The sequence below is a fragment of the Jaculus jaculus genome, chromosome 5, assembly GCF_020740685.1.
Source record: "Jaculus jaculus isolate mJacJac1 chromosome 5, mJacJac1.mat.Y.cur, whole genome shotgun sequence".
In the NCBI taxonomy this organism is placed as follows: Eukaryota; Metazoa; Chordata; class Mammalia; order Rodentia; family Dipodidae; genus Jaculus; species Jaculus jaculus.
The window spans coordinates 141,048,368-141,192,546 of record NC_059106.1 but is presented as its reverse complement, the minus strand read 5'-3'; the positions used below and the strand labels follow the sequence as shown (position 1 = coordinate 141,192,546).

At 40.5% G+C, this 144,179-nt stretch overlaps 1 protein-coding gene and 1 non-coding gene across 9 annotated transcripts; one reads left to right on the top strand and one right to left on the bottom strand.

Annotated features, from left to right (window-relative positions):
* The first annotated feature begins 57,967 nt into the window (after positions 1 to 57,967).
* On the top strand, positions 57,968 to 143,251 carry Nrip1 (nuclear receptor interacting protein 1). Of its 8 annotated transcripts, XM_045149416.1 has the most exons (5): positions 58,410 to 58,534; positions 77,538 to 77,620; positions 97,107 to 97,228; positions 98,918 to 99,113; positions 138,965 to 143,251. In XM_045149416.1, exon 5 carries the CDS (start codon positions 139,307 to 139,309, stop codon positions 142,787 to 142,789), a length of 3,483 nt encoding a protein of 1,160 aa, XP_045005351.1. In that variant the 5' UTR covers positions 58,410 to 58,534; positions 77,538 to 77,620; positions 97,107 to 97,228; positions 98,918 to 99,113; positions 138,965 to 139,306; the 3' UTR covers positions 142,790 to 143,251. The 8 variants fall into 8 exon arrangements, 7 of the variants coding, with proteins under 7 accessions (XP_045005348.1, XP_045005351.1, XP_045005347.1 ...); XM_045149413.1 differs by lacking the exons at positions 58,410 to 58,534; positions 98,918 to 99,113 and adding an exon at positions 57,968 to 58,038; XM_045149412.1 differs by lacking the exon at positions 98,918 to 99,113.
* Positions 105,910 to 106,017, bottom strand: LOC123461188. Its single transcript, XR_006637496.1, has one exon. It is a non-coding gene; the product is annotated as a U6 spliceosomal RNA (small nuclear RNA).
* Positions 143,252 to 144,179: the final 928 nt, after the last annotated feature.

Here is a 144,179-nt window from a genome sequence, read left to right as displayed (position 1 = left end):
TCCATGAAGCCAAATTACATAGAATCACACACACACACACACACACACACACACACAGAGAGAGAGAGAGAGAGAGAGAGAGAGACCTAACTGCATGTAAAAAATAAAAATAAAATAGTAGAAGTGGAATAAGAATTTTATAATTGCAGTCTAATTATTAGCATTGTACTGATGTCGGTTTTTCTTTCTTTTTTTGTAAGTAGGGTCTTGCTCCAACCCAGGCTGGCCTCGAACTCACAGTGATCCTCCTACCTCAGCCTTCAGAGTGCTGTGATTAAACACATGTGCCACCATATTCAGCATTTTGAATTTGTTTTTTTTTTTTTTTTCCATTTTTCTTACTTTGATATTGCACTACAGTCATGCATGATGCTTGCTGGGAGAGATGGATGGGCAGCTCATCTCCCATTAGAGGAGATGGAGGGACCGTTCTAATGCTGCTTTTGGGCACTTTCTCATGTCTATTGTAATTTCAAAATGAAAAGTTTAAAAATAATGCTTTTGGAGCTTTATCTACATTTTCCCTCTGATGGCCATCATTGCCTTGCCTTACCCTCTGACCGTTGCCGAGAAAGTCTTCCCTGTATCCCCAAGTAAACTTTGTTTCCCACTGTGACATGTTTTCATGGGACTTTAGGCTTCATCTTTAGGCCTACCATAAGTACTCTTCCGTAATTCCATTAGTGAGCATGGGGTGTGCCACCTGCCTTCCTCGTAACACATATTTCTTAGGACACCACTCTGCTCACCTCTGCACCTTGAGCATTTTATCTTTTCCCTAAAGCACAGAAGTTCCAACTCCATGCGTGTTGAACTCAAGAAAGACACAGAATACAAGAAAGCATTGCTGTTAAGTCACAGCTGAGGAATTTTATTCAGAATAAGAAAATGAGATCATGAGACAAGTTGCTCCATAACTAATAACTAATACATCATATTTTTTACTAAGATGTCAGGACCACAAAAGGTATAAATATTAATTCACACAAAGCATGGCTGTTTGTTCAAAACCAATCAAATGTGGTCTCTTGGGGCTGGAGAGATGCCTTAGCAGTTAAGGTACTTACTTGCAAAGCCAAAGGGCCCAGGTCCGATTCCCCAGGACCCATATAAGCCAGATGCACAAGGTGGTACATGCATCTGGAATTTGTTTGCAGTGGCTGGAGGCCCTCACATGCCTATTCTCTCCCTCCTCTCCCTCTCGCTCACTCTCTCTCTCTCTCTCTCTCTCTCTCTCTCTGTAACTCTCCCTCTCCCTCTTTCTCTCAAATAAATAAAGATAAACTATTGTTTAATATGTGGTCTCTTGATTACCTCCATCTTGTCAAAAGCATCCAGATCTTATTTGTCATTGATAAAATGCAATCTCTCTCATATTGTCTATTCTACCAGGCATTTTCCTATCAAAACTTGGTCGAGTGAATTCTGATGGCAAGAACAATACATGTAAAAGTATTAGGAGGTTTGGTTTTCAGTGGCACTCAAAGCTTTTACTGTCCTTGAGGTCCCAAGGAAAATATCAGACAGACTTATCATTGACACTCAGACGCCTCCTATTTCTTATAATCAATCCATCTCCTATCTTGTGGAACCCATATTCTCACAACTAAAAATCTGTCCTTGTTGTTAAATACTGTGGTTTATACATGCATACTCTTACACACACACTTCTTCCTTCTTTTTCTCAGGCCTCCACTAAGCCTTAGTTTCTCAGTGCTTAGGAACAGCCTTAACATGAAAGAATGACTAAAATAATGAGCAAGGATAAGTCCCTACAGCAATGTAGAAAAGGTATTTTTAGCTGGGTGTGGCGGTGCACGCCTTTAATCCCAGCACTCGGGAAGCAGAGGCAGGAGGAAGGCCATGAGTTCGAGGCCACCCTGAGACTACATAGTGAATTCCAGGTCATCCTGGACCAGAGTGAGACTCTACCTCAAAAAACCTGAACAGAGGTAGTAGCAATCTAAATCCCCACTCCTCCCTCAGATGCCAGAACCACAGAGATTGAGATAGAGCGTGATCGTTCATTTCTGGAACTGTCCCAGTCTTGAAAGTATAAATCTGGACATGCTAAAGCTTGCCATGCAAATGTGTGTGTGAGTGAGTGTGTGTGTGCAGGGGGGGGAGGGGAGTGGTTCTGGAAGCACTACCCAGTAAGACTGGTAGAAGACGGCAGACTCCTTCACACAGTTGGTTCCAAACAACACAGTCAGGAGTCTAGTATCACAGTCCAGATGCCAAGCAGCACCAGGGGAATGCTATAGCAAGCCAAGGATAGCGCTCTTCATTTCTAAAGTAAATTATTATGTAAGAGAAGCTGATTCCCCTTTGTGGTGGTTTAGTCCATGTAGTAAGTTAACAATGGACATTATCTGCTTTCTTGGATATCTTCATTGTAACATCATAAATTACACATTTTGTAAGGTTTCTTTTTTTGGTTTGTATGTGAAAATGACACAATATTTTTTTATTTCGCAGTACTTGAATCATCATTTCAGGTAGTGTTAGATGCAGGGAAAGACTAATGTTGGATAACAACACTGTGAATTTGCAAGGGAAAGAACAAAATTAAAACAATTTTGTGAATTAGAATTTGCCAGATCTTTTTGTGTTTCCAAAATATCTGATAGAGGCTGGGGAAGTGGCTCAGCCAAAAAGAGCACTTGCCCTGTAAGCCTGAGGGGTCTGCACAGCCTTAATTCCCAAGCATCCATGTAAACAGTTGGGTGTGGCCAAACATGCCTGTAATCCAAGCCTGGGAGGAGGCGGTTAGAGATAGGAGGCTCTCCACTCAGAGGTCAGTTAGCCAGACTGACAATGTCATCTTGAGCATCAGAGAGAGACCCAGTCATAAGGAAATAGATGTGAACACCCAGCATTCTCTTTTGACCTCCACCCATGTGCACACTGAGGCTTGTGCATTTGCACAAACATATACGTACCACATAGTCACCACACTGCTAACCACATATACTACACACAAACATCAAAAAAAATTATAAAATAGCTTTATAAAGTTCATTTTGCATTTGGCACTTTTCTTTTGAATGTGACAAGGATCCCATCTTAAAGAATTGCCATACTTTTTGCCTATTGCACTAGCAAATTATTAGAAAAAGAAATAGACCATGTCTTGTCTTTCCTTTTATTATCCTCTTTAGAAAACATGCAAACCTCTTCACTCCATTTTGAAACCATGTACTACATCTAATAAATTAATTTACTTTCAAGTATAAACTGCCCATCTGTTCCTTTGTTCTCCTTGAACACATGTTGGAACTCACTATAGAAAGTAAAATTATTCACTTTAACCTATGTAATAAGCAGCTGGGAAGAAAAATGAGCATAGGGCATATAAATAAAATAAAAATTTCAACATCCATTCTACTGTATTCCTGACACTCATTATCAGAAGCAGAAAATTGTCAAAATAACAATAAAATACACGCAACAATGAGCCTTACATTGTGTTCCCTGGTGTTATCTACAAGTTGTTTAGGACATCTGGACTTATGATAGAAACAATGTTCTATAGCACAGCACGACCCTCAGGTTTCCTGAGAGTGCCCCTTCAATTCCCTAAGGCAAGCCCAATAAGAATGGTCCTAGATACTACATAAGCGCATTGGGGATCCCAGAAGAAGGAAGAGAAGAAGTGGCAGTGAAAGAGGAAAGAGGAAAAATGTATTCCTGTCTCTACATTATCACAATAATAAAAAAAAAAAAGGCTGAAGAGTTGGCTTAGTGGTTAGGGACTTGCCTGTGAAGCCTAAGGACCCTGGTTCAAGGCTTGATTCCCCAGGACCCACGTTAGCCAGATGCACAAGGGGGCACATACATCTGGAGTTCGTCTGCAGTGGCTGGAGGCCCTGGCACACCCGTTTTCTCTCTCTCTCTCTCTGCCTCTTTATGTCTGTCGCTCTCAAATAAAAAATAAAAATGAATGAAAGATTTGGAAAAAATAAAAAAGCTTACCTACAGCTTCCTCCCACCTCCCTTATGGCATTCCTTGCCAAACTTTGACATCTTTAGTTTTCAGTTTTAAGTACTTACAGATTTATACTCCCCTGAAATCCCATTGCAGACATCTACCAGCTCTGTCATCTGCTCCATGGTAAAAGTTTGCCTATCATTTTACAGAAGATCCATTCTTTCAGACCATGCTTATTCTTTGCCCTTTCCCTTGCATCTTGCATAAAGCTTGGTATATGCTAGGTGCTCCCCAAACATATGATGCGCAAAGACGTAAACTGCAGCTGACTATCAATTCAAGATGAAGAATTTCTAAATTAGAAAAAAATCTATATTTGTATTGGTTTGGAGATCTTAGATGTGTGGGGATTCACCCATAATTAATTCCATTCTCATCACATTGTAGGCAGGCAATATTAAAAGGGATTCCTGGGCTAGAGAGCTGGCTCGTTGGTTAAGGAGCTTGCCTGCAAAGCCTAATAACCAGGGTTTGAGTTCCCCAGTACACATATAAAGCCAAATGCACAAAGTGGCACGTGCATCTGGAGTTCATTTGCAGTAGCTGGAAACCCTGATTTACCCGCTTCTCTCTCTCTCTCTCTTTCTCTCTCTCTCATCTCTATCTCTATCTCTCATCTCTATCTCTATCTGCTTGTAAATACAATTTTTTGTTGTTAAAAAAGTGATTCCTGCTGAGCATTGTGGGGCACACCTTTAATTCCAGCATTTGGAAGGCAGAGGTAGGATTGCTGAGTTCAAGGCCACCCTGAGGCTATCGAGTGAATTTCAGGTGGCTAGAGGGAGACCCTACCTTGAAAAACAAACAATAACAACAAAAAAAGTGATTCCTGTATGTACATTTTAAAGTAGTAGCCTAGTGGCTTTTTTCAGATTCTTTTACAATTACTATAAAAATAATAAGTGGGCTGGAGAGATGATTTAGTGGCTAAGCGTTTGCCTGTGAAGCCAAAGGACCTGGGTTTGAGGCTGGATTCCCTAGGACCCACTTAATCCAGATGCACAAGGTGGTGCATGCTCCTGTAGTTCTTTGCAGTTGCTGGAGGCCCTGGCGCACCCATTCTCTCTCTATCTGCCTCTTTGTCTCTCTGTCTGTCACTCTCAAATAAATAAACAAAAAAAAAGTAGCAAAGTATATGCCACTTATTTTGTGCTAAGCATTTTATGTGCTTTTCATATTTAATTCACTAGTGTGTTAATATTATTCTTATTTTAGAGATTAAAAAACAGGCACAAAAATTTTTTTTTTATTTGACAGAGGTAAAGAGGCACAGTGAGAGAAAGAGAGAATGGGCATGCCAGGGCTTCCAGCCACAGCAAATGAACTCCAGATGCATGTGCCACCTTGTGCATCTGGCTTACATGGGTACTGGGGAATCCAACTGAGGTCCTTTGGCTTTGCAGGCAAGTACCTTAACCACTAAGCCATCTCTCCAGTCCTAGGCACAGAATCTTAATTTTCATAAAATCACAGCTACCATGTCTAGCAGTTATGCTCAACTTTGAGTTCTGAATTCCTTTTCTATTTGGGGGATGGGATCTTATCTTTTTCCTGTTGAATATTATTCATTCCTAACATATAAGTTTCTTTTAAAAATGTTTTATTTATTTATTAGAGACAGAAAGATGTAGACAGAGAGAGAGAGTATGGGTGCCCCAGGGCCTCTAGCCACTGCAACTGAAATCCAGACACATGTACCACCCTGCACATCTGCCATAGGTGGGTACTGCAATATCGAACCTGGATCTTTAGGCTTCACAGGCAAGCACCTTAACCACAAAGCCATCTCTCCAGCCTGAAAGTTTCTTAATGAGCAGGAGTCATTGCTGACAAGCCTTTCAGAGGTGGTGAAAGAGTTGCCACTGTATCATGAATAAGAACAGAGGAAACCAGAACAGTAATTTGCAGAAAGGACTCCACCCTTGCTTTTCAGATACCTCAGCATTTTTTTTTCCACATTTTTTTTCTTTTGTAAACAGGGTCTCAGCCCTAGGCTGGCTTCCATCTCACCAAGTAGCTGAGGATGACATTGAATTTTGGGACCTCCCAGGTGCTGGGATTACACCACCACACCCAATGTTGTTCTGGGGATTATCCAACTCAGGGCCTCTTGCCTTCTAGGCAGGCACGCTACTCTCTGAGCCACCTCCTCAGTCCTTATCTTCCTCAACATTTTTCTAAACACTGAACAGAACTAGAAATTTTTTGTCTTTAAAATTGACAAATAATATTGGGAAAAAATTGTATCTTTTAAGCTATCCATTGCAGTGTGAACAAAACAGACCAAAGGCAGGTGTGGTGGTTTATACCTTCAATCCTAGCACTTAGGAAGCTAAAGCAGGAGGGTCAGGACTTTCAAGGTCATCTTCAACTTCAGGCCAATCTGGGCTATATTGAAACAGTATTTCAAGAAGAAGAAGAAAGAGGAGGAGAAGGAGAAGAAGAGGAAGAGGAAGAGGAAGAGGAAGAGGAAGAAGAAGAAGGAGAAGGAGAAGGAGAAGGAGAAGGAGAAGGAGAAGAAGAAGGAGAAGAAGAAGAAAAGGGGCTGGAGGTAGTTAAGAAATTTGCAAAGCCAAAGGACCCTGGTTCAATTCCCCAGGACCCACATAAGCCAGATGCACAAGGGGGTGCATGCATCTGGAGTTTGTTTGCAGTGGCTAGAGTCCCTGGCATAGCCATTCTCTCTCTCCCTCTCTCTGCCTCTGTCTCTCTCTCTCTCTCTCAAATAAATAAACATAAAATAAATAAATTTTTAAAAAGAAGGAAGGGAAAAAAGATGGAAAGAACAGAAAAAACAAAAAGCAGGCAGCTTGGTATGGTGAGGTGTAATTTTTTAAATATTTATTTATTTATTTATTTAAGGGAGGGGGCAGATAGAGATAATGGGCACACCAGGGCCTTCAGCTACTGCAAATGAACTCCAGACACAGATGACACCGTGTGCCTCTGGCTTACATGGGTCCTGGGGAATTAAACCTGGGTCTTTTGGCTTTGGAAGGAAGTACCTTAACCATTAAGCAATTTTTCCAGGCAAGTGTATGACTGTATATGTGTGTGTGTGTTGGTTTTTTGTTGTTTGTTTGTTTTTTTTAGGTAGGGTCTCCATCTAGCCTAGGCTGACCTGGTATTCATTATGTAGTCTCAGGTTAAACTTGAACTCACAGCAATCCTCCTACCTCAGCCTCACCTCCTGAGTGCTGGAATTAAAGGAGTGCACCAGCACACACAGCTGAGTTGTAAATGTTTTTCAGCCCTTTATTTATTTATTTTTTATTTCTGAGTCATAAATTCTTATGTGCCAATTATATTCCCATTCTTGAATCAGCACTGAGATAAACAGTTACCACTGGACTTAACTATCAAAACTAAATGAGAAATTACTACAAATTTTCAGTACAGCTTATTTCTTTAATGCTTGGTCACTTATATGATTCATAATAGAAGAGAATAACGGTCTAGTGAACTATTTCTTGACACAAAATTATTTGGCTTCAAAACTCTAGAAACCATGATAATTGTCTTCTTATAAAGCAATCTGTTCTTTTATGTTATCTAATTTACCACATATTATCTGAATCAAATGAATAACTTTTGGGGGTAACATACATGACCCTCTTATTGGTGATCTCATTCTCATTTTAGTTTTCAGCACCAAGCTCAGTTTTTTGTTTGTTTTTTTTTTATTCAACATAGAGATTTGCTATTTAACTAACTTTAAAACATGGTCTGTTGGTTCAGTCACTAGTTTCTGCATTCAGTTCAGTGTTCAAATTCTATGCTTCTTGAAATTTTCTAGGTTACAACTCAAAGTCATATTTTTTGTCCTGTGAGAGATTCACACGAGTTTACTGTAATGAAATACACCAAGTTACAGATTTTTCAAACAATTCTAAAAAGAACAAAAAACAACAAAAAGTATTCACAATGTGTAATGCTTTGTGACTCCAAGTTCACAGAACTAAAGAACGTGAAAGATGCCACCAGCTCTCATTGATTCAGGACCATACGGCTTCTACTACTGTCTCTTGATTGATCTGGATACCAGTAGTTTAACCACCTGCCCTGTGTAGTCATATTTCACATTTTACTTCTTGTGAGCCTACTAACACCTATCAAAAAAAACTACCAAGGGGCTGAAAAGATGGCTCAGTGGTTAAGGCCCTTGCCTGCAAAGCTGAAGGATCCAGGTTCAATTCCCCAAGACCTGTATAAGCCAGATACACAAGGTGGTGTATGTGTAAAAACAGGAAAAAAGAAAAGAGCTGGGTGTGGTGGCACATGTCTTTAATCCCAGCACCTGGGAGGCAGAGGTAGGAGGATCGCCATCAGTTTGAGGCCACCCTGAGACTCCATAGTCAATTCCAGGTCGGCCTGGGCTAGAGTGAGACCCTACCTCAAAAAAATAAAAAAAAGAATGAAAATATAAATATTTGGGCTGGAGAGATGGTTTAACAATTAAAGCATTTACCTGCAAAGCTTAAGGATCCAGGTTCCATTCTCTAGTACCCACATAAGATGTGGTACATGTGTCTGCAGTGACTAGAGGCTCTGGAGTGCCCATTCTCACTCTTTCTATCTGCTCCCCCCCTCAAATAAATAAATAAAATATTGTTTTAAAAAAAGAGTCCAGGTCCCAAACCAACCCCCTCATAAAATGTGAGTGTGGTGATGAACGGGGTCATCTGAGCCTGGGGAAGTGGAGACACAAGACTTCCTGGGGCCTGACTGCTAGTCTAGGTGAGGTTGGCCAGTTCCTGCTTTCATAAAAGACCTTGTCTCAAAAATAAGGTGAGATAGCCAGGCGTGGTGGTGCACGCCTTTAATCCCAGCACTCGGGAGGCAGAGGTAAGAGGATCACCGTGAGTTCAAGGCCACCCTGAGAATACAGAGTTAATTCCAGGTCAGCCTGGACCACAGTGAGACCCTACCTCGAAAAACCAAAAAACATAAAAAAATAAAAAATAAGGTGAGAGCGATTTAGGAAGACATTTAGCATCGCACTCTGACTGCCACATGCTTGCACAAATATATGCACACACATCCCAACTCACACACATACAAACACACATAATACGTATTCACACCAGGAACACGTATAATTAAGAAAGGAAAGGAAAAAAGAAAAAACGCTGAACATGATGGTGCAAGTTTATAATCTCAGGGATGGGGAGGTGGAGACAGGAGAACCACTGCGGGGCTCTGGCCAGCTGGGACAAGCTGATTGGCAAGCTCCTATGAGAAACCCTGTGGCCAAAACAAAAATGAATGGTACCTTAGGAACAACCACCAGTGTTGTTCTCTGGCTGCACATAGCACACACACATGCATGCACTCGCACAATCAAATATACACAAACATGCATGCAAATAGACACAAGAAAATAATTGAAAAATGCATGTTGAACGCCAAGCACGTACACTCTCAATGCCACTAAGTTGTCATCAACAGAATCGAAATAAGAGGCTGTTGGTCAGGGCATTTGTCCTCCTGAAATTTGCAAGCTCTACTTCACTTACACTATAGAAAGAAAAAAAAAAAAAAGATTTAAGGTCTGGTGTTTTGCATGTGCATAGTACACGTGAAGTGGTGTGTATGTTTACAGGTAGGTGCTGAGGTAGTGCTGGTAAGCTGGCCTGAGTAGGCACAGAAAACCATCAGGAGTCTCCTCCATCGCTCATCTGTGGTTTGGTGGTTTTTGTTTGTTTGTTTGTTTTTCCTTGTCTTACTGATTCTGGAGCTTGCTATTCTGAAGCCCCAGTGAGTCTGCAGGCTCTGTTACCCACAGCACCGGGCTATCCACACACATGGCCATGCCCAGCGGTGCTCTGGGCTCTGGAGATTCAAACTCCTGTCGTCCTGGGGAAGCACACCCAGCCACTGAGCTACCTCTGCAGCCCGCATTTAGACTCGACACAAGACGCTTGCACCACGAGGGATTCTACTTCATTTCCTCTCCTTCGTGGACCCGTGGGCCCTTCCTCTTTGACGGTGCTTAGCGCGCAGCATGTTTGCATCTGTCTTCTGAGTTTCAGTACTCCCTGAACACCTGCCGTGACGAAGGACGACGCGGGGAGGAATCTAAGTGGCTGGCTGCCTTGTTAATGTTGTTTGGCTGGGGTAGCTCATTGATAACAGTTTGCATTGAGAATCAAATGCGAGATGCACATTCTTAACTACGATTTTCTCATTAATTGACTTCGTATTTTAACCCGAAGCTTAACTGGGTGCTGTCTATTTCAGTGAACGAATCTTTGGCATTGAGTCAGTGTCCGGTCTGTTTCACAATTGAGCAATAATATAGAGTGTTATCTATGGAGAGTACCATGGCATTTAAAAACACCGACCAATCAGGACTAATGAACTCCATGTTTCAAAAGAGCAATCATAAAATAGAATTTTAAAATCAAGTGGGAAATTTCTGCGTCACTAAAAGATTATTTTAGAAAGAGCTTTAACTCAAATAAAGATATCAGGTCTTTAAATAGGTATAAGTACTAGATGTTATGACAAGGCATTGAGTTTTTATTGCTGCCCTCTGGACAACAGTACCAGTCTGTTGGCCTGGACTTTGACCCAGGACCCTGGAGACTCATATTGTAAATGTATGAGTCTTATAGTGAAGTTCTCAGTTAGAAGAAAAACTCTGTACATCAAAGCCACAAGCTAGTGTGAATGTTAAAGAAAAAAATGTGGGTTTGTTGCTGTTGTTTTTACTGAGGCAATTTTTTTTTTTCTTTATTGGTTTTTCGAGGTAGGGTGTCACTATAGCTCAGGCTGACCTGGAATTCACTATGTAGTCTCAGGGTGGCCTCGAACTCATTGCAATCCTCCTACCTCTGCCTCCCGAGTGCTGGGATTAAAGGTGTGAGCCACCACACAATTTCTTAAAGTTGAAATCTCTTTTCCCATTGCTGCCTCATGCTGTCCGAGTGAAAACAAGTATTCTTTTCTCTCAAGACAATGAGTAATTTAGCCTCTTGCTTTGGAAGTTCTGACACTAATATGCTGTGTTAAAACTAATGTTTAGAACTCAAATGAGTGCTAAGTGAGACACAAATGGTTTATAGGAATTCATAAATTCCACATTAAATGCTAAAAGTGAGCCAACTTTTGAATGACAGTATATATAATTGTTAACATGTACACATAGTAAATTTTTATTCCTGTCTTGGATTTTAGTTCTTAGACCTGGTCATAAATTGTAAACTAGGTAATTTATAAATACCCCAAAGCTTATTCTTCTACTCCCTCCCACCACTCTGCGTTTCTATACTTAAGTCATAAAATAGAAAAGATTAATGCACAGTCTAATCAAAATACAGCATAAACATCTCCCTAAATTGATGCCTATTAAATTCATGTCGTTAGCAACACCATAATTTGTAAAACATTTCCGTTCATGTCTTGAACCAGTCTCTTTAGTATATGATCTAATGGAAGTCACTGGGCAGATACTTGACTCTGCAAAGGTCAACCATTTAGACCCTCAGCAGGAGACTGCATTATGTGTCTAACTTTTTAAAAAATTTTTTGTTTATTATTTATTTATTTGAAAGTGACAGACAGAGAAAGAGGGATAGAGAGAATGGGCGCGCCAGGGCTTCCAGCCATTGCAAACGAACTCCAGACACATGCGCCCCCTTGTGCATCTGGCTAACGTGTGTGCTGGGGAATTGAGCCTCGAACCCAGGTCCTTAGGCCATCTCTCCAGCCCTGTGTCTAAGCTTTATAAGTGAGTGCTGTTTGCAAGGTGGGGCTCAGAGAATCTGCTAGGCTCAGATGGGCTTCAGTGGAGATGGCTGTCAGACTGGTACATGCCTGGGGCAGTCTGCCAAGGGCGTGAGTGGTGGTGAAAGCTGGTCCACATGTTTGGGCAACACATGCCACCCCAAGTGCTAGTCCAAAAGACAAGATACCTTTGCTAATTTATCCACTCAGAGGATCCTGTTTTCTCCAAATGACCTACTGAGGTCAGATGTGATATCTTTAGTAACATATACACAAAAATGTCATAATCAAATGTGCCCTTGGCAGGGCAAAGTAACCATCTCTACCAGAAACACAGTTTAATATTCATGTCATAAAAATGAAAGTAGTTTCTATTTTACATTTAAAAGAAGGTAAATTTTGGGCTGGAGAAATGGCTTAGCAGTTAAACTGTCTGCCCGCAAAGCCAAAGGACCCATATTTTGCCAAGCATGGTGGCTCACGCCTTTAATCCCAGCACTGGGAAAGCAGAGGTAGAAGTATTGTCATGAGTTCAAAGCCACTCTGAGGCTACATAGTGAATTCTAGGTCAGCTTGGACTAGAATGAGAAATTACATCAGTAAATAAGTAAATAATAAATAAATAAATAAAATATGGTAAATTGTACTTATTATTGAAAACTAAAATAATTTTTCAAATTTTATGACAAGCTTAAAGGACTATTATATCGATTCATGTGAAATGTATAACTAAAGTCAATATATTATAAATGTTAAAGAAATAAAATTTTGAAACTTTGATTTCTCTAGATAACTTTTAATCAGAGATTTTAAAAGTTTACCCTCCAAGGGCCAGGGATTTAGTGGCAAAGTAGAAAAGCAGTTAAGAGTACAAATCATATCCGGACACCACAACCTGTGGGCTTATGACTTTGGACAAGGACGCTGGTGGTTCTAAACCACCTCACAGATCGACTGTAAACGTTAAATAAAATAGCCTGTATAAGGCATGTAGCACGGCCCCAGGCAGGCACCTGACAAGCCCTGAGTAAATGTGGGCTAGCAGGAGTAGAGGCAAGCCAGAGGTAGGCAAAATTTCCAAATAGTATCTAAAGGATGTTCTGCTGTTGCTCTCCTTAAACAGTCTTGATTATTTTGCTGATAGTTAGGTAGCAGATAAAACAGAAACTGAAATCTGGTAAATTGTCCTGCCTTAGTCTCTGGACACTGAGGACTTGATAAGATATTAGTGCCATGAGATATCAGTGCCGTGATGGTAGTCTGTCACATGGCACAGTTGAGGTGAATGAAGAGCAGTTGGTCTGGGTGAGCCGGATCTAATCGCTTGAGCCCTTCAAAGCAGAGTGTCTTCTCCACGCAGTGGCCGGAAAGCAGGTCAGGGAGATGGGCCGCACTGAGAAGGCGCAGTGCACCTCGCTGGCTCTGTGGTAGAGGGAACCGTGTGTGAAAGAATGAAGGCTGGTCACAGCAATCAGAACAGTTCCCAGCTGAACACAGCAGAGAAATGGAGACCTCAGCCCCACAGCCACACATACTGGCTTCAGTCAACTGTCTGTTGAGCTTGGCAGTGCCTTCTTGCCCAGAGGCTCCACAGAACAGCCAAGCTAGCTGTCACTTTGATTTTGACCTTGGAGACTCACAGCAGACACCCAACCCTAAGTATACCTGGATTACTGGGATTCCTGTCACATACTATAAACATTATTTTAAGTGTTAAGTTGTGTTCATTTGTTACGCTGTGCTAGATAACTAATATAGACTGTCTGAAGGGTGGTTCAATAGCCAAAGAGAATGCCTATTCTAATTATTAAAGTCAATTATGAAAAAAAGAGGCCATTTGTGTGTTGGCATGGAGATAACTCCAGTAGAAATGTATTAATCAATAATTAGGAATACAAAAGAGTAGCATTTTAATTTTACCCCATAGCTATGGTTGCAATAAGAATTCAATATCAACACTTCTGCAGGTAGATGTCCAAATTATCGATGGCCAATACAGAAAACAAAATTCATGTAGGGATTTCCCTTAGAACTCATTTTTCAAAGAAGTATATGGAATAATTGTTTTTTACTCTAAACTCCCATGGAAAGAATCAATTCCTTTATATTTACATATCACTCTTACTAGTTAAGTATGAAAAAAAGATTTTAAAAGTTATTAGGATAGCACTTAAGGTCATCTCAGTGCAGGGAACAGCTAGCAATTTTGGTGTGGCTAGTATTTGTGTTCATGTGGGGGTGGTGGCCAGGCACTGCCTGTCTACCAGACATTGTCTACTCAATGACATGGTCTACTCATCCAAAGAGTTGACCCTTGTTTCCTGCTGGCCAATCAGAATAGCACAAATTCGGAGGTACGGATTCCATGCATCATGATTGGCTCAGAGCTGGTCACAGTAGCAAACCCTTGCCAATGAGAGAGAGACAGAGAAAGAAATCCCCCATCCTGTGTGATATATTATCCATCAAATTGTATGGTACATATATTACACAGTCATTGATTTGCCTCAGTTTTGTTTTCTGCTTTCCATTTCGACAGCTTTGTTTTTAGCATTTCATTAAGTATTATTTTACCTTCTTTTGAGGTTGGAAACATTTCCAGGAAGGTCAAAATTATTCATTTTGCATTGCCGTTATTTTGGGATGGTAATAGCTTGGGAGAGAGGACATGAAAGTTACCTGTGAGTATCATGGACAAGTATTTTTGCATCTTATTTGCAGGTGACTGGAACCTGTCAGGCTTCCCCTTCATTTGTTAAGTTAAAAAAAATCTTTTCCACTTATGCATGTTCCAGAAAGCGAAAGCTTGGGGTTCAGCATCTCTCGGTAGGGAGTGATTTGGTCACAAGTGAGGTGACGAGCTAATTTGGCAAATTGCTGTTTGAGCTTATTTTCAGTAGAACTTCTGCTGAGAGAAGAGAGAACAGGCAGGCGAGCAGAGAACACTATATGCATCACTGAAACTTATTGCTTATCGTTATTGCATTTGAGTAAATGCTCTCTTTTTGCTGTTGCCAAGTAAGTCATCATATTTTCGTTCTGCACTGAATCCCTCAGTAGGAGACGAGATTTGAATAGATCTGAGTGCAGGAAATGAAAAGAATGCACACTTTGGCTAAATCGCTCCTCTCCGCAACCTAGCTCCCACCTCCTTCACTGCAAATTCGCACAATTCATGCTATCTGTATGGAATGTCTTAGAGAAACAATAGGAGGGTTTCTTCTGCTCCTGTTTGGATGAAAAATAATGCATGCTCTCTGTAAAAAGAAACTGCAATATATATGTGTGTATATATATATATGCAAAAAGAATAAAATTTACCTAAAATTCTGCCTCTCAGAAACCTATTGACATTTCAATACTCACCACGATATCTCTGTTTGTACAGACCCACATGACATCTTTTAACACAATCACAGTAGTCTAATCTTCAATTCCATGAAGCACTTAATTTTTAGACATCATTTGCTTCCTCTCCCTTTTCCTTCTCTCTCCTCCCCAGCTCTTCTCCTAATCAAGCCTGTAACCATGTAAGGAGTTTGCTCTTATGTCCCCAAGATGCCCTTATTTTCTTTGTACTTCTCTGCATCATAATTTTTCCTACCTAACCACACATGGTCAAGCTCATTGAAAGGATAAAGTTAACACATTATTTTGAATGGTTAAGTAACAGATGCTAATTTGAATGTCTCACAATTTATTCAATAGTTCCTTATGTATAAATTCATATTGTTTCCAGTTTTCTTGCTATCACAATTCATGAGGCATAGATATTTTTGTATGTTTTTCTTTTGTATTAAAAAAGTGCCACCAAGTAGAATTAATAAGCTGCAAGTTTAACTATGTATTTGTAAACATACACATACTCAGTGTCAACAGATATTGCCAGCTGCTTCCCAAGACAGCCTCAAGAATTCACATGTCCACAGCAAGGAATAAGGCATGCTGAAAAGCAAACACTTGTTTTTATGACTGGATGGGTAAGGAGCAAAATCTCAATTTTCTTTGTGTCTCACTTCTTTTATTACTAGTCAGGTTGAAGAAATGTTTACTTCCCCTGTATCTAATGGCCAGCTAGGTACTGTAATCTCTACTATGACTCCTCCTTTCCCTTGCCCATCTCTTTTCTCTAGCCTCTCTCCATTTTACATTATTATTTTATTAAATCATTTAATAAATTTTATGTATTTATTTATTTGAAAGATAGAGTGAGAGAAAGAGGCAGATATATAGATAGAATGGATGCACCAGAACCTTTAGTCACTGCAGATAAATTCCAAGCACATGTGCCACCTTGTGCATCTTGGGTACTGGGGAATCGAACCTGGGTCCTTAGGCTTCATAGACAAGTACCTTAAGCTCTACTCCATCTCTCCGAACTTACTTTTTAAGCACTATGGAGGTTATATGAAGCACCATAAGCACTTAAGCATGTTCAGGTGCCAGGTTTCCTTTTTTTTTTTTTTTAACCATACCTCACACTGCTCTAGTGTTCCCCTTTCTTCTTACATGTAGCACCATTGTGCTGTCTCTTCCACTGTGTTTATCACTGAGAATACTAAAAGCGCTGATACCAGGGCAGCATACATGGAAAAAAAATGATTTATGTTCTTGACTTTGGAGAATATTACTATGTGAGAGTTATCATGAATAGATAAGTCTTTGGAGGAGGGAAGGATTATTGACTGCTTTTAACATTCTATTTCTTACTTATGATACCTAATATAATAGAAAAACCAATTCTGGGCTGGAAAGATAGCACAGCCGTTAAGGCACGTGCCTGCAAAGCCTAACCACACAGATTTGGTTCCCCAGTAACTGAATAAAGCCAGGTGCACAAAGTAACACATGTGTCTGGCATTTGTTTGCAGTGGCTAGAGGCCCTGGCACTCCCATTCTCTCCTCTCTCTCTCTCTCTCTCTCCTTTTCAGTAAATAAAAATAGTTTAAGTTATTTATTTGAGAGAGAGAGAGAGAGAGGGAGAGAGAGAGAGAGAGAGAGAGAGAGAGAGGTGGGTGTTCTAGGGCCTCCAGCCACTGCAAACTCCAGACACATGTGCCACCTTGTGCATCTGGCTTACATGTGTACTAGGGAATTGAACATGTGTCCTTAGGCTTCGCAGTCAAGTGCCTTAGCTGCTAAGTCATCTCTCCAGCCCAATAAAAAATATTTTTTAGATAATAATTTCTTTGCTCAAAGTTCTAACATACCCTGTGACTATTTCCTTGATCTGTTCCCAAGCTGTGATGGTGGTCTTCGTGGCTGTTAGTTTTAAACAGTCTGTGTAGAAATATTCTGTGACCCAGTTCTTTTCATTTATTCCAGGTCATTGCTAACCGGGTGGATCGTCGCTGTGTAGGTTTAGTTTCTGTGTAGACATGGGTTACACATCAGCTGGAGCATTGTTTGAAAGTGTTAAGTTTCTTCTGCAAGATAGGTAAAGGTTTCAGGGCTTCCAGGCAACAGAAATATGTGTATACTTCGCTGTTTGTTCTGGCAAACTTCAGAGAGCACATCTGAGGACCGCCGCTCCCAGGCATGTGTGCTCAGGCCGCTTACTCCCCGGTTCCTCATTCACTGCATTTATCTAGCAGATGCCTCACGCTCATCGCTTGGTTCAGGAAGGGCCTTATACCCACTGCCTAACTGGCAGATTCACAGACTGGCTGATACATCTTCAGTGGACTCTTCATAGCCAGAGAAAGTACATCAGAGATGGAAATCTAATCCTCTCTCATGGCCCATGCTCACTTGTAAACTGTAGTAAGCACACATTCTGACAGTGGGCGACTTTCACAAACTTGGAGTCCTACAGGAGAGAGCGCAGGAAACTCGGGTTGCCTCGGAAGCCCTCAGGGAGGCACTACCAACTACCTTCAGCTTGGGCACCCGGATTGCGAAGAAAGGGTTCTGACTGCACTTATAAATCTCGTGTATGTGTGTCATCTTTTTCTTTCTTTTCTTCTTGTTTTTCTTGAAGCAGTTCTTTCCCTTGAAGGGATCTTTTAATTACCATCCTTTGGACTAACCATCCAAGCTGCAAAAGCCTTAAAGCAGCTGAAAGGAGTCCTGCTTCCCAGAGTGCCTGCAGCCTCAGCAGGTTTGCCTGCCGATGGAAGCAATTTCTGTCAGCCACTTCCTGCCAAAGCACCCAACTGAATGGAGTGTGTTCTTTCATATGCCACTCATTATCCATAGGGGTAGAAAACTTTAAAGAAGATGCTATTATGATGTGTAAATTGACACAAGGCTCTTACTTAAAACAAAATGAAAGGTACCAGACACCCTTTTGGGTTAATGGTATTCTTTTATAGTAAAAGATATATATATATATATATATATATATATATATATATATATATATATATACACACATATATATTTCCCCTTTCTTTCCTAGTGTGGACTGATGCTATTATAGGGGAAACCATAATGTGATTTGTTATGCAAAAGCAAAAAGGAACTTTCAACTTTTCCTGTTCTATCAAGCTCTCGCCGTGTGTCCTTCCTATATAAGGGAATTGTCTAACTGTAAATGGCACTGAGATAAAGATTGCCAATATTAAACTGAGTTCCTTAGCACCCTCCTCTAGCCATCTGAACAGCCATCTTGTTCCTGAATAGAGACAACAATGTGCATGAATTGAGACTGTGTGCTTTTCTAGGCTTTTGTTAGTACGCATACTATAGGCGTGTTGTCTATCAATGAGGTGCAGTGTGAGCTGGCTTCAGGGCTCATCTCCGTGAATAAAGGTCCACCAGTCACTTGCAGGTTTTGCTTGGTGAAAGGATGTGATTAGTGTGCAGCAGGATGAGTCACTGCACCAAACTTAGTCAGGAAATAGTAGAGCTAGAACCTTGCAGGCAAGATCCAGCCTTTCCTCCCTGTCTTTATGTCAGGTTAAGGAAAACAGTTAAGGTTACATTTTCAAAAATAAGTTTTATGAAACCCAAGCCTGGTAACACACTCTTCCAGAAGAAGAAGGAGGAGGAGGAGGAGGAGGAGGAGAAGAAAGTGGTGGCAAAGTAGGAAGAGGAGGAGGAAATAAGATGATTCTAGGAAACAGACACTCATCATAAATGTTATAATATTGAATCCTGATTATAACCATCATAAAACGTGACTTTGCCTGGTTTAACTGCGAATTTGATGACAACACTAGTCCTCGTTTGTGCCTTCACTGTCAGCAACTCACAGACCCACACTTACATGGAGACACACAGAGCAGCGCTGATCAAATGACCACATTGGCCAGAGGGCCGGAGAATTTAAATCTGTCCTTCAGAGGCCTAGGTGATTCTCTCAGAGATATTCAGAATTATTCTTGGTTTCAATAGAAAGCTTATGTATTAAGAAATCAATAACTTGTTGGCTGCCTGCTGCAAGCTAGCTGATGTGGTAGCAACCAAAGATTCCAGTATTTGAGCATATGAAAGACTGCCTGCTTACCTGTGCTAGAAATAACAGCAGCTAAAGTGAAGACTTAAGGAAAACATAGTGACTACTACTAAATTATTCTTAGGACTCTGCATTAACTCTATAATGTTCTTGATATTTAAAGAAAAGCATATTTGTCACAAATTTAGTTAACATCTTACAACTGAACATGTATGTATGTTGCGTAGATAAATGTAATCACTGTAAACATCTACATGATCTGGGTTTTTGTTTTATTTTGAAACGGGAGCTTTTTGTTTACAAGTTCATTAAAAACTAAAAACTTTCTATGAGGAAATGAGATTTTTTTAAAGAAAAACAACAAAATGCCTTGATTACTCACTATGAAATAAAAATCTCCCCAGTTTTTTGATAGACCAAAAAAGAAAGAAAGAAATCCAAATGCCCAGGCTCCTGCTGTCGAGGAGGGGAATGTTGTAATTTTTCTATGCAGCCAAACCTGGAGCTGTCCTTCCCCTAGAGATGCACTAAGGGATTTCTCCTCTCCCTCATCTTCTCCCCACACTTTGTTTTCCCTGTTATATTTTTAGTTATTTGTAGCCAACTCATTCTGCTTGTCCAGCCTGCTCCCTTGGTTCTATTTCTTGAGCTGAAATTGAGGCAAATTAAAATCGCCCCTGAGCCTATGTATGTCTTGCCTTGGAAACCTAAAAGCATCCATTTGTGGCCCTGGGTTGAGTAAGGAGTGTAGCGTTAAGCAGTCAGTGGAGAGTTGTGAGTGGAGTAAGTGAAGGAATAGGAAACCTTGCTTGAGTCTTGGGCCCACATTGCACCCTTTGACCAAAAAACACCTTGACTTCTAAGAGTAGTAATGCTGGTTCTGGCCCCAGGAAGATGGCTTAGTAGTGAAAGGTACTTTCTTGCAAAGCCTGCTGGCCCAGGTTCGATCCCCTAGTGCCCACATAAAGCCAGATGCACAAAGTGTTGTATGCATCTGGAGTTTGTTTATAGTAACAAGAGGCCCTGGCATGACCATTCTCATTCCCTCTCCCTCCCCGTCTCTCAAATAAATAAATAAATTAGTTTTTTTAAAAAAAGAAAAAAGAAAAGCTGATTCTATCCTTGAGTGCTCTGACCTATTCCCACTTTGTTTCTGGAGTTTTGGAAACCGGAAGTGAGGAGGAAAATAATTAATTGGCATCCTCAATCCCTAGCACCTATTATCCTTATGAGACCACTTCTTCAGTTGAAAATGATTATGAGGTCACCCTGCAGCAATTTCTCCTCCAGCTCAAGTCATTCCAAGTCCTTTCTCTTTTGTTCCCCATAGGTCCATTTGCCAACACTAATTATTTTTGTTGCTCTTCCCCGGCTCACTTCCAACTTTCCAAATCACTTAAAAAAAAAAAAAAAAAAAAAGCCCCAAATACAACAAAGCCTTCTGTGGGGCTGGATGGGCCTAAGTCTCTGGATGGTAAACAGGCCACTGCAGCATTTTCTGCTTAGTGGAGAAGTTCATTCTCCTGTTATATGAGCTTTCATAACCATAAACTGACACCCACGACCCCGTTCTGTGGCCTCCTGTAATTTGCACTCCTGCTCTGAGAAGATGCTTAGCCACTGTGATATTATCATGGAGGTACCAGCTAAGCATTTCTCACCAAGTATTCCTTTTTTCTAAGTGTTTCATATTATATACCAGTGGGTTTCTCTTTCAATGTATCTCAAAAAAAAAAAAAATCAATTGTTTTTATTTTTCCTTGTGGCTTAAGCTAGGAAATTTTTTTCATTTTAAAATCCACCTGATTATTTAGTCAAATTTTCAGATTTATATATGGTCATTGTGGTGGTTTGATTGAGGTATCCCCCATAAACTTAGGTGTTCTAAATGCTAGGTTCCCAGCTGATGGAGATTTGGGACCTAACGCCTCCTAGAGGGAGTGTACTGTTGAGGACAGGTTTATGGGTGTTATGGCCAGCTTCCCCTTGCCAGTGTTTGGCACACTCTCCTGTTGCTATTGTCTACCAGATGTTGTCCAGGGGGTGATGTCCATGCTCTGGTCATGTCGTCATTTTTCCCTGCCATAATGGAACTTCCCCCTCGAGCCTATAAGCCAAAATAAACCTCTTTTTGCCCACAAGCTGCTTTTGCTTGGGTGATTTCTACCAGCAATGCGAACCTGACTGCAGCAGTCATTATAATGTTGAATTTGTTAGTCAATATCTACTTATTACATCAATTTTCTAATGGGGCAATAGGAGCAAAAGGATACAATACTACAAGGTATGTGGGGTATTTTTAATGAAATGCCCCCTCATTGGCTCATGTGTTTTAAATATTTGGTCCCCAGCTGGTGGCAATTTAGGGAAGTTGTGGGTACTTTGAGAGGCAGAGCCTTGCTAAAGGAGGTGTGCTGCTAGTGTAGGCTTTGAGATAACATAGCCCAGTACTCTGACCACTTCACTCCCATTGATGTGGAGATGTGATGCTGGCTTCCTGCTCAGGCCTGTCATGCTTTTCCCACCATGGCGAAACTTCCCTTTGAAAGTTTAAGCTGAAAATACCCCTGAGCTGCTCCTGATCTGGTGTTTTGTCCCAGCCACAAGATGGTAACTGCTACAGTAGGTGTTCTGAAACAGGGGGCAGTGAAGTTTGAGAGGTGAGTTTACAGGAGAAGTAGCAGATGAATGAGGATGGCAGGAGAGGTCTACCAGTGGGCTGCAGGGAGAGCAAGCTATAAGCAATAAATGGATGCTCATTTGAAAGGCCTTCATATGCTTATTAACCCAGCATAACAACTTCCTAGGTAGAGTGCAGATTATCACCGCATTTTACAGATAACCATTTTACAGGTAATGGGAATAGCAGAACATGAAATCTATGTGAGAAGAAAGACCATTTCTAGTCTTTTCACTCCTAGAGCAGGTTTATATCCTTCTCATTGTGTATGGTACTGTTCTGTTGTGTATGGTCGTTGTACATGATCTTATTACACATGGACATCTTCATTCAAGTATATATTGTACATTGAGCAGAACATGCGTTTCTTCCTTCATGAAATATCTGTTATAAAAGTGAGTGGAAGACTGTTTGGATTTTAGTGTCCAATTTCTTCTCTAAATTTTGGTTTTTTTATTATGGAAACTAAAATATGTTCATGGTATAATTTTCAAAATAGAAATGAATGAAGATCAAATAAAGTCATAAGGTAATATTTTTAAATTTATTTATTTATTTGACAGAGAGAAAGAAAGAAGCAGATAGAGAGAGAGAATGAGTATTCCAGGGCCTCCAGCCACCACAAGTGAACTCCATATGCATGCACCACCTTGTGCATCTGGCTTATGTGGGTCATGGGAAATTGCACCTGGGTCCTTGGGCTTTGCAGGCAAGTGCCTAAACCACCAACCTATCTCTTCAGCCTGGTAATAATATTTTAAATTACCTTTTTTCTGTCCTTTGTATATGTAAACTTGCATTCATATTTTATGAACTTGGCACTATTATGTATCTATGTTACACTGCTCTTTTCCGTGAACAAAATAGATTGTGAATGTTTTCTTCATGTACATAAATATGCTTCAGTAGTATGACTTTTAATGGCTGAAAAGAATTCTGTAAGGTTCTTCTATTTCTGGACAACACCCTCAGGGGTTTTGAGAGACGCTTACCTGGCATTGTTAGAGTAGGACCAGGAAAAGTTCATTTTTTTCCCACCTTGGTTTGGGCAAGTGTCAGAGTTTAGTTCTCTTTCAGTCATAAGAAGATGACCTCTTCAGGGGCAGTTTCCTGTGGCCTTCCATTATACTTACTTTAAACCACAGCCACCCCCACCATCCACCAATCTCAGGCCTCACATCTCTATTTTCCATTTTAACATACTTTAATATCTTATCCCTAACATCTGACAATAAAATTTATAAATAAATAAGGCATATTAAATTACAAAAGATTTCAAACATATAGATTAATATTACAGATATTATTCCTTCAGGATTTGCAAGGAATTAGCTCAGCAGCCCCACCCCATCTCCATGAATATTCAAATCCACACATGTTCCAGTCTGTTCTAGAAAAATGGCACAGTATTTGCATATGGCTTGCATAATCTTCTCATGTAGTTTATATCATCTTTAAATTAGCTATAATTACTATTGAAATTGTTGCTAGGTTGTACTGTTTAGGGGATAATGAGAAATATCTCTATATATCCAACACAACTGCAAGATTTAAAAAAACATTTTGGGTGTGATCAATTCATCAATGGATATAGAACTCATGAACACATGAGGCCAACTGTACACTTCTACATAGACACAACAAATGGCCGGGTCTGCTTTAAATATTGTTATTTTTTATTTTTTTAATTTTGGTTCTCTGAGGTAGGGTTTCCCTCTAGCCAAAACTGACCCAGAATTCACTATGTAGTGAATTCCAAGGGTGGCCTTGGACTCACAGTAATCCTCCTACCTCTGCCTTCTAAGTGCTAGGATTTAAGACGTGTGCTACCATGCCTAGATCTTACTTTATTATTATTTTTTAACTTTTTAAATTTTTATTTATTAGAGAGGGAGAGAGAAAATGCAAGTACTAGAGCCTCTAGCCACTGGAAACTCCAGAACTCCAGATATATGTACCACCTTGTACATCTGGCTTACATGGGACCTGGGCAATTGAACCTGGGTCCTTAGGCTTTACAGGCAAGTGCCTTAACCACCAAACCATCTCTCCAGCCCTATATTGTTTTATTTTAGAGAAATAAATTGTTGAGAAATGATATACTTCTTTTAAATATTTTTTTTTGTTCATTTTTTATTTATTTATTTGAGAGCGACAGACACAGGGAGAAAGACAGATAGAGGGAGAGAGAGAGAATGGGCGCGCCAGGGCTTCCAGCCACTGCAAACAAACTCCAGACACGTGTGCCCCCTTGTGCATCTGGCTAACGTGGGACCTGGGGAACCGAGCCTTGAACCGGGGTCCTTAGGCTTCACAGGCAAGCGCTTAACCGCTAAGCCATCTCTCCAGCCCATATACTTCTTTATATACTTCATTCTGTTCCCCTCCTTTCTCCCCTTAGCATTAGCTATAACCCTATATTTTACCACATATGATAGAAATCCATAAACAATCTATTACATTATTTTGTTTGTTCTTAGACGTTACATGATGGAATTGCTCTGAGTTATACACTTTTATGATTTGTTTTTTATCAATAGACATGTTTGTAAACTTTATCAATATTTGTTACCTACAAAACTCATTCATCCCTTGTAAATGCTATATAGAAGAACTCTGCTATGTGAATCTGGTAACACATTGTTCTGTTAATTAGTATGCATTCAGATTTTCCAAGTTTTCATATTACACGCAATGTCGTGATAGATATCTCCCTTTGAACCTGACTGAGAACGGAATTACTTATTATAGGAAATGTACATCTTTAACTGGAGGAGATCTTATTAAATTAATCTCCAAAGCAGCATACAAGTGCTGGGTAGTATATAAAAAATTCTCATCTTCACTTATCTTCCTAAACCCTTGATAATACAACCTGATGACCCATTATACTCAGAGCCCAGATGATAAGAAACTGAGAAATTGAGTTTCCCTTCCCTGGAGGTGAGACAGAGACTAACCTTTCAACCATATCTCCAGAAAGGAGTAGCTATATTCTATATTTTTATGCAGAAAGAGACAAGATTAACATATGTATGGGTTGTTTCCATATTAAAATGGACTAAACTAGCATAGCCTTAATGAATATTTTAATTTTCTATAAAGTAGGCAACAGTCAAAGGAAACTGCTCATTCATTTCCCCTGTCATGGGCCAATTCAGTTACTTCTTAGTCCTGTAGTAGATTCAGGATTGAAGACACTGAGTTGGACACTAAGGAAAAAGCTTTTTATCCAGAAGAATTATTTACTGATAAGTAAAATCAAGAAAGTAAAATGACAATCAGAAGTTCCTTACCCTTGACAATGATGCTACAAGTTATATGAAATATGAAGATCACATCATAACTATTTCATTAGGGCTACAGAATTGGAAATCCAGTCTTCAACAATGAAATATTCCTAAATGTGAACATTTATGTTAAGGAAGAAGAATATAAAGAAAACATGTTCAATATTTTATGACATATTGAACTGGCTATAAAATCTTGGTTTTGAAAATTTTTCAGTAACTATAGGTACTTGCCCATAACACAATGTTGCATTTTTTAAAGAAATAGAAAGAAAAAACATATTTGATATGCAACATGAAACAGATATATGTGTATATATTCAAATGTGCAAGTAAACCTGGAAAAATAAGGCATATTGATAGGAGCTATTTTATTTGTATTTTTGTGTGTATGTTACACCTTAGGAAAGTTAAAAAACAAGCAAAAGACAAATCTTAATAGCTATTTGAGCACTAAAATTCTTATTAAATTATACTTTTCTTTAATTTTTCCCAAAAATTTTTATAAAGTTTCGCAAATATTACTTTAAGTGACTTTAAATATATGTGTGCATATAAGAAAAATATGAAGCTAGAGCTAGGCTGAATGTTTTAATTCAATAAATGATAAAGGAAATTTGACATTCCTTTGGCAATTTGAGAAGAGATTGGTTTGCCTGAGATTTTCACATCTGTGGTCTGCAGTCATGAATGTCAGAATACCTTCAGTAGGTCCTAATGAATGGATGCAAAGTAGACCTTTGTCCTGAGCTGACATGGAGGGAAACCCACAGATAATGCAGAGCAGCTATTTTCAAAGTTCCAGTCATTGTTTTACTGAATCAAATTAAATAGGTTTCTGGTGTGATTGATTATACCCAACTACTAAATGTTCAAGATGGCAAAAAGAGATTCAACTCAAAGCAATTGATCCAGTGGCCACATGTACACGCAGAATCAATTTCAAGATCAAGATAATGAGTACATGAAGGTAAATACTTGCTTTGTAAACTTTATTCAAATATGCCTGTGACCAATAATAGGCACTCCTGATTTTTCAGGATAACAATTCCTTTAATTATTTTAAATTATTTATTTATAAAGCTCATGGTAGGCAAATAAAACATTTTTTATTTTATTTATTTATTTGAGAGTGAGAGAGGTAGAAAGAGGCTGAGAGAGACAAAGAGAGAGAGAGGGAGAGAGAATGGGCACATCAGGGTCTCTAGCCACTGCAAACAAACTCCAGATGCATGTGTCACCTTGTGTATCTGGCTTTATGTGGGAACTGGGGAATCAAACCCAGGTCCTTAGGTTTTGCAGGCAAGTGACTTAACCACTGAACCATCTCTCCAGCCCAAATAACACAATTTTATATTTCTCACTTTGTAAGCTTTATTGCTTTAATTTTATTTCTTCCATTTTTAATGGCTGCAGACCGCCCATCACTTCTTTTTTTTTTTTTTTTTTGAGGTAGGGTTTCACTCTAGCTCAGGCTCTCCTGGAATTCACTATGTAGTCTCAGGGTGGCCTGAAAGTCACAGCGATCCTCCTACATCTGCCTCCTGAGTGCTGGGATTAAAGGCATGTGCCACCAAGCTCGGCTTCAAAATTTTTTTGTTGTTGTTTATTTTTCTTTATTTATTTGAGAGCAACAGAGAGAAAGAGGGGGAGAGAGAGAGAGAATGGGCACACTAGGGCCTTCAGCCACTATAAATGAACTCCAGATGTGTGCACCCCCTTGTTCATCTGGCTAACGTGGGTCCTGGGGAATAGAGCCTCGAACTGGGGTTCTTAGGCTTCGCAGACAAGCGCTTAACTGCTAAACCATCTCTCCAGTCCCATCACTTCTTTTTTAAGAAAGAGATAGAAAGAGGCAGAGAGAGAGAGAGAGAGAATGGGCATGCCAGAGCCTCTAACCACTGCAAATGGACTCCGAAAAGATGCATGTGCTACCATGTGCATCTGGCTCATGTGGGTTCTGGGGAATGAAACCTGTGTCCTTAGGATTTTCAGGCAAGCACCTTAACTGCTAAGCCATCTTTCCAACTCCTCCATCACTTTTGAGCACCTTGTATCTATCCTTTCCTCCCTCCCTCATCCTTAAAACTATGAGACATCTCAGTTGAGTCAGGAACCCTATATACACAAAGATTTCTTATGGAGAAGTAGCTATCTCACATTCTTTCACTTGCATAACTGCTGAAGGAATTGTTGTCAAAAATTTTAATTTCTTGGGCTGGAGAGATGGCTTAGCGGTTAAGCGCTTGCCTGTGAAGCCTAAGGACCCCGGTTCAAGGCTCGGTTCCCCAGGTCCCACGTTAGCCAGATGCACAAGGGGGCGCACACGTCTGGAGTTTGTTTGCAGAGGCTGGAAGTCCTGGCGCGCCCATTCTCTCTCTCTTCCTCTATCTGTCTTTCTCTCTGTGTCTGTCGCTCTCAAATAAATAAATAAAACATTAAAAATAATTTAAAAAATTTTTAATTTCTTTAAATTAAAAGATTAGATTAGCAGAGGGTGGTGGTGTATGCCTTTAATACCAGCACTTGGGAGGCAGAGGCAGAGGTAGGAAGATCACTGTAAGTTCGAGGCCACCCTGAGACTACATATTGAATTCCAGATCAGCCTGAGCTAGAGTGAGACCCTGCCTTGAAAAACAAAACAAACAAGCAAACAACAACAAAAAGATTAGATTAGCTAAAACTTAGTGGAAAGTTATTTATAAAGTGAAAATCTAGGTTGAAAATCATAACAAAAGTGATCTTCTGTTGGGTGAGAACAAAAATACTTTAAGATGATCATATATAATCATTAATATATCCCCAGCCTATTAACAGGCAACACTGTGTTAATACGTCCACAGCTGCTGAGAGGCAAGAAGACTGTGCAATGCAATTTTTTCTGCAGTAAATCAGAAAACCAAGACAAAACAGTCATCTGCTCACATTGTGCGTAAGCCCAATCTACTAAATCTCAATGTAGTCTTTTCCAAATGGAAAAAAAGAAACAGACTGACTAACCAAATAAACAAACAAAAGTCAATAACTCTTCTTAGGAATTCTATATAGCCAGCCTTTCTTGTGATCAATTTCCATGCTAAATCCTAGGCAGGCACTGCCAACCAGGTGCCATATTACATACAGCCAGGCTTAGTGGAGAGGGTACCTCTGCAAACTTCCCCTAAACTGAGGACCTTCTAGTCATCCAGGCCCATGACATTTGACCAAGACAATTTAGTTTGGGAAGCAGGTGAATATGATGATGTTAAAAAAGAAAAAAATAGACCACATAAATTCCAATTGCTTTTGGAAGGAGTTTTTAATATCGGAGTTCACTATAAAGCTGGTGATTATTGTATGTCATTACAGGAAGCCAAGTTTTATGTGAAAGATCCATTTTGTTGATTAAATGAAATTCTTTTTTTTTTTTGTGCCATTGGATCACACATGACATATGTCCAGTCAATTATTTTAGGAGTTGTTTAAGATTTCCATTTTCACAGTTATAGTTTCTTTAGCAATCAATAGAGCTTTGAAGAACCATTTTTCTTGATAATTACCTAGATCATTTTTATAGGTATCTGGTTCCCCAAGAAAAGTAAAGTTTGGTCAAGGGAAAGAGTGATCAAACATGCCTTATTGTAATTTTTCCAGAAAGATCAATGGCTTTGCATTCTGAAATGATAGCATAAAACAATAGTTTTTAATAACAGAATGACTAAAAACAAATGTGGGTTTGACTTGACATATGTCAAGCAAGAATATTGATAATAAAAAAATAGACATCATTTTTCCAGGAAATTCATCTCCTTTTATCTTAGGAGATCAATATGATAAATTTAAGCTCTATGGTGGTCAATAATCTAGCCAGGTAAGAGTCAATATTGAATATTTGAGGATTTAGTTTCAAATCTAATTTTAATGGACTAATATTTTGCAGAATAGTCTTTAAAATTTAATCTCCCCCTACAAGTAAACTGTTAGTTTTTATCTAACATTCATGTTTTAAGAAAAAAACATATTTACTAAAATAAATACTTTATCAGTAGTTCTGTGCTTCCAGTTTGTGCTCAAGTTAAAATAAATAATTCAGGAAGTCTGTTGACCTGATTCTTGGTACATATATGAAATTTACAGGGAGTGGCACTTTTCTCTGAAAGGGTTGAAGGCCTTTTGCTGAATGACTTACCTAGCAACCCCTCACTGATATGAACAATGCTTAATTTGACAATTTGGTTAACTGCCCTGCCAATCCTGTTTGAACATCATTACCATTCTGTCTATGACCCAGTAAACTTTGCTGACCTGTCTGTCTCCTTCCCAACCACTGCCTGAGGAAGAAATTTGGGGTTGTAGACATTTCTTCATTCTCCATGCCTGGGACCACAGGACTGTTGCATTGGAGGACCACCCTTAGGATTTCATAATAGCTTAATGCACTCACTTCCTAGAATAGGATTGGTGAAACTATTAAACTCTATGTGTACATGTGCAATCCAGGAGCCGTATATCCTAGGCGGAAGGTGCAGTCCAAGCCCTGCTTCACGCCTTGTCATACAGCAGGAGAGGCAAAAGTTCTGTCCCCCTATGGGATTAAAGCACGAAGAAGGCCACATCCAATTCTGGTCCTTGGTAAACTTAGTGTCCCAAAAAGCTATTTCTGGAGCCAGGCGTCATGGCGCACACCTTTACTCCCAGCACTCGGGAGGCAGAAGTAGGAGGATCGCTGTGAGTTCAAGGCCATCCTGAGACTACATAGTGAATTCCAGGTCAGCCTGAGCTAAGTGAGACCCTACCGTGAAAAACCAAATAATAATAATAGCAATAATAATAATAAAATAATTAAGTAAAAAGCTACTTCTGAAGGAGGGAAAAGATGGTACCAACACATCATGTATCCATACAAAATATGTTCTTAATAAAAATAAAAAAAAAAAAAGGCTGGGCTGGAGAGATGGCTTAGTGGTTAAGCCCTTGCCTGTGAAGCATAAGGACCCTGGTTCAAGGCTCAGTTCCCCAGGACCCATGTTAGCCAGATGCACAAGGGGGTGCACGTGTCTAGAGTTTGTTTCCAGTGACTGGAAGCCCTGGCGCACCCATATTCTCTCTCTCTCTCTCTCTCTCTCTCTCTCTGCTTCTTTCTCTGTTTGTCACTCTCAAATAAATAAATAAAAATAAACAAAAGAATTTTTTTTTAAAAAAAAAAAGCTGCTTCTTCCTGGCAGCCAGAAGACAGAGATAAGACTGTTGTGAGTTCAAGGACAGGCTGGGACTACAGAGTGAGTTCCAGGTCAGCCTGGGCTAGACTGAGACCCTACCTAAAAAAAAAAAAGAAAGAAAAGAAAAGAAAAGAAAAGAAAAGAAAAGAAAAGAAAAGAAAAGAAAAGAAAAGAAAAGAAAAGAAAAGAAAAGAAAAGAAATGCTACTTTTATATAGTACTTATTCAGTGGACCTAGTAATGATTCCAAAATAAGGAGATTCCCAAGTGGTTAGGAAATGCTGTGGGTATTCTGAGTTGGAAAATCAAGTAGCCTTGAGACCACTCAGTAAAGGTGTTTTGTTTCTCTCACAGGTTCCTTCTCAGCAGGTACCTTCACTTCCTACACCCTTAAAGTGCCCTGAACACATAAGTATCTTGAAAATCCACTATATCCTGTAATAATTCTTTAGAAAAAGCAAATGCAAATCTATTTTTCCACCCTTCCATCTCAGTGATGAGCTTCTATTTAGAACCTTTGCCTCAAGGTGGGAGCCAGGGTTACGGCCATTGGATCTTTTGCTTCGTGTGACTCTGTCATCCTTGGAAGTTGAAGCTTTTATCTGAGAGGATGGCAAATGGATGATTATTTTCCCATTTTTTAATTTTTGAGCTAGGGTCTTGCTCTACCCCAGGCTGACTTAGAATTCACTATGTAGTCTCCAGCTGGCCTTGAACTCACAGTGATCCTCTTACCTCTACCTCCCAAGCAAGTGCTGGGATTAAAGACATGTGCCTCCACACCCAGCCATTTCCTCAAATTTTTAAAGTAAGTATCCAACAGCTGCTTCTATGGATTCTAGACAAAAGAAAATGATAAACATTGAGATCTTATATAAGTGAGCTCCTTTCCTCAAGTTCTTGGTTAAGGGTACTGTAATGTACTTGGAATATACTGTGTCTGCACTATTCTAATAATATGCATGGAAAAGTCTGCAGGTAGAATAAGAGGGAATGTCCAGTGGTTCCTATCTTTTTTCTAGATAACAGGAGTGGTTCTTACTATCCCTTATGCTGTAACCATGACCACTGGTTCTGAAAAGAGTCATTCGGTTCCATGATGATCCATCCTCCCACATCCCTATAATCAAAAACTCTGATAGTTGAACTGATAGTACCTGACCTCCACAATATTGCAGACAATTCTGCAGGAGCATGGTGGTCAAAGAAATCTCCGCATCCAGTGCTCTGAAGAGTTAAGCCTTATGGAGATCAACATGACTTATGAAATAAGAAATTCTGACAATTGATGCCAAGTTCCAGTGAAGCCTCCAGGCGAATGAAGACAAGGTACCAAAACAACACTGTTGCTTGGGAGATTCCAAACAACCAGAGAATGTTTTAGAGAAATGAAGTAGGCTTTCTCAAATGTGTCTATGAGCATACTGCCTCACTTCTGAGTATTTAACACCAAGCACATACCAATTCACACAGTCTAGTAGGTCTCAGCAGAGCAGATACGTCTCTAAACATTCCTCAGATTCTAGAATTTTCTACCCTGCCAAACCATACTTCCCCTGACTGAGACGATCCATTTGGGACAGAAAAATAAATGTCTGTGTCGGTGCCTAACTGAGGTACTATCCAGAGCTTTTCCTACACTTTGCAGGATCCTCATTATCTTGGAAAAGTGGCAGCATATCCCAGCAGAACCATTAACAATAGCCCCTTATTCTAGGCATGTCCTGGATCCCTGCCTAACCCCTGATCTATTGCTCTGCTCTTGGTCTCTCGGCATCCATTTGTAGAGGTGGTGTCTGTAACCCCTATCATTTGGCAGCTTTCCTTTTGGCATTTTGGTCCTTGAGTTCATTCCCATTGTAGACAAATGAGGGAAAGAAACCAAAAGCAAAAACAAACCCATTTTTCCTTTCATAAGTAATCATTGCACACATTTTAGTGCTATCTCCTTCTAGACACATTCTATCAGTATATACATATATATATGTTATAAGAGATCATGATGACTTACAAGAAAACAATGACGACTCAGAAAACATGACTTTTCATTATCTTCCTCATTTGTAACTTACATCACTCAGCAATATATATTGGATATTCTCCAAGCTGGCAAATATTTTTGCATCATAATTTTTAATAAATACATATACACAATAGCTTCACACTCTTGTTAGATACAGGTTATTTTTACTATTTTGTTATTGTAAACACAGCTACAGTAAACATTAATCTAGTTAAATTTTTATATTCTAGAATAAATTTCTTCCAATGCAATTATTGACTCAAGAATCAACATAACTATGGCCTTTGATATAAAAGTGATAAACTTACTGACAATGAGTTTATTTTAGTTTTTTTCTCATCAGGAGCACATGCAGCATGTTAAATCATATATGTATTTTTGTTTCATGGTTATTATATATGCTATAGATATTTTGATGTCCAATTGTACCTATTCTTGCTGTCTTAGATTTGCATTTTCAAAGGATATTAAGTAAATTCAAAAATAATAAATGACAAAATTCAAAGTGGCATCATGACTAGAAAAACATCAAGGACTGGTAACACAGGTTTATAATCTTAGCTCAGGGCTATCCTAGGTTATATAGTGATGTCAAGATCAGCCTATGCAACTTAATGAGACCCTATCTGAAAATAAGGAAGTGGGAAAAGAGAGCCAGGAATGTAGTTCAGTAGCAGAACACATGCCCAGCATGTTTCAGGCCTTAGGCTGATGCCCATTACCAAAAACCAAAAAGTGTTCTTGGATGTGTATTAGTTACATGTCACTATGTGACAAATTACCCCAAAACATAGTGTCTTAAAACAACATATATCATTGTGCAAGTTTTCTGGGTCAGAGTTTAGGTGCGATTTAGCCATATCTTCTGGAAAGATCATATATACACATCTTCTAAAATATAGAGAATAGTATATAACATGCTTTAATGAAGAATTACACATGAATGAAATAAAGACGAAAATCACAAAAGTTTCAGGTTTCTAGCTTTAGCAATTTGCTATAGGCATTATGAATGCCATATTACTACTTTGCTGTTTTTGTTTATTTGTTTGTTTGTTTGTTTTTTGAGGTAAGGTCTCAGTCTGGCTTAGGTTGACCTGGAATTCACTATGTAGTCTTAGGGTGGCCTTGAACTCACAGCAATCCTCCTACCTCTGCCTCCCGAGTGCTGGGATTAAAGGCATGCATCACCACATCCAGCAACTTTGCTATTATTTAACAGCAACATTTTTTTTTCAATTGTTTTTAATTTTTATTTGTTTTCATGTGTTTATTGGTTAAGGTAATGTTTTGTGTTAACTATTTTACATTTACTATAACAACATGTGATAACATTTTTCAAAATTTTTAAATTCATATTAGAAAGCTGAACCAAGCTAATATCTTTTTACCATTAGAAACTGTTAATATATTAGTAATGAAAAGTATTATGCATAATGTTTGTAAACATATACATAATAATAGCTTTATGTTTCTAAGTGTATGTATATTTAAAAAGGAAAAATACTTAAGAAGTAGGTACATGTTTCCTGAAGAGAACGGGGTAGCTGGGAGACAGAGGGAAGGATGTCAAACATTGCATTTTATTAATAATAAGTGTATGATTGTTTTGTTCAAATAAATATAAGACAGGTTTTAGAATCAATTCCGTGGTAATTTAATGATAATTTTATCAAGTGGAAAAAGATAATCATACTTATACAAAATTTCAAGAGGAATTCATTTTTGAATATGCACCCCGAAACTATGGATTTTATTATTGTGAGAAATGAATCCAAAAAGCCGAGACCACTAATAACAATAAGATTTTGCTCTATGTGTCAATGTCCTCTGTGTATTGTGTACACCCACGTATCAATTATGTCGCAGTCACTGTTCAGCGTGTGCGTTATCTAAACAACAGAATTCGCATCCTCAGCTTCCCTGCCACCTGCCGCATAACCACTTTTCTACTTATTAACAGCTATGGGGGTCATGGTCATAAAGAAGAAGCAAAAGTCAAATTTCTTTGTTAATCGTGTACCTAGTCTTATGACAAAAAGTTGAATACAGCTATTAAAATTTGTTTTTATTTATTTTATTTTATTGATTTGAGAGAGGGGCAGATAAGATAGAGAATGAGTACACCAGGACTCTCAGCCGCTGCATATGAACTCCAGATGCATATGGCACTTTGTATACCTGGCTTACATGGGTACTGGGGAATCGAATCTGGGTTCTTTGGCTTGGCAGACAAACACCTTAACCACTGAACCATGTCTCCAGCTCTAAAATTTGTTTTAATAAGCTTAATTTACCATTTTCTTTTCATATTTTGCTCTTTTAAATCAATGCATTCCTACTCACAAGTAAGCTTGCTTCTTCCTAGACCCTAAGCTTTTTATCTGCAAAAAGGATTACTTACATGCTCAGTAGCCACGTGTTCAATTTTATAACAATTATTCTCAAATATAAGCATTGAAAATGAAGGAGCAATATAATAGCAGATGTTGAGAAGTTCAAAATCCATGATCTAACAACTTAAAGTATTATTAACTTTTGATGTTGTATTTTTAGTGAGGTGAACATACCCAAGAATGAATATAGGAAGGCCAGATGTAATATGAATGGTGAAACAACCCCCCAGAACCCACATAAGCCAGAGGCACAAAGCAGCACATGCATCTGGAGTTCATTGGCAGTGGTGAGACCCTGGCACGCCCAGGCTTTCTCTCTCTCTCTCTCTCTCTCTCTCTCTCTCTCTCTCTCTCTCTCTGTGTGTGTGTGTGTGTGTGTGTGTGTGTGTGTGTGTGTGTGTGTGGTGGTTTGATTCAGTTGCCCCCCCCATAAACTTAGGGTTTCTGAATATTAGTCTCTCCAGCTGATGGCAATTGAAAATTAAAGCCTCCTGGAGCCATTGTGTTGTTGAGGGTGGGTTTCTAGGTGTTATAGCCAGCTTCCCCTTGCCAGTGTTTGGCACACTCTCCTGTTGATGTTGGCTAAGGGATAAAGTCCATTCTCTGCTCATGCCTTCGCTTTCCCCTGCCATCATGGAGCTTCTCCCTTGAGCTCGTAAGGCAAAATGTACCTCTTTTCTCCCCCTCAAGCTGCTCTTGGTTGGATGATTTCTGCCAGCAATAGGAGCTTGACTGCAAAAGTACAGTTGGTACTGAGGAGTGGTGTCATTTGCTGCTAGACACCTGATCATGTGGCTTTGGCCTTTTGGAGCTGTTTTTCAAGAGGAATGTGGAAGGATTTGAAACCTTGACCTAAGAGATGCCTTGCAATTCTGTAAGTACCACCTGATGGACTATTCTGGTCAAACTCAGACCTGAATGCAGTAAGAACTATAGACTGTGAGGTTTGACTTGTGAGGGTGAGATAGAGTTTTGCCTGGACTGAGCTAGAAGCATTTTGTGTGAGAGGCTTGCTGTTATTGCTGTGTTCTGAGAAACTTGTGCAGGGCTGCTTTATATAGAAATGGACTGTTGTGAACAGAGGAATATGGCACAGAAATAAGATCTCTGGGCTGAAATCTCTGCCTGTTCAGCTGCAATTTGAGAGATTACACCTTTGAAATTTGGCCAGCTGACCTGCACTGGGGCAACAAAAAGAATGTAGACTCTTTTGGAGGGGGCTGAGTGCTTAAGGAATGTCCTGTTCTTCAAAGTCTGCTTGATTTTCCCCTTATTTAACAAATTGACACCCTACCTGGTATTGTGGAGTACAAGAAATTCAGGAAAGAGAAGGTCATTGAGTTTGAATCTGTTTTTGTTTCAGAAATGGCCATGGGCAGCATGAAGCAAGTTTACTGGATACCTGCATGGAGACCCAAGGTAGCCATGAGGATGAACCATGGGTTGCAGTGGAGACCCATTGGAAATGCTGGGACCACGAGATGGCTGCTAAGGAAAGCTGCCGGCCCCAGATGAACTTTTCAAGACTGTGAGTAGCTCAATGCCATCTTTTTGCAGTGTGAGTGTTTATTCTGTGCCATTATGGGTTTTGGGGGGAATTTTTGGTATTACGTCTCAGTTAAAAGACCTTGGATAATGGGAATGTTTGAAAATAATTAGAATTGATAAAAACTATGGGGACTTTTAAAGATGGACTGAATGCATTGCATTTTATATCATGGATGGTTATCAGTTTATGGGGGCCAGGGGTAGAATGTAGTTTGACTCAGGTGTCCCCCATAAATTTAGGTATTCTGAATGCTAATCTCCCCAGCTGATGCCAATTAGAAATTAAATCCTCCTGGAGGCAGTGTATTATTGGGGACAGGCTTATGGGTGTCATAGCCAGTTTCCCCTTGCTGGTGATTGGCACACTCTCATGTTCCTGAGGTCCATCTGATGTTGGCCAGAGGGTGATGTCCACCCTCTGCCCATGCCATTGTTTTCCTCTGCCAACATGGAGCTTCCCCCTTGAGCCTGTAAGCCAAAATAAACCTCTTTTCCTGCAGGCTGCTCTTGGCTGGCTGGTTGCTGCCAGCATTGTGAACCTGACTACAATAGTCTCTATTTCTCTGATGGCAAATACATTAAATATTTTTTTGTTTTTTCAAGGTAGGGTCTCACTTTAGCCCCGGCTGACCTGGAGCTCACTATGTAGTCTCAGGGTGGTCTTGAACTCATAGCAGTTCTCCTACCTCTGCCTCCCAAGTGCTGGGATTAAAGGTGTGAGCCACCAGGCCCAGCAAATAAAATATTTTTTAAAAAGAAAATAGAAAGCTGAATAAAGACACTGGAAGTATGAAAAGAAGTGACAATGAAAATTCAGAGTAAAGGCTTGAGAAATGCAACATCCTGTTCATCTCTACCATAAATTGAAATCTCTCTGAACTGGGCAGTGTCACTGATGCCTGGAAACATGGCAAACTTTACTGGGACCCTGAAACTTGCTGAAGTACAACATTTTGCTTCCATCGTGCTCTGAAATCATCTTCCAAGACTTGAACTCCTGGGAGATGTTGAACAAGATCAAAAACTCTGAGTCACTAGTGTGATAGCTCAATGCCAGGAAGTGATGACCTCTTTGGAAAACTGGGACAGTGACATCAGTTTGCAGTGGGTCACTAAGGATTGCTCAGGGTGGCAAGTTTTTTGTGCACTATCCTGTAAGAGGCTTCTTACATGAAATACGAGACCCTCTAATTCTAACAACATTACAAACAAACCTATGCAATTAAGCCTTAGTGCATGACTGGAAGCAGAGATAAGCTAATATGATTATAAACCAGCTAAATAGATCCTGAAGCTCTATGATGACATCATGAAATTTGAGAAGATACAGCTGGCTTCTAGTGATATTTTTGCAGTTGAAAATATGTAGCATCTGGTGTTTCACTTATCATTCTTTGCTGAAGTCGTCGTCATCTTAAGCTTCTTTTTGTCATGTAGATGTGTTAAGTTTATAAATAATGCTGAAAAATTTTCATAGAGCATGCCATCCAGTTTTAATAAAAATGCAAGCAAAAATTAGTCATAGTTTCATAAACAAATTGTTCATAAAGATGGACAGGGCCCCAAGCCCTCGTACTTAAACTGTTCTCATAGTCTTGAACTGCCATTACCCTGGGGAATTGTTTTCTGTTATTAAATACTTAAAGGCTAATTTCTCTCCTCATGTGTGGAATCTTCAGTCATTCATTCTTGTGTGGGGCTAATATAATACATGGTTTAGAGTGATGGCACTGAATACAGGTTTCTTTGGTTCAAATCTCAAATTTACCACCTACTAGCTGTGTACCATTTAACAAGCTTTTAAATCTCTCAACTTCCAGTTTACTTAGCAATAAAAAGAAATAATAGTAACTACCATGAAATTGCACGATATTTATAAACTATTTTGCAGCATGTCTGACATATATAAGCTCCAAGTAAATATTATCTGTTGTTAGTCACTCAATAAATATTTATTGAAGTTTATATGTGTCCTAGGCACTGTGTTAATTCTTTTGGGAACATTTGGGCAAGAAGAGAGAAAGAGTCCATTTACAATTAACTTGTGTGTATGATCTTCTCTGACATTTAATTGTTTGATACCAATGCACTTGAGTTCCCAATCTTCAACTAAGGAGACTCTTTTTTTTTTTTTTTTTTTTTTTTTTTGGTTTTTCAAGGTAGGGTCTCACTCTAGCTCAGGCTGACCTGGAATTCACTATGGAGTCTCAGGGTGGCCTCGAACTCACGGTGATCCTCCTACCCCTGCCTCCCAAGTGCTGGGATTAAAGGCGTGCGCCACCACGCCCGGCTTAAGGAGGCTCTTTTTGAATCCTTTTAATTTTTATTTATTAGAGAGAGAAAGTGGGCACACCAGGGCCTTCAGCCACTGCAAATGATCTCCAGATGCATGTGCCACCTTGTGCATCTAGCTAATGTGGGTCCTGGGGAATTAAACCTGGGTTCCTTGGCTTTGCAGGCAAGTGCCTTAACCACTCAATAACCTCTCCAACCCGAGTAGATTCTTGATGGATTGTTGTCTTAGTATTGGAGACAAGGAAGAATTTATTAAGAGAACTATTGTTAAATGGTAAACTTGTATAATATCTCCATGGTATTAAAGGAATGTATTACAATGTATATAATTGCATGGCATTATCAAAATGTTCATTCTACAATTTGTCATGATGTACGAAGAGGCTTGGGAGCATATTTTCACATCTGAGCCTATTGCTAATGGAGGACTAAGCTGCTCTCGCTGGCAGGTGTTCTGATGCCATGCAGATCTCTGCTTTTGCAACTCCTGGCACTGTCAGGGCTGCTGGAAGTGTTTCTTCTGCAGTGACCCCACTACTCCTTCCCTGAGTCATATCACCTCCATTATATCACCTCAAATGTTGCTTCTTTAGTTAATCCCATATCTCTCCAAGCCCCAGCCTGCCATGAGCTTACATCTTAGCAGAATGAAGCTATATGGAATTGGAACCATAGTTCAACACAGATGACGTATGCACTGACAAGAAGTATATTAAATATGTATATAGGAAATACAATCTTGTATAGACAGAGTTCTATGAATAAACTGTCCAAGTGGAGAAGACGATTTTTAGAGACAATGAATAAAATGAAGCCCATTTCATGCTGTAATTACAAAAGGTACTAAGACGGTCATCATTCGGATGTTCTTTTATAAAATTCAGTGAAGGCTTTCTACAAGATGACCTAGCTACATCTGTCTTCTGGTAGGGTATATGCAGGTCAGTGTTCCCATGTGTATGAAGTTTTAGTTATACAGAGTATCAAAACATACTGAAAGTAAGAGTACTTGTGTTGTTTTTTTTTTTAATATCCATTAGCTACTTGCTTCATTTTCTGTTACTGATAACATAAAACACATTATTGTGTGTGTGTGTTTGTCTGTTTGTCTGTAGGAGTGCTTTGTGTACATATAAAATATATATCCAAACACATATGGTAATTTACATAGTAATTTATAAATAAGAACCAATTTACTCCGAGTTAAATTTCTATAAAATAATAGCATATTGCGATAACGTGCTACTTCTATTTTCCACTGTTATTTACTGGATTAATTTTGCTTCATGTGCCAAAAGCATTACATTTGCATATGAGCTATCATAGGCTAACTCAAAGAACATTTAAACATTTGAACATTAATTACTGACTTACTTTGATGACTTGATTGATGTCATGAGTCCTCATTACTCTCCTGAGCGTTTCATGGTCAGGGTGCCTTTGATACAATAGATATGTAGAAGCAGAGCATGATTGACTGCGATGATCCTGGCTCCTGGTATTTACATATATCAATGAAAGACTTTTAATGCCATCTCAACAGCACTTCTTATCAGTCTTCACCAGCGTCGAACACAACAGAGCATGAGAAATGCATATGACCAGGTTTCAACAGAGTCCATTCCCATATTAGACTTAGCTGTGCTCAGTTAACTCTGAAGGTTCAAAATACAGGCAAATGATCCACTGAGCACACTTTATTGCCAAATATTATCCAAATCAAAGGGATTATTTTAACAAATGTTTCATTAGTGTTTGACTTAGCAGACAAACCACTGTTTTGCCTGTGAGCATGTTTTCATCAGAATGGAGAAGGCAACAGATGCTGCCTGGTAGTTTTCAGTTCTATAACTAGAAATTCCTATAAACACCGAATATATACATGTTCCTTTAAAGGTAATATTAAGAATAGCTATGCATAAATTACACAGCTCGGTTCATTTCAGAGCTTTCTTGCTATTTGATGTCAATTCTCTTTCACATATCATTCAGACAGAGTTAAATTTTACATGCTTTAAACATACAATGTGTTGAAGTAAAGAGTGTCTACCTGGCTTGCTGGATAGATTGTTTCAGCACTTTCTTGAATAGAAAAGCTGAAAATTTAATTTTTTATGTAGGACAGAAGACCTGCCCACAAACGGTCTGGGGAAAAAAGTATTGAACATAGCTAAGACTATTTTCAAAATAAAATGTCTTGTTCATATTATATAATTGAAGAAATATGGGGGGGAAATCCTTACAGGAAAAACATAGCTTTCCATTGTCTTATGGTGTGTTTCAAATCCTAATTTTAATTCACTCCTTGTAAAATTTCTGAAGACTCTTAATAAGGAGTCTAATACATTAATGTGACAACTTATTAATGGGGATTAGTATGCATGAACCATTGGTATATCTGTGAACCTAGAGAGAGCAGGCTCTTTGAAGAATGAATAAACTCAAAGATTCAAAGGTTTTTTTACATTTGCTCAAGAAATGAAACACTTGCCGTAAAGCACTTTCCAGAATGCCTTGAGATCTTGTTATAGTAAACTAAAAATGGTTATATATTCTCTGTAAATTCAATACCATATGAAAGAAGATTCTAGTGTCATTAAATAGTAGTATAAAGTATGTAGGCAAAATATGAGAAACTTTTGATTTAGAAAACTATCTGACAGTTAGTTTTCTCCCTAAAAATTGGGAAGATGACTGATTTTTTTTGGAAACAGAAATATTTCAAATGTCAGTATGTTTATAGCACAATGTTTTATAGACCAATAGTTTTATAGTAAACTGTTGAATTGCACTTTCCAATATGTAGGAGCTTGAGAACTATAATGTGGGCACATGAATATCTAAGAAATATGACAGTTGTGATGAAATGGTAGAAAAAGGCTTGAATGATCCATAAATTACACCACGACTACTGAGAACAGCACCACCTGTTCATCAGCTTTGTGCTGTTGGGAGGTACTGCATTCGGAACACCCAGTCCTTCATTTGTAAAATGAGAATCAAGGGTTACCTGACATGGTATTAAGATGAGGCTGCAGAGACACAGAACGTGCAATAATAGTTTGGAAGTTATCAAGTAACATCAATCTTTGTCATTGAGACTATGTCATACCTGAATGACTTATCTGTTATTTTAACATCTGTTATGCAGGAATGGGTTTTATTCTGTTTGTGCACAGTTATATTTGTTATATATCTGGATCAAAATATACCCAGTGGAGGTAGGTCTAAATCAAAAGAGAAAAAAAAAAAAACAAAACAGTTGTAGAGTATTCTTGAAAAATGCTATGTTAACAACATTAGGCTTACATGACACTAAAGATTAAACTATGGTTAAGAAAAACTAAACATTTGTGACTAAATCAAAAAATGATTGTGGAGAGAAATACTCAATGTAACAAAAATTTTGAAGTAGGGTGTGATGGCGTATGCCTTTAATCCCAGCACTCAGGAGGCAGAGCTAAAAAAGGATGGAGGTGAGTTCTAGGCCCATGTGAGACTATATAGTGAATTCCAGGTCAGGCTGGTCTAGAGCAAAACCCTACCTTGAAAAAACAAAACAAAAATGCCAAAAATAAATGTTTTTTTTTAGGAGTATATTTCTTTCAAAAAGTTCCTTAGGCTGGGGTTGTATCTCGACACAGAGCCCTGGATTTGATACTCCACACTGCATAAAACTGAGCATGCTGGTACATGCCTGAAATCCCAGTACTCAGGAGGTAAAAGCAGAAGGATGAGGAAATTTAAGGTCATGCTTAGCTACATAGAGTTTGAAGGTATCTCAACTACATTGTTCACATTAGTCTTTTAGTTGCACATGACTGCTGTAGGATTTTGTGTGTGTATATGTTTGTGTGTGTGTGTTTAAAAGGGTTCTTTCAGTAAATATAAGATTAGAATTCCATCTGATAAGCATTAGCATTGTACCATTGTTTAATTGGTTGCAATCTTTCTTAGGAGTCTATGAAATAATTGATGGCATGTTCAGGTCAAAGAAATATGATACATAAACATACACTATCATGAAGTTACTAGGCACCTAGAAGAATGCTGTGCTAAAAATGAATTAGAAAAAAATATATATATAAGGCAATATCAGAACATTTCCCAGTTTTGTTTAAGGTAAACATCGATAGCAAGGTAGAAATGGTGGAAACAATGACTAATGATGGTAATAATGCTTCAAGTTCTAATGTTCAAGCCAGTCATGGGGATATTAAGGAAACCGATTTTACTCCATGGTAGGAGTCTGGATCTACTTCCAATCAATAAAATCCCACTCTATTCCTAGTAGTGGCACATTGGGAATGAAAGAAGCTTCCAGGAAGAATAATAACACCTGCAAACATGACTTAATGACAAGATGTGGCAGTAAGCATAGCAAAGCGGATTAGTGATGACTGAGAAAGAAAAAAGCAAGTTAGGAAATTCATCATTCATGATCTTATTCAATCAACTATTTCCTTACATAAAGAATGCATTCCTTGAATTCTCCAAAAGTGGACTAATCTTCCTTTCCCTATAACACCCTTCTTAATTACATCTTTGTTTAAAAAAATTATGCTGTGCACATCAAATTGCACTCTTAATACTTAGGTTTATGCCCATAGATTAGTGCTGTTCTCAAGTTTGTCAGAGAAGCTTCATTTTGCATATGATGGTGACTACTGGAAAGATGGAAGTCTCATCACAGTGCTGAGAACATGCATTGCTGAGAGCTAAGCACTAAATAAGACATCCCTGTGAGGCCCTCCAAGGCTCAGAGGATATTGTGGAATGTGTGTAAGAGCCAAGCAATGGGGAGGAATATTCTGGGACACTATCTTCTGGCTTTATGTCTGCTACTTCATGACCTCACAGCAGCTGCCATTATCTCCAGAAGACATTTACTATATTGAGCTCATCAAGATTTTACATGGTGAGCAAAAAAAAAAAAAAGAAGAAGAAAAAAAAAAGAAAAAGTCATGGAAATAGAAGATGGCTAGTTGGGAAGAATTCCAGTGGAGGGGAGGAGGAGAAAAGATGGTATTGGGTGGAGATTATGCTCAAATAACAGCATGTTCAAATATAAAAGCTATCAATTAAACAAAGAAAATATGTTGAAGGTGTTGGGGAGATGAGTTGGTGGTAAAAACACTTGATGTACAAACATGAGAATCTGAGTTTGATTCTCGGCATTCACAAGAAAAAAGAACGTCAAACTAAATATTAGCTGTTTTCTCTTAGGGAAGCCATAAAAGAAAGAATCATTATTTGTTCATTTAGTGTCAAAGAAACTTGATATAGTATACACCAGGCTAGTTAGTAGGCAATTAGTAAATAACTGGTAAAGAAGTGAACATGTTTACATGTTTCATGTATAAAAATCACAAACATTGGGCTGGAGAGATGGCTTAGCGGTTAAGTGCTTGCCTGTGAAGCCAAAGGACCCTAGTTTGAGGCTTGATTCTCCAGGACCCACATTAACCAGATGCAGAAGGAGGCACACGCATCTGGAGTTTGTTTGCAGCAGCTGGAGGCCCTGGCTCACCCACTCTCTCTCTATATATATATCTGCCTTTATCTCTCTGTCTGTTGTTCTCAAATAAATAAGTAAAAATAAACAAAAAAAATTTTAAATTACAAACATTAATTTGTAGGCAGTTTGTACATAAATTGATGGTACTATTGTAATATTATAGGGCATATCTTCTATGGTAGAAAGAATAGTGACTATACTGGAGACATTAGTCTCTTTGTCTACTATACCCATCTCACCTTTACAGTTTTACCAGCCAATACCTAGATGTGGGAACATCCATCCTTTGTACCAAGTGAACTTTCACTTAGTGTAGACTAGTGTAGACATTTACCCACAGAAAAAGTGAGCACTCCATTGGCTGCCCAAGAACAATTAAATTTATTCCCTGACAAATTAGACCAATAGCCATGGTCTGAATAAACTCAGAACCAAGGCACATTACTGGGGGAGCACCAGGATGAAGTTTATGGTCCCCTGATGAGTGGGGGGACAGATGTTCCAAGGGTCACATTTTTATCTGACAGAACTTCCTTTCCTCAGAGAAGAGGGCTAAGAGAAAGTAATAGGGAAATATGGTAAGAGCATATCGCATATGGGTGAAAATATCACAATGAAATCTGTTTTCTTTTAAAAAAAATATTATTTATTTGAGAGAAAGAGAGGGTGGAAGAGAGAAGGAGAGAATGGGCATGCTAGGGCCTCTAGCTACTGCAAGGATCAAACTCCAGACATATGCATCACCTTGTACATCTGGCTTTATGTGGGTACTGGGGGCTCGAACCAGGATCTTTAAGCTTTACAGGCAAGAACCTTAACTGATGAGCCATCTCTCCAGCCTGAAACTTAATTTTTAAAAATAATTCATATGTATATATATAATTTGTATGTATGCATGTAAGTTGTATGTAAAAATAATTTTAAAAAATTGTTTTCATTAAGTTAACTGGCATAGTATTCCCTATAATCAAAGGAGGCTCTTCCAAGAGTAAATACAACATTTGTATCCTGACAAAATCATTATATAGGGTATTGGTTAACAGTGGTTAACCAATGTTGCAAGAACTGTGTAATGCAATAAAATATAAATGTGAAATTTACCCAAGCTTAATGAGCCCTGAATGACTTATTGTACATTTTACAATCTAAACACTTCCTGTGCTTCAGAAACTAGTTCTTGCTCCTTCTACGAGAGACATGACTTTGCAGTCTTTCCAAACTTTGCCTGCTCCACTCTCCCCCACACCTAGGTCTCCACGCGGGAAGTGTTTGGAACAAAGAGGATGTCCTTTATTACAACAGAAAAGTGTGGGAGTGAGCTGGGACGTTATTGATTCATCTGCACAAGGAAATACATACTGGAATGTTATTGCTGGCTTTAAAATAGGAAGGCGAGGCAAATAAATGGCAGCAACAACTCCCCAAACAAAGGAACAGAAAGGACCCTAGAGAACAGCGGAAACATTACAAGTCACCTGAATTCATGGCATTTATTAACTGTGCTATACATTATCATGATATTGTGAGACTAATTTAAGTTCAGATATAACCCGTTAGCTACTGTTGCAGTCAGCTCCACCATTGTCGGGATGAGCTTACAAACCAGGCACAGTTTATAGGAGGAAGGGTTTATTTCAGTTTATAGATCCAACCGGAAGTTCCTTCAATGGCCGAGGCAGCTGGCTCCCTTTCACAAATCCCAGCAGAGAGAAACCACGCCACCAGCCAGCACAAGAGCAAGCACAAGCCTGCTCCGAAACAGCAGAGACCCAGCACCAAGCAGTAGGGAGTCCAGACTAACCCACACCCCTCTGCACACTTTTGGGCTAGAAATCAGATCCGCCCTCAGTAACACCTCAGGGCTGGACCCTGGGCTCTGTCCGCAGTGGTATCACTTCCAGCGACAAACCAAATTACGAGCTTTAATAAGACATCTCGGTCTATTGGGGGACATATATTCAAAGGACCATAGCTGCTATGCCAGCTGTGGCAGAGTGACACAGGGAACCAGGGAACGACACCGTTTCTAGCAGAAGGTGCTGGTTTCTTTCTACAGGTCGGAAGGCTGGATGTTCCACGTGGCTTTGGATTCAGGTGGAGCTGAGGTTTCCTCCCGAGCATGACTTCCATCGTCCTCACGTCCTACGGAGCACATGCAAGGTGGACGGAAACATTGGGAGGCAGAATTTACGGTACTTTTGGGCAAGAAATATGGTTGGGGTGTTTGGCTCTATGCATGTGTAATGGAAGTACTAGCATTTATCTTGATCTGGAATGTCCCCCATTGTGTCGAAGACTCGGTCCCCAGTTGGTGGTGTTATAGAAAGGACATGGATTTTTAAAAATATTTTTGTTCATTTTTTATTTATTTATTTGAGAGCGACAGACACAGAGAGAAAGACAGATACTGAGAGAGAGAGAGAGAGAGAGAGAGGGAGAATGGGTGCGCCAGGGCCTCCAGCCCCTGCAAACGAAATCCAGACGCGTGCGCCCCCTTGTGCATCTGGCTCACGTGGGTCCTGGGAAATCGAGCCTCGAACCGGGATCCTTAGGCTTCACAGGCAAGCGCTTAACTGCTAAGCCATCTCTCCAGCCCAGGACATGAATTATTTTTAAAATAATATTTTATTTATTTATTTGAGAGAGAGAGAACAGGTGTGTCAGGGCCTCCTGCCGCTGCAAACACCACTTTGTGCATCTAGCTTAAGTGGGTCCTGGAGAATCGAACCTAGGTCTTTTGGCTTTAAAGGCAAGCACCTTAACTGCTAAGCCATCTCTCCAGCCCAGGACATGGATTCTTAAAAAGGTACGCGTTTAGGAGCGGGGTGTCCTAGTTGGAGAGAGATGTAATGATGTCATAACATTGTGGTTGTGCCCTTGAAGGGTATGTTTTGACCCCAGACTTCCTTTCTTTTCCTTCCTTCCTTCCTTCCTTCCTTCCTTCCTTCCTTCCTTCCTTCCTTCCTTCCTTCCTTCCTTCCTTCCTTTCCTTTCTTCCCTCTCTCCCTCCCTCCCTCCCTTCCTCCCTCCCTCCCTTCCTCCTGCCTTCCCTCTCTCCCTCCTGCCCTCCCTCCCACCCCCCCTCCTTCCTTCCCTTATTTCCCATATATATCACCAAGCCTGGGTCTTTGTATAGCAGCACAAGTTAGCTAAGTACCTCTGATGTTATAAACCCATTTCTTCTTAAACTAGAAGTGCATTTTGTTTTTGGCAATAAGAAACATAATCAATGCAGTCACTGGACCCAGAGGAGGGGATTCTGTGTTGTACAAATACTACTGGTTTAGTGGAAGCAGTTAGGCAGTGGTGAAAGTCTGTCTTTAATGTAGTCGATAATAAAATATTTGGCTGGGCTACTATGTGCTCTTTTTGAAAAGCAGGCTATTCGCTGAAAGAAGCTATAATGTTAAGGGAAATGGAAATTTTCCCAATATTGGTAGGAAATAGTTCACACTAGAGTCTGTTGTTTCCTGCAGAATCTTAGGAGCTAGAGGAACTACAGCAGAACCAAACATTCTGGAATCAGAGGTGGAAAAAAGCAAAGAAACACAAGGGAAAGTGTTCTCTGGCTGTGCCTACTGACTAACCGGCTGGGTCTTGTGGTGCTAAAAGTTATCTGCTCTTTACCTAAAATTGAAGAAGTTTGAAGCAGTGTCCATGAAACTGCAGGCTTCGCGGGAGGTAAGGCTCTTGCCTTGTCATAAAGCAGCAGCGATAATACTGGCAAGAAGTGATAAATTGTATTGCCTCCCCACCTAAGCCTATTATTTCCGGAGATCTCAAGGTAGCCACCATTAATTTTAGGGCTAGAAGTATGGGCAGAGTACAGAGCCTACTAAATAAAAACAGAGAGTCTACAGGCTTGAAAACCAAGCCTGGCAAGACTTTCTACTATGGTATCTGGTACATGGCATAGAAACAAATCAAGCTTGCTATGTATTTGAAAGAAGTGACTTGCCAAAGAAATGCCAGACTTTGTCTTGTGATTATGAAAACTTAAACCTATATCACAATAGTTCAAAATTAATGAGGTCTCCAAAAATAAAAGTGTTCTCCCCTGTGCCTACTTTGGATGTATTTATTGAGGAAAATTGTCTAATATGAACTTCCAAGAGGAGATTCAGGAACGACAGAGAGCAAAGCAAAAAGAACACTTGGGAGAAAGAATGAGACTACAGGATTGGTCAATAAAGGCAGGAAGAGAGTCCTGGCATTCTTGCTGAATAGGTTTTTTTTTTTTTTTTAATTCTGAAGTGATGACTAATTCTCCCTTTTCCAAATGTGTAGGTTTAATGCAACAATTCTATCCTTTCCTTTTCCACTGTTGAAAATTTATATATGCTGGTGGGTGAAAGCATCTTTACTTAATTGGCTGCCAGGAGCCCCAATCTGGGCCTATAGCAGAAGGCTGACTATCACTGTGAAATGTTTTTAAAAGAAATTTTGGGGGCTGGAGAGATGGCTGAGCAGTTAAGGCAGTTGCCTGTAAAGCCTAAGGACCCAGGTTCAATTGCCCATTACTGGCATAAGCCAGATGCACAAGATGGCCCAAACGTCTGGAGTTTGTTTGCAGTGGCTACAGGCCCTGGTGTGCCCGTTATTTCTCTGTATGTCTCTCTCTCTCAAAATAAATAAATATGTTTTTGGTTTTACGAGGTAGGGTTTCACTCTGGGCCAGGCTGACCTGGAATTAACTATGTGTTCTTAGGGTGGCCTCGAACTCACGGTGATCCTCCTACCTCCCCCTCCCAAGTGCTGGGATAAAAGGTGTGCACCACCACACCCGGCTAAATAAAATATTTTAAAAGTAATTCTTGCATGTGCATGTGTGTGGTTTGCATGCATGTATATATGTGTGTATGAATGTGTGTGGGCACCAGGGTGTGTGAAGGTTGGAGATTGTCATCAGCTACTTTGCTCAATTGCTGTTCACTTTACTTACTGAGGTGGGGTCTCTCACTTGAACCCAGAATTGGTGGATTCAGCTGGTCTAGCTAACCAGTTTTTGCTCTGGAAAATCCAATTTCTGCCTCCTGGGCACTGGTTTTCTGGTTGGCTTCTATTTTTTCCCACATGGGTGCCAGGGATCTGAACTCCTCTCCTGAGGCCCTACACTCTGAAGTCTTGGGTAGTAGATTTGGTGTTCTCTTAGGAGGAGACTTAGATCATTTTTTTTTTCTCTTTGAGGGAGACAGTGAGCTTCTTGCATACCAACAAGCTCATACATGTTTGTTTGGGAAACCAAAGAGACCTATGATGACAGAAAATACTAATACCCAACTGTGGTGGTTTTAAAACATGTCCGCAAATTATTTGCTACTCCTCCCTTCAAGATGACTTTCCCCTTGAGTATGGAATGAACCTAGTGACTCACTTCTAATTAGAATAAAATGGAAGTAATTGCGTGTGAATTAGACCAGGTCACAGAGGACGCTGTGACTTCATCATTGCTCTCCTTGAATAACACGCCTTAGTGGAAGTTAGCGGCCATCTCACGAGGTTCCTTAAGCAACCTGTGGAGCTGAGGCTCCTGCCAACAATCGTTAAGTGGGAGTCCTCTTACAGTGTGATCCTTCCCACCACCTTCAGATGTCTGCCACCCTGCCAGCATGCTTCCTGCCTCCACAAGGCAGCTGTGTAGGGACCACAAAGCCAGGTTCTTCCTGTATCCTTTACCTGCAGAATTTTTGAGGTCATAACTGTTTCTGGTTTTCAAGCCACTAAGTTTTTAGGCAATATGTTATGCAGAAACAGGGAATAACAGCCAATGGTTCCAATCATTCTCTGTGTCCTTAGCAACAATATTTTTATCTGCTATTATAGCCATTCCTACAGAGTGTGAAGTAGTTTCACATTGTGGTTTGGATTTGTAGTTTCCATAATAGTTTATTATATGAGCATGTATTCCTGTGCCTAATGCACAACTTCTTTGGAGAAAAGTCTATTCAAAGACTTCTCTCATAAAAATATGCATGTTTGTCTTTCTAGTTTTGAGTTGTAAGACTTCTTTATATGCTCTACATAAAATCCTTTATCAGATATATGATTTGAAAATATCTTCTGTGAGCTTTGAAATATTCTTGATGGTATCCTCGGAAGCCTAAGCTATTTTATCATCAATCTTTATAAAGGATATTTTTGTTTACTTATTTGGGAGGTGAGAGAGAGAGAGACAGAGACAGAAAGAGAGAAAAAGAAATAATGGGCACACCAGGACCTCCTGCCATTGCAAATGAACTCCAGATGCATGTGTCAGTTTGTGCATATGGCTTTATGTGAATACTAGGGAATTGAACCTGGTTCAGCAAGCTTTGCATGCAAGTGCCTTTAACTACTGAGCCACCCCTAACCCAGTTTTATTGTGACTTTAAGTCAAATATACCCTTTTGCTTTTGACTCATGCTGTGTTTTAGAGGTTTTGCCTCACCAAGGTCACTGAAGACGGATCGCTGTGTTCCCCAAAGTGTGTTCTAGTTTAGTTTCTACTTCTATTTCTCTGTTCCATTTTAAGTTCATTTTTGTTTGTGGCAAGAACAAGGGCTCCCACAGAAATCTTTTTCATGTGCATATCCAAGAGTCCAAGCACCATTTGGTGAAAAACTCCTGTCCCATTGAAACATAGGAAGTCTTGGAGATGTGAATGTGTATACACTTATAAACACTCAAGAATGTACATGGACATTATGAGTGAAGATAAGTTTTGTTTTGTTTTGTGAAGAGTTAAGTTATATTAGACATTTATGTCTTCTGTTTTTATTTTTTGTTTTTTATTTTTTTGTTTTTTCTCACTCTATCCCAGGCTGACCTGGTTCACTATGTAGTCTCAGGGTAGCCTCAAACTCACGGTGATACTACTATCTCTGCCTCCCGAGTGCTGGGATTAAAGGCGTGCACCACCATGCCAGTCTGACTTTTATGTCTTTTAAACAAAACAAATCCACAATAGACATGTCAGTATCTATGTGTTTCTTTGGAGATTGAACCAATTGCATAAATAATAAACACATGGCTCATGTTTTTGTTATAGCTTTCATCTATACAAAACCATGAATAATTTGAAAAAGCAGATATACACTTTGTTTTACTTGAAGGAACAAAATTTTAAAACTTAATAGGATTATGTATTTGCTGAATTGCTTCGTGTTTCACATTGTATATTCAGGAGTCTGATTGTGAAAACCTGAAAATAAATTTCTGTGTAATCTTTACCACAATTATTTAGGCATATTAAACATATACATCACCCAAATGGACACATTTTCCTTGTCTCAGTGGGAATTCTTGGCTTTGTGGGCCTGTTAAGTAATTATTCTGTGTAGTTCCCTGTTTTGAGAATGAATGGGAAGACATCACCCACACTTGCATTTCACTGAAGTAGCTGACTTTCTCTTATACCCTTTTAACTGTGTGAACATAAATATCTTCATACTCTTGCTTCTTTTAGATTAAGTTTTCATGATCCATTTCAGTACAGAAATGGGGTGCCCTGGTTTTGGCAGACCTTGGCATTCAAACGCCACGGAAAGAAAAAGGCCTCCAGTCTCATTAGGGAATGTTCCAGAGTAACCTGCAGCCAGGATGCCTACATATCTTCAGTTTAATTCTGTAGACCTTTCTCACTTTGCAGGGAGCTGACGTATATCCTTACTGCTGTAGCTTTGGGATAGATGACAGCTTTGAACAAAGACTGGGGTGCATCTTGAAATCCACATGTAAATAGACTTGGAGGAACTAAGAGTAATTCCCCAAACCTCAGCAGATAGGAAGATACTTGACAGGAACTATCACAGAAGCAGTCCTGTGTTCTAGCAAAGACTTTTTTAAAGCTTATTCAACCCCATATGGGTTGTGTTTTACTTTTTCCATAAAGACAACTTATAATTACAGTCTCCCACTAGAGTTAATAGAGGTAGGAGTAGTTGTAACTACAGTATGGTTAATGAAGAGGCAGTACATAAAATGTAAACATTGTTGATTCTCTAATTGGCATAATTTCATATAGATATATGACAGAGAGCTTTAAAACAGTATAGTTAAACACCAGTAATTCACAAGTAAAATCCTGTACTTACCAAGGTTTGGATTTTAAGAGAATTTTCTGATATCGTTAAGGATTTATACAATCTGAGCTATGGCATCAATGTTGGAGCCAAGAGCCACATGTGGCTGCCAAGGGAGCACTTGAATACTAGTTTAGATGGAGATGTGAAGCCGGGCGTGGTGGCACACGCCTTTAATCCCAGCACTCGGAAGGATCGCCGTGAGTCTGAGGCCACCCTGAGACTACAGAGTGAATTCCAGGTCAGCCTGGGATACAGTGAGACCCTACCTCGGAAAACAAAAACAAAAACAAAAAAAGATTATATGGAGATGAGCTGTGAGTGTAAAAGGCATTGACTGGGCTTTGATGTCTCAGTCTTTCTAAAAATCAAAGAGCTGGGAGTAGTGGTACACACCTGCAATCCCAGCATGGCAGGAGGTAGAAGCAGAAGGAATGCTGCCAGTTTGACACCAATCCAGTCTAACATAACAAGTTCTAGCTCCAGGTCAGCCAGGGCTACATCATGGGAGACCCTGTTTATAAAAATAAACATGGGCTAGAGAGATGGCTTAGTGGGTAAGGCACTTGCAAAGGACCCAGATTTGATTCCCCAGGACCCACATAAGCCAGATGCACAAGGTGGTGCATGCATCTGGAGTTTGTTTTCAGTGGCTGCAGGCCCTGGCACACCCATTTATTCTCTGTCTTTCTCTCTCCCACTCTCTCAAATAAATAAAAAATAACACAAAACAAAATTTAAAAAAGATAATAAGAAAGTATACTAGTTACCTTCTCATTGCTGACAAAAATCAGCATAGGGCTGGGGATCAGTGGTTAAAGGTACTTGTTTGCAAAGCCTGCTGGCCAAGGTTCAATTCCCCAGTACCCATGTAAAGCAGCTGCCCAAAGTAGCACATGCATATTGAGTTTGTCAGCAGTGGCAAGAGGTCGTGGTACACCCATGCTCGCTTGCTCTCTCTCCCTCTCTCTCTCTCTGTGTCTTTTTGTCATTCTCTCTTAACTAAGCATTTTAAAATCTGTTCAAAGGATGAAGGGTTTATTTCAGTTTCCAGTTCCAGGTGACAGTCTGTCAAGATGAGGAAGGTGGCAGGAGCTTGAAGCAGAGCTGGTCATGTTCAGTCCACTGTGAGGAAACAGAGGCCAATGAGTACTAGTGTTCAGCGAGTTCCCTCCTTTTCATACAGTCCAGGCCAGGACACCCTGCCTGTCAAATACTGCTGCCCACAGTTAAAGTGAATCTTTCCATCTCAATTAAGCTAATCAAGATAGTCCCTTACAAGTGATCCTAGGTCTACTCACATTGACCATCAGTATAAACCATCACAAAGGAATCTAAAATAATTACTTCCATGTGGTGCATATGTTCAAGTATTTTGGATATATTAAAATACACCATTCAGATTAACACTATTTCTTTGTATTTTTAAGATGTGGCTACTACTAATTTAAACATTGTACATGTCACTTACATTTGTGTCCACTCTATGGTTTTGCTGGATAGATTTGCTCAAGAGGCTAATGGCATAACTTTCATTTGTGTATGATCAATTACACAGGTGCCCTCTTGACGTCATAGTTCTTTCATAGTATGCAATATTGGTTCAATTCTTCTTAATGCAGTTTTGTTTTCTCATACCATTTACTATTCCATAACACAATTCCTCCCTCAGAACCCGTCTCATTTTGCCTATTTAGCAAATTCTTCGTACCTTTTAATAGCCAGCTGAAGTATTATTTTCTCTGCAAAATGTACTCGCTGACCTCACATCCATGCCTCACATAGAAATAAGCACTTTGCCCTCTGGATATAACAGTGACTTGGCTAATGTCTGTAGACTGCCTACTGTTTGCTGAGCACATGGCTTGGCGAGGGAGATATCCCAATTTAAACAGGATAGATATGGACCCTATGCCCGTATACTTGAATTTTAGTGTGGGATATGGATTAATAACTACACAGTGAAGTTCAGGTTAGTTTGGATTAAAATGAGACTCTACCTTGGGGGAAAAAAAAAGGAATCTAAAGTACTTATAGTCAGCTCCACACTGTTGGGATGGACCTTTAAATAAGACGTAGGATGAAGGGATTTATTTTGGCTTACAGATCCGGGGGAACTTCTCTAGAAAATGGCAAAGGAGGCTGGCCCCCTTTCACAGATCCAAGCTGAGAGAGAAGACATAACCAGTAGCACTACCAAAAGCCAGTGCCAAATCAACAGCAGGGAACCCAGGTTGAATCCATTCTGTATATTTTTGGCTGGAATTTAAAGTTGCCCCCAAACACACCTTTGGGCTGGACCCCAGTGACACCTTTTCCAGCCAGATAGCTGGATATTTAAATTACAAGCTTTAATAAAATTCCTGAGTCTATTGGGGGACATGAATTCAAATGATCACCATATTGTATTGGTATTCTTATTTAAATGCTCCGATAGACATACTATGATCCTCTTAGCTGCAATAGATAAACTAATGCATTTCCCAAAAGAGTTCCTGATTTTAGCCATTACATTTCCGAGGCAGGGATTAAGAAGATGAATATGGACTGGAGAGATGGCTTAGCAGTTGAGGCATTTTTCTACAAAACCAAAGGATCCCTGTTCGAGTCTTTAGGACCCACATAAGCCGCATGCACAAGGGGGCACATGCATCCAGAGTTCATTTGCAGTGGCTGAAGGCCCTGGCATGCCCATTCTCTCCTTCTCTCTTTCAAATAAATAAATAAAAAATATATTTATAGGGGGCTGGAGAGATGGCTTAGTGGTTAAGCGCTCGCCTATGAAGCCTATGGACCCCCTTTCTAGGCTCGGTTCCCCAGGTCCCACATTAGCCGGATGCACAAGGGGGCGCACGCGTCTGGAGTTCGTTTGCAGAGGCTGGAAGCCCTGGCGCGCCCATTCTCTCTCTCTCCCTCTATCTGTCTTTCTCTCTGTGTCTGTTGCTCTCAAATAAATAAATAAAAAATGAACAAAAAATATTAAAAATATATCTTTATAAAAAGATGAATATTAAAAATGAGCACCTTTGGTAAATTATCTAATATTTAGCAATTTTTTTTAACACTGATGTTGGAAAGCAGACCCAGATTTAGCACATTGGGCAACCTCTATGAGACAGAGCTTGGCCAAGAAGATGAAGAATGCTTTCCACAGCAATACCTGTCCTGGCTGCATGTGCATGTGCCTTGCTCCTGGGCGAGAGCGTCACTCTCTTACATGGAACCTATTTGGTTTTACTTCAGCCGCATTGTAACAGGCCGGGCTATCTGCATTTCCATCTGCCCCAGACAAGAAGCTGCCAACCAGGAGAGAGGGGAAGGGTTCCAGACATTGGCAACAGAAGTTTGATATAGACTGTAAACTCAAAAATTCACTAATTTCTGGGCCGGGTGTGGTGGCACATACCTTGGGAGGCAGAGGTAGGAGGATCGCTGTGAGTTTGAGGCCACCCTGAGACCACATGGTGAATTCCAAGTCATCCTGGGTTACAGCAAGACCCTATCTTGAAAAACCAAAGGAAAAAAAAATATATATATATTTTATATAAATATATAAATATATATAAATACACACACACACACACACACACACACACATATATATAATATATATATATATAATTTGGTGGTGTTGGGTCTTAAACCCAGTGCCTTGCATACCCTAGATAAGTGCTCTATCCCAGAGCCACATCCCCAGCCCTCAATTTACTCCAACAGAATCACTTTATTATGTAACTCAGCAGGTTGAATTGGCTACATTCTGCAGGCTGGTCCCTAGACCTCCTGCATGAGCCTCCATCTAGTTACCCCGTGTCACCAGCCTCCGAGTTGCTGGGATTGCAGGCTTGTTGTCACCATGGCTATGCCGTATTTGTTGTTGTTTCGTTGAATCCATTCCAACCTACTACAGAAATTATTTTTACTTAAACAGACATTGAGTTCTCAATAAAAATGCTACATAAACTCCTCCAATCAACAGCTTACTTAAGACACTTTAGAAAATCTTTATATACTAGTTAAAAAATTATTTTTTTCAGAAGACGTTTGACACCCTTCACAGGGCCAAGCTCCAACTATACTAATCACTTGATTGGAATTATTTGCTTTGTATCCATCTTGGGTAAATGATGTATCAGAGATCAGAAGCCTTTACTAATTTGCTTTAAGCAGCTGTTGAGCTGTGGTATATATGAATGGCATGTTATTCCATGAGCTCTAGACTGTATTAGGTGGCCAAAGATTGTGCACTTGAATCACTGGGGTAAGATACAACAGGTATTTTAAATTGTACTGTCACTGTTAAGGAAATACATTTCTAACACGTGCCCAGGACTGTGCTGGGAACAGGGTTTATTAATAATTAATTGCTTTCACTTTCAAAATTGAGAAGGAATTCCAGAACACACTCATATTTGAAAAAAAAATTTTTGAATGCACAGTACAGCCATTACATAACAGGCATAGAATACAGTTTTATGACTTAGATAATATTTTTGTAAGTGCACTGGTGACTCTGTTTCCAAATGCTATTTCAGTTCTATGTATAAGAATGGAGCGTCTCATGCAATCATTTGTGTAATCCAGTATTTTAACTTGACATGCCATTTCAGAGTTTAGGGGGAGGTTAAGATGTACGTTAGTGTTTTTGTGTCAAGCAGAAGCAATTTCAGCCACAATCCTCAGTTCCTCTACTAATCTAGTATAATAAATATATATAGTATAAAATAAATATATATTATACAAATAATAATATAAAATATAATGTAAGCAAGTATAAAATAAATATTACATTATATATATATATTGCAAGTCACCAAATACTAGGTGCTAGTCAAAAAGAAACCTGAGGCCGGTATGGCGAAGTGGGGTGGGTGCGTTTGGAGAATATTGAGGATATGATTTTAAAACAGAAAAAAAAAATTACATGGGAATTACGGTTTCTTATGACTCTCTCCTCCCTCCACTTTCTCACTTCGCCAATCTGAACTCCTCCAAATTTAGAGGCGGGTTCAGCAAGCCTGGGCTGCAGGAACCAAGGTTTCACCGCGCTGCCATCCCAGCCTCTGATGTAATTGTTATTTATTGGGACTCTGAACCGAGGAGAGCGGCTGAAGAAGTGGCAGTCCTGTGCCTCGTGGTGTCGGGTCAGATTCTTCCAGGGGATGGTGTAAATTGGCTGGCAGACTCGGCTGGAGACTTTGCGGTGACAGAGTGGCTGAATAAAAAAAAAAAAAAAAAAAAAAAAAAACTAACCCTGCTCCTGGGTCCTACGTCCCTCCAGGGATCTGAGCCCGGCACTCCGCAGGTCTCTCGGCTAGTTTTCCTCTGGAAGTCAAGCCACACTGGTTACTGGGTGCCTCCTCGGGTGCCGGGCGTGGGGTGCAAGTCACCCGAGTGATCGTGCCACCAACCCCTCCATACATGAAGGCGGGACACGTTATAAGAGGATGGAAATGGGGGTGGGTGGGTGCCTGGGAGCCACGAGCACGAAAGCGTGTTGTGGGGTGAAGCGGGAGGGAGGAGGGAGACACTTAAGGTGCCAGCACCTAAGCGGAGACCCAGGGGCAGGAGCGGGGCGCCCCGACCCAGATGCTAACGCCACAACACGCGTGCCTGGGCCTGGGTTACGGTGGCCAGTCCCCCACCGCCCCCCTACACACATAGGAGCTGTCCAAGGCGTCTGGACAGAGCCAGGGAGCCGAGGGCGACGGTCAGGGGTGCGCAGGGCACCCACCTCTCCCTCCAGAGCCGATGGCCGGGTTCCTTCTCTTCCCTCCCTCCCAGGCCTGGTCATCCCGTGCCGGGCTCGCGCGCGCGCGCGCGCAGGGCAGCCGAGGAGGCAAATCGGGGAGCTCGGAGGGTGTCCCCAGCTCCCGGGAGCTGCGGAGGACGCGGGCGGCCCTGGTGACAATGGTGAGGGAAGGGAGGGAGGGAGAGGGCGGGGCAGAAAAGGGTTAAGAAACTTGGCTGAAGAGCTGAATGGCGTGGAGCGGCGAGGGGAGGGACCGGGCCGCCGCGGGCTCGGCGGCGGAGGGAGGAGCGCGGCCGCGGGCGGGCGGGCGAGCGCGGCTCAAAGTCAGCCTCGCAGACATTGCAGCAGAGCCCCGAACTCGGGAGACGGCGGCGGCTCCGGCCGAGGAGGCGGCGGCGGAGGAGGCGGCGGCGGAGGGACGAGCCCGGCCCCACGCGCCCGCGCGCACCCGCCCGCTCTCTGCGCCGCGCCGCGCCGCGCCGGGGGACCCGCGAGCCAGCGCCGTTCCGCTTCCTCCCGAGCGGGAGCTGAGCCGGAGCCGGAGACCGAGCCTGGAGGTGCCCGTGGAGGTGGAGGCGGTGTGTGTGTGGGGGGGGGGAGACGCCCGCCCGACCCCGCGAGCCCGAGCCGGGCTGGACGGAGCCGCGGCGGCCTCGGGTGAGTGGCGCTCCCGGTCGTCGGTCGGAGTCGGGGGAAGGGAAGCTCGGCGCAGCTCGCGGGCCACCCGCGCACGCCGGAAAGGGCCTGGGAGCGGCGCGGGGCCCGAGCTGGTGGCGGGGAGCCGGGGACGGGCGCCTGGGCCGCGGGGGGCGTCGGGGTGGCGCGGGCCCCGCGAGGAGGAGGAGGAGGAGGAGAGCGCGCTGCGCTCGGCCGCTCCGCGCCGCACCTCCCCGGGAAGTCGGGGAGACACCCGGTGCGCGGGGGGGGGGGGCGAAGTGGGGGGATCCGCGCGGCCGCAAGTTGCAGAGTTGAGCTGCGGGGCTCTTGGTCTGTCCGGGCCAGCCCCTCCTCCCCAACACCCCGAGCCCCAGGGGCCACCGCCCGGCTCTGTCGCCCCTCATCCCCGGCTGGCCCCGCTCCGCCGCGGGGGTACCCGGGGTCGGAGGCTCTGTTCCTCCCCCGCGGTGGCGCCAGGCACGGCTTCCCCCTCCTCGCGCCTCCGGCTCCCTCCCGGCCCCGGGGCCCGTCCGTGTCCCCCCCCCCCCCCCACTCACACTCACACCACCTCCAGCCACGCCAGGAAAAGTGCCCCGGGAAAGCGACAGATCGGAGCACCCAGGCCCTGACCTGCTGGCACCCCTCTCCCGCCCCGCGCCTTCCCCAGCACCCCCCAAAGCCCTCACCCAGGGAGAAGCCTTGCACCCCATGCCTCCTCCGCCCCCGCCCCAGCCCGGTTCACGGTGAAGGGTGAGGCCCCGGTGGATGTCCCGGGAGGCTGGTTTTCTTGATTGGATCTCTGGGTCCAGGGCAGCCCTGTCTGTGTGGTTTGAGCATGGGTTGCTGTGCGACTACTCCAGACCCTCGCATCCTTTCCAAAAGTAGTTTCCAAATTTTAATCAGGAGTTGCTGTTGAGTCTGATGGAACAAAGGACTCCACTGTGTGTTAAGAGGCGGACGGACGAGGCAGGCAGGCTGTGAGTCTGTAACACATGTTGATCTCTGAGGTATTCCAGGAGTTTCTACCTTCGATCATGCTAGTCACTTTAATTGAACTCTGGAGAGTGGTTGGTACTTTCACGGTAAATTTCTTTTTCTTTTCTTTTCACGGGACGTTTTATTTTGAAAACAAGAGCAGACGTTCCTAAGGTGCAAGAACTTTTGGACTCAATTTTTGTGGCAGTGAACTGAAGTTTGTCTCTGGTAATGTAAATGATTAAGAGTGACATTTTGAGGGAAATAGTGATTTTTTGGAGGAAGAGAAATTCCTGATGTCCAAAGTAAAAGATGATTGAGATGTGTGAATGTGTATGCGTATGTGAATTCTTTATCTTTCTCAGTATTTGTGAAGGAAGGGGCTTCGGCAATTCATTCTTTAAAGTTATGAATTACATAGAACCTGCTTATTAGTGAATCATAGGTTTAGCAAGTGGGTGGTATCTTTCCGATGCTATTATTCAGTGTTTAATCATCAGTTCACTACCTTTGTTTAAGAGACAGTGAAATAGAAATAAGCAGACTTTTAAAACAAATGCTGCTTCATGCACTTGGCTCTTACGTGTGGGTTGTTGCTTGGCTTAATGTGGACGTGTTTTTCAACTTTCCATGTGAGTTGATCTGGTTTTGCCCAGCGGTTTGGTAATGGCCATTCAGGGGGACTGCATCACTTGTGGTAACTTTCTCTGCCTGGACTTAGTTGCTAGGGACAAAGGAGACTGAAGTCAATGGAGCAGGCCCTACCTGAGAAGTATCTGGTGACTGCTCCAGGCTCTTTCAGGCTCTGGTGGTGAGACTTCTTATCAAACTGACCCTTGAAAGTGTGGTATTATTTTTTTTTCTAATCTGTTTTATTGTTGCTTTACACAAATGAGTTCCCCATATTGCCTTTGATTTCACATTTAAAGCCTGTGCAAAGACAGAACCACTTTTTAAGTTCTTTCAAACTCTGTAAAACTTGGGTTTTCCTAATTTTAACATCTGAGAATATTGTTAAGTTCGCAATAAAGAAATGTGTGTAGGATGAGGCTAAGGCTGCTCTTAACTCCTGCAGTTTGAAGAGCAAAACATTTGTGATAAAATAACTTATACCACCACCTAGAGTCTGTTTGTTAGTTTATTGCTGGAGAAGTTGGCTAAATGGACACATCTTTTAGGGTTGTGATACAGTCAAAAAATGATTAAGAAACTCAGGCTTTGCAAAGGCCATCCAAGAGAACTATTGTTTAAGTAATAAATAGCAAGTGCCAATTTAAGTTATCTGTGCCACATTCAGAATGGAAAATTATGATATATCCACTTTAAGTGGGCCATTTTCCAAAAGATGTTAATTTAAAAAAAATTTTAAAGAGGGACTTTTCAGTTTGTGCTCCAAGGGAACTCTGACTGGTATGTGTACAACTTAAATATCCTCAGTGCCTTTTGAGGTCCAGGGAAGCAAAAGCTATGCGAAAATATAGAGGAGCATTACAAGTATAGAAATTATGCACATTGAAAAGGTTAGAGAGAATGTTCACTATAAGTTTTGGAGCACAAACTCGATGTGAAACAAAGTGGTGCTGTGTAGTAATAAAGCAGTCTGTTAAAAAAGCGAGGGGAGCCTTCTGGGAGGCAGCCTCTGTGCCATGTGGCTTATCACATCATCCTCAGAGGAAGTAGTGTTCCTCCCTTGACCGCGTAGCCTGAAAGATGGCCTCCAAGATCTTTAATTAAATATCATTCGAACAGAGAGAACTAGAGCACTGTATTAATTCTGTCAAACATCACTATTTTAGAACATCGAGGACAACTAAAAATGAATTAACTCCTATCTGAAAGCAGAGTTTTATGGAAGGTGACAGATGACGCAAAATATGTCAGTCTAGTGCAACACATAGGAAGACGCGCTGTCCTTGTGTCTGTCTGGTGGAGCTCAGAAGAAGGGAAAGAGCTGTGTCTTCCTTGGTTCTCTAGAAAGATGAGGCAGGAAGAGAATATAAGTAATTTCACAGATTCTGTCTTGAACCATCCCTGGAAGACCATGACAAAGTAGTCGTCTTAAATCAGAGGCATAGTGTGAGGGTAAAAGAACTAGGGTTTTCATTTTAAAGTCTAAACCATTATAGGCAACTGAAGTTTTCCAAGAAAGCAATAACCTTCTGCTGTAGGAAGTTCAGAGGTCATTAAAGTGTATCATTTTAATGTATAAAGTTAAAAGATCATTCTGCTAAAATATAAAAATTGTACATTCTAAGTTGTGGTAAGGTTCCTGTTTGTTTTTCATAGTGTGGGTTGCCTGACACAGTGTTTGAAGTGTAGGTTAATAGAATTTGGTTTCTCTACACCCATTCTGCATCCTTCCTCTGTTCACCTTTCCACCATTTCTCAAACCTACACCTTCTATATCTTCAGATATTTTCTTCTTTTCCATGACAATTGCTTGAGGTTGTAACTTTCTTCCTTTGTCTGTGGTGTGGTGAGATGAAGTTCTATTTGAACTTTCTACACCTGCCTTTTCAGGTGACTGATGCACCATGATTGGTGTGTGCTATAGTGATACACTGTTTCAGGGACGACTGAGGAAAAAGCATTTGTGGTTCTTAGTAAATCCCTGTCGTCCCACTGCAGAAATATTTTTGCACAAAAAACAAACAATCAAAAAACTACCATTGCGAAGTCAAAGCAGCATTTTCAAGGGAATATGATAGGGTGACTTTCTGGATTTGCAAATTTGGAAATAAATTAAGATTCATTTTCTTAAATTTTTTTTTGGGGGGGGTTAGGGGAAGGTGAGGGTAGAGGGATGAACATATCATTGTTGTGTTCAGATAACACAACAATGAGAAACTTAACAGCTAGAGGGACTCCTAGGCTTAGGAGGGTAAAAGCTAGGCCCTTCGGGTGGTGAAGCAGCTGGGCCAATGGAATGGAGCTGGGGATTCTGACCAGAGGCTGGAATGGACAAAAAGTAAATGGAGGAGTGAGATCTTGTTTCCCTATCCTGCTTGCATCTGATGCTGAAACAGGGACGCGAATTGCTGATGGTAATGGATTCCCTTTCATGAGGCCAGCAATATTATATAACCAGTGGTTGTTGGAGGGGAACCACACTATCCCCATCTATGCATATGCACATTTTGGTTTAGGATATGCATGAAGTATATGTAAAGTAGGAGGTCAACGTGAGAGTCCAGAGTGGAACTTGCTTGGAAGAAAATGAATGACCATTAGATCGCTTTGTCTTTAATGCATTCACCATGGAAAACTGAGTCCTGAGGTCTGGGTGGTAAGAAGGAGAACTTTCATCGACTATATGATCAAGGTGGCTTCATGTAAACACTACAGACAAAATGCTTTCCTCAAGCTCATTGTCTTAGTCAGGGAGGAAGATTGGAAGTAGATCTGGACTTGCCTGCAAACCATTCTATAACTGCTCATCTTTTTATTCTTTTCTTCCTTGAAATTTAATGTTGAATTTGATCAGTACTAAATGTGGGGAATTCCCAAGATAAGTTTATTTACAACACAACTTTTGTTTTGCTGCAAATATGAGATGTAGCTTTTAAGTTTTCATAATGAATACAGGTGTACAGATAAATAAAAAGTTATACTGACACTTGTATCTGTCACATTAGTTTGTATCATGAGTCGTGAAGTACAGACAGATTCTCATAGCTTATGGAGATTATTACAAATCAAACTTGTGGTATGATAGGTCATCTGTGTGCCTAAAAAATATCATAATTTTCTTTAAGGCCATAAAGCAGAAAAGGCCACTACATTAGAATTTTGTTGAAGTTACTATCTTGCGTCATGCTAGGAATAAATATTCAATTACAATGAGAAGCAAATTTGAAGAAGTTATGAGCTTGGCAATTCAAATATGGAGAAAAAAAATGATACTGTGTAAGGTCATAAAGAAAGGGTCCCCACTGTATATACTGGTAGTTTTTTTAAGTAAGTGTATAGGTACATATTGGTAGTTTTAAGATTTTTTAAAATTCTACATCAGCTTTTAAAATATAGATTGTTCTTGAAAATGACAGTATGTATAATGATCTTTTAAATAAATTGTGGTTCCTCTGATTTGATTTTTGGTTAAATAATGTCAAGAAGAGCACCAGCTTTGGCTGTAAAGGTAAGTGTGATGTCTGTCCATTGATCTTTGCTTTCTCTCATTTCCTTCTTCCATTTTGAGTTAGCAAGGCTGCCCTAAAAATGAATTTTACTAAGAAACTTGGAAATAGAATTAGCTCTTTAACAGAAGTAATAGTGATTAAAAAGCTAACCTATCATGGTTCAACCTCCCCCCCCCACACACCAAAATTTTAACTTCATAGTCTGAAGGAATCAAAGCTCTAAATCAAAATCCATCTGGTCTCTTTTTTTATGTTGTTCAGCAAAAATAGTGTTAAGGATGAGAGGAAGAGATCCTTATTTGTCTTAAATTTGTGTGACTAAGCCTGGGGTTTTAAGAAATATTAAATGGGAAGCCTGCTAGGAATTTGAGTCATCAGCTTAAGATACCAGTGGGACAGGCCAGCTCTTACTGACCTAGTGGTGGTGTTTATTCAGAGCTCTAGTGGAAGGGAGTCTGTCACCCTTGGACTTGTAATTGAGAAAGTCACCTGTTAAATGATAGGGCTGTTCTTTTCAAACCTGTAATTTTCATCTGCTGTAAGGGATGAGGGCAGCTAAGGTGTTTGGAGCTTGTATTGTTAGTAGTTTGCTTTGAGTATTTTCTGTTCATTACTAGCTCTGAGGGTACAAGGTAACAGTCTGATCATAAGCTATAGTTAAGAGAAAAGCTTACTTACATAAGGTGCATATAGTGGTTAAACTGGCTTCTATTCTTCCTATTTATTTATTTATTTATTTGATTTTTCAAGGTAGGGTCTCACTCTAGCCCAGGCTTACCTGGAATTCACTGTGTAGTCTCAGGGTGGCCTTGAACTCATGGTGATCCTCCTACCTCTGCCTCCGAGTGATGAGATTAAAGGTGTGTGCTACCATGCCTGGCTTAAACTTATCATTAGATACTTCTAATTTTTGGATTTGCCTGTATATAACATGTGAACATGCTAAATGTCACTGCATTTAAAAGGTCAAATGATAATTTAGCATTACAATACTAAGGAATTATGCTTATATCTTAAATAGAGAATGATATTATAATATGGTTTTTAATAAGGGGCTTTAATAATGAGAGTAAGAACCTGACATGTAACTGGAATGATGGAAATTTGAGATTAAGAAGTTCAACAGGAAAGTGGCCTTGTCTCTTGAAGGAGTTAGAAATTGGTGATTTTGGTCATTTTGTTGTTGCTGTGGATTGAACTAGCTACATCCCCAACAGAAGAGATGACATACTTAAGGAGTGGTTGATTACTGGTTTCTGAAAAGCACACCTTAAAGTTTTGATTCCTGAATTATGAGTTTATAGCAATCTAATAAAAGAGGAGTCAATTTATATATCAGAAAAGAACCAAACTAAGGGAAGGAGGGACAGAAGGAAAAATACTTGGAAACATGCAAAATTTCTAAATGGGCAATAAGAAATATCCTCAACATGAATTAATTATTTCAGTTTTTCCCTTAAAAGGACTATTTACACAATGGATCATGTTGATTCTTGTAAAAGCATATTAGAAATAGTCTTTGTTTTATTATTCCCGATTTCTTTTTCTAGCTTAGGTTCTTCTACTAAATCAATATATGATACAGATAAAAGGAAAGTTCTGTCTCCCTGGGGAACAGTCTCTCTAGAGGGTTAGATGTGGTTTGAAATTCTTACCCTACGCATCACTGTATGCCATTGTCCACAGGAAAAAGTCATGATTTCCAGCTTGTGGTTTAACAGAGTGGATGATTGGGTTAAGAATTAGAATATAAAAACATTGCTTACCTACTTCTTTCTTTTTGCTAGGAAGAGGAGCAGGGAAGGGGCAACAGATATTTAAGGGGCAAGTCTTCATGCCTCGCCCTGTTCAGGCCAGTATGTGTATGTGTTTTGTCCTAATAACTCCCCAGAGACATATAGATATCACTTTCTGTAGGGTATAGATAAAGAAACCCAGTCTGAGAGATGCCAGAGTTAACTTGCTTGAGGTCACACAGCTAATTTCATTCATAATTTGATTTTCCATGAGAATCTGCCATCTTTGGAAAAAGAAAATCAGCTGCCAACTTGTTTTCAGGGAAGCCATTTGGAAACCTGGCCCCCTCCCTGCTAGCCACAAAACCTAGGCAGCCAGGACAGGCCCAGAAGGCTGGGTTCTACAAGCCTGGCCTCACTGGAAAAGGGCTTAATGCTGTTGGTTCTGAGCCCTGAGTCCGACTTCTCTGTGGCACACCTCTCCCCCCCCCCCCCCGCCCCCACCCTTCTGCCTGAGGTTCACCAGGGACAAGTCCTTCAGGGCAGTTGCTCCTGTGAAGTCTACCATAGAGTATTGGAGTGTTCTCTGAGGCAGTGAAATTTCTTGATATAATTCATTAAAATATAGCTTGTCATGGTCTTCATCCTGTTGTTCCCAATGCTAATAATGTTTGTCCACTTCAAGGAGCAGTCATAATAAATGCAGAGCCATAGCTGCCCCTAGCTAGGAAAGTCACAATACAAAGGCACAATACTTGCTGCTTTGTGGTGGCTCACCCACACTTGGGAGGCTGAGGTAGAAGGATCACCCTGAGGGTAAAAACAAAACAAACAAAAAACCCCAACTCTTGACAGTTCAGATCACTTGCCTTTACTCTCCATCCCTTCTCCTCTCCCTCCCTTCCCTTCCCACCTTCTTTCTCTTTACCCATAATAAATTTTGTTGCAGGCTATGCTATGTTAATCAACTAGTCTCTGAAATGCAAACAGGAAATGTATAATGCATTTGTGAATTTATTGGAAGTAGAGAGATAAAGGACAATTTTGTTCTTTGGGGAAGTAGAGCTTGGCTAGGAAGGAGAATTTTGCCTTAGGGAGTTTTGTGCCATAAAGTGTATTTTTAAGTTTACACCAGGCAGGTGCTTTTATTGTGGAGGCCATGAGAAATGGAGTTGTATACCCTCTACCTTTTGCTTTACTTGCCTCATTTAAAATTTATGGAATTTTGAATCCCCCCAGTCCACTAGGAGAGTGGTTCTCTAGATACTGAAAGGTACAAGTTGAAAGTATATTGGGATGAGTAATGAGGTGTGCACATATATGTAATATTTTCCTGTGTGCCTTCTATGTTGAATTGCAAAGCAAATGTTGGGAAAACAAGAGGTTCATGTGAAAGCTACATAGGAATGTTCTGCTTCTATCATACTCAGAGAATGTACTTTATTTTGGTCAAATATGAAAAGAAGAGACAATATGGGGCAGGAGAGAATAATCTTCAATTTCATATATGCATTTATGTAATTTTGAACTCACCCATACCCTTTTTTTGAAAATATAGTTTATTTATTTATTTATTTGAGAAAGAGAGAGAGAGAGAACACACGCAAGTGCTTCAGGGCCTCCAGCCACTGCAAACAACTCCAGATGCATGTGCCTCCTTGTGCAGATATCTGGCTTATGTGGGTCCTGGGGAAATCGAATTGGGGTCCTTTAGCTTAGCAGGTGAGCACCTTAACTGATAAGCCATATTCCCTAGCCCCTTGCCCATGCCTTTAAAAAAATTATTTAAATAGACTGAATCTATGTGATGGCAAACATAAGGGCTGAAATGACAGTTTTTTCTTAATTTGAGAGCAACAGACAGAGAGAAAGAGACAGAGAGAGAGAGAGAGAGAGAGAGGGAGAGTGAATGAGAATGGGTGCGCCAGGGCCTCCAGCCACTGCAAATGCACTCCAGACACATGTGCCACCCAGTGCATCTGTCTTACGTGGTCCCTAGGGAATTGAGCCTGGAACCGAGGTCCTTAGGCTTCACAGGCAAGTGGTAAACTGCTAAGCCAGCTCTCCAGCCCCTGAAAGTTTTAAATTTACCATGTTCTCCCCTCCCCCCAGTGCCTGGTTGCTTTGTATTATTGAGGCAAAACCCAAGGCAAAGCATAGCTTCTGTTGAAAAGCATAGCTTCCTTCTCTAGGTAAAACATGATTAACTGATGATAATCATTGCCACATTTTCCCTTTTAAATTTTTTGATTAATCATTTGTTTGGATTTTCACAAATTGAATTCACTTCATAGAATATTATATTGTCAGGCTGGGAGAGAATTTGATCCACACTAGCTGCTATGACTTTAAGCACACTGGTCTTAGAGGTCATTTGTCCTGCATCCCCCATATGATGTGGATGCTAATGGTCTTTTTGTGTTGATCCTAGTTCTTCTCTGTTTCTGTTTCTTACTCTGTTTTCCCTTTCTTTGCAGTTTTTCTTCTTTTTTTGTTTTTATGGCCATGTGACACAATGGATGAGTGATTATTTAATCTTGCAAGGTTTGTCATTGTTCATTGAAAAATTGCCAAAAAATTCCATAAATTTTACAAAAGAGGAAACTGAGCCCTTAAACATTTAAATTGATTTAAAAATCATCTAGTTGTGTAGGCTGAGGATGAGAAGTCAAATCTTGATTTAGTTCACACGTTTTTGTTTTTTTGTTTTTATTAAGGCTTGTGTAACAGGTATGTGGGAGTAACTTTTGGCAGTGGAGCCAGCAGTCAAGTAAGTCCAAGCTCAGGCCAAGGAAGGTTCAGTCTTAATCAGTGTCCAGTCCTGAGGGAGAAGGAGCCAACTGCTTCTTTCTGGTTTAAAACATGGTTTCCTTGTGGTCTTCAGAACAGTCTTAAGATTCATTTTATAATTCTGTTAGTTGAATATAATTTCCAGGCTCTTTTTAAAAAGAGAAGCTTTATGTACATACTCAGTTCTGGTTAAAAACAAGGGGAACTTCCTATTCATAGACTTTAGGACCAGGTGTGTCTTTAGGCCACTGGTATGAACAGAACACACTCCCAGACATCTCTGCTTCCTACTTCTGTACTGCTTATCAGAGGGTGTGCTTGAGGTCTTCTGGGACCCCCCCATTCCTGCATCCTCTTGTGAGGATAAATAAATAAATCTGATGAGGGCACACCATAGATCAGTGCTAGTAATGTGCCTTGAACCACGTATGTCTAAGTCTATGCCTCCTAGGTGAGAGCAGAAGAGAGGAAACCCAACCTTGGTCCTTTACCAAGGCCATCCACTGAAGTGCCTGACCTAGGAAGGCAAATTGGAAAGGAATAGTCCTGCCTTTGGTGACAGTGGCGAGAGAGTTCAGAGGCTTTCTGTAGTCCCTCTAAGTACTCAGCTTTGTGTATTCCCTCATCCTAGCGGTCCTATCTGCTTGCTTTCTAGTTTTCTGAGCACATGGAGCTTAATCCATAAAGCTGAGTGTGTACTGCCAGCGACCTGGTGCCTGGTGCATAGAGGTTGTGTATAAGCATCTGTTGACTTGAATTGTGCCAGTCTCAGGCTTTATTTATACATAACAGCTGTTCATTATTATGTATAACTTATGAATAATAGCAGTTCTATAGTCCTTAGTCTATTTAAATTAGTACTTCTAAAGGCATCCTTAAAATTCCTTCTCTTTTTAGTTTCATTAATTATGACAGAAAAAAAGTACAAGTAACTATTAGTGACATTATAATTAATTGGCATTTGAAACAATTTGTTTCATATTACCAAATGTCTTCAAAACATGCAAATTACATTAGGAAACCCGTCTAGCAAAGTATTTGTAAAGTAATACTTAATCTCTCTTATAAGGAAAGAGAGAGGCAAAGTATTTTGGAGACTTCTAGGCAGTTTGCTGAATTCATTTCTAGTAGTCAAAATGACCCGCCAACTTGGCACATTTAATTGACATGGATGTGACTACTTGGGACAGTGGAAACCTCTTAAATTTTCATACCTAGAGTTCATGTTGCTATGCAGTTGTCTTAAGTATAGAATATCAAGAATGAGTGATGACTTAAAATCTTATAGGTTATAGGACTTAAATAGTGTATAAAACCCTTTTGCTGTATTTTAAAGCTTAGGATTTCTTCTCTAGCAGTGAATTTCCTGTTAAAATGTCATTGCATTGGTTAATAATTAATTGCTGAGGGAAGACAGAAAATAAAATTATATTGAAATGGAGCTTGGAAATTTCTCGGTGAGAAATTTATTTTCATATACTAAATAAAAATTATAAGTTATCTGGATAAAATTAATAGCATTGGTTTTACAAATGCTTTAAAAATAATTTTTCCCACTTTCCTGCTTTGTAAAGCAAAGTTTTTCAGCTGCTGTAACTTCGCTTGTGCAGTAGATAACTTTTGTAAGAGGTGTTCATTTAGCCCCTTGGTCAGTTATTCATGCACATAGTTCACATTTTACACATCTGGGCATATTCCTCCTGATAGTGCCAAGAAGTTCTTTCTTTGTGGTCATCATTCTAATAACGTGAGCACATTCTCTGTCTATTTAAACTCTTGCCCCCTCACCCAGTATAAGAATTGTGCATTGCTTTAGCATAACTACAGATGATCTATTCTTGCAAATCTATATTTCATTTAGTGACAGGCTACCTTGAATCTGTAAAGTTCAGGGTTAAATTAAAGGTAGTAGATGACAGTATTGGTTAAGATAGAGAATAATTTAATATTGGGTCTTCGGGTAGTCAACAAAAAGACATACTATTAAGTTTTTGAAAAGCTAAACTTAACGTGCATCTTTTTACAGTATCCATAGAAATTTAACATTTTATGCTACTGATTTTTAAGTTGTTTCTTGTGTCACAATGAGAATGGTAAATGATTTTACACTTGACCTCAGCCAAAAGGCTGAGAAGCCATGAAAATGGTAAAGAAATTTTTCTAGTTGTATGAAGTTTATGGAAGGAGAAATAATAGCATAAATTACTTTGTGATAAAACTAAAACTTTTGTGTAATGATAGCATGTTCTTTGAACTGTATTTGATTTCATTTCCCAGTAAAGTTTAACATTTTTTGGATCTGTTGTTTGAACTTGTAAAAGGAAACAGAAATCTATATGCTAAAGATAGATTCTGAAATCTACATACTGTGCATTTGTCTTGTGAAATTTTGTCTAGCTCAAGTCATTGGCTCATATGTCAGTGATACATCAGGAAAGACAAAAAAAAAAAAAACAACTTTGTACGTATTGTCTTAAGAGTATAGCAAGATTAGCAGTTTTCAGTGACCATACTTGTTACTGATTTGAAAAGGGAAAAGAAATAGCAGAGGGATAAAAAGTTTTGGTGTGTGAAAGGAGAAAAAAAAATATAGAGAGAAGTAATCATTTATTTTGTTTTAGAACTGTAGGTGTAACAGCTCTACAGGATGCTGAAAGGAAAAATGGTATCCTTAACACAGAGGATGGGCCCGTCAGCCAGTAATGAGGGACAGCTTGGTGGTAGATAGATAGTATAGCTAGGCAATGGTAGAGCTATTTAAGGTTTTCTTGATTGTTTCTTCACTCAAGTGAGATGGTTGGATGAAAATCATAACATGCTTCTTCTCAACCCTATGCATAGCAGCATTCCTTTGCCCCTGAGGTTTGGTTGTGAATATGCACGGGGTATCAAGGAGCCTAGAACTTCAGGCTAGCTGGATGCCCCTTGTGATTTTTTTTTTTTTTTTGAGTGTGGCATTTTAATATTTTACAGCAAAGTTTTTAGTTTAACATAATTGAACTTGTACTAGATAGGGTTAATAGGCTAGAACAAAAGGTCAAAGCATAAGGCATTAGGCTTAATTAAGGGAGAGCAGGAGTGGCAGGAGTGTGTGACAGTTAAATGGGTTTCCCACAGACTAATGTCGGTTACAGTGCAACCATGCCTCAACTTAAGTGGGTTATTTTGTGCAAAGGGCAGCCGTGATTAGCAGTTTGACATGCCAGACACTTCTGGCCAATCCCATCTGTTTTAGAGGTTAAAGAAGCACACCTTTATGAGCTGATGGATTGATTTGTGTGCCCGTCTGCTAAAGATTAGAAGTCCAAGGCCAGTGCAGTAAATGTCAGTTATGGAATATTGTACTTTCTTGGTTGGCTCATTGTTTTAACCGTCAACTGTTTTATAATGGGGGATAACTGCTGTTTATAGAGTTGAATGCAAAATGGGTGGGTGAACAGGTGAGGGAGGCAGAGAACCATTTCCTAGATGGAAGTGCTTGTTGACAAGCTCTGTAGCAGGTGTTGCTGGTTTCAGGAGTGTCTGACCTGTGCCTTGTAGTGTGAGTCATGTTCATCTTTGGTGTTATTGGAACAGCTTTGTCAGTCTGGGATTGAATTTTGCATGCAGAATGAGTATGTTCTTTAAGCATTTTTCTTTCAAGCAGATGGACAATTTGTTTCCTTATCATTATGTGTATTATAAAATGTGTGGATTTTGTTTATTTGTACCTTCTGGGGAGAAAGAAATGAAGCGATGTATACACAGGTGCGCACATAGGGACAGTCATGGGGGACATGGAGACTCAGAAAAACAAGATTGTTACTCACAAGTTCTAGGAGGCATGGGGAACCGAGCCACGGGGTTACACTGACAAGCACTGAGGTCAGTCTGGAGGCCACGGGGACAGGGAGACCTAGGGAAGAGCCTAGGCCATTACTGGAGTTTCCACAAGAAAGGCAAGGCAGGGCAGAACATCCAACATTAAGACCGGATAGGTGTAATAACTTATAGGCAGGTATTAATAACTTTAGCTTAATATTGTGTGTATGTATGTATATGTGTATATGTGTGTATATATATATATATATGTGTACATATATATATATATATATATATATGCTCTGTAATTACTATTATATAGTAGCTTTGCAAGTAAATTCCTTTAACCACTGAGCCATCTCCCCAATCTACACAATAGCTTTGAATAAGCTACAAATATATAAACTGAGATATAAGCCCTAGTTTGCTTGGATGGTGTGAAGGCAAAATATTACTTCTTTTTTTTTTAAATTTTATTTATTTGAGAGCAACAGAGAGAAAGAGGCAGATAGAGAGAGAGAGAGAGAATGGGCACGCTAGGGCCTCCAGCCACTGAAAATGAACTCCAGACGTATGGGCCCCCGTGGGTCCTGGGGAATCGAGCCTTGAACCGGGGTCCTTAGGCTTCACAGGCAAATGCTTAACCACTAAGCCATCTCTCCAGCCCCAAAATATTACTTCTAAGATCACTGTGGAGTCAAATGGAGGGGTGTGGTCTGGATTTATGACTTTGCGTAACAAAGGCATGCTGTAGCTGAACCCATTGCTCCCCCAAAGGGCAGTCCTTTCGACACAAAGGTCTTTCAGATGTTGAAACATCATATATAAACAAGTCCCCCCCCCCCATGAGTGCATGCATGCATACACACACACACCCCTACCTACCTACCTACCTGCTTTATGGTCATCTGCGACTGAAATGCCCTTGCAGCTAAGTGTGGATTTCATTCTCTTTGGAAAGCTGTAAGAGTGGTAGCATTAATACAGTGCATTTTCACTTGAAGATTGTAGCCCAGTTAACAATAAATGATGGTTATGTTGTGGTTTATAAAAGTTGCCTTATACATCTTCTAATATCCAAAGAAAGAAAAATTCTTATTTTTTTTAAAATGGACAAAACAGAATTTAAGATACTGTCATCACAGTTAGTGAGCTTAGGAACATAAAATAGTCTCTTGAGTTGGGCAGAGAGAAGGGTTTAGAGAAACAAGAAGTTATGTTTACTAGATTATCATGTCTCTGAGGTATTGTGGGCATTCCAGAGTTGGCAGGTAGTTTCTGGCCGAGCAAGATAGCCTTTAAGGGAGGGATCTTAGGATGATCCTGTCTCTCATTCTGGCCATGCCTCTCCCAGCTGGCCTCACCTATCTTAGTTCACTCTGTTAGTTGTGGGATTTAGCATTTGCCCATTTCACCCAACCACATCTCTCTGAGCATGTGCCCTGCCCGGGTGTAGGTAGTTTTCTCCTCTGAGCCCAGACCAATTGGCTGGGATACTTGGTGCAGTTGTGTCCAGGTGTGCTGAGGGCAAACTCTAATGTATATCTTCTCTGGCCCACAGAGAGATTCATATTCTCTCTCTGTGTGTCTCTCTATCACTTTCCAGAACTGTTACAGCAATATGTTTGAGTCTCTGTGCCAGTAAGACTTGCCTCTCTCAAACTGGCAGCCATGCTGGGTAGGAAGGACCACTTCATTTCTTAATTGCCTTCTTTACTTTTAATCTTTTTAGAAGTGCACACTTAAAAAAAAATTCCTTTTATGCTTTTTAAAATCTAAGATCTATATTCATTTACATGGGCTGCTGGGCCACATGATGTATCTCCCTTATCCCCACTTTACCTCTCCCCACCTTATCGTACCTTCCTCAGCCCTCAGTCTTTTTCCCTTCCCTACATCTTTGTGATATCTAAATAAAATGTGGTATTTTAAAAATCATTTTCTCTAGTCTGAAATTGCCAGTTCTTTGGTTAATTGCAGATTTAAACTCAGGGTTTGGTGTTCCTGGAATTCCCAAACCGCGTATTTATCCATTACAGTATTCGTTTAAATAAACATGAAATGCAGAGCATTGGAAACAACACTGGAAGTTTCAGATTGGTCTCACATACTCTTACTCTTGTCAAAGCCTGACAACTTAGAATTTCCTTTTACAAAGTTATGCAGTGTCTTGTCTGACTTGAAATTGCTTCTTACAGGAAGAAAGTCAAAATACCTAAAGATGATGCAGTCATTGAGAGTTGCATATAAATCGTAATAGAAGCTGCATTTTATGAAGTGTGCATTTATTTAAAACTGAGCTCATCCAGAGTGGGTTTACTTAATGTCTAGATAGAAGTGGAATGGGTTTATTAGTGTTTTGAAAGTACAGAGCTCATCATGGCTTTGGAGTTTATTTAGGAGTACCATATGAAGTGCACGCCTATCCTTGTGTTCTTTGATATGAGGCCTTGGTGGACACAGTCTGGTTTGTGGCATGCTTACATGGAAGACTCTTGCCCCTCTGGAGGGCCAGGAGATGAAGCCGCAGGGATGTAACACCGCTTCCCTAAGTCATCTTGAAATTTCAGAAGATGGCTTGAGTACTATAAAAGTGCTTGAGTACTATAAAAGTGCTCGGCTAGTAAATGCGGGGAGATGGGCCCAACTCAATGGGCAAACGTTTCTTAACTTGATCTCCTGGTGGTGGTCTGTTGAGCTTAAAACAAGTGCCTGAGGCTCTACATTTGTACTGGTGTTTTATAGTGGTCTACAGCCTTCCCTCGTGGTTCCCACCAGTAAGTCCAAATGCTAATAGCATCTAGTTGCATTTTATTGAATCTAACGGGTTTAGAGGCTTAACTTGTTTTGTGTGGTTGGACATTTTCTGAGATTGTGAAGGGTACTCCTTGTGCCCTGGAACTTTTGGTAGTCAATTTCTTCCAGCTGGTTGTCTTTCTTTCTCTTTTAAAATATCATGTTTTATTGTATCCGAGACATGTAAAACATATTTCTCTTAGTAAGTTAGGTGACCATATATATGCTTATTTAAGTTATAGAAATTGAAAGCAGAATCCTACCTCCATTGCACCAGGATTCAACTCGGGACCTCAAGTCCTCTACCTCCGCTGAGCCCCAGCCCCAGCCCCAAAGATATTTTTTACCTTCTCTTTCTTTTTAAACAAACAAACAAAAAAACTTTTCAGCTTATTTTAAATCCTCTGTTTATAATTATTTTCTTCTTAAAACTATAGCTTTATGGGCTGGAGGGATGGCTTAGCGGTTAAGGTGTTTGCCTGCAAAGCCAATGGACCCAGGTTCAATTCCCCAGGACCCACGTTAGCCAGATGCACAAGCGGGCACACACATCTGGAGTTCGTTTGCAGTGGCTGGACGCCCTGGCATGCCCACCCTCTTCCCCCTTTCTCTGTCAAATAAATAAACAAATAAAAAACTATAGCTTTATAATCTGATAATTTTAAGAAATTTTTGTGAAATAAGAGGATTTTAAATGCTGCTAATGTATAGACTGGTTCTTTGCCTCTGTTTAGGCAGATTCATGTTAATGAGCAAGCCGTACTAGGTAATGAGCTTATTCATGCAGATATCGTTAATGTGCTGTATGTATTTGTCAGGTCAGCATGTGTATGTGTGTGGTGCCCATGGAGGTGCCTGCACCTGTTGATACTGTAGGCATTTGCCATCTCCCAGTGAGGGATGTGGCTTCCACAGGCTTTAAGTGGGTCCCTTTTCTTCGGTGGATTGTATGCATTCTGCTCTTGTATTCTGTGACCTTGCAGCCAGTGACTTCAGCCCAGAATAGTTTCAAAGTCACGTAAATGAATGCAATTAAGGTATTGCTTATCATCTTACATGGTTCAGATGGAGTCTTATTGGATAGGGAGGTCTGTTTGCTTTATGAGGAAGGTCAGTGTAAGGTTAAATTTTATTACATAAAATGATTTGGTAATGTTGTTATTTAGCTGCTGAAAAACTGGTATCTGAATAGAAAATGATAATGCTCCCCCCACCTTTAAGTCACCTGGATGTCTTTTTTTTGTTTGTTTACGTCTCTCTAGTTATTACTTTCAAGATAATGCCTTCTGTATTCTGGCAAGATGTTGGAAATACTGTTCTCTGAGCTATGATTCTGGGTATCTTTGACTTGCACGTATAGCTGATATCCCCAGCTGCTGATGGAAGATACCTTTGGTCTTGTTAATGTGTGTGCTTAGAGGATTTGTGTTATGTCACTTACCGTGTCACTTGGTGCAGGACTTTCATACAGAAGGTCACCTGGGCAGGTCAGTCCACCCCATCAGCAGGCTGATAGTCTGTGGGGGTTAGGAGAACATTGACATAGCTGCTAGAAACTTCCCTGATGGTTGGTGGGGGTTGGGAGGGCATTGGTGTAGATGAGAAATTTCACCGCAGGACTTAAGAATGTGGGTGTGTAGGGACAAAATAATTAGAAGAAAAATGCATAGTGTTTCCTTTCTTTCTATGGCGATTAAGTGCGTTACATTAGTTGATCCAGGTTTTACAGTTCATGATTTATTTAGCAAATATTAGTGAGCCTCATCTAGAGGCTTTGCACCGTGGTAAGGTACTAAGGGAAAAGAAAGAAGAACGAGTGGCTCTCACAGTCACAGTGACAACAAGAAACATGACACTGAGGAAGCACTGGCGGTGGTTACGTAGCCTGCTTGGTTAGGGTAGCAGAACCATCAGGCTAAGAAGCTTGGTGTCTGCATAGGGTGTAAGAAGACAGGAAGACCCTGGTAAAAGGAAGTGGTAATGAGAATAAGCTGCCTTCTTCTGGGAGGTTAGAATTCAGGTTTATGGTTTTTAGTAAAGCTATGATTCATTCTTAAGAACCGATCATAGGTGATGAGTTAGAAGTGGAAGAGTCCAGCAGTGGACGCTGTATATACCGGCCGGGACAAGTAGACTGCTACTGTAAGAGAGTCGGGTGTTTGTAGCCTGTCTTATCAGTAGCTAGCTCTGCTGTTTGTTGGCTGGTTGATCAGTATAAAGTTTGCAAAGCTACCACAGAATTTAAATGTCGTCTCCGTCTCCTGCTGCCAAAAACTTGTACCCACTCCTTTCTCCTGCAAGTGTGAACTTTCCCGCTTGTCAGTGTTATTCTTGTGTCAAGGATGATTTTCGTTCTGGGTTTAACAGCCTGTGTTTCCTACTGGTTGAGACAGAGAGAAAAAAAAGAGGTGTTTCAAACTCGGTGATGACCATCAAATACTTATAACATGCTTTCTCCCAGAACCAATCCCATGATGAAACTCCTCTTTTCTCCTCTACATTAACTTCTCACACCCTTGAGGCCAGCGGGACAGTCCTTATTAGTGTGAAGACAGGCAGTGTGCTGAAAATAATTCTAACGTAGGTTATTGCAGTCGACGTGCTTGACAAATGCTTAGGGAAAGAAGCAGGAGAGTTTTCATGCAGCACATTTTTTTTTTTTTTTTTGAGATTGTTTGAGTCAGTAGTTGAATTCCACTTAGAACTTGTTATTGGGATTCTTTGAGATTAAATGTACCTGGAGTAACATCTGTCTCTCTCTTTTAGGAAGTGTGTGGATTGTGAGCTATTGCGGAAATCCATTTTCAGGACCCCACTGTTTTAACACTTGGGAGAGTCTCATCCATAAGGTATTGTATTTTATCTCATTGCTTTCTTTTTTTTTTTTTTGTATCCTTGGAAAAGCCTTTCAGTGAGAAAGTAAGGCTGTTAGGGTATATTGTGTTATTTTGTTTTAACTTTTAAGTATTGCTAAGCTTGTTAGAAATTTGTCACAGAGAATATATTTTAGTCTTGACAAGTCTAATATTGTGTAAGCAAGTAAAACGCATCTGGTTTCTGTCAAGTCAGTTTTATCTATTTTAATTATCAGGGGTGTTTACTTTTTACCTCTGGTGAAAACTGTAGGTAACAAGAGTCTAGAGTATGAGCCACATGTATAAGTACTGCGTGTGCTTTGAAAAGTACGGAACACTTTCAAGGAATGCTTTGATTGTAAAATGAAGTACAAGAAGTTTCTGTTTCTTTCAGTATACACTGAGCAGTGAGGCAGTGTGAAAGCCATCCCTGTCCATGACAGCCTGACCTCCTGGTGTCTGTCAGTGTCTTCAGGGTCCACGGACTTACTCAACTGCCCTTGGCTGTGCCTCTGAGTGTCCATCAGCTCTGTTCCCATTCGCATTGCCGTGGCGGTTAGACCGGTGCAGCTTCACAACTGGTCTGCTTATTGGCCTAGTAACACGTGACATGCTATGATCACGTTAAGATTTTCACTTGAGACTTTCCTACTTTGTGATTTCTGTCCCTTGTACCTTGTCAGTCTGTGTGGGCATCTATAACAAAATACCATAGACTGGGTGGCATATAACAGCAGAAGTTTACTCTTCACAGTTGTGGAGGCTTTGAAGTCTAAACTCATGGCAGCTGTAGATTCATTGGAGGGGCCATGTCTTCCACGGCTGTCTTTTTGTGCAGAATTACTTTTATTTTATTTATTTTTTAAAACATTTTACTTATATGCAAGGAGAGAGAGAGAGAGTGAGCATACCAGGGCCTCTTGTTCCTATGAACAGACTCCAAATGCATGTTACAGTTTGTGTATCTGGCTTTACGTGGGTACTGGGGAATCAAATCCAGGCCATCAGGCTTTGCAAGAATGCCACCTTAACTCTGAGCTATATCCAGCTCCAGGACCTTTTATTATTTTTTTTTTTTAAAGGGCACTGTCCCATTCATGAGGTCACTTCCCTCAAAACCTAATTACATTTTCATAGCCCATTTCTGTATGCCCCTGCATTAAAGATGGTGTTTCAATATTTGAATTTAGAGGACTCCATGTGGATGTGGAATGTGACAGCCAAGCTTTAACTAAATTTATAAGTGAGTTGAGTTCCATTAGCACATTAAACACCTTTTCGTTCCTGTGAGAAAAATACCTGAAAATAATAACTTCTAAGCGGGGAAGGTCTGTTTAGGGTCTGGGATTCATAGGGTTCAGTCCATCCTGACTAGTCTCATTACTTCTAGGCCAGGTGACAGGAAGGCCTGGTGGGGCAAAGCTCTTCACTTCAGGCTAAAGAGGTGGTTCAGCTATTAAGGCACTTGCCTGCAAAGCCTAATGACCTGGTTTTGATTCCCCAGTACCCATTTAATGCCAGATGCACAAAGTGGTGCACGCATCTGGAGTTCCTTTGCCGTGAATAGAGGCCCTGATATGCCCACTCTCTCTGTCCCTTTTACATCTTTTCTTGCAAATAAAGAAGCCTAAGAAACAACAAAGAAAACTATTTACCGTTTCTTCATGGCAAAGGACAGGGGGAGGAAGAAACAGAGACAGGATGTACCCTTCAGAGCCATGACCCTTCAGAGCCATGCCTGTAGCAGCCTACTTCTTCCATCCAGACCCTGTCTCCCAGCAGCCCATTGAGCTCTGCAATCACCAGTAGGCTAATTAATCCACTGAGGAAGTGAGCAGTTTCATGGTTCAGTCACTTCTCAATAGCGCCACCAGCTGGGGCCAAGCCTTCAGCACCTTGGTCCTTTTGTAGGGCCACCTCATTCATATCCAGACTACAACATTAAAGTTCCCTTCCTAATGTTTTCAGCGTTACACTTCTGCTGTCTTAGGATTTTCTTTACAAACAGATCTTTGCTAGGTGTTTTGCTTAGACTAGAAATAGATGATGGATGGTTACATTACTAAATTTAATAAAATAATGTATGCTGAGGTTACAGTGAATAGCGAACTTATAAAATTTGTACTTACTGACAAGCTATTCATGATTTATATCCAGGTGAAATGACACATATATCACTTTCACAAATCACCTTAATCCCTTATCTGTATGGAGAAGGCTAACCTTAGAATCCGAAGATTTGTCTTTGAGCCCTGGCTCTTCACATAGTCTCTTAGTAAATCATTTAACCTGTGCTTCGGTTTTTTCATGTGTAGAGTAAGAGCACTTGGAAGGATGATTGTAATGAAGACCCATGGGAATGCATAGTGTGCGCTGTCCTCAGTGTACTGTTGGGTAAAGACATGTTGCTGACACTATTGTTAGTTGTAATGCTTTTACAAAAAATAGCTATTTAGATTATCACTGTGGTTCGTTTGCACAGTCTCCCATACACTTTCCATTTTTCTGTTTTTGTGCTTTTAGGAGTTGCCACAAACCCCACTCCATGCTTTTTAGTTCCCTTTCAAGTTGGAGCCACTTAAGGTCTGCTACCTAGTGACCTAGTTTTCCCATTTCCTCCAGCTTTCCTCTCCCATACCCACTTGTTGATGCATGTTGAGTATTTAAATTAGTCTTCATTTGATTTTTGTAAAGTTCTAGTTCTGAAATTGCACACTGGTCTGGTTTGGAACAGCAGTCACTGAGTTTGTCTGTCCTGTAAAGCATCTGAGGCAGTGGTAGTCATGTCTCTTCGGCCTGCCCCCCAGAACAAGCGTTTCAGGGAAAACCGTTAGTAAAATCCCACCTAGATTTGTTTCTCATCATAGGGCAAGTTACAGGTTTGCAAAGTGATTTCTTCTCACAAATCCAGGTTAAAGCAAGAGTTTGGAAGTGACTCACCACACATGGGCAGCTTCAGAATGTGTGCCCTTACCTACTGTTTGAATTTTTATAGTTTGTAGTTTTGCTGACAGCAACAAAATGAAAGGCCCAGTGCCAGTTTTTACTGGGTCAAGATTTATCTTAAAATATCAACATGCTTCAGCTTTTTGATACTTAACAGATCCTGGAGATTTTCCTGCAAAAAGTTGTTGCAGGTTTTATCCCAGTAAGGCATGTCTACAGTGTTTATGCCCCGAGAGTAAAAAAAAAGTGATGTATTTGGTAAGTTTGCAGACAGAAATTGCCAGAAGTTGGAGTACTCTAGGAGTGTAGTGTTTATTCAGGATCCAGTGGGATCTGTAAGGACTTGGCACTGTATCTGTGGCATAGCTCTGTGTGTGACCAGTGATTTATAAACTGCATGTCAATCTCTGGTGAAAGGAGACTGGCGGACCATGTAGTTGGTGTGGTGCTGTGGACGCTATATTGGGTATTGCTGGTGAAGTATTGTTATGAAACCCAATTTCAGATTCCAGATCTACCTCTTACCTTTAAGTTACTCAGCTTTGTTGAGCTCAACACCTATTTTATGGTAGTGAGAAAGTATTTGACTTAGCACCATTAGCAATATCTGGTATTTGCATTATTTTATTTTACAAAAGCTAAGCATGATAATGGTGGTTAAAACATTGACATACTCCATGGCAGGAGTCTTCTGTATACATGAGACCGCTTGACGTCGTTAGGATACCATGTTGGCGTCAAAGCAGTGCTGACTCTTAGATTCACCGACATTGACTATGACTGAGACTCTGTAGTGTGCTGGTTTGCACAGGACCAGATGCTGTTGGTGTGAACTCTTAACTCTCTCACATACAGATTATTGAAATGGACAAGTCACTTTAACCTCTCTAATTCTCAGTATTCTCTTCCATAGGATAGGGATGGCCATATCGGGCTTTCTGAGAACTATAGAAATGAAACCCTAACACACACCACTGTCCCTGGCTCATAGTACACAGTAAATTATTATTTTATTTATTTATTTGTTTGCTTTTTGGGGGTAAGGTCTCACTCTAGCTCAGGCTGACCTGGAATTCACTATGTAGTCTCAGGTTGGCATCAAACTCTCAGCGGTCCTCCTACCTCTGCCTCCCGAGTGCTGGGATTAAAGGCATGTGCCACCACACCCCGTTTACTTTTTAAATACCCTTTTGGGACATGGGCTTCACTAATTGTGGGTAGTATCAGTCTGTGTTTTTAAAATGTAATAATTGTTAGAAGTTGGGGAATGTAAAAATTTTATTTAAATAATGCCTATCTGGTTGACCTTTGTTAGGAAAAGGCACATAAGAAATGATCATTATAACTTTTCAGCTTTCCTTAGAGAAACAATTCTCTGAATCTTTAATAGACCAAGAGATTAATTTACATTTTATATTTTTATTTCATTGAAATATTTTTACTTATTTACTTATTGTGTGTCTTTGTGTGTATATAGGTATGTGTGTGTGTGTGTGTGTGTGTGTGTGTGTGTGTGTGTGTGTGTGTTTGGGTACACATATGCCATGGTATGCATGCTGTAGTCACAAAACAACCTCTGGATACCAGTCCTCTCCTTCCACGTTGTTTTCAAGGCTGGCCTGTGAGCTTCAGTATTCTCCAAACTCCACCACCCATTGCTATAGGGCACTGGGATTACAGACAACAAGTGACTGAACTTGGGCAGTGAGTTTACAGAGTAAATGATTTTAACCGTTGAGTCATCTCCCCAGCCTCCCCCCCCCCCCCCCCCCCGTAGGGTCTTGTTCTAGCTCAGACTAACCTGAAATTTAGTATGTAGTCTCAGGGCAGCCTTGAACTCATGGTGATCTTCCTACCCCTGCCTTTCCTGTGCTGGGATTAAAGGCTTGTGCCACTATGCCAGGCTTTGAATCACATGCATTTTTGATCACTCTGTAGTTTTGTACTTTTAATCCAGTTATATGCCAGGGATCAGCTGTTACTTCTACTTCATTTCATATATGTTTGGTGTCCCAGAAAGGCACAAGGGAGAGCAGGTGAGACCAATGGACGGTCAACCTTTCCATGATCCCAAGTTCTCTCTGGACAAATGCCCTCAGTGAGGTTGACTTGGTGACAGTGATTTCAAGCTGTACCTACAGAATCATTTTTATAGTTTTAGTTTACAACCAGAAAATATGTAGAAAAAGTTTTGAAAGAAATATTTGTTTTCAGTGGCTTTAAATATTTGTTTTCTGAGCTACAATTCATTCAAATTTTTAAAAATGATACCTAATAAAATTATTAACTAGTTATGATTTATATTATAGATATATTAAATGTAAAGTTAATTTTAGACTATAATAAAACTTTTTAACATATTTTGGTCTTATCTAGAGTGAGTGTTTTTGTTTTGATTTTTTTTTTTTTTTTTTTTTCTTAGGTAGGGTCTCACTCTAGCTCAGGCTGGCCTGGAATTCACTATGTAGTCTCAGGGTGGCCTCAAACTCATGGCGATCCTCCTGCCTCTGCCTCCCACGTGCTGGGATTAAAGGCGTGCACCATCACGCCTGGCTCTAGAGTGTTTTTGATAGCATAGAGATGACATAAATTTATAAGAACTTTCAAATTCATAAACTTTTTTTGGGGGGGGGGTTCAAGGTAGGGTTTTGCTTTAACCTAGGCCTACCAGACTGTATAGTCTCAGGCTGGCCTCGAACTTATGGCGATTCTCCTCTCTCTGCTTCCTGAGTGCTGGAATTAAAGGTATGCATTCTCCACTTGCCAGGCAAGTTTTTAAGATTTTTTACAAGGAGACAAACTTGAGTTCTAGGTTTAATTAGTTAAAATTTTTGGATTTGTTACTAACTGAAGGTTTTGCTTTGAATTAAAAAAAAAAAAAGTTTGACACAAAATTAGCCTTTGACACAAACCATCCACCCCACCCCCCCATTGTACAGTGGGTCTAGCATGATTTGTGGATGTAGGACAGCAGCATCTGGGGTGTGGGGAGCCTTCTAGAGTGTGTGCTTCCAAAGAGCAGAATCCCCCCGCAAGCCTTGGTTCACTCACCATATCTGGGTTTTCTTGGCCTTGGGACCTTTCCTCTTCCCACCTTACCGTCTACTTGTCTGTCTTTGTCCTTCCCTTTTTTTTTCCTTTGGACGAGCTCTTCCTGTTCTGAAGATCATCCAAGGCACATAAGGCTTTAGTGCACGATTTTACAATTTAAGTTGTTTTTAAATCATGTATTTAGATTTCCTTAGCTTTGGTCATATGATTCTGTTCATCTCCGAATTAAGAACAGCCAATCATCATAGGGATATTTGTTGCAACCCCACAGGAAACAAAGTTGATTTATTTAAAAGCCTTGCTTATTTGTCCTATCACATGCTCTCTAGGCAGGTAGCATTAGAAAAAGATCCACAAGTTTGCCTTCATTTTTATTTGATGGAACATTTTTGTAAGAAATAAGTGAAAAATGTTTGTGTTAACTGAAATACATACCATAGAAGACCTCACTAGAAGCAGCTTTAGTAGTGCGTGGTCAGCTCACCCACCAGGAAGCTGGAAGCACGGACAGGAAGGCGGTTCGTCTCGGCAGTGACCCTGTCCCGTGTCTGGGATGGGCCTCCTGTGCTTGCTGCCTGGCCATCACAGGTGTTCTAGCTGTGGCATTCTTCATATCTATAAGATAGCATTTTCTGATGTGGTTTTTTTTTTTTTTTTTGGTTTTCCAAGGTAGAGTCTCACTCTAGCTCAGGCTGACCTGGAACTCACTATGTAGTCTCAGGGTGGCCTAGAATTTATGGTAATCCTACCTCTGCCTCCAGCATGCTGGCATTAAAGGCGTGCACCACCAAGCCTGGTTTTTTTGTTATTTGTGTGTAGGAGTGAAGAAACATTTGCCAGGAAACTCAGTAAGCAAAATTGTATCATAGGCTCTTGCTGTACCCCTTATTATCAGAGCAGACATTTGTCACAGTAGCTTGACCTAGTCCGAATTCTCACCTTCTGCGAGAAGGTAGCTGAGTGTGTTAATGGCAAGTAAGGGGAGGGATCAGTGTGTCTTTAAGGAGGCCACAGCAATATTTTCACATCTAGTGGAGATTGTAGCTTTTTTTAAAAGAAGCATTTTTTAAACATTTATTTAAGAGAGAAAGAGGAGGGGAGGGGGTCATGCCAGGGCCTTCAGCTGATGCAAAGGAACTCCAGATGCATGTTCTACCTTATGCATCTGGCTTATGTGGGTCCTGGGGAATCAAACCTGGGGCCTTGGGCTTTGCAGGCAGGCACCTTTACAGCTAAGCCAGCTCTCCAGCCCAAGATTAGTAGCTTTGTCAATGTCTACAAACTCTCGTGAGATCACAAAATGCAACCATGCCTATAGAGTGCTACCAACTTGTATCTAGTTGATGGGCTGCGCTCTGGGAACAGCACTGCACAACTGAAAAGCAGTGCTGAGCTCTCAGAGCTTCGTTTTCAAAAGCAATCCCATTTTACCGCATCTTAGTGATAAGTGCTACCTGAAAATGAAAACAGGGGTGACTACTGGGATGACCTGGGTGATGGGGCATGGCATTTCAGATTCTGTCCTGAAGGCCTCCCCTGGATGATGACTCAAGTGATGGCTGAGTTGGCCTGGCAGCACTATGGCATTGGGCGTTTCTGTCAGTAGACCTGTGGCTCATGCAATGAGTGAAAAAAGTCACAGGACATGAGTGTAGAAGGGGAAGAAAACCACTAGAGAGTTTTCAACAGAAGAATGGCCTGATTCAACATTGTTGTAAATTCACTTTGACAACTGTGTGACACCAAGAGACATTAAAAACAGAGGCAGGATGGTTAATTAGGAGGTTATTTTAATAATCAAGGAGAAATGAAGATGTCTGGTTAAGGTAGTGAAAAGTAATTGGATTCCAGATATTTGCAGGTAATATCCACACTTTGTTGTCAAACTAGATGTGGATATGAGGAAGCAGTCATATTTCTGCCTTAGATGGGGAGAAGAATGGAGTTGATTCCTGACATTAGGATGAACAGGTGCTCAATTGTTAGCAGGCCGAGTTTGAGATGCAAGTACGTATCCAAAAGGAAGTGTCAAAGGAATAGTATAGAACTATCCCTTTAAGAGGAACTGGTATATATTTTTTAAAGTGATATTGGCTGTTCGTATTAGGAAATAACTTTTCATAAATGTAAGTTCAAAGATAGGTATATTCCTTCATATTGGCCACCCACAATTTATTCATTCATCCGCCAATGTGTACGTTATTGGATTGTTTGCAATTTGGAACAATTATAAATCAAGTAACTGTATGTATTTCAAAAAAGTAGCAATAAGAAAGAACAGTCAATTGGAAGTTCAGTTTTGCATAGGGGTGGGTATTTTATGTCTCATTTAACAGGTAGGAACAACGGAAGGAAGCGTGGAGTGCTCAAAAGATGCATGCCCACACTTGAACATAGCTTCGGTGACTACTTGTGACCCACGCCCAGCCCTGCACTGCGCATCAAACCTAGGATCTTGAGATTGCCAGGAAAGCATTAGACCTTGGAGTGAAGGCCTAATCTTAAAATTGCATAGTAAATATATTTCTTCTTTAAATCAGTGCCTCACTTGTGAATAGACACAATTTTTAGAAAGCACTCCTTCTGAGGACCTGGGGTTTGGATTGAGTTTTGTGTCTCTTTCCTTAGTAATGTGGAGATGAAGTCCTTCTGAGCAGTACGTACGCTTGACGAGTCCCCTGCCTCGGCTTCCTGTCGCAGCTTATGGTCAAGCAAATCATTAAGTAGAAGTCGAGGACACATGTAAGAATCAGTACAACTCATGTGGTGTGAGCTTGTCAAGATGAGTGGCTTTTCTTCCCCTTTGAAGAGGAATTAGTTTAAGATGTCTTTAAGCCGAGTAGTGGACACATTTGCATTTGACAAGGAATACCACACACAGTTAACATTTCAGCCTCTGTGTTTGACATGAAATGTTGGGAAGCACTTTAAATAGAGTACTTTTCACATGACAGCCACTCTGGGAACATTTAAATAGGAAATTTACTCAAGAACATCATTAGAATATTTTGAATTATTTAAACATTTTTTAAAAACTTACATATGGTGGTTATTGTTTAGTAATTAGTGCTCTGACTGCAAATCATTGTTGGGGAAATTGAATATGATTTTCTTCTGTGTATGTGTAAGTATGTGGGGTGTGCATACTTGCGCTCATGTCTGTGAGTACATGTTCACATTTGTACACATGTGTGTGGAGGCCACAGGTGAATGCTGCTTTCTTCTTTCAGTGGGTCTCCAACTTATGTTTTCAGATAGGGTCTCTCATGGACCTGGAACTCACCGATGAGCTAGACTAGCTAGCCAGCAAGCCGTACATGTGCCTCCCAGCACTGGGATTATATTCCCAACTTTCTAGTGGGTTCTGGGAATTGAACTCTGGTCCTCATGCTTGCACAGCAAGCGCTTTACCCACCAAACCATCTTCTAAACCCCTAATTTTAATTGTTTTCATATAGCAGTAATATGTATCAGCCATAAGGGGTTCAGTGGGCAAAAACATTGTTCTTTAAGATGAGTCCGGCATTTCTCATCACAGTTACTGCAGACATGGAATATGTAGCTGCCTGTATCACCATCTAGGGAGAAAAGACCGTGAAGACATGAAGCACATGAACTCTCCAGTTTATTTATTTCTCACTTCAAGTGGTTTTTCAGATTCACCATCTCCCATGAGGTAGTTCTGAAATGAGCCATAAGTAAGCAGGCATCGATTACTCCCTCTTTGGTCAAGTTATGTTTTCTTTGCAGGTCTTCTCTCATATTCTTCTGAGCGTATCTCTTTCTACAAGCCGTTGCTTTTGTTTCAGAACAAGCAACGTCTGTGGCCTGGTGGTCAGCATTGCGTGTGTGAGAACTGCTGAGACGCTGACCCAAACAAGATTCCTAGCAACATAGCTGCTTATTTCATTTTTATTATGTAACTCTGGTTTATAAATAAGGACGTACTTGAGTGTCCCCTCTCTGAAATGCCTAGGGACTCAAGCACTTCAGGTTTCAGAGGTTTTTGGTTTTGAATATTTGCATGGATTGCTGACTGAGCATCACTAATACAAAAATCCAAAATCTGAAATTCTTCACAATCTCAGAAATTTGGAGAATCATTTCAGAGCTTGAAAAGTTTTGGATTTCAAAATTTCAAATTAAGGATGTTCACCTTGTATTTTGATTATGGGCATAATATTAAAATGACCTCCCAGAAGCCGGAACGTCACTCACACCAGTTGTCACCTCTGTCAGGTGCCTCCTTTTGCCCCTATCCTGACCTCTGCTGCCCTTCCCAGCCCCTCAGACCACTGTTTTGAATTTTGTGTTGATCACTTACTTTGTTTTTTAATGCTGCATTTTTCAAATGGATATTTAAATCATGTTATATAGTTTTGTGCTTTCATTAAGTTTTGTGAAACTAGTAGTGTTCTGTACAGGGTCTTGGTCTTTTCATTCATCATAGTATTTATAAAAAGTCCTTTGTGTTGCTCTGAGTATTGATAGTTCATTTATTCTCCCTGCCAGTTGACATTGCATTGTGTGAATAGTCATTCTCTTGTTGGCAGACACACAGGTTGTAGCTGTGTATTTTTGTCAGCTTGATTTGTTTCTGGTGTATCCATGTTGACAGACTTACACACACACATATGATGAACTCAGAGACGTACTTATACACTAGCTCTTCTTACAGAGGGTTGATGAGGCCATCATTATTCTGTTTTTGTTTTTTTGTTATTATTTAAAAGAAAGAGAGAAACAGAGAGAGAAAGACAGAAACACAGAATGGGCACGCTAGTGTCTCTTGCTGCACACAAACTCCAGACGCATGTGCCACATTGACTGGTTTTACATGGGTACTTGGGAATCAAATCAGGGACATCAGGCTTTGAAAGCAAGCCCCTTTAACCACTGGACTATCTCCCCAGCCCACCACTCTTCTTCATATGTTTTCATCTACATGTGAAAGACTAGGTTTTAAACTCAAAAAGAAGGTGTAGTGAGCACTCAGTTTGAAAATTGTATTGAAAGCTCCTAATCACATCATTGCCAAATCTTGCGAATATCAGGTGTCTTAACTTTCTCCAGTACAGTGGGTACAAATGACATCTCTCTCTCTCTCTTTTTTTTTCATTTTTGAAACAAAGTTGAGATTTATTAAGAAGAGTTTTTAAAGAAAAGGACAATAATATCAATCCAGGGCATGGTAGAGGCTTCCCAGGAGAAAGTTCAACCAAATGGCATTCTTTTATATCTTAAGTTGTCTTTCTGTGATTACTAATGAAGTTGACTGTTTTTATCTGGTGTTCCGCCAGTGTTTTATTTTATTTTTTAATTAATTTATTTGAGAGGGAAAAGAGAGAGAGGGAAAATGGGCACGCCACGGCCTCCAACCATGCAAACAAACTCCAGATGCATGTGCCACCTTTTGCAGCTGGCTCGTGTGGGCCCTGGGGAATTGAACCTGGTCCTTTGATTTTGCAGGCAAGCATCTTAACCACTAAGCCATCTTTCCAGCCCCCTCACCAGTGTTTTATTCCTCCATGAAATGCTTGTTCATGGGCTGAGGGTATAAGTCAGTTGGTAGATTATTCGTTTGCATGGTGTGCCCAGGGCTCCAGGTTAATTAAATCCTGAGTACTAAAAAAAAGGACGGGACCAAATGAGGGAGGGAAGAGGGAAGAAAGAAGGGGAAAAAAGAAATGCTTGCTCTTATCTTTGCTCTCTGTGTATTTAAAACTGTGCATTCAGTACTATACATGTATATCAAAATTGCTCAATTAAGGCTACTTTCTCTATGTTTTGCTTTTTAAAAATAAAACAGGACACACATTACCATAATTCTCAATACTAATTTTTTTTAAATATTTTTTTTTAATTTTTACTTTATTTATTTGAGAGCGACAGACACAGAGAGAAAGACAGGTAGAGGGAGAGAGAGAGAATGGGCGTGCCAGGGCTTCCAGCCTCTGCAAACGAGCTCCAGACGCGTGCGCCCCCTTGTGCATCTGGCTAACGTGGGACCTGGGGAACCGAGCCTCGAACCGGGGTCCTTAGGCTTCACAGGCAAGCGCTTAGCCGCTAAGCCATCTCTCCAGCCCCTCAATACTAATTTTTGAAGAGCTATGTGTTTTGTGGTTTTATAGTCCATATTTGTTGACTAGTGCAAGTTTTTCTTGTTTGTGCGCTTGGATTTATTAATCTTACACTTTAGAATTAACCCATGTGTATCTAAAAAAAAGACTCTTTCCTTACACAGAGATTATATTATCAGGTTTTTTTTTTTTTGCTTATTTATTTTATTTTATTTATTTATGAGAAGGAGAAAAGAAGGGAGAGAATGGGCACGCCAGAGCCTCAAGCCGCTGTAAACAAACTTCAGATGCATGCGCCACCATATACATCTGGTTTACCTGGGTTCTGGAAAGTCAAAACTAGGTCTTAGGCTTTGCAGGCAAGTGCCTTAACTGGTAAGCCATCTCTCCAGCCTGGTCTGCTTGTTTTCAGATGGGGTTTCATTTGCTTCAGTTGGCCTTGAACACCAGCAGAGGCTCCCACCCCCACTTCTTGTCTTTTTAGGCATGTACCTCCATGCCTGACAAAAAGTTCATATTCTCTTATTTTATTTTTAAGAAATTAAAGACTTACCTTCCTATTTACAGTGTTAATTCCACTGGAAGTTGTTTTTATTTAATGTATTGTTTTTGTTAAATAGTAGGGATTCTAGTTCTTTTTCCCACAAATAAACAACTGCTTGTCCCAGCATATTGAATGCCTCCCTTTTCTTCTCTGATCTACAGTGCAGTGTGTCGGATGTTTCCTGTGGGTAACGAGCTGCTTTTCTCCTCTCCTGTTGGTCTGTCTCTTTCCCAGGAGCACACTAAGTTAACTTTCAAGTTTCATAATAAGCCTGCTGTTTGGTAAAAGAGTCCCTCTCCTGGTTCTTTGTGGTTAGATAGGGTCTCTGTAACAGGCTGATGCTGTTCCACACAGGGGTAGAATCAATCTAGTAAACTTTTTTGAATTTTGACTGGGACTGCACAAAAGGTATTGGTTCAGTCTAGGAAGAGCTGGCATGTTATTCGGCTGTTCATGTAGCTTGCTAAGGTTCCAACATAGTTTTTTCATAAAGATCATACAGGATTTATAAGTTGCTTCTGTTCTTCAGGTGTATTTGTTGAATGAAACAAACTCCAAAGCAAATACATAAAACTAGAGCTCCTGCATGTTAACCCTGAAATGACTTTTGATGTCTTAATAAATACGAGGTTGAATAGCCATTTTTATAGCTTTATATGAGATACAATTCACATAAAAAATCACCCAATGAATGTGTTCAGTTTGTTGATATTCATATAGCTATGTGTACAATATATTTTTGGAAACAATTTCTTAACCATAACAATGAAACCTATACCATTCCCACCCTTCTCAGTCCTAAGCAGTCACTAGTCTTCCTGTTTCTCTAATTGGCCTTTTTCTGGCCATTTCAAGTAAGTCAGTCATGTTTTCTGTATGAATTTTTTTTTACTTAGCCTAATATTAATATGTTGTGGTTTGTAGCAGTATGTCATTCCTTTTTATGGTTAAATAATAGTCCAGTGAACAAATTTATCTATTTTTTTTACATTTACATAGGTTGTTTCCAGCTGTTTAATGTTATGAGTAACGTTGGCACGACCACGCAGGTTCATTTCCTTTATATACTCAGGAGTGGAATTTCTGGGTCATATAGTAAGTGATTTTCACAGAACCTTTTAGCTACTTTCCCTAGCAACTGTTCCATGCTTTAATTCCTACCACATCATCTGAAGCTTACTTCTGAGTCCTCCAATGAGTAATTGTAGTACATGAGATTTGTCTTAAATTAGGATTGTGATTTTAAAATTATTTATTTATTTGACAGCGACAGACACAGAGAGAAAGACAGATAGAGGGAGAGAGAGAGAATGGACGCGCCAGGGCTTCCAGCCTCTGTAAACGAACTCCAGACGTGTGTGCCCCCTTGTGCATCTGGCTAACGTGGGATCTGGGGAACCAAGCCTCGAACCGGGGTCTTTAGGCTTCACAGGCAAGCGCTTAACCGCTAAGCCATCTCTCCAGCCCAGGATTGTGATTTTAAATGATGAAAGAAATCATAACATCTTTTGTATGGGGTTCCCTTTAAAGCCTTTTAATTCTTTAAATGCTGTGTAGGTTATATTTTCGTAAATCTACAACTTGAGGTACCAAGCAATTCATCCCTAAGTATCCAGTCTGATTTTAAATCAGTTTTTCGGATGTACAGTCTAATTTTAGAGCATTTTGATCACCCCATAGAGTTTCTGCATGCTCATTTACAGAGACTGCCCTGAAGGTGATCTGCTTTCTCTACCTGCAGTTTAGCCTTTGTAGCACTTTCATGCATATACCAGTGAGAAAATACAGAGAGCCTTCCCAGTTGCCTCTCTGCACATTGTCTCTGAGATTCATCCTCATTTCAGAAGTCACTGGCACTAGTTCTTCCTGTTTGTGTTTTGCTTTTGGTTACCACCTTATGCTTATCCCCTCATCAGCTGATGATTCTTGGTTTGCTTACCATTTTGACTAAGATGACAGATAGAGATAACATTTGCCTATAAGTTCTACACATAATTTCATTTTTCTCATTTAATATCCATGTGTGACAGTACTTCAGGACATCATGAGGGTGTGGGATGTGTAACTTCATAAGAAACTGACGAACCATTTTCCAAAGTGCCCATGCACTTTTATGTTCTCACCTAGAATGTAGGAGGTACCAGTTTCTCCCTGTCCTTGTCAACCATTGATTCTTTTTTTTTTTTTTCCCTTTGAGGCAAGCTCAATGGACTGTCTTTTTTTTTTTTTTTTTTAATGAGAGAGAGAGTGTTGATATACTACGACCTCCAGCCACTGTATTCAAACCCTAGATACATGTGCCACCTTGTGTGTCTGGCTTATGTGTGCTCTGGAGCATCAAACAGGGGTCCTTAGGCTTTGCAGGCAAGCACCTTAAGTGCTAAGCCATCTCCCCAGCCCCCATTTTTTTCAAATTGAAAACATACCTGCTCTAGTGAGTTGTGGTGAGATCTCATTGTGATTTCACTTGAATTTCTGTAATGTAATTATGATGGACATCTTTTTGTGTGTTGACTAAGCATTTTTAGTTTATCTTTGATGAATTACTTTTAAATCTTTATTATTATTATTTTGAGGTAGAGTTTCACTGTAGTCCAAGCTGACCTAGAATTCACCATGTAGTCTCAGGGTGGCCTTGAACTCATGATGATCTTCTTACGTCATATTTCTTTATTTACTTTTGCATATGGATATGAAGCTGTTCCACCACCATTTATTCACAAGATTATTCTTTCTCCAGGATTTCTGTGTCATGGTTGTCAAAAACCAAATGATCTTGGATGTGTGTGTTCATTCTAGACCCTTTATTACGCTCCATTATGTCTATGTGTATCTTTACCCCTTTACTACCGTGTTTTGGTTTCCTTATAGCTTTGGAGTAAGTTTTGACATTGGGTTCTTTAATCTTCATTTTCAAAATTTGGAAACTCTTGGCCTTTTAACCTTTCATATAAACCTTAGTACCAGTTTTTACAGAGACAAAAGTCATGATGGGATTTTGCTAGCTCAGTTGAAGAGATTAGAGAATAAACGATTTATTCTTTTTTTTTTAATTTTTTTTGGTTTATTTTTATTTATTTATTTGAGAGTTACAGACAGAGAAAGAGGCAGAGAGAGAGAGAGAGAATGGGCATGCCAGGGCTTCCAGCCACTGCAGACGAATTCCAGATGCGGGCGCCCCCTTGTGCATCTGGCTAACGTGGGTCCTGGGGAATCGAGCCTCGAACCGGGGTCCTTAGGCTTCGCAGGCAAGCGCTTAACCGCTAAGCCATCTCTCCAGCCCACGATTTATTCTTAACCTCATCAAATGAGTCTGTTCCTGCAGGCGAAGAAGAATGGCATGTCCTTTTGTTTAGGTCATTTCTGTCACCATGGTTTTCACTTTGGTGCATCACCTTACCTTACCTTACCTTACCTTACCTTACCTTACATGATATTTCCACCGTATTAGTGATTAAAGCACGTGAACTAAGCTAAAACTGGGTGCAGAAGGGCAGGAGGAGAAGCTGTGGCTGACACCCTACTTCATAGTGAAAAGTGACCGTTTCACCTGGGATCTGGATGAAGCGTGTGCGTGCTCACCCTTGCCACTTTGATCCCACGCATGAAGTTGTGCCCACATTTCTTTTTTTTTTTTTTTTTTTAATTTTTTATTTATTTATTTGAGAGCGACAGACATAGAGAGAAAGACAGATAGAGGGAAAGAGAGAGAATGGGCGCGCCAGGGCTTCCAGCCTCTGCAAACGAACTCCAGACGCGTGCGCCCCCTTGTGCATCTGGCTAACGTGGGACCTGGGGAACCGAGCCTCGAACCGGGGTTCTTAGGCTTCACAGGCAAGCGCTTAACAGCTAAGCCATCTCTCCAGCCCCCACATTTCTTTCTCATTGTCACCTTTGTGCATCTTACTCTGGAGCTTGTGGGAAATGTTAATCTCGCACCCCTTTCACAGTGCAGCGCTCTCCTCACGAATGCTGGGGCCTTTTTTGGCTCGGTGTGTGTGAAGGTGTCTTTAGTGACATGTGTGTCCCCTTAGCGTCCTACTCTAGTCTTTGCCCTTTTCTTCCTGGCTTACTGCTGTGCACTGCCGTCTTGGGTCCCAGAGAAGGCGGGGCATAGCCTCATGGCTTTTGTACATGCCGTCCCTGTAGTGTTCCTCCTCTGCATGTAATCTTTGCTGGTGAGCAGGCTGCAGGCTGTTTGGGCATCTCAGTGCCCGGCCTCAGAAAAGCTGCTCCACCTCTCTCTGTGGTTTCCCTTCTACCCCCATGCGTTATTCCAGTGCCTTTGCTTCCCGTCTGCTTCCTTGCTTTCCTCTTGCTTCTCCCAGACACTGGCTGTCTTGCTCAGGTCCTATCCCGCTTTCAGCTCCAATGAACATTATCTTTTACAGCATCTCATTCCGATGACTTTACTCTATCATTTAATATTCTCCACACAGTGTGCCTGCTTAAGGACTAGTTTTCTTCTGGGAAACTGCACCCAAAATGACTGCGTGAAATGTATCTTCAAGTTCAATGGGGTGCAATCCTTGGACATTGATTTGTAGGTTACTCTTCAGCCTTTGTAAACATATTCACGATTAGTTTCTTGTTTCAACTTTAAAATAAGAGGTAGTAATATGCTTCAAGAAGGGAAGAAATGTAACTGGACTTTGAAAATCAGTTAAATTTTCTAGAACCTCAGTGATTTGGGGAAGGTTGTACTGAAAGGAGCTAGAGGAGGTCCCTGGTGCATTCTAATGAATTCTAAGAAGTTCGTGTGTCAGGACTTCCTTATAGATATAAATAATTTTAAAAAGTCATTATTTCCTACTTTTCTGAGAATTTCAGTCAATGTCAGTGCCTGGATCTATAATCTGGGGCCCTGCTCATCGTCTGGTGTCCTCTATAATCTTTGTTGGTAAGATCACTTGTGGTCATACCATTGAAATGCTTCACGTTTGGCACAGAGCATAGCTTAATGACTGCTTCAGGTTTTCCAGGTAGACTTGACTCTGTTTTAGGTCACTGGTGGAGGCAAGGTGATGGCCCAGAACTGCCTTTGTGATGTGTTCTGCCTCTTAGAATTGTTTTTTCCGTATTCGTACCAGAACGTGGACTGTTGTAGATTGCTCCTATTTTAATCCTTAAATTAGTTATATTTGTTAGAAAAGTAATGCGTTTATTATAGAGAAATTAGAAATTATAAGTCATTGTTTCCTTTTTTTTTTCCCCCCTTGGATTTTCAAGGTAGGGTTTTGCTCTAACCCTGGTTGACCTGGGGTTAAAGGCATTGTGCCACCAAGCCTGGTGGATTGTTTCCTTTTTGTCCTTGGTATATGTATGCATTATAACTTAGTTTTTATATTATTTCCCTATACAATATTTAGTGGTGATGTAGTGTCTTAAGATTTAACTAACTTTAATTGTTTTACATTTAATAGATCTGATTTTTTTTTTTGTTGTTTTTGTTTTTGTTTTTCAAGGTAGGCTCTCACTCTGGTCCAGGCTGACCTGGAATTGACTATATAGTCTCAGGGTGGCCTTGAACTCACGGCAGTCCTCCTACCTCTGCCTCCCAAGTGCTGGGATTAAAGGCGTGTGCCACCGTGCCCAGCAGATCTGTTGTTTGCTGTGAGAAATAATATATAGTATGGACATCTTAGGGCTGAGTGTTTGCAAATGTCCTCCACATCTTCTGTATTTTAATAAAATAAATCTTACACTTGGTATTGATCTATTCAAGGACATAGATCACTGAAGACATATGATTTTTAAAACAATATTTATTTTTTTATTTGAGAGAGAGAGAGAGAGAGAGAAGCAGATAGAGAGGGAGAGATTGGGCACACCAGGGCCTCTAGCCTCTGCAAATGAACTCCAGACACATGCGCCACCTTGTGCCTCTGGCTTAGGGGGGTCCTGGGGAATCAAACCTGGTACCTTGGCTTTATAAGCAAGTGCCTAACCACTAAATCATCTCTCCAGACCCATTTGGTTTCTTTGTAGCATTATTGGAGTGTAATGTATAATGTATTTCTTATATTGATGGTGTGCCGTTTGGTAAGTGTTGGTAAACACGTCAACATGAAATCACCACTGTACTTTTAAGGTAGTGCCCATGTGTCTCACTTTCCCAGCAACTCTGCTATTCTACTTCCTTTTGTAATAGATTTATTCATGCATGTGGAGTTCTTGTGCTTGGGATAATTATTTTGACATTAGTCTATCTTTTTATTAGTTTGTTATATCAACATTATGTTGTTACAGAGCTCTACAATTACATGTATATGGATGCCACAATTTATTCAACTGCAAATGAGCACTTGAGTTGTTTCTAGTTGAAGGCTATTAAAAGTAAATCTGGTGTGGACTTTGTTGTACACGTGTGTGTATGCATGTAAAACAGTTGATATTCAGTGCGTTGGGAAGGCTTCATTATTGGTATTCTGAAGCTGAGAAATTGGAGAGAAACTAGTGATTTCCCTTCTTGTTTCTTGTTTGGAAATATGTTTTCAAGAGTATGTAGAACTTTGGATGTATCATAATTTGAGCAAATTAGATGGAACACTCACAAAATGCTTTCAAAATTATAACAGGTTGATGCACATATCCTAACAACTACATGCACCTTTTGCACAATTTTATTTTGTTGGAGTACCTGCTTTTAAAAAATAAATATGTGTACTGTTTGCATAGCAAGTACTATTTGTGTTTCTTTAATGAATTAATACTCAAGAACAGGTTGTATTTCCCTGTCAAATGACTCCATACACATTGAATTTGAACCAGGTTCTGAGAGAGGTTTATTGACCCTCACAAAAAAGTTCCTAAGTCTGGTTTCGAGTAGTTGCCAAACTGTCTTTTCTCTCTTCTTAAGATGTGCCGTTGACTGAGGGCGGACAGGGAATCTGAAGACTCCAGTGACATCAGAGCTCCTTTTCAACAGCCTTCTCAGTTTGCTTTCTCAGAAAGCAGAGGCTCCAACCTTGGAGACTGATGGTGAGAATATCTTCCTCAATTCTTCTGGCTTGATTATTGTGGTTTTAATGTGTTTCACACAGTTCATCCTCAGTGTCAGTCAGCTTATAGTCACCAATTTTTCCCTGTGTTTTTGTTGTATGAATTATTTCATTGGGAAACATGGATAAAATATACATAGGGTCAAACCCTACCTTTAAGGAACCTAAAAGGAGAGAAAGAATACAACTAACTAAATGAAAGAAAACATCAAAAGAGGTTAAGAGCCATAAGAAAAGCACAGAACAAATCTTGTGACTGTAATGGGCAGATTACTAAGAGAGGTGTATTGTAAGCTTGAAAGACAAAAATACTACTCTTGTTGATAAGACTTCATTTGTTTTTACCAAAACCCACAGAATATGGAAAGTTAATATAAAACCTGAAATAGTAATCTGATTTCAGATGAAAGTTAATTATTATTTTGAGAAAAAATAGAAGTGTATTTTATTATTGTGGGTGCATTACAGTATAGGTCAGTGGTTACTTTTGGAGTTACATAAGATAGTTACCTCTTACAAAGATATATCTGAGAAATGATGACATAATTATTGGATTACATTAACTCTGTAGGTAGGCATTGAACAAAAGAGCCAAATAAGTGGTTAACTCGAGCTAGATTAGCATGCCTGTTTTCTAGTATAACTACAGCGTACATATGTGTCATGTTAAGATCTTGGACCTAACACTATTTATTCCTGGTCAGAAGCAATGCATGTAAGCTGGGAAAGGGCACAGGGGCGGATTGTTGCACTCATGGTGACATTTTCAGCTCAAGCACTGAAGTCCCTGGTGTGAGGAATGATAGCAGATACAACTCTCTAAGTCACAGTATACAGTTGACATGGGAATTCAGAAGGCAGAGGGGACTCTGAGCCAGCTTTGTGTTCTACCTGCGGGTGTCCAGGGTCAGACTGTCTTTTCTTCATGGTTCTGTTTGCATTTGGAGAGCTTAGTGATGGTATGACAGGTATGTTGTGGTTTGCCAACTCCCTTGTTTCACAAGTTACCAGACAGGTAGCAGCAACCAGGACAAGTGCAGGTAGTGATCAAGTGAACCTATCTAGCCTGAGCCTAAGTGGTGGTGGTGCCCCCCCGCCACTGGAGGCCGTGACAGGAGGATTGTAAGTTCCAGGGTGCGCTTGTGGTGTGACACAGCCTGTCTCAAGAAAGAAGTAGGAGGAAGGAGAGTGAAAAAGGAAACTATCAAATGTAGATCTAGAGTAATATATATATATATATTATATATACATAAATCAGTGAACAACTCTGAAAACACATACATCTTGTAAGTTTTTATTTGCAAGAGGTGGGGGTGGGGGGCGGCTCTTGCCACTGCAGACGAACTCCAGATGCATGTACCACTTCGTACATCTGGCATGATGTGGGTACTGACGAATCTAACTCAGGCTGGGAGGCTTTGCAAGTAAGTGCCTTTAACTGTTCAGCCATCTCCCCAGTCCTGAGTGTTTGGTTCCTAACATGTGTTTTGTTAAGCAGCTCTCCATTTCAGCTATGGTCCAATGAGCTTGGGAAATGTTGAAGCAAGCTAGCTAATATCTTTTTAATATGCTTTCCATTAGTCAGAGTACTGTGTCCACAAAAGATGATCTGATATTTTGACAAGTTGAAGATTGACAGAATATTCATGTGGTTTTCTTTTTATTATAGTTTATCGTAAGACCATACTCCAAAAATGGCCTTTTCAGTGAGAGCTCAAAGAAGATGGTGGGGTGAGGAGGATGGAGAGATAATGTTATATTTGCAATAGGAAAACATAACAACCATGAAGTGATTATAAAGCTTGATTTCCCATGCTTGTTGGCTCGACTTTTGCAAGAGATGTGATCACACTATATAAAAATAGGTAAATTTTAATAGGACTCCATATGGTTTCTATGTTTTCTGTTAGTGAACAGTGTACAGACTTTATTAGCTAATATTGATTAAAATTGTTCAAACAAAAAAATGACTGTCTTATGCAGAATTAGCTTAAGCACCTGAATATAATAGTTTTCCCACTGAGGGGAAATTTTACTGTATCATGATTTTTTTTTTTCACTGACTAGAGCTCTTTTTTGTGTGTTTTTTTTCTACTTTGGTTAAATTGTTGATGACTTACAGCAAATATTTTGAGTATTAAGTGATGTCAGACACAGATATTTGTGAAGAGGTAGAAAAATGACCAGTGAATCAACTGGCTCTGAAAGATTGGGTTGTCAGCTTGGTGAAGTCGGCTGAGTGAGTCAGTGCATGAAAATGTCTTCCCGCAGCTTTAGAAAACACTCCTCAAAGAACACTGGTCTGTAGGCTCCCAGTGGATTCCTGAAGCCACCCATGAATAGTAAAAAATCCCTGAGGTCTAATTTCATGTTTCGCTGTGATGAAATTTAACTTATAAGCTCAGCACAGTAAGAGGTTAACAACAATAGCTATAAAAATAGAATGATTTCAATAATTAGCTATAATAAAAGTCATGTGAAAGTTTTCTTTGCCTCAAAATATCTTTTTGTGCTGTTCTTACCTTGTTTGAATACAGTTGCCCAAAACTGCAGAAAGCAAACCCATCTATACAAGGAGGGGTGATGGAATTCTGTTTGTTTACTTACTACAAGTCTGTAAAAAGTGTTTAAACCTCTATGCATAGCTTTCAGTGGGAACAACATGGCCAGGCAAACCCCAGATCAGTCTGTCGTCTAAGTCACTTTAATTGGAATTAATTGCCATAAATCAGCTTGGCTGCTGTCAACCAGTTTGGCTGTCTCATTGATGTTTCCCTGGCTTCGTGGACAACCCTGGTAAGAAAATCTAGATGCTTGGCACAAACGAAGTGTTGTTAATTTCCAGCATTGCTTCCATCCACTCTTTAATTTCCTTTCTCACAGCCAAACCATCCTTTGCCCAAACAAATCCTTACCATTTATTCATTGCTGATGCCCTTGCCCCAGTCTGTTAGACACCAGATTCTCCTCAAAACTCCCAGTTTATTTTTCTAGTCAAAAATAATTTAGTGATTCTTATATTGATTACCAGAAAATAATAGGCCTTCTTTAATTAATCTAACTTACCATCCTAATAGGAAACATTTATGTAATTAACATGTCTTCTAAATTTAATATCTTAATTTTCTTAAATATTTTTACTTATTTGTTTATTAGAGAGGGAAGTAGGGAGTATGTGGGTACGCCAGGGTTTCCTGCCATTGCAAACAAAGTCCAGACACATGTGCCACTTTATGCATCTGGCTTAACATGGGTACTAGGGAATCTAACCCAGGCTGTCAGTCTTTGCAAGTAAATCTTATTTTTTTAATTTTATTTTTTAAATTTTTATTTATTTATTTGAGACCTACAGACAGAGAGAGAAAGAGACAGATAGAGAGAGAATAGGTACACCAGGGCCTCCAGCCACTGCAAAGAACTCCAGATGCATGCACCACTTTGTGCATCTGGCTTACATGGGTCCTGGGGAAACAAACCCTGAACCGAGGTCCTTAGGCTTCACAGGCAAGTGCTTAACTGCTAAGCCATCTCTCCAGCCGCCCCCCCTTTTAAAATTTTATTTATTTATTTGAGAAAGTGAGAGAGAGAAAGCACGACAGGGCCTCCAGCCACTGCAAATGAATTCCAGACGCATGTGCCACCTTGTGCATCTGGCTTATGTGGGTCCTGGGGATTTGAACTGGAGTTCTTTGGCTTTGCAGGCAAATGCCTTAGCTGCTAAGCCATCTATCCAGCCTGCAAGTGAGCCTTTATAACTGCTGAACCCACACACCCTGCCCTAAATTTAATATCTTTAAACAGTAGCAATTCATTAAGCCTTTTACTTAATACTGCAAATAATGTGAGTAACATTTTAGGTGATAAATCCCCTTATCAACTCAGAATTTCTTCTCTTCCATAAAGGGCTTCAAATGAAGTAATTAAAATAATTAGGGCTGGAGAGATGGCTTAGTGGTTAGGCGCTTGCCTGTGAAGCCTAAGGACCCCAGTTCGAGGCTCGGTTACCCAGGTCCCACGTTAGCCAGATGCACATGGGGGCGCACGCATCTGGAGTTCGTTTGCAGAGGCTGGAAGCCCTGGCGCGTCCATTCTCTCTCTCTCCCTCTATCTGTCTTTCTCTCTGTGTCTGTCGCTCTCAAATAAATAAATAAATAAATAAATAAATAAATAAATAAATAAATAAAATTAAAAACTCTGTTGTACCAACTTCCACTTTTCTTTTTCCTTCCTTCCTTTCTTCCTTCTTCCTTTTTTCCTTTCTCCTTCCTTCTTTCTCCTTCCTTCCTTCCTTCTTTCCTTTCTTCCTTCCCTCCTTCCTTTCTTCCTCCTCTCTCCTTCCTCCCTCCCTCCCCCCTAGTGTGTACACATGTTCATGTGTGTGACTGTTAGGGCACTTATGCTATAGCACAAACAGAGGTCAAAGGACAAATTCAGGAGTTGGTCTTTACCTTATCCCTTCTTCGAGGAGGAGTTTCTCATTCACCACACTGTGTTTCCTAGCTGGCCCATGAGCTTGCCGATAGTTCTTCTTTGTGTCCAGACACTCTGGAATTACTGTCTGTAGCATTCCGGCATCTAACCTTGTGTGGGTTCTGGGGATCTGAGCTCAGGTGTATGTGGTAAGTGCACTACCCACTGGGCTATCTCCCCAACTCTCGTGCACTTGCTCACACAGGTCCTGGTATCTCGTTGCCTCTGTGGTGACCCTGCCATCCCTTCAACCACATGCCCTGTGGGTTACACATGGGATACTCCATGTTTCTCACCGTGGATTTTATGGTGCATGCCATTTAGGTAAATAGAAATGTACCCTTTTGTAATTTTCAAAGCTCATGGACTTTCTTTGTTGCTCTTACTACAGAAATCTGCTCATAGTGCAGACTGAGTGTTCTTGTAGTGAGGAGTCTTCTCTCTGCTGTTGCCACCCGCACGGCGTCCCCCCGCCTGCACGTGAATCCACACTGCACGCGTCCTGAGCCCCGTCGCAGGGTTGCTGTGAAAGCAGCTGCACATGTGTAGATGACAGCAGCGCGTCGCAATGTCAAAAGGTCGGATGCGCCTGCTGCCCTGTCCTGTGAGCTGGGGCCTGTGTTCTGTAGTGAAGGCCCAGTTTTCCTGGTGCGCGTCCATTTCATTTTAGTTTTGAACTAGCTTTAAAAAAGTTTCTGATCAGGCCTGGAGGGATGGCTTAGCAGTTAAGGCATTTGCCTGCAAAGCCAAAGGACCCAGGTTCGATTTCCCGGGGCCCATGTAAGCCAGATGCACATGGGGGGAGGTCCTGGCACACACTTCTCTCTCTCTCTCCCTCTTTCTCTCAAATAAATAAAAAAAATTTTTAAACAAAGCTTCAGTTCATATCATAGAAATTAAGCAAAAGACATACAGCATATATGTCCAAATCTTTCAAACTCAAGGAACATCAAATTATTCTGTCACCTCTGCGACAGTTTTTCATTGCTTGAAAATCTTATGTATGTGTGTGTGGTGTGCCTACATGTATGTATGCACATTTGTATGTGTGTGGACACATTTGTTATGCGTGTGTGGTGTGCATGCATGGTATGTGTGAATGCTTGTATGGGTCTGCACATGAGTGTGGGTGCACATGCACGTGTTTATGTGTGTACGGTGTGCATGAATGTATGCATACAGATTCATATGAGTGTGGATGCACACGCACATGACTGGATGGTGGGGGGAGCCAGAACTGGGTGCCAGGTGTTCCTCACCTTGTTTTCACGAGACTGGGTCTCACTGAACGCAGAGCAGAGCTAGCCGGGAGGCTGGAAAAGCCAGCCTGCAAGGCCCAGGGTCCTCTCGGGTCTGCTTCCTCGGCTCAGGGATTACAGGTGCTTGCCACCGTGCGCTAGGGATCTGGACTCTTGTCCTGATGCCTGCACGTGGCAAGCTCTTCCCTGTCTGAACCATCTCCCCTGCCCAGTTTCTGTTAATTGAGCAGACCGTTTAATATTTCTGTAATACGCTACGCACACTCACTTCCTTTCTTGGGCCGATACTCCCACTCCCCAAACCCCAAGAATGCTCGAGCTTCTTTTCCAGGTGGTGAAGCCTGGTTGTCCTTCAGGTCAGTCCACATGCCACCTTGCAGACTGTTTCCTATAGAAATAAGTCTCTTGCTGTCTCCTCATTTTCCCACACGTGCCCTTCTGTGCTTTCTCCACCTTATCCATGCTTTTGCATAAACATTGCCTCAGTGTGACTATCTTTTCCTGCGACCCAGTAAAGTCTGGCTTCTTTCTTATGTGTTCCGTGGTGTCCTCGAAAAACGTAGAAGCTTCTCTGTCAACATTGTGGCTTTGTTGCTTATTGGATGGCAAATTCAGGACCATGCAAAATGAGAAGTGTTCAAGTTCCCATCTAATCTTTTAATAATATTATCATGTTTTTTTCCGTCAACTAGGTTTGGGGGATATCAACATAGAGAAAATTCTTATTTTTTTTTTTTCTTTTGTGGTACTGAGGATTTGATTGCACCTAGGACTTGGCCCAGGGTGAGCAGTGTGTCCACCACCGAACTAGATCTCCAGCTGCGAACATTGTTCACGGGCACAGCTATAGTAGAATCCTTGAAACTAGACAATAAGTGTTCTCCGAAGACAACCAAGATTACTTCGTGCCTTTATCTCAGTAGACCATGGGTGCTTCTCGCACTCCTTAGGAGCTTTTTACATTCTTACACCGTTGAGGAGCAGGTGGGTGAAATTCCCTCATCTCACTTGACCTTTGCCACAGCCGGAATTTAAACAGAGAAAAGTTTTACGACAGAAAAAAGCTCAGAGACACATGCCATTAGTCATTCAAACAATGGCAAACAGCTTTCATTGTAGCACCATCATACCCTTGGGAGGGGGCAGAGAAGGAGAGGGAGAATGAATATCGGAATTCACAGAACATGTTAGAATTGTGAATGTCATCTTGACCTCCGGTCCCTTCTGAATGAATCATAGGGACCCCTAAGTGTGTCATAGTCACACTTTGAAAACTGCTACCTTACAAGAATTCACTTTTCTAATTGTGACCAGAATGTTTTATACATTCTTCCAATGTATCCTAACTTACATTTGTAGATTAGTAACTTTTTTTTTTTAAAATATCTGCAAGGTTTATCATATTACCCACTCTTCTATTAATGTCTAGACATAGAATGTGCTGGAACCTATTACCAGTGTTCGCCTGGCAGTCATAAGACAAAGATGCTTACTCAAGAAGAAGTTGTTTTATTTGTGGATACTCTTAAGGTCATTCCTAGTTATTCCCTGTCAGTCAGCCTGCCCCTTTTATGATCTGTGAGCCTCCAAATACTTGTGCGATGATTGGTCATACTCCAGGGATGTGGTACGTTTGGTCATTAATGATACCACAGGATGAAGTGGACATCTTCTTGTGGGGTAATAACAGGCTCCCCTTCAAGTCCTGCCTTCTCCTCTCCTTTGTGTGACCTTCCCCTCTTCTTGCCTCAACCTGATCCCTGGTGCTGGCGCTCCTTTTCCGAGAGTACAGTCTGCTCTCTGGCAGGTATTTATTTGGCCCTAGTGGCTCCTGTTCTTTTTCACTCCCGACTCTTACCTTGGCTGACACTCTGTTAAATTCCTTTTGAGGTCTTAGCAGGACAGTCAGTCTCTAGAGTATTTAGCTACTCTTCGAGGCACATGAATACTGGGTCTTCCCTGAGAGCTCGGGAACGAACTGTGTACCCTTCAGCTGGACGGCGATACCAAGATGGCTGCCAGTCAGACTCTTGATTTACTGGCAGCTCTTCCACACATCGTCTTGTTACTGTGTGATGATGTCAGGGTGTGAGCCACTCTTCGGGAACTTAGTATGATTATGAGTGACAGTCTGTGAGCACAAAGCCCTAGAGAACGTTGGATGTTTCTTATCTTTTAATTCTGTGTCCTAAACTTAGTAGATACTTAGTAAATATTTGCTGAATTAAATTTTTTTGCTTTAGTATAGGATGAAACTCTTCATTCTAGCAATCATGTTATAATTTAAACTAGCTCTTCCCCCTCTCTCATAGCCAAAAGAAATAGGCCTTTGAGCTTGGCACAGTGGCACATGCCTGGACTTGGGAGGCTGAGGCAGTAAGATCATAAGTTCAAGGTTACATAGTGAGGTCCAGGCCAGCCTCAGCAATGAGACCTTGTTCTCAACAAAAAACAACAAAATAGTGTTTTTTCACTGTTCTAAAAAGGTACAGGTTGTTTTCTTAATAAGTAAAACCATTACCTAATAAAGGAATAATGTTTGAAATGTAAAAATTCAGATTTAAAACAGGATCATATTCTCATTATGTTCAACAATCTCCTGGAATTATTACTTTTTTCTTGAAATTTTATGCAAATTATTTCAATACCATGATTTAACATAAATGGGCTTGAAACATAGTAATTATTTAACTGCTTTCATCTTTGGCTATTACATTCCACATATTTTTAAGTTTCCTTTATGATGAATTTATAAGGTTCCTTTAAAAGAAAATAAAATGCAAGGCTATTCATCTTTTATTGTTACATAGCTTAAGAATGAAAGAAAAGGTTTACACTAGTTTTTAGGATTCTAAATCTTATATATTTTTTCCCTTCAGTGTGGTCCTTCAGCATCCATTAATGCTTGGTGATTGCCTCCAGTAAGTCCTCAAAAATATGGAAACGCTTCACGAATTTGCGCGTCATCCTTGTGCACGGTCCATGCTAATCTCTGTATCTTCTGTTCCAATTTTAGTACATGTGCTGCTGAAGAGAGCACAGTTCCACCTATTTTACATTACTGTTGCTCTGTAAATATTCAAACCAGCCTTCATTGTTTTCAGAGCTACCTTTTTCTTAAACTTTCTTGTCTGTACTTTGACTTTTCATTTCTGTACTAACACTTATACAAGTTTTTCTCTCCAAGCCATCCATAACCCCATAGCTTCTGGTTGTTTTTTTGTTTTTTTTTCATATGCTTTTAATCATATCATTGCCTATAAACCTTCCAGTCCCACCAGATAAAGACCAGCTCCTTGGTATGGCCTTGACTCAGAAGTCCTTGGTCCTGGTAGCTTTGTTAGCCTAATCTCCAGCCACAGTGTCAGTCCTCCCCCCCTTCCTGTGTCACACTGGGCCCTGCCCTGGCTTCAAGTGCATTTCAGTAGCTTAGAATAGCTGCCAGTCTTGTGCCTCGCCAGCATTTACCCATGTCTTTACCAGTCACCATCCGTGCCCACATGGAAGCCCTAGACCTGTTTCACGTCCATCCACCCTAGCAGTCAGCCCAGCGTGTATTCCCTGCCCTTTGCACTGCTCACTCTCATGTGCATTGTCTTCCTGTATTTGAGAGAGTATGTTTAAATTCAGGTGCGCAAAGGCATGCTATGTATAAAGCAGAATCTTGAATTTCTTTCTTTTTTTTTTTTTTTTTTTTTTTGGTTTTTCGAGGTAGGGTCTCACTCTAGAATTCACTATGTAGTCTCAGGGTGGCCTTGAACTGACAGGCGATCCTCCTACCTCTGCCTCCTGAGTGCTGGGATTAAAGGCATGTGCCACCACGCCCGGCTATATGTTCTTTTTCTTAAAGGAAGTAACAGTCTTTTGGCTCTTAATACATTCCATACCTTATGCTAACTACTCTTTAGATCTAATTATGGCATACTTTATCTTTGGTGATGATAAACTAACATCATTGATATGAACATACTGATTTTAGAATATTGAATTTTAAGTATTACAGCTGTTTATTCCATTAGACTGTTCATTTCTGAATGCTCGAAGTATTTTTATCACCTTTTGGTTTTGTTTCATTTATTTTTATTTGTTTTGATTTTCAAGGAAGGGTCTTGCTCTAGCCCAGGCTGACCTTGAGTTCACTCAGTAGTCTCCTGGTGGCCTCAAACTCAATGTGATCCATGTACTTCTGCCTCCCAAGTGCTGGGAAAAACGGCGTGTGCCATCATGCCTGGCTCTTGGTTTTTTAGAGTAATAATTGAAAACTTGCTTGCTGTATCTGCTAAGTAAAATCTTGAGGTAATTTCTAGGGAATAATTGCACACCTTTGTTTTGGTCTGTTTCCTTTTACTATAATGAAATGCCTGAAACTGAGTAATCTATCAAGGATTCGTGCTTCTAGACACTGAGAAGTTTAAAAACATGGTGCTGGCAAATGCTTGACACTTGCTGCTGAGTGAAGGCCCTCTTGCTACCACACAGCAAGGCAGAGGGCATCACAGGAGGAGGCAGAAGGCCTGCCAGCTGAGTTCTTCTGCCTGCCTCTTCCATACGAAGCTACTAAGGCCTTTCTGGGAGCCTGACTCTTCAAGATCCATCTCAGCTTCTTGCCCAAGGCCTCACTGTAAGCGCCGTTGCTGGATGAATTTCAGGGAGACCCATTCAGCCCATAGCAGCCCTCCACTGGATCTGGTACTCTCATGTGTCCATATACAATGGAAAACGTGGGGAGAAAACCAAAACGGTAAACTGTCATAACAGACCGAGATCGCCTCACCTTGTCTTATTTATTCTGGTGATTTTTCTTCCCCTCTTAACAGTGATATCATTCACATTAGAAATAAGACATTTAGCACCATTGTGATAATGTTTTTCTTACTCTTCCTAATGTTAGTAAGCTGTATGCATGAAGTTTGTGGGCTTCCCCAGCTCAAAGCTTATTTTTCCAAGAATGAAAATTCTACAGATTAATGGCATGGCGCTACACATCTCCAAGGTATTCAGCACTAGGCATTATCAACCTGGACCCTTTAACTTAAGCACAGTGGAAGGCTTGTTTACTTTGGAGGACTAATAGTTGGTCCATCCTTTGTGACTGCTTGCTTACATAATTTGTTATGAAAGAATGCTTCTAGGTAAACCTTCCTTTCCAGAGTGCTGATGATTAGTTCTGTTCTGCTCTGGAAGGGTTAAGAGGAGACAACATTCTGTCAAAGACCTTGTTTTTAATTTTGCTTCTCATGCTGGCACAGATCCTGCTAAGAGCAGCCCAGATTAGTTCGGGAAACCTTTGAAGAGATTTAAGATGTCCTTCAGCCAGTTTGAAGGTTTTTGTCTTGCAAATCCAGTACAAGGGCGCCTGCAGGCATCTCGACCCTTGCTGAGCTGCTGCAGCAGCTCAAGGTCACACTAACCCGCCCTGTGACATTCAACAACAACAAAAAATTATGCGCAGAAACTGCTTCAGCATTCAGCCAACCAACAACTTCCCTTAGTGGGGAACTGAGGAAGAAGCCTTTTTTCCTCCCTCTTCCCTCATTCTTTTTTGGGGGGCTTTGTGAGTTTTTTTATTGTAGGAAATAATCCCAGATTTCTGGTGTGTGTGATGACAAGGTCATTTCTTAATTAGAACACATGTAAAGAACAAAGCTAAATGGCTTCAAAACAGCTTTGTAGTTGATGGAGAGGATTTAAATTATTTAAAGAGATAGTCACCCATGTATGATGGAAACTGAATTCTAAAGACATTAACTCCTTCCTTCCTGGCTACTTGCTGTTCCTTTGAATTCTTTATATCTGACTTTAGAGAGTCTCATTCTAAGATAAAGAAAACTTAAAGAAATGTTCAGGTTTTCTAAGAAGGTAAGGCATAATTTATAAATCACATTTTCAAATCAACTTTAATGGAGATGTTCTCTCCATAACATGTACCCCTTACCTCTTGGAATTTTATCCAATGGCTTGACCTAGGAAGTAGGACTTAGAGATAGACTTTTCCCTCTGGCAAATGTGATCTATTTATACTGTGTTGGGGGGGGGGGTGTGAGTAAAGAGCTTCCTTGTTGTTTCACCTTTCTTTCCTCAGTTTCACCCCCTCCTGCTGTAGATGTCTCATGGAGCATGTCAGTCCTGCTTCTTTAGAATTACAGCCCATATCATTCAAGTTTCCCAAGTTCAAAGAATTGGTATAGAAGGCTTGCCTTTTTTTTCCCCTAGGGAGTAAAACACTTAATTTTAGTGTAAAATGGCCTCTAGGAAAGTTGTATATGAGCATACATGATACTTTAAGGCATGATGATACCATGTCATTGAACACTGAGCAGCCATATTAGGTTTACTCTACATTGCGGGGTTGGCCGCATGCTGCTCCTCTTCTGTTGTGGCCAGTCCTAAGTACCCCATATCCTGAGCCCCAAGGAATTGTTTGGCTCTGACTGAGACTTGAGGTCTGTCTCTTCTGTAGCATTGGAGCCCAGTAATCTAAGAGAACATTTTGTGGTTGATCACATTTATGGGCCCTATATGTGTTAAAACATTCATGGGTGTTATTTCTTTATAGTCAGAATCACATTTGCATAGAGAAAATTTTGATTCAACATTATATTAGCAGAACAGTTTTCTCTGACTTCATACTCAGTTGCTTCCACAAATAGATGTTTTTCTGCAAATGTAACTAAAGTAGAATCAGGTCAAGTGCTTTGTATAGTTGTATAGTATTTTAAGAATGATTATTTGAGCAAATATTTTTCTTCATGTTTTGGGCCATACTTAAAAATTAAACTTGAGATGATAACATGGGTAGATTGTATAAGAATAATGTATAGTTTACTCTACTTGTTATCCTGAAGGATTGTCTTCCTGTCAAAAAACAATTTCTTTGGGTCCATGAAAAGAAAAAGGAGATACATCAAGAAACATATTCTTAGGGCTGGGTCTTTTAAAGGCTTTCAGGTTTAGAGGAGAATCTATGGGCAAGGAAGTAGAAGGGATTCAGCGCATCTTGCCCTTGCCTGGAGTCTGGGATGCCCTAAGTGTCATGTGTGACCCAGGCTCACCTGCTAGTAATTTCTAATTTACTGTCCTAATTCATCGATTTGTTATCACTAATTGTTCTTCATTTACTTCTGTGTAGTTTCCAGTACCTAAAGGGTTGAAAGGTTGCTGTAATTGGCACCCGCAGCTGCTCTTTCTTTTGACAGGGGATAATTTTGCAGCCTCTGCTTTGTGTGACAGCTGCCTAATTGGGCATTCTCCCCTTGTAGCAAGCCTGCCTCCTGCAGCCTCCCTGCTGACAAATGGTGGTGGATTATAGATGAGGACAAGCTGACCCATTCGACCTTGCTGAGACAGCTGGGAGGGGCCTCCTGCTACTTGAGGGAAGCTTTAGGTCATTTAGAGGACAAGGTCATGAGCCAGGTGGAGAAATGACATGATATCACATGACAGTAGCCTGATGACATGGTCAGCGTGTCAAGGACAAATGCATCAGTATTGATTAAGCATTGTTGCAATACATCTTTGAATTTCCTGCTATCTATTAATTGCCCCTCCTATTGGCTTTTTTTTTTTTTTTTTTAAGAAAAAGGAATGTAGAATAAGGCTGATTTCTACAGTCTAGAGCAGTTGTTTACATGAACACAGAGTTGGTCTAGAAAGCTTCCTAAGTAAGTTTCCTCAGTCATACGGAGCGCTCTGTTCTCAATTTTCCTGTAGTTTGCAGCCCCTTGACTTAGTACTGTTCAGGTTATTTGGAAATTGAGGCAGACAAGTTAAAATGGGGTAATGTGTATTATAAAAGTATTTAAGACTTGACTCATCAGTCTACCCTACCCTAAAAGGTGATTGACATATATTTTATATATTGAATAAGATAAAAATAAGCTTAATGAAAATGCCTAAATTTTCAAGAACCTTGAGGCCCTGAATTTATGAGATCAAACACACAACTGTACCACCAAAATTACTATGTTAAAGATGCTTTTAAAATCAGTTTTGAAACTTGAAAATATTTTTAAATAGAATGGTATAATAGTGTAAAAGAGTCAAGATAAAGGATATTTTTTCATTATTAGTAATACACATTTTTTTTTTTTTTAGTTTTTGAAGTCAACTTGAGCAATTATATTTTAAGTGTAAAACCTTAAAAATATGTTAACCCTATGTAGTCCTGGAAAGTGACATCCTTGAGAACTGTACTAGACAGAACAATTGATAAGAATACCTTCTTTTTAAAACAGTGGACACTTTAATGTACAGAATACCTGTCACAGTTCTCATTTGTGGAAAAGCAATTGTTACTGGATGCTGCTGGACATAAGCCCTCAGTTCAACAGGAGGTAATTCTTATGCCCCTGAGATAAAAATTGAGGAATGGTAAAGTATGATAAATCTGTTCACAGGAGTAGACACATTTGTATTTTTTTTGACACCTGCATGAGAGAGAGAGAGGAAGGGAGGGAGGGAGGGAGGGAGGGGGAGAGAGAGAGAGAGAGAGAGAGAGAGAGAGAGAGAGAGAGAGAGAGAGAGAGAGTGTGTGTGTGTGTGTGTGTAATTTTGACCATGCTGTGCATGTGTAGAGCTGCTCTCATATCCTGACTCTGGCTTGGTGGAGGTTTAATCCTGTGCCCTTGTACACGTACACTTGATTAGTAGTTGTGGTTATCTCAGCAGAAGACATACCGCCCTCCTCCTTGTATTGGTCGGGACCCGGGCATTGGGGAGCCAAGGCAGAGGAGAAAGAAAAGAGATTTTGCATTAGTATTCTATGAAAGCCTTACTGTCTGCAGAACAAATTGATTGCTCCGGTGTACCTGTGCTTGGCACCACTGCTGTGAAAGAAAGGTAGGGCTGTAATCTGTTTTATTGTATTACATATTGTGACACTCCAGGAATATTTAACATGCACTCTTTCTGTGGCACGTGCTGTGAGTCTCAGGGAAGGAAAAGGAAAGAAATGAATGGAAAGCATGTAAGAGCAGGAGGCTGCAGCTTTGTTTACTTCAGCCCATGAGTTCATTGGAATAATTTGGCTGAACGGCAGTCACTGGGAGCAGAGCCTGATTGATAACGAAACCCTGTAAAATCTTCCGTGGCTCTAATCTGTTTCCCTGCTTGAAATATGTCAGGCAAAGATGAAATCCAAGCTAATACTGTAAGATTTTAACTATAAAATGGAAGAAATGGTGGAGATGGCTATGAAAATAATTAAGTTTAGGAAATTATTTTCAATACATCACATTCTCAAAGGTTCTGTGGGGTGCAGAGTATAAGATATTTTCATTTAATAAAATAGTCACTATACTGTCTTAAACGACACTGTACTTTACTATCTTAAAAATATAATACTATATTAAGAAATGTCCTGTTTATTTCATTCTTTTAAATAGTTTTCATATAATACTACATTCTTAGGATTCTGTTAAAAGAAAAGAAGTTGCATTATTTTTGTAAATTTATGTACATGCTTTTTTGGATAGTCTTGCACTACAGTTTGGCATTATCTATGAACTGAATAAATATTGTAATATTTTACAAAATAACTAAAGTATTTGCGATTGCAGTTGAATCACTTAGCATATTTAGGCATTCCTGAAACAGGCTTGTAGTCATACTCAGAAAATGGGTGGAAAAAGTAGCATTTTATATATTTGTTATAATGAAATACAAACATGTAAATTCTAACATAAAATAATATTAAAATTAACTAATTCAGGTCATATTGCCCTTAAAGGATATGGGATAGTTTCAAAAAACTTTGATATTTTGTGCCAAGATTAAGATTTTAAAACATGTGTGTGTATGTGTGTGTTCTGTTTTTTTTTTTTTTTTTTTCCCCAGGTAGGCTGACCTGGAACCTGGAATTCACTATGTAGTTTTAGGCTGGGCTTGAACTCAAGGCAATCCTCCTACCTTTGCCTCCTAAGGAGTGCTGGTATTAAAGGCGTGCACCATTATGCCCAACTTAAAACATATTTTAAGCTGAATCTAGCCATCACATTTACTAATATTGTGGGGTTTGTTTGTTTTTCGAGGTAGGATCTCATACTAGCCCAGGCTGACCTGGAACTTACTCTGTAGTCTCAGGCTGGCCTCGAACTCATAACAATCCTCCAACCTCAGGCTCCTTAGTGCTAGGATTAAAGGTGTGCACCATAATGTCCAGCAGAGAGAGGGAATGGGCACACCAGGGCCTCCAGCCACTGCAAATGAACTCCAGGTGCATGCACCACTTTGTGCATCTGACTTTACGTGGGTGCTGGGGAATCACACTCAGGTCATTAGGCTTTATGGAAAAATGCCATGCATCCAGTTTCATGTATTTTTAATTATTAGGAAAAAGTATTAGAAAATTCAAAGGAGAAATAAACCACAGTGATAAGAATCAGAGTATTATATTTTTCAGAATGAAAAATAATTTTTTCAAGTCTTTAGTTTCATAGTTTTTAGTTACCATGGTGGTTTAAATGTAAAACGACCCCCATAGCGTCAGGTGTGTGTGATTGATCCTCTCCCCAGCTGATGGGGATTTTAGGAGGCAGATTCTTGCCGAAGGAGGTGTGTTGCTGGGATAGATCTTTGGGTTCCAGGTCAAGCCCTCATGACAGTTGAAAGCTGGCTACTCAGGGTATTTGTCTTGCCGTTACTGAGATGTGACACCCCGGCTCCCTGCCCTGCCATATTGTCTCCACCAGCATGAAGCTCAAGGTGAACCCCGAAGCCTGAAGTAAACCCCTCCCTCCTGTAAGCTACTTCAGGTGGAGTGTTTTGTCCCATCAACAGTGACGTAACCACTACACTTACCTAAACATCTTGAAAAATTTGGGATGTTTCACCCTATATTTTTCTAAGTACTAATTTATTATTTGAGAATAAGAGTATATGGGTGCGCCAGGGTCTTTTGCCACTGCTAACAAGCTCCAGACACATATGCCACTTTGTGTATCTGGCTTTACCTAAGTACTAGGGAATTGAACATAGGCCAGTTGGCTTTGTAAGCAAGAGCATTTAACCATTCGGCCCTGTTTCACTCTTTCAAATGTAATACTAGGCATACACGTATATATGTACACAGAGAATTATACATATGTATACATATATATGTGTGTATATATATATAAAACACATAGAATAATTAGCCAAGGAAAATAAAGAATGAAAGAGCATAATACTAAAAGAAAATTAGTATTTACACTTTCTTATTCTTTGATTACTTTTAGCAGACAGGGGCTATATTTTTGTTTTCTAAAGTATCCACAGTGCTTAACAGCTTGCCTTACCACATGATAGCTTCTCAGTAAATATTTTTTTAAACAAATGAATATAGACTACTTATGCAACCCCTCCCCACATGCCTTTTCTTCTCTTGTCAGTTTATGGCTCTAGAATGCACCTTACTCATGCAAGTGAATTCTTAGCATCTGCTTGTCTTCTGAAAGTACCTCAGGCCTTGAAGGAGCAGGAATTGGGTTGTATTAGAAGCAGTCAAGTAGCTGTGTTCACGGAGTTCTGTGCCGTAGTAGGTCAGAGGACTAGCTAAGCCTGACAGGTGTGTGCTTCCGTGTCTTTCCAGTCGGCTGTCTCCTTCCCTTTTACTCAAATGCTGACCTACTGGGTTTACTTTTTAAAAGCCATTTCTTTTGTTTTTAAAGCCATAAACTAGGGCTAAAAAAATGGCTCATTAGTTAAGGTGCTTGCCTGCAAAGTCTAAGGAACAGAGTTTGATTCCCTGGTAACCCTGTAAATCCATATGCACAAGGTGGCATATGCGTCTGGAGTTGTGGCTGGAGGCTCTCGCACCCCTTTCTCTCTCTCTCTCGCTCTCGCTCTCTGTCTGACTCTTTCCCTCTCAAATAAATAAATAAACTATTTTAATAAAAAGCTGTAAAGCTGTTTCTTATAGCCTCATTTTGTGAATGCATTATGCTTATCTACCCATATCAACAAGGTATTCTGAATGTCCAAGAAAATTGTGTTAGCTTTTAGTCAGAAAAATTTAGATGTGTTATAGAGTCCACAGGCATGCTGTTTTGACTGTTAATTAAGTCGTGAAATGAAAATTACTCATGAGAACAGCGTTGTGTAGGGGACACTTCTTAGCAAATGCTTTATTGTTTAGGATCTGGTATTCCTAGCTCGGGGTGGGCTGGAGCTCTGCACACAGCAGGAACATTAGACATTAGTGTCAAGAGTTCATGTAGCTCATGAGAACCCTGGGCCTTACCCCACTGTTCTAGAATGGCTTAGCTTCTGGTGTACAGCCAACTCATAAATTGCCTAGCTTTTTATAAAGTGATCTTTTTTCACATGGTATTAATAGTATTTAATTTGATTCTTCTGAAATAATATTACCCAGGTTCCATACTTATAGCTAGAGTACAACTTAGTTTATAATCAAATCAAATAAACATGAAATTGTGTGTGCATGTGGTTGTGAGTACCTGTGTATATGTATGACCTATGTGTGTCTACACAAACTATTGTAAGTTGCTTTCTAAGAAAAAAAAACCATGGGATTAGTACCTTTTATGCCAAGGATGGATGACAAAATATGCAGGTCACCCAAAAATTAATTTTATATAAAATTATAGTCTATAATAAATTTTTGAATAGTACAATCACGAATTACTGTATCCTGTTGATACAATCTGAGCACAGTGATTTCTTTAATGCTAGAGCCATAAATGGGCCAAGAAAAGAAGTAGCCATCTGAGACCTGCCCAGTCAGGATCTGAAAGGGGAAGATCATAACTACATGGATCCCCTCAAGACTAATAAAATGCTGAGTCCCCTCCAAGACTAATAAAATGCTGAGTTATCAAATTCAAGAATCATCCCAACTCAGCTTGCTTATGGGAAGATTAGATGCTAGGAGGAGGCGGGGTCGAACGTGTGTTTTGGGTCTGTCCTTGGGGGGCATGTCAGGTGGATACCCCCAAGTCTCAGTTCTAGTTCAAGAGACTGACAGAACTGGATTTAGCTGAGTCAGTCAGTCCATCATCCACTGCACTGATACTGACTAGGTTTTATTTCCAGAGGAGAAGTGAATAAGGAGTTAGAAACACCTTTAGAAAGCCAAATTGACCAAATGTGGAGGCAGTGGTGTGTGATTTGGGGACTGGACTGTGTAATGCTCCTAAGTTTGTTATCTTAGAAGTCATAAGCATGGCAGTTTTATCTGTTTCTAACTTTTTACACCCCATCAATAAAGAAATCTCTGTACCTGGACCTTTAATTCAACAACTGGACAAAGTTTGCAAACAATAAGCAATCTCTCTAGACTATAGTTTGTACATATACAGAATGGGGTTTACATGGCATATACCTCTTTTGTCCTGCAAACTATATGAGAAGACGTGTATTGTCCTGAAACATCTTACATGATGATGTTATTACGGGTTCATGTTTCACAGTGTAAGCCAGCACTTCTAATTTTAGATGAAGTAAATTATTTCTTCTGATCCTTATGAAAGAGTGTTGCTTAAAAATTAATATTTCAGTTATGCTTGGTAAGCCTATTTGCTCATGCTATAAGTTGTTTCGTGTGCATGTGAGTGTGTGTGTGTGTGTGTGTGTGTGTGTGTGTGTGTGTGTCTTTTGTGTACTTTAGATGCTTATAGGCACTCATGGAAAAAACTAGAAACATGACTAGACATACATTTATTCAACAAAACAGGACCTGAGCTGTATTCATGGTGAACAGAATAAAAGTAGCCCTTGTTCTTATGGGTTGTAGCTACAGCTCAGTGAGAGAAGGTGATAAACAAGTATTGACGTAACTAACACAGCTAGCTCAAAAATTATAGGTAGAATGAGGGGCTGCTAAGATAGCTCAGTGTTTAAAGGTACTTAAAGTTCAGTTCCCCAGTCACCCACATAAAGCCAAATGCAAAAAGTGGCTATGTGTCTAGCATGTGTTTGCAAACATCCTTCCCACCTCATAGGAAAATTAAAAAAAAAAAAGAAATTATAAAAATAAACAGAATAAGAGAAAGCCTAAGAAGCTATAATCCCCTGGCACTTTGCTAGGAAATAAATGGGGGTAGTGATTAGGCTCCTCCCATTAGGAAAGACTTAAGCTAGTCACCAGAGGAGCCGTGAACTTTGGGAAGAAGAACTGAATCTTCATAGGTTTGAGGGCTGAAAATCATCACCCATGGTCCAGGATTCAAGGAATTCTATGACTAGTTCCACTGTCCAGTGTAGCAGCCACAAGCCACAGGTGGCTTTTCCAAATGGAAATATACTGTAAGTATAAACTATACCCAATGTAAAACAAGAGTACAAAGATATCTTAAGGATTTATATGGATACCCTAATGTTTTGGATAGTTTGTGTTAAATAAGATAGTCTTTAATTTTACCTTTTTAAACTTTTTGTAAGAGTCACCAGTAGAAACGATGAAATCATATTTGTGACTCCCATTACAGGGTTGTTGAACATTTCCTGACTAGAGTGTAATGAGCAAAGAACTCAGTGACCCCAGATAAGACTGGTCAGATTCACTGTGTAGCCAATGAATGTCTTGCCTTCTAAGCAGTAGTTTAGAGAGGAATTCGGACTTTGTTCTAAGTGAAATAGGAAACATGACATACACAAGGAATTTATCTGTTACATAGTGCTGGCTACAGTTTGTAGAAGGTGATAGCAGGGTTCTATTAGGAACTAGTACAGCAAAACGCATAGCATTAAACCAGTTATCGCAACATTTGTCGGGTAAAGTAGCATTAAACATTTCTAATCATCCATTAGTTTCTGAGTCTCTTTGATAGAAAATCTTAAACTGATGGCTCTTTTTTGAGAAATCCATGCCTGTTTTCTTGGATGCCTTTTATTCTGACCACATCTCTTTCCCTTAATTCTCATGTTTAATGTCTATGAAAATATCTTTAATAAGTTCCCACCAAAGAAAGAAAGAGAAGGAAGGAAGGAATAGGTAGGAAGGGAGGGAATTCCATGTATAAGAATTCTCCAATACTTATGAAATATTCCATTCTTCCAAAACTGAATCTCTGCCAACCTCCGAGAACACACTTTTTTTTGTTCATTATTTATTTATTTATTTATTTATTTATTTGAGAGCAACAGACATAGAGAGAAAGACAGATAGAGGGAGAGAGAGAGAATGGGTGCGCCAGGGCTTCCAGCCACTGCAAACGAACTCCAGACGCGTGCGCCCCCTTGTGCATCTGGCTAACGTGGGACCTGGGGAACCGAGCCTCGAACTGGGGTCCTTAGGCTTCACAGGCAAGCGCTTACCGCTAAGCCATCTCTCCAGCCCAAGAGAACACTCTTTTTTTTTTTTTTAATATTTTTATTTATTTGAGAGTGACAGACAGAGAGAGAGAGAGAGAGAGAATGGGCGCACCAGGGCCTCCAGCCACTGCAAACGAACTCCAGACACGTGCGCCCCTTTGTGCATCTGGCTTATGTGGGTCCTGGGGAATCAAGCCTCAAACCAGGGTTCTTAGGCTTCATAGGCACGCGCTTAACCACTAAGCCATCTCTCCAGCCCGAGAACACTCTTAATTCATGGAACTAGTGATACTTTTTAAAGTTTATTATAAGAATTTTTAAAGACTATTAACCAACCTGCAAATTGATTACTATCTTGGTGCTCAATTAATTCTTTGGTGATCCATGAAAAGTCATTTACATCATAGATCTCATAGGCCTGTACACACACTTTCATTTTGTTTTTCTTTTCTTTTTTCTTTTGGTTTTTTGAGGTGGGGTCTCACTGTAGCCCAGGCTGACCAGGAATTCACTATGGAGTCTCAGGGTGGCCTTGAACTCACAGCAATCCTCCTACTTCTGCCTCCGGAGTGCTAGGACTAAAGGCGTGCACCATCACGACCGGCTATCATTTTGTTTTTCTTGAGAAATGGTCTCACTGTAGTCTAGCGTGGCCTCATTCGCAACTGTCTTATTGCCTTTTCCTCCCAAGTGCTGGGGTTACAGGTGTAAACAACCATGCCCTAGATTGAGCAGTTTGTAGGGAGGTTTAACTGTACTTGATGATCATTTTGCTAAAATTTGATTAGTATCAGCTATTTACTTACCCTTTAAAATTATGTAATTAAAAGTAAAGACACAAAGCAAAGTCTTACCAGTATGCAGATTTTCATGTATTATGTATGTGTTTTAATCTGAAAATTTTAGGGGTTTTGCTGATTATGCAAAACTTTGCTTAACCTTTTTACTCTGAACATATGTTCCAACAGTTTTGCTTCACAATATTTATGCTATTGAGTAATATAATTGAAAAAAATATTGTCACATTTAGGGACACTTTTTTAAGTACTCTAGGTTTTCCTTTCCATCTGTGCTGTTCTTTCTGTAACATTATATACATTTTATGGGGGTGGGGTCATCTTTCTTGCTAATCAACTGTTAGAATTGTGTTTCAAACTTATTTTTACAGCTACACTTTCAGTGAAACAGAAATTTTTTATTGTGAACATATGATCATCTGTCCTATGAACAGAATGTGGAAACTTAACCCTTTCCATCATTATATCGAGTGTGATTTTGTAGGTTACACTTGAGTGTGTCCAACCTGCGCCCCCCCCCCCCCCCCCGGGCCATATGTACGGCCCAGCTCAAATTTGTGAGCTTACTTAGAACTATGTAAGACTTAATATTTTTTGCTTTTTTATTTTTTGACAACTTGTTTGTCAGTTCTTGAGCATGAACTTCATAGGCACAATGTGTTGTCACATAGAGAATACAGTGTTGTCACATGGTCTCTGTGTGGGTGTTTCCAGGTTCTTGGTGTCTTACTCAAAGAACTGAGGAAGGGTACACGCAAGTACTGAAGCATCAATAAGCTTTACTAGGTGCAAAGTGACAGCAGATGTTTGAAATACACTGAGTGGAAGAGTACTAAAGATACCAAGTTATCACCCTAGCCTTTTTTTTTTTTTAATAAAACAAATTACTTAGTTATTTATTTGAGGGAAGAAGGGAGGGAGAGAGACGGGGGTGGGGGGGGAATGAATCAGCATGTCAGGCCCTCAAGCCACTGCAAGCAAACTCCAGATTCATGTGTCTCTGTGTGCATTGGGCTTATGTGAGTCCTGGGCAACCAATCAAACCAAAGTCCTTTGGCTTTGCAGGCAAACACCTTAATTGCCGAGTCATCTTGCCAACACCCCTAGCCTTCTTTTTAAGGAGCTCATAAGAAAGAGGAGGTCATTTGCTAGGTGTGGAGTTTGGGTGGTTCTCTGCCTTTATAGAAAGGTTTAAGTTACATCCTCACTATGAATGCACCCCAAACCAGTCCAGGCTGGATGGCCCTTTAGTGTTCCAATTATAGATACATCTGAGAACATATTTGAATAGGAACTGATCACAAATAACGATTTCTAATGGGAGGAGAACCCCAGCTCACTGTCAGGAGTGGGGTATACTTGTAGCTTGGTGGGGTTTCCAGGGCTACAATTTAGGACACTGTGAGGAAAGGAGTGTGTTTACTGCCTGAGTGGAGCAGTGTCCCCAGTGCCCAAGTTATTCCCTATGCTTATCTGCCTTAGTGTCACCATCTCAAAAGATCCCATACACCTGGATAATGTACCTGCATGTGCCTGCGTTTATGGTTTGTTCCAGAAATAGCATTAGTTTAAACTTTGTAAGATATTCAGAGTAAGGGAGAAAACACTGGTCACAGAGAGGGGAGAAAAAAATAGTCTCAAAGAGAAAGCAACTTTTTAATCCTGAGCGATTGCTTACCATCTTCCATGGACATGGACAGTATATTTATTTGTCCTCCAATTCCACCCTTGCAGTGCTGGGCCAAGGTCACATGCATGGCCTCCAGGACTGTTGTAGGGAACAAGCAAGTGGAATAGTGACCACTTTGTATCCTCTTATCTCTTCTTTTCCTTGAAGAATGTATTAGTTTCTTTATTTGGAGAAAACTTGGTATTGTTTGTACAGATCATCTCCTCTTTTTTTTTTTTCGAGGTAGGGTCTCACTCTGGTCCAGGCTGACCTGGAATTAACTCTATAGTCTCAGGGTGGCCCTGAACTCACAACGATCCTCCTACCTCTGCCTCCAGAGTACTGGGATTAAAGGCGTGTGCCACCACGCCCAGCTAAGATCATCTCCTCTTAATAGAATTGTAATGATTGTTAAAGCCTAAATGCCAAAAATTAAAAAAAGCACTGGGGTGACACCTACAAAGCTTGCTCCTCTCTGTGGATAAGAAGGAAGATGAAAAGGCGAGTGATTCTATCTGGATTTGGGGCGTACACTTACAACCCGGAAGACCATGTGTGCCGAGGGGCAGAGCAGAGAATCTTAAGGCAGAAGGATTGAGCTTAGGGTCAGGAGGAGGAGCAGCCTGAGCCCCGCAACGTGCAGAGGAATCTTTGTGGGTCTCTTTGAGCCTTCTGCTTCCAGTGAGGGAAGCAGCCCACGGAGAGAAAATCCGGTACCTTTTCCCCTTCAGACCTCTTGTAGCCCTAGTGTGGAACACTGGTCTGCCTTCCCTCGGCTTCCCCTCCACACCCCAATCCCATTAACGACCAAGGTGGGGTACTCGGTATGAAAGAAGGGATGTAGAGAAAGGAATTGCTGAAGTGTTGCAATAGAACTTCCTGTCCCATTTTCTTGATTATTCCAGCCCAGAATAGTTATTCTATCTGACTCCTACCTTAGGCGGTTGTCAGAACATAATCTAGGCCCAGCAACTGCCACAGCTGCGTTGGAGACATGTGGAAACCTTCTAGTTTCTCGAGCACGTAGGTGCTGCCAATTATGACACACTGACGCAGGCCAGGGCGTAGGGCCTGCTGGTAGAGTGCATGCTCATTCTTCATTCAAAGAAGGGGCATATTGATATTTCAAGGGCCAGAACAAATTGGCTGAGTGAAGATCAACTTACCTTCTAGCTGGCTATCTAGATGTCTGAGGAAGTGCCATCTGCTCTGGGTGTGCAGGCCACCTTCAACATAGCCATCCCCCCCAAGCCCTCCTGTCCCAGGTTTCCTTGGAATTCATTTTCCACATGTACACACACATGCAGTGTGAATTCCAGTACCTCCTTGAGGACAGACTCACCTCTTCCCTGGTTCCTACCATGGCTTGATGGCATGTCTAGTTCATAGACACAGTACAGGGCAGACTGCACACCGAGTCAGAGCATCCCTTGGGTACTTGCTTTTCTTCCATTTGCTTTTATTTTCAAGGTTCTCTTGCACCGTGTTCAGGACTCCTACGGCTTCAACAATCTACTCTCACCCGCAGTTAGACATAACTTGTATTGCGTGAGAGTTACCCACCACATCCCATCCCAGTAGCCCATGCTCAATAAAAGACGGTGGCCTGCACATCACTGTCAGAGTCCTGTGAAGTTCTGGATGCCAGGCATGCACGTCTCAAGAACTAAAAGGTGACAAAAAGAAAGAAAGAAAGAGAGAAAGAGAGAAAGGAAAGGAAAGGAAAGGAAAGGAAAGGAAAGGAAAGGAAAGGAAAGGAAAGGAAAGGAAAGGAAAGGAAAGGAAAGGAAAGGAAAGGAAAAGAGAAAAGACAAGACAAGACATCACATAAGGGGATGGGTAGAAGTGGACATGAAACAGGAACTGAAGGAAAGGAAAAACTGTGTGTATGTTGGGGTGTGTGTGTGTGACTGAAGTGGCTTTTGGCTTGTAGCACTAAAGTCATGATTTGAATACACCTGATTGGATATACGTCTGATTCTCAGGTATTAGGCTCTTGAACTTAATTGTCCAGATCATCATTTAGCAAATCTACAAAGTGGGGAAAGTAAGGAAAAACAAGGAAATGAGATACTTCTGTGTTGTCATGTTTTTTTTTTTGTTTATTTAATATTTATTTTTGGTAGTTGAAAAGGGCAATATTTTTAGTTTACATGTGAAGAGAATTGCCACAATCTTAATATTTACTGGCCATGTTCTTAATTACTTTCTTTTTAAATATAAGAATTTGCTTTTAAATGAAAAAAATTTCAGGCTCCATATCCCCACCACCCCACCTACACACACACACACACACACACACACAAACACACACACACTCAGACACACTCACACATACAGAATGTTTCTTTGTTTATATGCAGGATCTTCACTATCAATGAGTCTGACTAGCTCATATGAAAATAAAGATTTATCTACATTTTAAACTGAATGGAATAGAGAGGAAATAGTAAGATGATTTCAACTATAAAGTTCTTTAACATCAGTAAGTTTCACACAGCTGCAGGGATAACTTGAGGAAAGGACATGTATAGCCAGATGGCCTGTGCTGGACTCCTTCCCATTCCTGCAAAAGATATGTTATTCCCTCCCAGGGAAGCTCAGGGAAAGAGCTGATTATAGAATTAAAACAACCAATGTCCAATTAACCCCTGTTTTGGTCAGGGTTTCTGACACAGTTTGGGTAATTGGCATACTTTCATTGCATCAGGAAAAGCAGCTGGATTATTGGTTGGCACAGGCCTCTAGGAATAAGAAGCTTGAAATTGTTATCAACTCTGCCCCTACAAGCTCTAAGTATGACCTTAGGCATCTGATCTTCCTCTTTGTGCCATTGCCTTTCCTGGAGTGAAAATCAGAGATGAGTTTTCTCTTTAACCATATGCAAGGAGAAGTTGCTGTAGGAACAGTGAGGGAAAAAAAGGCACTGGTACTTGGTATTTGCTGAGTTAGCACTAAAGATAAGGAGCACAGCTTGTCTTCCGTATTCCTAGTACAGTATCTTAGTGAAGGTATGATTACCCAGGGCACGTGCCCCTCAACAAGCTCAGGGGCAGGCAGATTTGTAAAAGATGAGCACCAGCTCTTCAGGAGGCCAGTGACAGCGCCCCAAGAGAGCAGAGCTGGTCACCAGTCCGTGCTGGTGTCTCGCTTGCTTAGCCTTCCTTGTCCACTTCCCACTCTGTTCTTTCTTCTCTGCACACGCACTCATTTGTCTTATGTATCTGAAACATGTCCTCAAAGCCACCTCTAATGAAATTTTCTCCAAATTCTATATCCTAGAGGAGAGGAGAAGATGGGTCCATTTTGGTCAGATTTTCACATTTAGTCTTTCCCAGTGCAGGTCATGGTCAGGAAAGATTAATTAAGAAGGTAGTTCACAGAAGGAAGAAATGATGGTCTCTTTCATACATGGACATACTCTTTGCTTTAAATCTGTCTTGAAAGATTATGAAATTAACGAATTAGGTTGGCTACATTATTTCGCAGTTCCAAATACTATTAGTATATATAAGGACATGGATGGAGTATGCTGAAACAGTAAGCAGATAATTTTCTGTGCCTCTAAAAAGCATCAGATATGGGAACATAAAGACATAAACAATTTAATCCATCAAAAAATTTTAGAGGGGCGACAAGCAGTTATAGAAAAATATGATAACATGGCAGTGCATATCTGTAATCCTAAAACTTGAAAGCCTGAAGCATGATTGTGACTGCAAGGGTAGGAGAAAAAGAGAAGGGAAAGTTAATTAAGTTCTCATTCTCTGACCTACTGATGTGCTGACTGTAAAAAAAAAAAAAAAAAAAAAAAGTCAACATTCAGGAGGTGCTCCGAAAATGCTGGGAATTACACTGTTTTTATGTGTAGATACATGTCATTTAATACAGCAGCTTGATCAGGTAGATACTTGAATTCTTCTCTCACAGTTTAGCTGAACCCCAGCGCAGAACAGTAAGCTGTCCAGAGTTGCTCACTACTATTGTAGACTTAGGTATCCAGATTGTTCTCCTAACTGCTGCACTTTGTGGCCTTTTTTTCTACCAAAGAAACAAACGTCTTAAATTAGCAGAGATAAGACTTTAGAAGGAGTAACCCAAAATTCCTGAAGTACTACAAATGTATTTGCATTACCTAATGTTTTCAAATTGGTTTTTATTGTTGCCTTTGGCAATGAAATGTAGGAGAAAAGGCTATATATAATTCAGAAGACCTTGATCTGACTGTGGAGCAACAGTTGCTGCAATCATGAGCAAGTCAGTTGGTTCTGAGCTTTAGTACCCTGGTAAAATGTGAGTGAGGATGGAAAATATGTGAGGAGAATTAAAAATATTATATCCCACTATTTTATTTTTTATTTTAATTTTGGCTTTTTCAAGGTAGGTTCTTACTATGGCCCAGGCTGAACTAGAGCACTATATAGTCTCAGGGTAACTTCGAACTCATGGCTATCCTCCTACTTCTGCCTCTGAAGTGCTAGGATTAAAGGGGTGTGCCACTCTTTCTTTTGAGGAGGGAATCTAGCTTAATACTTAGTCTAGAAAAGGTAGGGTACTCTTAGTGGAGTCAACAGTGTGGCAGAAAGCTCTCACTAGTTTTACCACTACTTTGGCCAGTCGAGAGATTAAAGAATTCTAACTTTGTAGCACCCACAAATTAGTACCCAGAAAAATTTGACTTCCTCCCTCTCCGTCCCCTTTACTAGGTCCTAGTCAATAGTGAATTTTAAGTACCTTCCTGGTTCTTACAAGTTGAGAAAGCTAGTCAATAGAACATGATACTTGTTTCCTACTGTTAGAAAGAATTAACCTTGTCTTCTGTGGCCCCTTAATGATCAGTGATTAGACTAAAATGATCACAGTCCATTACAAAGAATTTCATAGTTCTGTCTGAGCCCATCACCAAGCAGTGATGTTCATCAATGTAGTCTCCGTGTTCCGTGACACACACTGAGCTTCTAACCCAGGAAGAAGACTGAAGAGAAACTTCCACAAAGCTAAGGTATTTGGATCTTCAGCAGTGATATGATCAATTATCTTAAACGATACAAATAATAACTCAGAAGGTCATGACCTGTTTCACTTGGACTCCTGCTCTCCCCGTTTATCCCCCAGCCTCTGCTAAAACCTTGCTACTATGTCAGCATGTATCTGCCTCTGAGTGGCAGGTGCCATGGCCGGGGCCATGTACAAGCTGCCCCAGCTGCAGGGACTGAATGTGACTTAACCCTGGCCACCAGCAAAGCTATCTCAGATTAGCAGTTCCTGGCTGCAGCTACTGAAATCCCTTCAAATACTTGGTCATCTGCATGGATGGGCAGAGGAGAGGTCGCAAAAAAGTACAAGTGTCAATTTCTTAAATAAATAGGAAACCATGTAAAGTCAGGAGCCCAAGATAGTGTGCCAGCAGCCTCAGCTTCCTAGTTGAGGGACATAGTCGAATGTTACCTGATAACATTTAAAGACATGGAACTTCTTTTGGGAACATTGTGCACATAGTCTCTTTGGCTTGCATTGAAGCATCTGCAATCAGATCCCATCTGGTTTATTAACTTCTTCCCTTTATAGCTATTGTCACTATGTCTGTCCTTCCATGGATTGTGTCTATAGTGATGTTTCTTTCCCCTATCTTGGCCAAATCATTCAATCCAAGTTTGTGTTCTAGACAAACACTGATAAAACTGGTGTCACATGATATTTACCATTTCTGGAAAACTATAGTCCATTCACAGCAAGTCAGCACTTTTGCCCAGACAGCATGCAAAGAACACTGTTATGAACTATTAAATGATCCCAGTAAGAATACTTGGGTATGCATTTTATAAGAAATTCTGCGTGTTTTCAAAAATACTTCAGTTAAATTTCCATTGCTTGGCAGAATTAGATTGTAGGTATATAAAAATTAGAATTAACAGATAATAATTTTCTCATTAAACCTTCATCACAAGAACATGTATTAATTTTGAGTTAACCTGCGGAGCTCTGAATTGACTCTGTTCCCTAACATGTGCAGGGTTTTGTTAGATAATTGTATTCTTCAATAATATTTTATTAAAAATCACTTTCATTGAGGGCTGGAGAGATGGCTTAGTGGTTAAGGTACTTGCCTACAAAACCTAAGTACCCAGGTTCAATTCCCCAGTACCCACATAAGCCAGATGGACAAGGTGGCACATGCATCCGGAGTTTGTTTGCAGTGGCTGGAGGCCCTGGTACACCCATTCTCTTATTTCTCCCCTCAAATAAGTAATTTTTAAATGACTTTTATTGAGGTAGATAAGCAAAGTTTCCTCCTATATGCCTAATTTGGAAATTGTCATTCAATACCATGACTACATCAGAAAACTTTCCTGGTAGAACTAATACCTAGGCAAATTTGTATATAGCCTAACATATTTAGGAACGTGCAGTTCATTACAATCTCATATGTAGGTTGGACATGATCTGTAAGTGAAGTTATAATTTCAATTTTTTTTCCCCTTGGTTTTTTGTGGTAAAGTCTCTCTCTACTAGCCCAGGCTGACCTGGAATTCACTATGGAGTCTCAGGGTGGCCTTGAACTCACGGCAATCCTCCTACCTCTGCCTCCCAAGTGCTGGGATTAAAGGTGTGCGCCACCACGCCCGGCTAAATTTTTCTTTTTATTTATTTATTATTAGAGACAGAGAGTGGGTGGAGAGAGAGGGACAGGGAGGGAGAATGGGCATGCCAGAGCCTCTAGCCACTGCAAACAACTCCAGACACATGTGCCACCATATGAATCTGGCTTACGTGGGACCTGGAGAATTGAACCTGGGTCCTTAGGCTTTGTAGGCATGAGCCTTAACCACTAGGAAATCTCTCTAGCCCCATTTCAAAATTTTTATATGACAAAGGTCAGTTATAACAAATAAAATACAAACATATCTATATAAACAAATTATCGAGAATTCACAATTCTGAAATTGACAGATTTCTTTTTCCTCTGTGATCTAAGACAGTATAATTAATGGAACCATGCTTTATAATAAGAAACTTATGAAGATCTTGTCTTCAAGATGGGAGGAACATTTTTAAAACAGAGTGTACCCTATGAGTAAATGCACATTGTCTGCTAAGTGTACTAAAAACCCCAGGAGCTTTGATCAAATGCCAGCTGTTACATCAGTTCTGTTGGTAATCTTTCTTGCTGATCTGTGACCTTGACCTTGTGTTTCTGTCTGTATGTCAAGTCTATTTTAAGGATGGGGAAACCATAGTTGAGCTTAATAGAAATTTATGTACAAGTCTCAAAGCATGTACACACACACACACATATACTTGGACAATTCCAGAAGATTGACTCATTTTCCATTATTCTTGTTATTTTGATAGAGATTTGAAAACTTAGAACTATCACTGGTTACTTTGAGGAACTGTGGGGCAAGGTCAGGAAAAGCTACACATGCTGTCCAGTTTAGAGCTAGACCTTTGCTATATCCATGCGACCTAAATAAATTGTTAATGATTGTGCTGCATTCTGTCAGAAAACTTACAAGGAGAACAAACCAAAAGATGATACCAATACTATTGATAAATATTATTTATGCATCCATATAGTAATTAGTTCTCTTCCTGGATAGAATTAGTTTTTTGATTGTGTGTTTCCAAGAAGTACAGCATGTGCCCAGGAGGACACACTGAGAGACAGGAGGTGGCTGGCAGTGGAGCTTCCTCCAGCCTCCTTGCTCCTCTAGTTCTGTGAGTTTTAACATCACCTCTCCAGCGCTTTCATCTTAATTTATTTCAGCTGCATGTGTGTACATGTGCAGGCATGCATATTGAGGCCAGAAGTCAACAATGGGTGTCTCCCTCAAACTCTTTTCACCATATATATATATTTTTTTTAATTTTTTTTTTGAGACAGGGTCTTACAGTGAATGTAGAGCTCATTGATTCAGCTGGACTTGCTGGCCAGCAAGGCTCCCAGGCCCTTCCTATCTCCACCTCCCCGGTGCTGAGATTACAGATGCACGTCACCATGCCCAGCTTTTTATAAGTGCCAGGGATCCAAACTCAGGTCCTTACGCTTGAGTGGCAGTCATTTTGTTGACTGAGTCATCTGCTAAGGCCCTGTTAGCTTAATTTTGATTTTTCAATTTTACATAAATTATGGAGGCATCATAAAATGGATAGTAAAAATAAACAAATTTGGTGGACTGGGTGGATAATAAGTTATGGCCACTTCAAAACCATGTTCCCTCCTTGGAATTCTCCAAGCTCATAAAGCATATTGGTCAGGGTTATTCCTACAACGCAGCAGATCTTTTAGGTCAAAGTGCTGGTCATTCTTATCAACCATTTTAACAACTTACTGAACAAATTACTTGGCGTCATAGAAATTAAGCAATTCTCATATACTTAACTCCTGTTGTTGAACAGGGAAGTAAGTCAAGTGGCAATCTCTCCTAGTGAGTCCTCCTTACAGGGAATGTGAGTGATTCTTTTACTTCAGTGAAAATACCTGGCAAGCAAGTTAAAGCTGATGGAGTTGGAAGTTAGGAGCCAATACAGCCTTGGGCAAAACTCTGTCAGTCCCTCAGGTTGCAGTGGAGAGCAAGCTGAACAGCTATTCTCCGTCCACAGCCATCAGCCAGTCCTTTGTGGGTTACCTGTCCATGGCATATTGATATTAGTGAGAAACACCAGAGACAGAGGGGGCAAGAAACTCTTGTCTTTTCCTTGCAAAGGGTGAGGACTCAGATGAGCAAAGCAATAGGTTTAAATAGGTTTATTTTTTGGTGCCCATTAAATTATACTCATGTTCTTGTAATGAAAGTTTAATGTATAAATTATCATGTTAATTGTAATTTTGATATACTCACAATCTACTTCTGCCAAGTAATGAAAATTTAACTCAAGTATTCTTTATGAAATCAAACAGAATTTCTTATAAAATGCACATCCAAGTTTTCTTATTGGGATCTTTTTTTTTTTTTTTTTTTTTTTGGTTTTTCGAGGTAGGGTCTCACTCTGGTCCAGGCTGACCTGGAATTAACTCTGTCATTTCAGGGTGGCCTTGAACTCATGGCAATCCTCCTACCTCTGCCTCCCGAGTGCTGGGATTAAAGGCGTGCGCCACCACGCCCGGCTAGGGGATCATTTAATAAAGGTTCTCTGCTATGAAGTTGAGTGTTTCTTTTACTTTTTAAAATTTTTTTCTAATGTCTAATTTAAAACAGAAGTCAGCATACTACACATTTGATGAAGTTTTGAGATACTAAAGTAAAACTTTGCTTCTCTCTTATTCTACGAAATAAGTGGTGGAGGTTTTTGTTGTTGTTGGATTTTCGAGGTAGGGGTTCACTCTAGCCCACATGACCTGTAATTTACTATGTAGTCTCAGGGTGTCTTAGAACTCACAGTCATCCTCCTACTTCTGCCCCCAAAGTGCTGAGATTAAATATGTGTGTCACCAAGATTGACCCTGGATTTTTTTTCCCATTGACTTGTTTTGAAAAATTATCTGATCCATTAGATAAAATGTTTGATATTACATCTTTCCTTTAAATTGTCCAAGGTATTTTTTCCACTTAATTACCTGGATCTGTATTGTCTAAATGAGAGGTTTACTAACTAGGACTTAGAAATGTTCTAGTACTTAGATCTTTTTTGCTAATATTATATGAAAATACCATCTTTCTTTGTTTTTTCTATGTAAAGGACCTCTGGAGTGACCCACAGTATAATCCACAAAGATAATGTTTTCCAGTAAGTGTCATAATAGACTATACAACTTGAATTACTTCTGTATTTCTGTACTCTGTACTCAAGTAACCCTTGAATTCTGTATTTTGAAGAATTAGACTCAAGGATTTGAATGATCATTAAAGATACAGTACATAAATTCCTTGACATCTAATACTCAAATAGTGTTTCACAGTGCAGAAAAAATTGGTAGGAAAATTTCATGGAAACAATTTGAAATCATGACATAATTCTTAGACATAACTTAAATAGTATATGCTAAGTGACTTAATAGATGTTCAATCATTTAAATGTATTTTTAATGAATTTGATTTCAAGTAAGATACTCTAAAAGCAGCTGGAAAATATCTTTGTTATTATTTATTCTCAACCAAAAGTTGTCCCATGTGTAAGAATTCAGTTAGAGCCGGGCGTGGTGGTGCACGCCTAATCCCAGCACTCAGGAGACAGAGAGATAGGAGGATCACTGTGAGTTCAATGCCATCCTGAGACTCCATAGTGAATTCCAGGTCAGCTTAGGCTAGAGTGAGACCCTACCTTAAAAAAACAAGCAGACAAAAAAAAGCAGTTAGACACATCATTCATTTGCTATGTGAAATCTCAGCGCTTGGACTTTACTGCTTTAAAGTGTATAAAAGGTCCAGTAAAGTTTCCTTTTGTGAACTATTTCTAAATGGAGAATGTGAATCACACGACATGAAAATAGTTTAATTCAAAGAATCAATAGAGCACATATTTGTCAACTCCTGACATGCAAATTACGTTCAATTCTTTTATTGATAGTACTTTTAAGAAGTCATTGTTCAGGGCTGGAGAGATGGCTTAGCATTTAAGGCATTTGCCTGTAAAGCCAAAGGACCCCTGTTCAAGGTTTTTTTGGTTTGTTTCCCCAGGGCCTATGTAAGCCAGATGCTCAAGGGGCACGTTTGTCTAGAGTTCATTTGTAGTGGCTGGAGTCCCTGATGTGCCCATTCTCCCTTTTTTTCTCTCTCCAATAAATAAATAAGAAATTATTTATATAAATATATGTATGTGTATATATGTATGCATACATACATACATATAGATAAGTCATTCTTCAACCCAGCCTCCCACATCAAGATAACTTTTGTAGAAACAAAAGTCCATCCCCTTTGAAAACACACTCTTGAAATTCAAGCATTGTGCTAGGAATTTCACTAAACTGTGTGTTCAAATTTGAATCTTTCCCCAAATCTATGCATGTGTCCAAAATTCCATGATGTTTTAAAAATAATTATGTCTCATAACTGTTCTTTCATCTACATACTGGTGAACCAGTAAATTCTCTTTTTCATAGTTGACACAATAAAAGCAGAAGTTACTTTATTATGTTAGCATTGTTAAAAGTACTTGGATATGAATTACATAAAATTGTCATGAAATACATTAATGCCTGGAGTGCTGCCAGAGTTCTTTGGACCTAGTTTCAAGTTTTAAGAATATTTAAAAAGATTGTTCACAACTGCTAGTGAAGATCACGTGTATTACATGGGTTTTATTCTTTCTTTAAAAACACAAATAATGTCTGTGCACCTGTGTGCCATTAAGTATCAACCTCAAGGCCTTGCATGTGCCAAGCAAGCACTCCACTGCTGAAGTGTATCGCTGGCCTGTGCATGTATTCCAGCATGTCCATTGGAGTCTTTTACAAGTCAGAAGTATCTTGTGTAATTTTACTGAACTGATTTTTCAGCATTTTCCCATTTTACTGATGTGAAAATTGAGTTGAACTTTTTTATCTCTGTGACAACGAAATAGCCTAAGTGAGGAAAGGCTTCTTTTGTTTTATGACTTGAGAAGTTCTGGGTTCGTGGTGGAGGAGAGCGGTTTGCTGCATGGTGGCCAGGAAGCGGAGAGAGAATGCTCTAGCTCTGGGCTTTCTCCCTTTTCTGCTTTTACCCACCCAGCCTCCTAGCCTGCGGCATGGTGCTGCCCACGTGCCGCTTCCAGGGCAGGTCTCCATGCCCCTCACTTAGTCATCTCTGCAAATGCTGCTCTCAGATACACCCAGAAGTATGCTTTGCTAATCTAGGGTTTTCTCACTCTAATCAGGCTGACAAAATTAACCATCAAGGTCATTAGCCATCCCATAAAAGATAAAGGGAGCCAGCTGGGTGGGAAATCTCAGCACTCCAGAGGCAGAGGTAGGAGGGTCACCATGAGTTCGCACCTACCCTGAGAATACATAGTGAATGCCAGGTCAGCCTGAGTTGGAGTGAGACCTAATCTCAAGAAACAAAAACAAACAACAACAACAAAATGATAAGGGAAAATAATGGAAGCTCCTGGGAGGATAATGCAAAGTGAAGTAAGCCCTTACCACCACACCATTTCCATGTTCTCACGGCCTATCATCTGGTGGAAAATCAGGAGCACTACCTGGGTCATTTTTCAGTTTTAAGTTTTTATTAAACACAATTGAGAATGCATCATTTTTCATCTTCTGTCCAGATAGTCAAAGAAAGTAGAGATAGGATGGTGTACAACGAAGTAGTGTGCAGTATTTCACCCAGTTGCTCAATAGGAAAGACTTCAGCCTTCATGGGTCCTCTGCTGCCCTTCTCGCTCTACTTTCATCTTTCAAGATGTTGAGCAGCCAAATTCACGTGGAGCTCTAATGGAAAAATACTGGAGGCAGGTGTGTGACAAAGGGGATTGAAAGGGAAGAGATGATATGAAAATGAGATCATTTGTTGGATAGGTCACCACAGTTGCAGTTAATAAACCAAAACTTATTAAGTAAGAAAAGTGTCTGCCCTCTCTTCAGAATGCTCAGCTGTTGAAGTTTTTTTGAAGTCCCATTTTGTATTTTACACACACAAGAAGAACAAGAAGCCATGGACTCACTGAGGCATGGATTTAGAATCTTGAACCAAGTCGGGCGTGGTGGCGCACACCTTTAATCCCAGCACTCAGGAGGCAGAGGTAGGAGGATCGCTGTGAGTTTGAGGCCAGCCTGAGGCTACATGGTGAATTGATGGTCAGTCTGGACTAGAGTGAGACCCTACCTCAAAAAAAAAAAATCTTGAACCAATTTTCATAAGATATTTCCAGATTTGCATGTGAGAATTAATAAATGGTTAATTTAGAAGCACCTTGCCCAACTCATTCATATATGTGTCTCTATCTATCATCTATATGTATACATATATATTTATGAAATCAAAAAATAAGGAATAGATTATAGTACTGTGTTTAAACTCTTACTGAAACTCCTAATAAATTTATTTTATGTTATTTTATTATTCTGTAAATTAACTACAATTTGATTTAAATATTAATATTTTTGAGCCCAGGTGATAAATGTTAATGGCTATTTTTCTTGGAATACTGCAGGTTTAGGTAAACTCACTGAAATTACAAAATAGCTGATCTTGATTCAGGAGAAAGTCCTAAAATTAAATTAGAGTTGATATACAAAACATCATGCTAAAAGTTTAGTTAAAAATTAATCATTTTTTGAAAATTATGGATCTGTGCTTTAAAAATAGAAAGCAAATTGAAATAAGCATCATTCAATAAACTTGTATTACTAGGTAGGTTTTATTTTCTTTCTTTCTCATATATGTGCATTTTTAGTGTCCACTAAATATTTACTTTGCCTGTCACATTTATGACTCTAATGTTTAATGTCCGGCTAGTACTTTAATCTATTTTCATTTTTGGCCCTTCTAATACCTCATGGGAATTTAAGAATTTATGAATGCTTTATTCTTAATCTATTTATTTACCTTTTTTTTTTTTCCTTTTTCTATCTTTTCAGGATTTTCTCTCCCTTTGATTCTTCTCTTCCATAAACCAAATTCTGGAAAAATTATCTTTCCTTGATTCTGGAATCATTTATCAAGTACTCGTTAGACAAGCAGTGTCTCGCACGGGTTTTGTGAATGTATGTTATTCAAATAGGCATGTGCAGAAGTGCTAATAAATTATTGGCATTATAGAAATGGCAAGTCAACAGGTGACAATATTTTAGGAAGCATTCCAATTTAAAGTATACTGTTGTGAGCTGGAAAGATGGATTAGCAGTTAAGGCACTTGCCTGTGAGGGTCCATAAGAATCCAGGTTCAATACCATGGTGCCGATGTAAGTCAGTTGCACAAGGTGGCCCATGCATCTGAAGTTCATTTGCAGTGGCCGGAGGCTCTGGTGTGCCTATTCTCCCCTCTCTCTCTATCTATCTCTTTCTGTCTATCTCTCTCTGTCTCTCTCAAATAAGAAAGAAAAAGATAAAGAAAATATTTAATATCTATCTAAGGAAACCTGATTCCCTTAAATGTGTGTTGACATTTAGATGATATGGATGCAAAACCAGGCAAGAGAACTTGAAATAATATTATCTTTTTACTAAAAGACATTGAGTCAAGCTAATACAGAAAAAATAATAAGTAACATTAACTTTATATGTCTATTATTGGTAGTGTTCAGAGGTGCCAATTAGTTGTACTATGTCCAAGTATCATGCCTTACTTCCTTTATTCTCAGCTTCTCAAATTCTGCAAAGGGCCACTTCAAGAGGTAGCTGTGATGGTCTGAGGATTTCTCCCTCTTGATTTTTGAGTGAGTGGAGGTCTGAGGGAGCCTCCGAATTCCTTCTGTCTCAGGCCCTCCATCCTTGGCTAGACGACTATGGGTGTTGCCACTGAGTAGCACCTGCAGCCGCCTCTCCAGGCACCACAGCCTTTGGTTTAGAGTCATCTCACCAAAAACCCAAGTTTCCACAAGCTCATTTTCTCTCCTACTTCATGTAATCGCTCTGTTTTTATAAGGCTTAGAAGTTAGCAAAAACCAAACACCTTGACTTAGAATTTTCAGTAATATTCACTCATCTTTATTCTAAGTTTGTTTCTTTCTTTTCTAGAAGAAGCTATCAAGTAAATGTACACACAGAGTCAGAGTTACATGTATGACAGTAACCAGAGGTCTAAACAAAAGTTTTTTTCTTTTAAAATTTTTACTTAGAAGTCTTAAAGCAATCTTAAAAGATTTTTCTAAATCACATATGCCCTTTAAATTTCTGTACTCATTAGCCATGTGAAAAGCAATAGCAGGCATAAATATGAGACTTTTTATATTGGGGCTGTTCTAGAAACCTGGGTACAGGTTCACTTTGCCCAGTCCTCTAGATGTTCCTTAACAAATCACACCTTTTCCCCACATATGTGTAGGTGTGATGTACATGGTCGTTCATGTGTGCGTAGGTGCAGGCATATGGGCACACATGTCCACCTCCATGTACAGCCCAGAGGAAAATCTCAACTATCGTTCCTTAGGTATGCCCTTCGCCTCTTTTTGAGACAGGGTCTCTCTATGGCCTTGAACTCACTAATTAGGCAGGCTTCAGGGATCCACCTGTCTCCACCTCCCCAGGGCTAGGATTCCATGGCACCCTAGCACACTCAGCATTGTATAAGAGTTCTAGGGATCAAATTCATGTCCTCATGCTTACAAGGCAAGCACATTAGCTTCCCACCCTCTCCCTTTTTGATATGACATGTAATCCTAAAGTGATCTTCATGCATATCAGCTCAAAAGTTTTTTGTTGTTTTGAATTAAGTGACACGGAACGAATTGAATACTACTCAGCATGGCCTTTGTTTATTATTTCCTTGATTCATACTAATGAACTTAGCAGTATGTTTTCACCTCAGTAACTCCAGTCTTCAGGCACACATTTATTCGTATCTTAGGAGGCACGAACATGTATGCATGCATGTGTGTTAGAATATAAAAATGCTTTCCAGAAGTATGATAAAGAAGGACACATCCCCTTCTGGCCTGTGCACATGTGCACATGCAGCATGCACATGTATACGTACACACAGAGAAAGCCTTCCTTTTGGGATTGTAGCATTTGGTTATGTATCGAGTTTTTTTCAGTGCACAAATTATACAGTCCTCAGACATAAAAAGGTTAATGATGGAATTTTTCTGTTGTTTTCTGTTCTTAATTTCAAAATTGGGTTGATTTTTCTATTTAGGAAATATTTATTATTAATCTGATGCCTTTTAGAATTAACTTCAGAAATTGTATATTCTTTTTAAAACAATGAATGCAACTTATGTATAACACAAATGAATATGAAAATATGATTGGCATAGCTTTGTTTCATCCTTCTGTTTCAATGAAGTATTAAGGCCATGTACCAGTCACTTGTTGAATAACTGATGTGATTTTGACCAACTTTCTTCCATGTACTTAAAAACTTAACACATTGAAGGTGATATGAAAAGAAAGAAAATAAATTTATATAACTTATAAAATGGTTGTTAAATGTTTTAGCTAGATTACCTATGTGTTATTTTAAAGAGTATTATGAAACCATGTTTTCTCAACTCCAATAAGTTGTAAGATACAACCTTTTGTTTTGTTTGGTTTTCATTTTTCGAGGTAGGGTTTCCGTCTTGCCCAGGCTGACCTGGAATTCACTATGTAGTCCCAGGGTGGCCTCAAACTCATGGCAATCCTCCTACCTCTCTCTCCCGAGTGCTAGGATTAAAGGCGTGCACCACCACGCCTGGCTTGATACAACCTTTTTTTGAGCTACTAAGAAAAAAATTGTGCATCCAGTTACATAGCATGTTACCACCATTTTTAAGATCTATACCAATGTGTGTTGGGGGCATTAGTGTGTATAAATGAAATATTTCCTCATTCCCTGAAAAACAAATCAGGGTTTTTATTACTAAAGGAAAACAGAAGAAAGGATATCAGGTGGTAATCATCAGATTTTATAGATTTCATTTCATTTTCATATTATTGTAAGTTTCTTACAATATTCCTTGTTTCATAGGCATATGATTGCAGTGCCTAGAGACCTTTCCAAAATAGTGAGCCTCAGGACAGTCCCATCTCAACCAGTTCCTTACATAACTCTTCATGTCTTTTCTATGTCTTTGGGGGCCTACAATTTTTAATTCTTCATTAATTATGAACTTTACTATGAACAAATTGCATGTTGGTCCCATTCCCCTCATATTATCCTCTTATATTGCCTCTTCTCAGACCCTAGTCCACTCAGGGCCCTGCTCAATGGGATTATTGGAATTCACCATGGGGTGACAAATTAATTCATCAGTCAGTCTCTAAAGTGGGCTTAGAAGCAGTGCCTCAGGATACTATTTCCCGTCCTGTGACTCTTACAATTTTTCCACCCCCTCTTCTTCAATGTTCCCTGAGCCTGGGCAGGTGTGTTGTAAGTCTGCTTTGCTCGTTATGGGGGCGCACTTTGTTAGGAAATTGCTGAAAAGGTGGAGGCAGGAGGATCAGGAGTTGAAAGCCTATGAATCCCAAAATTTGGTGCAATCATATACTTCTTCCCTGAAATTGGGCTCTTGGTTAAACATATACACCCAAAAGTCACAGAATATTTTTTAAATGAAATTCACTTTGGCAATTCCATGAGGACTAAAATCGCTGCTAATGGACTGAAGTCTAATCACTTGAACAACATGTGCTGACATCTCAAATAACAACATTCATGGGATTCATCTTAGCTTCACTTCACAGTTTTGATGGCTTCCCTCTTTAGATCAAATTTGACAAAACCTTCAAGTTTTCAGAAACACAATGTGTTCTGCTTCTTCAGTTGTGCATATGTTAGTGATAGGAAATTGTTGGTGTCATCTTAAATAATAAGTGTGTGTAGAATATTTTGCGGGTTCTCCCTAACAAGACTTTTCTCGTTGTACTTCACATAAGCAGTAATGCCCTGAATTGTGTCTGTGAGCATTAGTCCTCCTGTGATGCAGAGCATGAGTGAAGATTTAAAGATGGACACATTAAACCTCTGATAGCCCTGGGCCAGCATCTAAAGCATTACCTTGCTTTGTCTTTGAAAACCAGGGTGAATGCTATGGTTGGATAAGCTTATGATTGTACCTTGTATTTACCTGCATGACTAAGACAGGTTGTGCATGGTGTCAGCCCAGAGAGTAACCTTAAACTGCTTAGTCCTTCAGCCTTTGAAAATAAATTCTAAAATCTGCCCATTATGTCTTTGTTGTTTGGGGGTTAGTATTGGAGTGAATGTGCTTCCTTGAGTTCAACCCCACATCACACCATGTGTCTGTTTTCCTTTCTTAGCACATTTGCTTTTCTCCCTAGATTACAGTAACACAAGGAAGCTAACACCAGCTCCCCTGTAGAAAGAAAGGAAACTTGTCATTCGTATTACTTTACAGAAAGGTGTGAAAGTTCAAACACATGGTGGACTTCAGAAGAAAGTTATATGACTTGTCTTCTCTTAATAATTTAGTCACTTAACAATGTGGGCTGATCTAAAAGATTTCCAATTTAATAGGAATGACTGTAAAATTACAAATGAGACTACTATATATCTATGTAAGCACAGGATGCACATAATTTGTGTGTATGTATATATATATGTATCTATCTATATATATATACACACATACATATATATACATAGATATGAGCTTGTAATACTGTATTCCTTTTCTTAAAGGTAGTATGCATGAGTACTTCTGCACCTCCTTACATACTTTTATTTATATTTTTTAGAGTACTGACATGTACATTTGATGAACAACAAAAGATGAAGCAAGAAAAGCAGTGTATTCGCTAAGACATATCTTCTTGCCACCACATACGTGCATTAAGGAAGGAGTTCTGCTACTTACTGAGAAGGTGATCAGCTCCGTGGTCTGCATTGGTGTTTACCTGCCTTTTACCTTCCTCGTTGCCAGAAAACATCCTGGTCAGAATGTAACAGCGCATCTCTTCCCAATTGCTATGGAAGGTGATAAACCAGTAGTCACTTTTTAAAGTGGCCTGTCACCAACAATAAAACACCATTCTTCAAAGCGAATACAAACCAAGCCCTTGTGAACACTTCTATTGAACATGACTCATGGAGAAGAGCTTGGCTCTGATGTGCATCAGGATTCTATTGTTTTAACTTACCTAGAAGGATTACTAATGCATCAGGCAGCAGGGGGATCAGGTACTGCCGTCGACAAAACGTCTGCTGGCCACAATGAAGAAGACCAGAACTTTACCGTTTCTGGCAGTGCATTTCCCCCCTGTCAAAGTAATGGTCCAGTTCTCAACACACGGTCGTATCAAGGATCTGGCGTGCTGCACCTCAAAAAGGCCAGACTTCTGCAGTCTTCCGACGACTGGAATGCAGCAAAGCGGAAGAGGCTGTCGGAGTCCATCGTGAACTTAAATGTAAAGAAGGAAGCCTTGCTCGCTGGCGTGGTTGACACTGTGCCTAAAGGCAAACAGGATAGCACATTACTGGCCTCTCTGCTCCAGTCGTTCAGCTCCAGGCTGCAGACTGTGGCCCTGTCACAACAAATTAGGCAGAGCCTCAAGGAGCAAGGCTATGCCCTCGGTCATGATTCTTTAAAAGTGGAGAAGGACCTAAGGTGCTACGGTGTGGCCTCAAGTCACTTAAAAACTTTGTTGAAGAAAAGTAAAGCGAAAGATCAGAAGCCTGATCCCAGCCTTCCTGATGCCACCAAAGACCTCATCAGAGATAGGTTTGTAGAGTCACCTCATCATGTGGGACAAAGCGGAGCAAAGGTCATGAGCGAACCCCTGTCCTGCGCTGCGAGACTGCAGGCCGTGGCCAGCATGGTGGAAAAGAGGGCTAGTCCCGCCCCCTCCCCCAAGCCCAGTGTTGCTTGCAGCCAGCTGGCCTTGCTGCTCTCCAGCGAAGCCCACCTCCAGCAGTATTCTCGGGAACACGCTTTAAAAACACAGACTGCCAACCAAGCAGCAAGTGAAAGACTGGCCGCCATGGCCCGGTTACAAGAAAATGGGCAGAAGGATGTTGGCAGTTTCCAGCTCTCCAAAGGCGTGTCGGGCCATCTGAATGGGCAGGTGAGGACATCTTCAAGCAAACTGATGGCTGGCAAAAGTAATGCCGCAGCATTCCAAAACCCAATGGGTGTGGTTCCTTCTTCCCCCAAACAACCAGGCTACAAAAACTCCCTGGAAAGAAGCAGTATCAAGCAGGCTGCTAATAATAGTTTGCTCTTACATCTTCTAAAAAGCCAGAGCATACCCAAGGCAGTGAATGGGCACCATATAAACGAGAGGGGGAGTAGTAGTTTCGAGGACAGTAGCACACCCACCACGATGGATGAGTACTCGGATAACAACCCCAGCTTTACAGACGACAGCAGTGGCGATGAAAGCTCCTACTCCAACTGTGTTCCCATCGATTTGTCTTGCAAACATCGGGTGGAAAAGCCGGAAGCTGACCAACCTGTTTCGCTTGACAACTTAACTCAGTCCTTGCTGAACACGTGGGATCCAAAAGTCCCCGACGTGGATCTCAAAGAAGACCAGGACACCTCCAAGGACTCCAAGCTGAATTCACACCAGAAAGTTACTCTTCTTCAGCTGCTCCTTGGCCATAAGAATGAAGAAAATGTAGAAAAGAGCACCAGCCCTCAGGAAGCACCCAGTGATGTGAAGTTCAGTGCCCAGAATTACACAAGGACTTCTGTAATCGAAAGCCCGGGGGTTAACAGGACTACTCCAGTGAGCACGCCACCATTGCATACATCCGCCAAGGCCGAGTCGCCAATCAATCTTTCTCAGCACTCTCTGGTCATCAAGTGGAATTCCCCCCCATATGCCTGCAGTTCCCAATCTGCAAAGCTAGCCAGTGCTGCACCTAACCACTTGATGGACCTCACGAAAAGCAAAGACCCACAGGCAGAGAAACAGACCCCCAGCGAAGGTGCCCAGAATTCTGCGACTTTCAGTGCCAGCAAACTGTTACAGAATTTGGCACAATGCGGGATGCCCTCCTCCTCGCCCGTGGACGAACAGAGACCCAGCAAACCGCTGCTGAGTGGCAGCGCAGACAAACCTCTTGGTATGATTGACAGATTAAGTAGCCCGCTGCTCCCGAACAAGACGAACGCCGCCCTTGAAGAAAGTAAGGCATTCTTAAGCCAGCCTGCAGGTCCTGACCTGGGACTTGCGGGTTCTGAAATAGAGAATCTGCTGGAAAGGCGCACTGTCCTCCAGTTGCTCCTGGGCAACCCCAACAAAGGCAAGAGCGAGAAGAGAGAGAAGCCGCCTCCGAGAGAGGAGGCTGCCCAGGAGCACGCAGAGCGAGCGCTCAGTGAGCAGATACTGATGGTGAAGATCAAGTCCGAGCCCTGCGATGATGGGCACGGGCACGGCGCGAGCGGGCATGCGAGCCACGACGCTAAGGGCGCCCCGTTCCTGGGTCTGGCTGCCGCGCTGCCCCGGAGCTCGGCCGCCCTGCCCGCCGCCTCCGAGGACCTGAAATCCGAGCCCGCCTCCCCGCAGGACTTCTCTTTCTCCAGGAACGGCCTCTTGAGTCGGCTGCTGAGACAGAATCAGGAGAGTTACCCAGCGGATGACCCGGACAGGGGCCACAGGAACAGTGACCCGTGCGCCCTGGAATCCAAGAACCTCTGCATGGTCCCCAAGAAGAGGAAGCTGTACGCCGAGCCGCCCGAGAGCCCGTTCAAGAAGATGAAAAGCGGCACCGTGGACGCCGCCAGCAGCCACGGGGGCCCCGAAGCGCTCTACGGGCCCCTGCTGAGTCAGGACGAGCTGAAGTTCGGCAGGAGTGACCTGGACTTCAAGTACCCTGCTGGCCACGGGTCCACGAGTGAGGGCGAGCAGAGGACCTGGGCCCGAGAGAGCAAAAGCTTCAATGTCCTCAAGCAGCTGCTGCTCTCCGAAAACTGCATGCGAGACTTGTCCCCGCACAGGAGTCACACCGTCGTGGACAGTAAGAAGAAAGGACCCAAGAATCACGTGACCAACAGCAAGCCCGACCTGAGCATTTCTTCTTTGAATGAGCTGATGTACAGTCCCGCCCAGCCCCGCAGCTGCGCGGACACTAGGACCTTTCCCTACCCGGGAGTCGTGAAGACCCCGGTGAGCTCCCCTTTCCCCGAGCACCTGGGCTGCGCGGGGTCCCGGCCAGAGCCTGGGCTTCTGAACGGCTGTGCCGTGGCCAGCGAGAAGGGGCCCATTAAGTGGGTTATCACAGACGTGGATAAGAATGAGTATGAAAAAGACTCTCCAAGACTGACCAAAACTAACCCCATACTCTATTACATGCTCCAGAAAGGAGGCCATTCTGTCACCACTAGAGAAAGCCAAGACAGGGAAGTGTGGCGGGAGCCTGCCTCTGCTGAAAGCCTCTCCCAGGTCACCATCAAAGAGGAGTTACTTCCTGCCGCAGAAACTAAAGCTTCTTTCTTTAATTTAAGAAGCCCTTACAATAGCCATATGGGGAATAATGCTTCTCGCCCACACAGTGCAAACGGAGAGGTTTATGGACTTCTGGGAAGTGTGCTAACAATAAAAAAAGAAACCGAATAAAATGTACCTGGCCATGCCACTTTGGATCTTTTTAAAGTTAATTAGTATGAACTTGAGATCTGTATAAATAAGAGCATGATTTGAGAAAAAGCATGGTATAACTGAAATTTCTTCATTTTGAGAAGTATTGGTTACTGGTGATGTTTAAATACGCATACTAATTTTTGCTTAACATTAGATGTCATGAGGAAACTATCGAAGTAGAAGTTGGTTATTTAACACTTCCATATGCATCAGGTAACAACTTGTGAGTAGCCTATGAATGAAATCATTTTATAATCATAAATTAGAGGCATAAGTGAAAATGTGAAACTCCATCAATAGTGGATTGGTTCCTTTCGTTGCCTTTGTTAGGGTTCTTCGTTTTGCATCTCAGAAGTCAGTCTCCATAACACATGTTTCTAAAAGTCCAAACTGTTGACTGTTTAAAGGATAAAATCAAATTAAAAAAAAAAAAAACTAGGGCTGATTCACATCTCATCAATTCAAAACTAAATTAGAAAAAATAAAATATGCTTACAATTTTCACTTTTGCTAAAAAAAAAAAAAAAGAATTTATTTTTAACTCTTGGAAGGGGTTTCATGGTCACCCATGTGTGTGTGTGCCTGCCCCACCCCAGACCTTTTCGATATATATGTCTTTAAACCTTGTACTATTTAGTAAAAATTGGTTACAGTAGAGGGGAGTTTGATAGAGCCTTAAAAATAAAAGGCAGATTTCCATGTTTTGTATTTTAACTACTTTACTAAATTAATACTCCTCCTTTTACAAAATTAGGAAAGTTAACATTTATCTTAGGTAGTTTCCTGAATAGTTGACTATTTAGAAATTGTTTTTAACAAAAAGCAAAAACAGTTTTTCTTTGGACAGTTTTCACCACCTCTTGTAAAAGTTAATTGTCACCATTCTTGAGGTACCTGTTAGTCTTATGATCAGGTTTTCTTAAAGCTGGGCTCAGGCGCCCTGCGGTAGAAGTATCTGGAGCAGTTGCTTTGAAATGCAGATTCCCAGGCAGTGTCTCCGATCTACAGAGCAACGGTCTCTGCCCGGTGGACCTGCAAACCTTCCATCTGCGTCCTAGTGTGTTCCTAAGGTGTCTTCTGCACACCGGCGCCTGCGCCCAGAACATGGGACTGCAGAATACTTGATGCCTATATATTCCCCAAACAGTCACATCAACTCCAAATTTGCAATATTGTCCTTCCTGTCTTACCACTATGTCTTTAAGTCGAGTTCAGAATACTTTTTATGACAATAAAAAAATAAATAATTGGGTGGAGGGGAAATCTTTCCTATATGGGTCAACATCTCAGGAAAATAAGATTATTTATTTGTTCTAATTAGTAACATCTACTTCATTAGCCTTAGGGATGGAATTACAGGGCCACT

What these genes read in the sequence shown, in the direction of transcription:
- Nrip1 (XM_045149413.1), top strand. Translation starts at nt 139,307, where the DNA reads ATGACTCATGGAGAAGAGCTTGGCTCTGATGTGCATCAGGATTCTATT.